The 144,179-nt window shown below is 40.0% G+C and overlaps 1 protein-coding gene and 1 pseudogene across 1 annotated transcript; one reads left to right on the forward strand and one right to left on the reverse strand.

The window, feature by feature from the left end:
- The first annotated feature begins 1,920 nt into the window (after positions 1–1,920).
- PRCP (prolylcarboxypeptidase) lies at positions 1,921–83,041 on the forward strand. The gene is made up of 9 exons (XM_066249299.1): positions 1,921–2,200; positions 58,127–58,267; positions 62,333–62,434; positions 65,459–65,640; positions 65,873–66,030; positions 66,740–66,912; positions 75,612–75,776; positions 76,479–76,666; positions 82,287–83,041. The coding sequence occupies exons 1-9, from the start codon at positions 2,039–2,041 to the stop codon at positions 82,501–82,503; spliced, it is 1,488 nt and encodes a 495-aa protein (XP_066105396.1). The 5' UTR covers positions 1,921–2,038; the 3' UTR covers positions 82,504–83,041.
- On the reverse strand, positions 55,794–55,874 carry LOC136321518 (small nucleolar RNA U3; annotated as a pseudogene).
- Positions 83,042–144,179: the final 61,138 nt, after the last annotated feature.

Consider the following 144,179-nt stretch of genomic DNA (forward strand, 5'->3'; position numbering starts at 1 on the left):
GACTGGTGAAAAACAAAACTGCAGTGGCAGGTGAAGGCCAGCCAAGAAGAGCCCTGTAAACCACGTTAAGGAGTTTAGATTAAACCTGAGGGAAACCAGAAGTGACTGAAAGGCTTTAAATTGGGAGTGCCCTGACCAGATTTGAGCTTTATCAGCCTGGCAATGTGGAAACTGGCTTGGAAGGTAATAAGGTTGGAGAACCAGCTGGGAGGCTATTGTCATAGCTCTGCAGCAGTGTGGTGACTGGCTAGATGTGAGCAATTAGGAAGGAATCCAGAAAACGTTCATATATCTGGTTTGAAAACACCACTCGGTTAATCAGTTTTCCCTCTGGGCCATCAAAACAGTTCGGAAAAGTCCCCTCTTCAGCATGTATTACTTTCAGCAGAACAGCCAGCTGAATATGTATCTCTGTGCACCTCAAAAGCCAGTTATTACTTTTCCTTTCTCTATGTTCGGTTCCAGACGCTGATCCGTGTTTAGCTCGACGGCCCAGTATATATGCTCACTAACAGCCCCCTGAGCACTGCAACAGCACTAAAATTAAAATGACTGACCTTCCACTCTCAACCCTCATACATGACCGCCCTTTTATAGAAGAGGCTAAATCCTGCAAAAATAACAAAGAATGATCTGAGTCTCATTTATAATGACGGTACGGGTTTCGTTAGGAGTCTCGGGCCCTAGACCTCCCGGGGAACCTCTTCCCGCAGGTATTCACTGTAGACAAACGAAAGGGACTAGGGAGGCAGAGCTCAGTAATGCAGGCAGGCGGGACTTACTGGTGAGTTCATAGTCCTCAAATTTAATCTCCCGCGTCCTCTTCCGCCGGAAGTGACGATTCAGTCGTGATTCTTCAGAGCCAATCAGAAGAAGGCGTCTCGGAGGGCGGTGGTTAACCAGGCTTTCCCGGGAACTTTGGGAACGACCGTTTTAGTCAAACTGGGTGAACAGTTCAGTTTGACTGTCGTTTTCCCTCGGCTGGTTGAGCGGTAGTTCAGTCTGTAAAGCTGATTTTGGGGTTGAGCCACTGGGCGAAGGGGCCCAGGGGAAGGGGTAGGAGTTCAGCAGGGCGAGTGGAAGGAGGATGAAGCCATTGAAGGGGGTCGGCGGAGCCGAGAAGACAGAGGGCGGCTCTGCGGGATGGGATGGCGTGACGCGGCGACGGGGCAGAAAAGGGGCTTCCGCGCGGGGAGGCGGAGAGGCGGAGAGACGAGGCCTGAAGCAGGCTGCGGGGAAAGACGGGGCGTAACAGGAAGAAGGGACCAGGACCAAGCGGGATTCGGGGCTGCGTGGGCCTCGGGTGACCTCCATACGGGGTGGTGCTGTGGGCAACACAAAGGCTCGGGCTGACCCAGGGACAGAGCCCAGTAGGAGGGCCTTGGACGGGCACAAAAGAGGTGGCGTCAAGGAACCGAGGGAGCCGTCTGAGAGGCCCTCGCCCCCTCTATCCGAGTGGCCCAGTGCAAGCTCAGTTTCCTCCTCTGTAAATGAGAGTGGTGTTCACACACACGCACGAGGTTTCTGTGGTGGTTGAGATAGATGTGTTTGCCATTATGCCCAGTGATAAAGTGACGTGTAGGGAACGATCAATAAATTGTCACGGTAGCTGTTGGTACCATTATATGGGATTTGCGGGGGCAAGGGGTGTGGCAATGGAGGTAAGACGGACAGGGTAGGGTTTGGAGGTGACGATTACGGCGAGACTATAGGGTGATGAGGCGGCAAGAGGGTGATACAGTTAAAAATGTGATTCAGCAGTGGAATAGAATGGGGCCCTGGGATGATGAGGGCAGATTTGTAGTGTGACCGAAATGAGGGTGGACTCCAAGTGGGGATGCAGGAGAGGGAAATGAAAAGTGGCTTCTCTGGAATGGGGGCGGGGGCGGTGTGGTTTAGTGACCTGGGTTTAGACAGCATGGTTGAGGGGCGGGTAACTTCGGGTTTCCCTGGGGCGGAGCCTATTGGAGGCGGGCGAAGCTGCGGGCTGGGCGAGGCTACGACTGCAAGTGTGCAGGAGTGCGTCCCAGCCTGAGCCATGGGGCGCCCTGTCCTGCTGTTCCTGGGTTTTCTGATACCAGGATTCGCCGTCCCTGTACCGCTAGCCCTAAGGGCCCTCAGCAACCTGCATTTGTCCACCAGCGTTGTATCCCGTCCCGCTGTGGTCATGGAGTACTCGATTCATTACATTCAACAAAAGGTAAGACTGCATGTGGGTTGGAAGGAAAGGCCTGGGGTCGAGGACTCCTGCCCAACCGACGGGACACCAGGCACCAGAGCCTACCCGAAATTTCAGACTCCTAATGCGTAGGACTTGTCCGATCTTTGGATCACATTTTCCAGAGGGTGGTCCCCAATCCTAGGTCTGTCTAATATCTCTCGTCCCATTACCAATTATTTACTATTAGTCTTTCCTCCACAGTGTTCTGTAACCGGCCGGGTAATCACTTCAAGTCCTTAAGTTGTCAGAGGCTGCTCTAATTCAAATTTCCAATCCAATTTAATACCAACTCTGGCGTCTACTTCACTTGTAACAGTCATCCGTTGTCTCAAAGCGGCCTTTAAATACAAATTTACAGTATCTTCGTAGTTGATATCTAACATTCAACATAAAACATAAACTTGTCATCTCATGCTCAACTCGAAGTTGATTTTGTATCCCATTTATGGAGAGTTCTTAACCTTCTCTGTTCTCGGCAAGACTGAACATAGATGTAGCCCCTGCCTGTAAATGAAGTTGTAGGAGAAGTGGAGCTTTGGAAGTGAGGTGGGGGGTGAGGTTTAGCATCGTTGGTTCTGAAGCTTGAGTTTAGAAATTGGATGTAGGCTTGAAGACTGTGATTGGCTGGAATGAAAGTGTTCTCCAATAAACCTAGATGGAAATGTACATTCTGTGTGAAATGATGGGATCCCTTACAGCTCTGTATTTCTGGGAGACTGTATAGATAGGCAAAGATTTGGTAAGGATTGGGATTAGAAAGAGTGCAAGAGTCTGAAGTTTGGCTTTTGGAATCAGATTGACTAGAATTCCACTCTACCTCTGCAGCTTTGGGAAGGTTATAATCACTTCCTCTCTGAACCGAGATTTTTTGGATCTCCTGGGATTTGATAATGGTGAAATGAGAGCAGATGACATGTGTCTGTCTTCCAGTAGGCTCTTACTAAATTTGTGATTACTGACCTATATAAATTTTGTATAAGAACTTCAGATAGAGGGATGACATGAACGTGTAGAATAATTTACAAGAAATGGTTTTTAACCCAGAAATTTATATTAGAGTTTATGAGGAAGAGAAAACATTTTAATTTTAGCAGAGGTGCCAGGAACGAGGGGTTTTTTTCTCAGGCAACTCACATTAATTTTTGAGGCTACAGTTTCCTCATTTGTAAATTTAGAGGTCTGGACAGGGACCCAAGTGTTTCACACTTCACTGAGGAAATGCAAGGGCTCTCTGTGGAGACATCTCAGAAGGATGGTGGGTGAAGGCCCAAGTGGAGGCCAAGTTAAGGTGTCCCAGCACCTTCTTTCTCCCTGTTTTCAGCGTGAGCTTTGTGCTTTTATCCGTTTTATACACTGACTCTGTATATGTCTATTTGCAGTGATCTATTACTAATGTAAAATTGAAAGGGAACTCTTGGAATGAGGATCTGTAAAATCTTTCTGGAATGATTACAAAGAACTATCAGCAGAAAAGGGGAGAATTAACAGGTAGAAGAGACTGAATCATGTGTTAGCTCCTAAATAACATTCCTTTAAATTTTTTTTCTTGACCACTTCACTGTTTAGAAAGTGATTTAAGGTTATTTCTTCATTTTGGTGATTTGAAAAATGTATTTTGCTTCACTCAGCCACTCCTTGCCCTCTGGCTTAAATATAAAATTTAGTTCATATTATAGGACACAGATTACACATATTTCTTTTTATGATAGTAATAATTTTCTTTATATCAATTCTAATTGAGTTTTATTTCATTTTTTGAGAAACTTTTCAGATGTGTATTGCATCATAACGGTTATAGTAGTTTCCAGTTTCTGGACCATAGATTTTTAGTTGGGACTGTACGTGTATGTGCAAACTTAATTTTATTTTTTTTAGTTAGAGAGAAAGAAATACTTCATGACTTTTAATAATGAACATTATTATTATAACTGCAGATGCAGTTTTTATTCAGTGCTTAATTTTCATTAAACTTGATAATGAAAATTTTCTTTATCTGTGTTTCTCTCTATCCAGCTGACCAAGCTATCCCCAGCTGTCCTTATGTGCACTTACGCTCCATGAATGGTTCAATAAAAAGGGTTAGCCCATGACCCTGTCCCTCTTCTCCTTAAAAATCCTTCATAACTCTTAATTGTTTGCAAGGAAAGGGTCAAATTCCTTGGCATTGTTCCTCACCATAGAACCTAGCTGGCCTTTCCAGTTTCACATGCTGCCATATGTCTTCCTACTACCCCAACACACATATATTTTTAGCAACATAGAACATAGACTCAATTGAACTTTACTGTGTCAGAAATTCTGTCTGGAATAATATCCTGCTTCTTCACTAAAGTCATATCTCTGTCCCAGCTGAAATGTCATCTCTTCTGTGATACCTTCTTGACTTTAGGACAACTTAGGTAGTGTTTTTTTCACCCTGTACACTTAGTGTTTTGTATGTATCCTGCCCAGCTAGATAGTACTCTCTGTTATCCAGAAGAGCCCATAAAAGCATATCAAGAACAAAATAAATATTTGTTGAGGGAGTTAATGAATGACTAACCAAAGAAAGCCTAAGCAAAGTGACACAAATTCCTTTTTTCTTTTTTTCTTTTTCTTTCTTTCTCTCTTTCCTCCCTCCCTCCCCCCCTCCCTCCCTCCCTCCCTCCCTCCCTCCCTCCCTCCCTCCCCCCCTCGTCTCTCCCTTCTTTCCTTTCCTTTCTCCTTTTTCCTTTTTCCTTTCTCCTTTCTCCTTTCTCTTTCCCTTCCCTTCCTTTCCCTTCCCTTCATCTTTTGCTTCCATTCTTTGTATGTTGGATGCCATAAGTTGGCTCTAAATTGTGAAAACTCTGAAGGAGTTTTGTCCAGAATGTCCTGTCCTCAGCAGCCCTGCCCAGCTCCTGTGGACTCATGCTTACGGCTTCTTTTATGGATTCAGTCCACCTCCTATTCTCTCTTCCTGTTTTCCTGCTGCCTTCTATTTTCCCCAGCATTATTATTATTTTTTTTATAAATAAATTTTTATTTTAATGGGGTGACATCAATAAATCAGGGTACATATATTCAAAGAAAACATGTCCAGGTTATCTTGTCATTCAATTCTGTTGCATACCCATCACCCAAAGAGAGATTGTCCTCCGTCACCTTCTATCTAGTTTTCTTTGTACCCCTTCCCCTCCCCCTCCCCCTCTTCCTCCTTTCACCCCCCCCCCCCCCCCCCCCCCCCGTAACCACCACACTCTTGTCCATGTCTCTTAGTCTTGTTTTTATGTCCCACCAATGTATGGAATCCTGCAGTTCCTGTTTTTTCTGATTTACTTATTTCACTCCGTATAATGTTATCAAGATCCCATCATTTTGTTGTAAGTGATCCGATGTCATCATTTCTTATGGCTGAATAGTATACCATGGTGTATATGTGCCACATCTTCTTTATCCAGTCTTCTATTTTTTTTTTTTACAGTGATTAAAGCCTTTAAGCAAACTCTTGGCCAATACAGCAAGAATCCATAAAAGAGTAGTGTCCTTAACATGTTCACCAAGTCCAAGTTGGCCCCAACACCATGCCAAATCCCTGAAAAATGCAACCCAACCCCAGTTCAGTCTGTTAGGAGCTGTCACAAGGACCAGGAGTCCAGGAAAAGTACACATCCAGGAAAAGTCCGCATGGCACTGGAATTGTCACAATTCTATACTTTGCAGCTTACATCCAAGTCCCAATGACCGCTGCTTCTAGCTGGTAATGATTCAGGTAGACTGGAAAAGCCATCTGCAGCATGTGTGGATATGGAGCTTCTGTTCTCCTCTGCCTGGAGAGATGAGACCAGGTTGCTTTTCCCTGGAGCTCTGTGACTGTGGCTTGGTAAAGAGAACCTTGGGATACACTAAGCTGGGTGGCAAAGGTAGATTCATAATAGAAGTTGGCAAAAGGGGGAAAGAGAGCTCTAAATTAGGAGTAGGTCCCAGCCTGAAATATGAGTGGGGCATTGAGGTAGGAGGAATAAAGGAAACACTATATATTAAACAAAGCAGCAGGAGATAGGACTATCAACACCCACAACAGAGATCTTTGAGGGAAGAGTAAAAAACCTGACTATTCAGGCAAAACATAGTTAAGTGGCCCTTGTGCAGATGAGATCAGTTTACCTGCTTCTTGGAAGAAATACCCTAGGCTCGTCCACAGTGTCATAGATGGGGCTGATGGCCCTGGGCATCTTTAGCCTTCAGTGGCAAACCCCAGCATTCTGGGCAAGGTTAGGTCATAGGTGGCTGGAGCAGGGCTGGAAGAGACTGAACCCTCCCTTAGAGGAGCGAGGGGGAAGCCTACCTTCCAGTGTCCCTGTTTCCTCACAGCAGAGGCATGTAAGTCTGGCAGGCTTTAGCTCAATGACCTTCCTTTCCACTATTGAAGCAGGACCCAGATGGCATCCTATGAGACCCCTCTGGGGCGTTGGAGCCTTTAAGGGTGTATCCTAAAAGCTGGTAGTTCCCCTCATCTCTATTGGGCTTTTTCTGCCTCTAGGTATCTTAAAAGCCATGCTCAGAAGATCTCGCTGAGGGGTTTGAGGATCTCCATCCACCTATATAAATCTTTTCCATATATCTGGAGCTATTTGGCAAAAGACAAAACAGTGTTATTAGCTGGATCAAATAAAGAAGGTAGTAGTTTGCAGGCGAAAAAGATTTGGCATCTCCTGTTCATCAGCATTCAAAAGAAATTTAATTTTTTTTTTTTTAAGTAAAAAGCATGATATGGCAGACCCGTAGGAGTTCCAGGATTCCCCAGCATTATTGTCTTTCCTCTGCCCTCTCATGATGTGCTAAAGTAGGACAGCTTCAGTTTTGTCATTTTATCTCCAGGGATGCTTCAGACTTGATTTGCTCTAGGATCCACTTGTTTGATTTCTGGAAGTTCAGGGTATTTGTAGAGCTCTCCTCTAACACCATGTTTCAAAGGAATCAAAAATTTTCTGTCAACCCTTTTTCTTCAGTGTTCACCGTTGGCATCTATACATATAATTGTGAATAGAAAATGTGGATGATCTTAACCTTGTTCTCTAATGGCACATCTTTGCTCCTGGGGATCATTCTTAATTTTCCCATGCTGCTGCCATTTTGAGTCTCAGCCTCTTGAATTTTTTGGCTGCAGTCCAAAAAATTCCACAAGCACTCCAATTTGGATCTACCTGGCAAGCCCCCTACTGGAGATGCTCTGCCCATCTAGGGCCATTGCTCAGCAACTGAGCCATCCTCAGCACCTGGGGCCAACTTGCTCGAACCAATTGAGCCATGGCTGTGGGAGGAGAAAAGAGAGAGAGAGAGAGAGAGAGAGAGAGAGAGAGAAAGAAAGAGGAGAGGAAGAGTAGAGAAGCAGATGGTCACTTCTCCTGTGTGGGAATTGAACCTGGGCATCCACATTCAGGGCCAACGATCTACCACGGAGCCAACTGGCCAGAGCCTGGGAAGAAAAATCTTTACTAGTTATTTTTTTCTCTTCTTTCAAAATCTTCAAATATTGTTGATTTAGTAGGATTTGTGGCTTGTGGTTACAGGGTTTCCCTGTTTCTATGGTTTTCCCTGTTTCACTATACTCTACCTCCCATGCTAGCCCCTCAGACTAGAATTTGAGTCCTTAGGGCATTTTACCGTGTGGTATAGTGGGAAAGAGAATGAGTCCTTTCAAGCTGTCATTTTTTTGTGTGCTGAAATAGAGAGCAATATCTACTAGTCAGAGTCCTCTCAAGAAACAGAATAGTGTGTGTGTGTGTGTATCTCCCCAAAGAAATGAATTTATTTTAAGGAACTGGCTTATGATTGTGGAGGCTTGGTAAGTCCAAAATTTTCAGGGTAGGCTGGAGACCAAGGGTAGATTTGCAGTTTGGGTCCAGAGGCAGTATGCTTGCAGAATTCCTTCTTGTTCAGGACAGGTCAGTCTTTTTTTTTTGGACATTTAGTCTTTTACCTGGTTGGATGAGTCCTCCTGCATCATCAAGGGTAAATCTGTTTTACTCAGAGTGCACTGATTGAAATGTTAATCCCATCCAAAAAAAACCACCTTCACAGAAACAGCCAGAATAATGTTTGACAAAATACATTGACATCGTGGCCCAGCCAAGTTGACATAAAACTCACCATCCCATCTACCAAGGTTGTTGTGAGCGTTAACTATGATAACATGATAGCATATGCACAGTGCTTGGAACATGGTAGGAACTTAGTACAGTAAGTGCTGGTTCCTTTCCCATTCTTTCCTAAAAGCACACTCTCCATAGTATTATTCATTTCAGACTGATCCAAATGTCAGACAGTTGTGGAAATGCCTCTTCTAGTAACCTAGCGGTCAGTCATCCATACTTAACTATTCCTACTTAAGTACTGACTAATGTTTTTGTTAGAACTCTACATCATGGTCCAGCATTGAGCTCATGGCCACTGACTTCTGCAGGCCTCTCACCAGCTCCCTCCCCATCTGCTGTGAGGCAGTCCCAGCGGGGCAAGCTATTTCTATTTATGTACATCCCTTACAGTTCTACTTTCAATTCCTACTCTAGGTTCCCCTTTTCCACCTTGTCACAGTGGCCCTGATGGCTAGTAAAATATATCTATGTCAGGCCCTTTGGAAGAACCTATTGCTCTTTTCCCTTCTTGTCCTTTTACTATTATTTTTTAGTTATTATTATTTTACTTATTGATTATTAGAGAGAGAGGAAAGGAGAGAAAGGAAAGGAGAGAAAGTGAGAGAGAGTCGTTTGTTCCGCAGAGTTGTACATTCATTGGTTACTTCCCGTATGTGCCCTGAGCGTGGATCAAACCTGCAACCTTGGCGTTTGGGGATGATGCTGTAACCAGCTGAGCTAATTGGCCAGGGCCTCTTCTCTTATTTTTGGTTTGTCTATTGGTGGCCTTAACCTTAGACCTGGAGTATACTGTCACAGATAGTGTGTGAATTCTGAACTGATTTCTGTTCTTGCTTACAGCATCATTGTCAGAAGGAATCTTAGAAATCATGTAATCCACCCCTTAGAAATGATTAACTGACCTTGATCTCAATTATGGAGGGTTGTAATTTGATAGAGTTTGAATACTATTCAGGTTTGAGAACAAATTTTGTTTTTACCACTACCTGAGTAACTTCAGACAAGTTACTCTGTGCTTGCATTTTTATCATCAGCAAAATGGAGATAATTATACTACCCATTCCACCCATTTGTTGTGAAATGAGCTGGGATGTGTAAACTGCTTATTTAGTAGTTTGTATCACTTAGAAAACACTCAAGAATGGTCCATATTATTTGAGCTTATATTTTCTTAATTTACATGGCTTTAATTTACTTCCTCTTTACTCAGAATAAAATATTTAAATCATTCCTTATCATTACCTAAAATGGTTATTCTGAAAAATATGAAAATCTGTGGGAACTCTTTTCTGTTTCAAATACAGTGCAAATGTGTATTTATTTATTTATTGACAGAGACAGAGGGAGAGTCAGAGAGAGGGATAGATAGGGACAGACAGACAGGAAGGGAGAGAGATGAGAAGCATCAATTCTTCATTGCAGCACCTTAGTTGTTCATTGATTGCTTTTTCATATGTACCTTGACTAGGGGGCTACAGCAGACTGAGTAACCTCTTGCTCAAGCCAGCGACCTTGGGCTCAAGCTGGTGAGCCTTGCTCAAACCAGATGAGCCGGCTCTCAAGCTGGCAGCCTCGGGGTTTCGAACCTGGGTCCTCCATGTTCCAGTCTGATGCTCTATCCACTGTGCCTCTGCCTGGTCAGGCCAGATCTGTCTTTTTTATCATTGGTTTATAACCTTAATACACTTGTAAATAAGGCATCAATATTGACTTTTTTTTTTTTTTGCTTAAAATCATTTTTTTCCATACAAGATTGATGATATATGAAGAAAGACATATGAAACTATTTTTTTTTCTATGCTATTTTGAGTTTGGTAAGTTGTGGAGAGAAAATATGATAAATTATAATTTTTAAAGGTTTTTGCAAGTACTTTCTCATATACTAAGGCTAACATTGTATTTCTGATATCTGAGTTTTGGATGTTTTAACAGTTAATGCTAAAATGCACTTGTAGTAAAAATTAATTTTAGGTTTTGCATTGTTATGTTTATACTGCTCTGTCAGCATATTGTAGGGACTTTTAACTTCGGGCACTTGAACAAAACAATTTTAAAAGTTTGGGTTCTAGTACCAGCCCTGCCACTACTCACGTTATGACCTTGTGCAAGTTGCTTAAGTCTAGATCTTCCTGTATTACTATATAAAGAAAGAGGATTGGGTCTACTGATATCTGGTGCCTGTCATTCACCAGTGGGGATGTGGGCACAAGTCTATTTTGCCCTGTCATTAATTGCCTTTGGTAAATTGGATCTAAGCCATTTTTCCATCTCAATTTTGAATAAAACACAGACTCACATCATGGTAACTGTTTTTTTTTTTAAGTTAATTAGCTCTGCTTCAATTAAAAAAAAAGATAAGGCCCTGGCCGGTTGGCTCAGTGGTAGAGCGTCAGCCTGGCGTGCAGGAGTCCCGGGTTCGATTCCCGGCCAGGGCACACAGGAGAAGCGCCCATCTGCTTCTCCACCCCTCCCCCTCTCCTTCCTCTCTGTCTCTCTCTTCCCCTCCCACAGCCAAGGCTTCATTGGAGCAAAGTTGGCCTGGGCACTGAGGATGACTCTGTGGCCTCTGCCTCAGGCACTAGAATGGCTCTGGTTGCAACAGAGCGATGCCCCAGATGGGCAGAGCATCGCCCCCTGGTGGGCATGCTGGGTGGATCCCAGTCAGGCGCATGCGGGAGTCTGTCTGACTGCCTCCCCGTTTCCAACTTCAGAAAAATACAAAAAAAAAAAAAAAAAAAAGATAAAAAGATTAGCTTTGTCTCTGACACCATATTTATAACATAGACTATTGTATTTATTTTTACAATTTTAAATTTTGCTTGGTAATGAGTAGGTTAGAGAAGAAAGAAGAATTGTAGGTAAGAGAATAATTGATGATATGCTTTATCTTACTTGTTTTTATTCCTAATGCCTTGCATGGTGCCCTCTATATAGTAGTTATTTTTAAAAATTATTTATTTTAAAAATTGATTTTACAAAGAGATTCAGAGAGAGAGAGATAGGAATGGAGAGATAGAGAGAGAGGAAAGAGATGAGAAGCAACAACTCATAGTTGCATCACTTTAGTTTTTCATTTATTGTTTCTCATATGTGCCTGGACTGGGGGGCTCAAACAAAGCCAGTGACCTCTTGCCAGTGACCTTGGGCTCAAGCCAGTGATCTTGGGCTTCAAGCCAGTGACCTTTGGGCTCAAGCCAGCCGCTTTGGGAATCATGTCAAAGATCCTGTGCTCAAGCCAGCAACCCTGCATTCAGGCTGCTGACCCTGTGATCAAGATAATGAGACTGCCCTCAAGCTGGTGACATGTGGTTTCAAACTGGGGACCTCAGAGTTCTGGGTAAACTCTCTATTCACTTCACCACCACTGGTCAGGCTACAGAGTAGTTCTTAAAGATATTTTTTTTAATGGAAAATGTTGATTATAAATTAAAGTGAAAAATGAATAAAAAGTGAGAGAGTAAAATGAACTCTACAGTGCTTAGTGTCTAATACATTATTAATAATCTGTTACTATTTATTGAAAGCTTTATATGCCCTATCTGTGCTGCTAGGTACTTCTTAGACATTCAGTTATTTAAATGCTATATCTACTGTATGAGGTAGATACTATTATTGCACTACTTTATAGGTGAGAAAATTATTATATAGAGATTAATTGACATGTTCAAGGTAAATTGCTAACCTGTACCATTTTTGTTTTTCTGAAAGTTATTCCAACAAATTTCTAGTTCCAAGATAAATGTCATTACCTTGCTAGGTTACATTGCTATAAAAAATTCAACAATTTTCATAACTTTACCGTCCCCCCCCCCAAATTTATGACTCATACTGTATTTCCATTTGGATGAGCAGAGTATTCTGCTCATTGTATTCTTTTGGAGACCGAGGGACTGATGGAAGCTGCCTCTCAATATCTGCTCTCATAATCATGGTAGCAGTGGAAAAGAACCTGGTAGGACTTGTGCCAGCATGTAAATACTCCGGCCTAAAAATGTCATGTGTCACTTCTTATCACAATTCCTTGGCCAGAACAGGTTATAGTGTTGCATCTAACCACAGGGTGGGGAGACAGAAAGTATTGATTTTGAATTGCCTAGGAGTGTCATACTCAATTAGTCACTGACCCAGCCACTTATCTACCTACACAGGATTCATCCAGTTCCTTTTATATGTTGGGTACTGGTCTATGTCTTAGGGAGGTAGAGACAATTACATCCTGGAGGACTTTACATTGTATATGTTGACCATTCCAGTAGCTCATACTTAAAGATCTATCTGAATAATATGAAAAAGCACTGATAAATCTGTGATTTATTGGCATATATATGGCAGCAACTCAAAGATTGCTTCAAAGAATATTCCTGAAGTGATGCTGGTTTACTTAATGTTTTCTTTGCTTTTATCATCATAGTTCACTGAACCGATATATTTATATATATTTGGAGCACATAATAAAAAAGTTATTTATTCATACTGTCATTCAGTAAATAAAAATAATTGTTTTGCTTATCTTTTTATAATAAAAGATATACAGTTGATGCAGTTTTAAAAAAAATCTTAAGTATATTTTAATTATTGGTGAATTGTTCATCAAAAGGCATATTCTGCATTGGTAATGTATATATCATTGGTGGATTTATAAAATTTTTCTTCTTCTGGTTCACAAGTAAGAAGAGTCCTAGTTATTATTTATGAGCTGTGAATGAATGAACATTTATTGGTTTCTAATCTGGTCCAGGTATTATGCTCAGTCCTTTTACATATTTATTTATCACAAGCACTTTTAAAAAATGTTATAATTGAGGGTCATTGAGATTGTAAGGTATTTTTCCCACCAAGGAAGAAAGAAGGGAGTAGCTACAAGTGTGGAATAGCAAAAGCTTTATTTAGTAGAGTGCTGCCCGGATGAGGTTCTCTGGTCCACGAGATGGGGGCCAGAGAAGTCTCACAGATTCTCCCATTTGGGGGTAATTTATAGGGTCAGTAGGGTGAAGGCAAGTTGATATGATGTGGTGAAATTTCATTGGCTGTCAGACAGCTGTTCCTTTTCAAAGGGCTCCTGGGAAGTTTCTTTTAGCGCGCATGGGTGTGGGTGGTTCCAGCCAAAGTTCCCAGGCCTGGTTCCTCACATGACCTTCCCCCATTGCCAACCGACCTCACATTCCAACCTTTATGTTAGATAGGGGTGCTGCTATTTGGCTACTTTCTGATGGTTAGGGGCGTGGTGAGGAGGGGAGGTCGGAAGGTGGTGGCTTTGAGGGCAGTTGTGTATATGAGTGTAGGAGCATCTGTTTGTGACTTGAGAAACCTCATGAATGCAGTCCTGTAAGAATTTAAAAAAGAGGAGTAAATATGAGTACTATGCTGATAATTAGAAGAAGACCTAGGATAGGGGCAGCCCAGGTGAGGATGGGTGGCTGCCATCAGGAGTTAAGCAGGTTGTAGGAAGAGAGATCCTTGAGCAGTTTCTCTTGCAGATGGTTGAGGACATTGATGTATTCTTCTATCAGGCCAGTCTCATTGAACAGCATTGCTTCTTGCTTTAACTCACTCTGGTGGCAGGTTCCCAGTGGGAGGGATAGGAGCAACAGGGCCCAACCTTTTGGTGAGCCGGAGACAGGTGGGGCCCAGTGGTTCTGACTGTCAGCAGTCCTGAATGGGGCCAAGCTTGAGGCGAGAGACGTGTTATTAAGGTGTTTGCCCTAGGAGCTTGGCTGCAGTAGGAGTAGTCAGTATTACCGTATGGGGTCCTGTCCACCCGGTCTATAGGGAGCCGGGTTGGAGCTCTCTCAGAAGAACCCTGTCTCCTGGTTGGAGGGGGACTGCTGAGTGTGTTTCATCTGGACTCCCTATGTGAGGAAGGGTCCGATCAGCGTGTTCCCCGACAATTCAGGGTGATAGGGTATGTGGAGCTTTCAGGTGATGTTGAGAGAGATGGCAACCTGCTGGACTATTTGGGCATATTAGGCTGGGCCATTGTCTGACTGGATGGTAGTTGGCAGTCCAAATTGCGGGATACGTTTAACAAGAATGGAGGCAACGGTGTCTGCCGTCTCTTGAGAGGTGGGAAAGGCTTCTATCCACCCCGCTCCTGTAGCATTACCCTGGGCTCGATGAGGGTGATGGGGTCTTCAAGTTTGGGTTGCGTCAGTTGTCTTTGAGGCCTAGGAGTTCAAGTGATGGGCTCGCCTGGCTGGCTTGGTCTTACATTTGGGTGGCTTGTCCTCCATGTAGAGGTGCCAAGGAAAAGCCTGTTGCCCAGAAGGGGCAGTCGCTCGGCCAGTGACTGGGCTGCTTGCAGTTAGGGCAGGGCTTAGTGGGTGGCCTCGGGCAAGGGCACTGTCATGCCTACATTTAAAGCAAGCTTCTGGTGGGGTTCCTCTTTGCAGCCTGGACTTGGGTCAGGCACCTCCTATGCCTTGCCCCTGTTGCTCTGCCAGCCTCAGGGCTGCCACAAGAGTCTGGGTTTGGAGTGTTACCTTTTACTGCATGCGGGCCTGGCAAGCAGCTTGGGCCTTTTCCTCCCGACTTTAAATGCCATGTTCATCAGGTCTCGGATAAGGGTTTGGGGGTTGAAAATAAGAGGAGGGAAGCTCCTAGGGAGCCCAGCACCCAGATCTAGCCGGAAACGCTGGAGCCAGAGGCAGGTCAGGGCCAGACCTTCCCGCAAGAAGACCAGGGCTGGGCCATGGGATCAGGAGCCCTGCAAACCTGTGTGAGGGCCAATGGCTGGCAGAGCAGGGCCTGACGGGGGAGGGGCTTAAGAACAGTGGAGAAGGTAGGGGCTCCTGGCCGGCAGGGGAGGGGGCTTCCTGGAGGGAAGGACCCGAATGGCAGAGGTCTGCAGAGGGACCAGAGAGAGGTCCTGAGAGAGGAGTGCCCTTGGGGTTTAGGCAGGAGGAGGGAGGAGAGAGCTGGGGCTCAGTGAAAGAGGAAAGATCAGAAGTGGACAGGATGCAAATACTAGGAGCCCTGAATGTAAGGGATCTCCAACCAGTTCCCAGTTCTTTGGCAATAGTTAAATTGGTGAGGGTGTTAAAATAGAAAGTCCCTTCAGGAGCCCACCTGGTCTGGTTATCCAGTGGGTATTGGGGCCAGGCCACATTGCAGAAGATTAGTTTATTCTTTTTTAGGGAAGGATCAATGTTTGAGAGATTCTGGATAAGGCACCCCAGGGGTGTTTTAGAATCAGGTTTGGATTCCTTTGCCCCCACGGCCACCCTCAGCCCTCGGAGGGGTCAGAGATGAGAATTGGTGTCCTGCAACTCAAGCTCTGGCCACCGGACGGTTAGGTAGAGTGGGTGTGTCTGGGATGTCTCCACGGGCACACACACACTCAGAAGAGGTCCCTAATACAGCTGCGATTACGGACAGGGAGTCCCGGGTGGAAAGAACTGAGGGGAGGCTGGAGGCAGGGGACTTACCGCACCATGTGCCGAAGTGGGTATGAGGTCAGATCTTGGTTCTTCCTTGGAAGGGAAGGGGAGAAGAGCAGCCCCAGTGGGCTTCAAGCTCCTCCCAGTTTCGGCACCAAATGTAAGGTATTTTCCCCGCCAAGGAAGAAAGAAGGGCATAGCCACCAAGTGTGGAATAGCAAAAGCTTTATTTAGTAGAGTGCTTCCCGCATGAGGTTCTCTGGTCCATGAGACGGGGGCCAGAGAAGTTGCACAGATTCTCCTGTTTGGAGAATGTATATATATAATCTGTAGCATTCAAGACCTTCCACCTTAGGGCCCCAACCCGACTTTTCCATTTGCTAATCTACTCTGCACACATGCCCCTTCCTTTGTTTTTTTCTGTGCCCTAGCCCACATTGTTCCCTTTGCCTGAAAGGCCTCTCCCATGCCCTTCCCTTCTTTATCAGCTCCATCACAGACCCTGCCTCCTGGGGCTGTTTCTTAATCTCTTTGGAAGTGTGTGACAAGATTCTTATTCTAGCTTTATGTTGAAATCTTTTGTATCCTTGTTTTAATTTCTTTTCAAAGCAGGAACCCTGTCTTGTAAGTATTTATATTAACACAGAGCTTACTGTACATTTTACCTAAGAGTATTATCTTCATGAATGTTTGTTGAATCTATATCTTTTCCCCTCTTCCTTTTTTTGCTTCTGTACATGTTGAGGTGAGGAAGGTGTGTGCATGTGTATGTGTCTAGGTAAAGAATATCAGAACTTGATTCCAGCTGTCTAAAATTTTAACAGGAACAAGGTAGAATGTCAGGTAAGTAAAAACAATCCTCTTCTTCTCATTCTTTTATTTTGATGATCTGGAAGCTGTGGCTACTTGTCTGTGCTGACCCTACTCTACTTACAAATATCTACAGAGAAAGAGTCATGGGAGGGAATGCCGCTATTCCTGTTTTTTGTTTGTTTGTTTGTTTGTTTTTGTGGGGTTCTTTTTTGTGTGTCTCTTTGTGTGTGTGTGTGTGTGTGTGTGTGTGTGTGAGTGAAGAATGAACACATTAAGAAAAATGTCTCCAAAAGGAACCCTCATTCACTGTTGGTAGGAATATAAATTAGTACAACCACTATGGAAGAATAGTGGTTCCCAAAAAAATTAAGAATAGAACTACCATATAACCCAGCAATCCCTCTACAGGGTATATGCCCCCCAAAATTAAAAACACTGCTCTGTAAAGACACATGCAACCCCATGTTCATCGCAGCATTATTCACAGTGGCTAAGACATGGAAACAACCAAAGTGCCCTTAAATAGAGGATTGGATAAAGAAAATGTGGTACACACACACACACACACACACACACACACACAATGGAATACTACTCAGCCATAAGAAATTATGACATAGTATCATTTATGACAACATGGATGGACCTTGATAACATTAAACTGTGGTAAAGTTTTTTTTTTTTTTTTTTAATAGAGACAGAGTCAAAGAGAGGGACAGATAGGGACAGACAGACAGGAACAGAGAGAGATGAGAAACATCAATAATCAGTTTTTCCTTGCGACACCTATGTTATTCATTGATTGCTTTCTCATATGTGCCTTGACAGTGGGGCTACAGCAGACCGAGTAACTCCTTGCTCGAGCTAGTGACCTTGGGTCCAAGCTGGTGAACTTTTTGCTCAAACCAGATAAGCCCGCGCTCAAGCTGGTGACCTCGGGGTCTCGAACCTGGGTCCTCCGCATCCCAGTCCGTTGCTCTATCCACTGCGTCACCACCTGGTCAGGCAATGGTAAGGTATTTAAAAGTTGCAAAATTAATATTGATATTTTAGGAGGAAAGATGAGGCTTTCCTGTCCTGTCCTTCCTTTGGGGAAGGGAGAGAGAAGAATGTAGCAGCTTTCTGACTTACAAGGACAATGGGTCATTTAGTTTTAAGTATAGAATAAAGGTTGTCTGAGGAACTTCTTTTCTCTTACAATAAGAGCCAGAATTTACATACCACCCTACATTGATTTTTGGCTCTTCCTCCATTCCTGGAATCCTGAGAGTAACATACCTGTAGGTAAAGGAGGGGAGATAGACACTAAAAGATTTGTAAATGTTTTTAATTGTGTTACCTTAAAAGTTTTAATGTTCTTGTGAATCCCCTACAAATGTTGTAAGCTTGTTAATAATTGTGCCATGATGTCATGCTCCCCCCAGCCTGTATGTGATCAAGAGTATATAACCAGCCTCTGAGATGTATTTGGCACACACAATTTGGGTCTGCAATGCCCATGTTAGTCATATGCGGCCAACATATTTAATAAATCTCCTCCTTTAATAAAACCCTTCAAAATTAATCTAAACTTAATGTCTCTACAGAAACCCACTAAAGTAAGGTACAAGTACTTTACAACAATACTGAGCGAAATAAGTAAATCAGAAAAAGCTAAGAACTGTATGATTCCATATATAGGTGGGACACAAAATTGAGACTCATGAACATAAATAGGATTGCAGTGCTTACCAAGGGGAGGAAAAAGGAGGGAGGGAGAGGAGGACGGACAAAAAGAGGGACAATATAAGGTGACTGAGGATGATTTGACTTTGGGTGATAGGTATACAACATAATTGACTGTCTAAATGATGTGGAGATGTTTGCCCCAAATCTATGTACTCTGGTTGTCCAAGGTCACCCTGTAAAAAAAAAAGTTCCCTTAAAGGCTGCTTCTATGGTAATTGTGTATTGCCCATATTTATTAGAGAGTTCAAGTAGAAGCAGTTGTTTTTTATGATTGTGGTTTTTCATTTGTAAACAGGCCAGTTAACTATGTGTATTTGTAAGTCCTTTCTGTTTACAGTGTATGTGTCAGTTCCAGGTTGCCTGAGATCCTCCAACTGGCGAGGTCATGATGTTCTCTTTCTTACCGCTCGTACTGCAGGAACTACCTGTATGGGTTAGTAAAAGGCAGATTTGTTAGTCACATTTCTTTAGGAGCTTTCTCTGAGCAGTTCTGAAATTTGGTTATGCAATGCAATGAAGCGCCACTCTACTATAGCAGATATGATAATCTAATATTTATGTAGTAGAACAGCCTAGTTATATATTTATTCAACAAATATTTATCAAACTCTTCCTATATGCTGTACACTGTGTTAAGAGCTGAAGATAAGTAGCAAACAACGATAGACCTCATGAAGGTTACAGTTTAGTGGGAAAGAGGATAATGACAAGTGTGACGTGCTTTAAGGAAGTGGCTTGTTGTGGGATCTACAGTGGAGTCCTCAGGTTTGAGTATTGGGGAATCTGCTAAGCAGCAGTGGTCTTAAAGCAGAAACCAGAAAGCTGAGTAAGGTGTTAGCCAAAGAAGGGAGATGATTGAAATTTCTGTCCCAGTAGAGGATGTATCATGTACGAGATCCTAACTTAAAAGAGCAGGTTATGTTGGAGGAACTGAAAGGAAGTCAGTAAGATTGGGACAGTGGGTCAGTGGTGTGGAGGCAAGGTGGGTGTGAAACATGGAGGTCAGTATTGTCCCTTTTATCATGTACACACTCATGGTGTGCATATTCCTTCTCAGAGGCTTTCATTGACTTTAAGAACATACCATGGTATTGTAGTGTGGGGCAGAGCATGCTGTGTTGCCTAGAGTAAATACATTCACCTGGTGACAGTACTGCGTAAGTGTTCTTAATATATTTTTCTTTCATTTTTACATCTTTTTTATTGAGGAACATAGGGCTCAAAGGTGACATAATGTGTCTAATCACCTAGTTGATAAATGATAGTGACAGCACTAGAATTTAAACAGCTTTGTTGACATCAGAGCTCTTTGCTCCATGTTGCCTCTGTAGTCTATTTTTGGGATAGAAGTTTTGTAATTCATGGCCTGATTTTGAGATAGTTGTGGGAGTCACAATTATCAAGGCAATCTGGATTAGACAATAAAGTTGAAAAATCTCAATTCTTTTTTTAATAATGAGATTGCATAATTTTAGAGAACAAAATAACTCTTGCTGGAGATTTCAAAAACAGAATTTTGTTCTCACTTTGGTTTTGTGTAATGGAAAGAAGTGCTTTAAGTGAATGGCAACTATGTTAGCAGCCAAAGGGACCCTGAAGATAACATGCACTGAGATATTTTGGGGTGGGTTTATACATTTTAGGGTGAAAGATGTTAAGAGACCCCCACTGATGATCACAAAAAGGCACTCTCTAAGGGAATAAAGGAGGAGACTAAATCAATGGGGCAGGAGTGAGTTTCCTGCTTTAGAACTTTGTTCCCTTAAGTTTGGTGCTCATTGTAGTTTACCTTTATTTCATTAGCACATCCTTCATTTTAAGCTTTCCCAACAGTCTGTTTACAAAATTTGGCCTGGAATTAGTTAAGTAAGAATTCATGTAAATGTCCCTAATCTATGCTGCATGACTAGTTGCTTACCTATATTCATCTTTCATTGCACTTGTAGAGGTCCTTGCATATCCCCCTCCTGTTCAGTTATTTAAAGGGACGAATGTCACCTGTTTGGCACTCTGCTTTTGAAAGTCTGCTAGCCCCTGGATAAGGGCATCAAGTCCCATTGACTGTAACTAAGTGTTTTGTTTTGTGTGTGTGTGTGTGTGTGTGTGTGTGTGTGTGTGTGTGTGACAGAGATAGAGAAACACACAGAGGGAAAGATAGGGAGAGACAGACAGGAAGGCAGAGAGATGAGAAGCATTAATTCTTTGTTGCAGCTCCTTAATCTCCTTAGTTGTTCATTGATTGCTTTCTCATATGTGCCTTGACCAGGGGGCTATAGCAGAGCGAGTGACCCCTTGCAAGCCAGAGACCTTGGGCTCAAGCTAGCAACCATAGGGTCATGTCTATGATCCCCTGCTCAAGCTAACAACCCTGCTCTCAAGCTGGTGAGCCTATGCTGAAACTGGCGACCTCAGGGTTTCGAACCTGGGTTGTCAGCATCCCAGTCTGATGCTCTATTCACTGTCCCACCGCCTGGTCAGTCAGGTGTTTTTTTTTTAAATGCCTGGTCACTGTTGTCATCTTTTAATATAGTGTTTAGAATAATAGTATTATTTTTCTGTTTGATAAAGTGGTATCATTTTAAAGGATTTTAGACTGAAAATTTAAGCTAATCTCTTAATTTCTTTGGTGAGAAACCTGGTTGTTGAACCAGGGTTGTAATGATATTATGCTGCCATGTAAGAGAAAATAAGTAGTCCCTTAAGATATGGACTTATAATTTTCAGCATATGAACCAATCACAGTGTTATCACAGATTATTTTTAAATTTTTTTTATTTTTATTTATTTATTTTTTTAGAGAGGAGAGAGAGAGGGCAAGAGAGAGACAGAGAGAGAGGAGAGAGAGACAGAGAGAGAGAAGGGGGAGGAGCTGGAAGCATCAACTCCCATATGTGCCTTGACCAGGCAAGCCCAGGGTTTCAAACCGGCGACCTCAGCATTTCCAGGTCGACGCTTTATCCACTGCGCCACCACAGGTCAGGCCTTTAAATTCTTTATACAGTTTCCAAAGCAATCATGTTTCATTTCTGCAATATGTACCTTTCCTCAGAGCTACATAATTTCCACAGCGATGAATGTGTACTAAAGGCATGTTGTACTTTCTTAGCACTGGTGACTGGTAACTGGACAGAAAGTCAAAAGCATGTCACATACCAGGCCACATCATTTTTGGTGTGTAAGAGCCCCTCACTGTCACCAAGTCATTGCCCTGTCATCAGTTTTAAGATAGCTGCAAAATTAAAAAAAAAAATTACTCATTTATTGTTTTTAGAGAAAGTTGAAGGGGTGGAGAGAGAGAGAAAGAGAGAGAGAGAGAGAGAGAGAGATAAACATCAATTTGTTGTTTCATTTATTTATCTTTGTTAGTTCCTGTATGTGCCCTGAAAAGGTATTGAACCCACAGCCTTGGAGTATTGGAATGAGGCTGCAACCAACCAAGCCAATTGGCCAGTGCTGCAGAACTTTTTTTTTTTAAATTTGACTTTGAGAGGTCATGTTTTTTAAGTAAACTCTTAGAACAAATTTTTTTTTTGGAGTTCATTTTTTTTATATTACATTTGTTTTTTATAAATAAATTTTTATTTTAATGGGGTGACATCAATAAATCAAGGTACATATATTCAAAGAAAACATGTCCAGGTTATCTTGTCATTCAATTCTGTTGCATACCCATCACCCAAAGCCAGATTGTCCTCTGTCACCTTCTATCTAGTTTTCTTTGTACCCCTCCCCCTCCCTCTCCCCTTCCCCCTCTCCCTCCTTCCCTCCCCCCACCCCCCATAACCACCACACTCTTGTCCATGTCTCTTAGTCTCATTTTTATGTCCCACCAATGTATGGAATTCTGCAGTTCTTGTTTTTTTCTGATTTACTTATTTCACTCCGTATAATGTTATCAAGATCCCACCATTTTGTTGTAAGTGATCCAATGTCATCATTTCTTATGGCTGAATAGTATACCATGGAGTATATGTGCCACATCTTCTTTATCTAGTCTTCTATTTTTTTTTTACAGTGATTAAAGCCTTTAAGCAAACTCTTGGCCAATACAGCAAGAATCCATAAAAGAATAGTGTCCTTAACATGTTCACCAAGTCCAAGTTGGCCCCAACACCATGCCAAATCCCTGAAAAATGCAACCCAACCCCAGTTCAGTCTGTTAGGAGCTGTCACAAGGACTAGGAGTCCAGGAAAAGTCCGCATGGCACTGGAATTGTTGACACAATTCTATACTTTGCAGCTCACGTCCAAGTCCCAATGACCGCTGCTTCTAGCTGGTATTGATTCAGGTAGACTGGAAAGCCATCTGCAGCATGTGTGGGTATGGAGCTTCTGTTCTCCTCTGCCTGGAGAGATGAGACCAGGTTGCTTTTCCCTGGAGCTCTGTGACTGTGGCTTGGTAAAGAGAGCCTTGGGATACACTAAGATGGGTGGCAAAGGTAGATTCATAATAGAAGTTGCCAAAGGGGGAAAGAGAGCTCTAAATTAGGAGTAGGTCCCAGCCTGAAATATGAATGGGGCATTGAGGTAGGAGGGATAAAGGAAACACTATATATTAAACAAAGCAGTTGATAGGACTATCAACACCCACAACAGAGATCTTCGAGGGGAGAATAAAAAACCTGACTATTCAGGCAACACATAGTTAAGTGGCTCTTGTGCAAATGAGATCAGTTTACCTGCTTCTTGGAAGAAATACCCTAGGCTCATCCACAGTGTCATAGATGGGGCCGACGGCCCTGGGCACCTTCAGCCTTCAGTGGCAAACCCCAGCATTCTGGGCAAGGTTAGGTCATAGGTGGCTGGAGCAGGGTTGGAAGAGACTGAACCCTCCGTTAGAGGAGCGAGGGGGAAGCCTACCTTCCAGTGTCCCTGTTTCCTCACAGCAGAGGCATGTAAGTCTGGCAGGCTTTAGCTCAATGACCTTCCTTTCCATTATTGAAGCAGGACTCAGATGGCATCCTATGAGACCCCTCTGGGGCGTTGGAACCTTTAAGGGTGTATTCTAAAAGCTGGTAGTTCCCCTCATCTCTATTGGGCTTTTTCTGCCTCTAGGTATTTTAAAAGCCATGCTCAGAAGATATCGCCGAGGGATTTGAGGATCCCCATTCGCCTATATAAATCTTTTCCATATATCTGGAGCTATTTGGCAAAAGACAAAACAGTGTTATTAGCTGGATCAAATAAAGAAGGTAGTAATTTGCAGGTGAAAAAGATTTGGCGTCTCCTGTTCATCAGCATTCAAAAGAAATTTAAATTTTTTTTTAAGTAAAAAGCATGATATGGTAGACTCGTAGGAGTTCCAGGATATGACTCCCCCTTTTAAATTTTTTTAAATTGACCTTAAAATATTTGCTGGGTACACTTTAATAATACCTTAACTTTAAAGATTATAAGAATGACAAAATACAGTAAATGCTTTTGCTCCATATGCAGGAGCATTTTCAGTTTAACCAGTTTAGGAAATTCAATAATAGAACAATGCATACAGACAATGAGCTATAACATGCTTAGCAGCCTCTCCTGTTCTGACAGAGGTTACTATAAATCCAGAATGTGTATCCACTGTAATGTGGACATAAGACTGTTTGCCAAATGAAGGTATATGAGTAACATCCATTTGCCAAAGTTGTCCTGGTAGGGGTCCTTGAGGGTTAATTTCAAATGAAGGGGCAGATTGTAGTATAGGACCCCTTGGACAGGATTTCCCAATATGCCATGCTGCTTCCTGAGAAAGTTGAAAGTGTTTACACAGGGCTGCAGCGTTCTGGTGATGAATAGTATGAGACTGAATTGCTCCATCTGTCATGGTTGCTCCAAATAATTTTCTTTTGGGTAGCTTGATCAACAAGGGCATTCCTAGGCCCTGGCTGGTTGGCTCAGTGGTAGAGCATCAGCCTGGTATGCAGGATTCCCAGGTTCGATTCCCGGCCAGAGCACACAGAAGAAGCGCCCATCTGCCTCTCCACCCCTCCCCCTCTCCTTCCTCTCTATCTCTCTCTTCCTCTCCTGCAGCCAAGGCTCCACTGGAGCAAAGCCACCCCGGGCACTAAGGATGGCCCTGTGGCCTCTGCCTCAGGCGCTAGAATGGCTCTGGTTACAACAGAGCAACACCTCAGATGGGCAGAGCATTCCCCTCTGGTAGATATGCCGGGTGGATCCTGGTCGGGCGCATGCGGGAGTCTGTTTGACTGCCTCCCCATTTTCAACTTCAGAAAAATAAAAAAAAATAAAAAAAATAAAAAAAAAGGAAAAGAAAAAATAAAAAAAAAGAAAGAAAAGAAAAAAAGAAAAGAAAAAAAAGGGCATTCCCTTGTGCTAAAGCTCCAGGGAGCATGGAGTGAGCTCGAGTATGTCCTATGAAACATGGAGCTCTATGTTGACATACAAGTCTTTGAAGAAGGAGGAATTGCTGAAATAGTTCATCAGCATTTGTCCCTAAGACAGCAGTCTTTATAGTGGAAACACCATAAGTAAATATTTGCTGTCTGTATATAGATTAAAGGGGGAATATGGCAAATGCTGAAAAGCCATGATTATGGCATATAATTCTAGACTTTGAGCTGATTTTAAGTTGACAGATTCAGTATAAAGTTGTACATTGATTTGCAAGAGTGATTTGCCATTTAGTGGAAGTTTCCCAGAGCCATTTTTGTTGATCCTTTGACAAAAGGAATAACAATAATTTTGAGGCTCAAAACCTATAAGCTGTAAGGGTCACCTATGCCCCTTGATAATCCAGGAGGCTACAAGATCAAAATATGGAAGTATATTCCATGGGCTATTAGATGGTTCAAAGTGCCCAAGCTGTAGCTGCTCTTGTACCAATTGAGCAGCTACCCTAAGTTTCTCCTAAGAAAGGGGCCAATGGTCTACCCACACAGGATTATCTGATTTCCAAGTAATTGGGTCTGCACAATGCATTATTGAGGTAGCAGGAGCTACCAAGGCCCCTATGCTAAATTTTGATATCCTAATCCACACCTTCTGGTATTGGGTGCCACTTCTATGGGGTGAGAATTCCTCGCTGTTCTTTCCCTAGTCCCTTGGTGGGCAAAAATCCCCGATCAAGCATCTGAGTACTGACTAAACCATTAGGACTGACAAGCAACACTCTTATATTTTTCAAAACATCTCTACCTCACAAATTAATTGGCCATCCACTCTTAGAACAAATTTTTAAAGTTTATACTATAATTTTTCTTCATAAGTGTCAATATTTAAAAGAAAACATTATTATAATATATGTTTGTGTGTTTGGCAGTGGTTTCAGACTAGGGAGGTGCTTGCTCACATAATCATCAAGCTCTCCCTTCCAGGCCCTTGCTGGGCACTGGCACACATGTATTATCCAACTGAATCATCACAAGACCCCTCTGGGATAGTTATTATATTTTTCATTGTACGTATTAGAAAACAAGCCAAAGACATGAAGTAACTTGTTTAAGTTTAAATAGCTTTAATGGATGGCAGAACTGGCACTCAAATTCAGATATATCTTCATATGCCCTTCTCTTTCACTATATCAGAGAACATTTGTGGTTTTCAGGAGGGAAAAAACAAAGTGTTTGAATGATCTTGGTATTAGTTAAATTTTATTACTGCCAAAGAGTATGTGTGGGTGTTTAAGCCTTGATGCAATTTGCATTTTAGTAAGTTTTCCTGATGGTGTATACAACTAGTGTGTTTTGCCAGCACCATTGTGATTTAATAACCTAATTTAAACAAGGAAGTACAACCCAAACAATGGCTCTGATTCAGCAGATAGGAAAGTGAGGAAGTACTTGTTATTATTTGTCAGTGAATTTTATTTTTATGCAGTCTGAGCCATGGGTCACACTGCAGACACCGTCTGTTAAAAGTGTTGGAAACGTCTGTCACTTCCTGAGCAGTGATGGCCTTTCCTTTAAGGGAGCAAGCAGCTCATACAATAATTTTGGAAAGCACTGCTGATGACTCTTTGGTGTCTGATGCTTTCTTTCTTGAACAATGGCTTGAATGACAGTGATCAGTCCAGCCCATACAAACCAAAAGAGGCTTTTTATTTGCCATTCTATGTAGTCTAATTTCTAGAAAATGATCACACTTGCTTTTTTAATTTATTTGAAATGTTAAAGAGTTTATCTGAGCCAAAGTGATGACCTGTGCAAGGGAGCAAGATCTTAAAGGCTCCCAGAAAATGACCGCCCTGTAAATTAGGGAAGGAATTCATATTTGCCAAGCACCTCTCTATGATTTTGTGAAGGACAGCAACCTTGGGTCTCACTCATGTGTAGATCCCGGAGGCCACAGCACCGCACTCTGTACACGTGGAGCTAGCTGAGAGGATGGAACAGCACTGCAGGTCATATCCTGTCTTATCACGGACATTAAATGCAAAGAACCTATTGCTGTTACTCATATACTCCAGTGCTTTAGTCCATCTCTGAAGGATGTGAGTGTAACATGGTGAAATGGATATTGGCTGAGATGTCAGGTAGTTACTTGCCATTAAATATGGATCATGGTTTTCATGGATGTCCAGAAGGGTTTTTTGCAGTCAAATTCTGTAACTTTCATTAATATGAATTAATAGTCATTTATCTGTAGTATCTGTTTCCAGGAGACAGTGAAAATGAATTTTAAGATCCAACTTTAAAATATGTAATTGGAGAAGTGAATCTGCTAGAACAAAACTCTACTATATGTTGTTATAATATGTAAGGCATTAGACAATAGTTATCTCCTTGTCTTGTACACACTGTGATGGGATATGGCTCAGATAGTGCTGGTATCTCTCTGCTTGAAACAGTTCATCTTTGTCCTTTCTCTCCCTGGTGGACTCCTGTTCACTCTTTACTGCTCAGGTCTTGTTTCCCCTTTTCTGTGCTCCTCTCCCACAGACTGTGTAATTGACTTCTACCCCAGTGTCTTCACTGCACTTTATAGAAGTTCTTTTCTGCTACTATGGATTTCAGTGGTTTGTTTCTCTGTTGGTATGCCCCGTAGACTGTGGGTAGCCTGAGTGCTGGGACTACACCCCTCAGTGCATCCTCAGTGTACACACTCAACAAGTGTTTGGGTCATTGGCCCAAGCTGAAGTGATTACTCCCTCTTCTGAAAGCTGCTAGTCCTTGCTTATATTTACCTAGTAGTAACCAATATGGCATCGATACTGCCCAGTCAGAACAGGAGCTGGTTATAGAGCTGAGGCCTCTTAATACACCATAGGTTAGTTCTTTAAGTCTAGAGGTCTGGAGAAGGGACTGGGACAAAGGGAAGGTGGACCAGGCATCACTCCAGGTGCTAAGATAATTATTTGCCAACTGGCATGAAAATATTTTAAGAACTAAGTGAATATCAGCCTTCATTCTTCCAGCTAAGAAGAGCTCCTGGTGACAAACTGGGTTCAAATTTAAAAGCAGAGCCTAGCAGCTGTTTTTATACAGGGGCTTCTCATACAAAACCACACTTCAGGGAGAAGCCTGCACTGAACTGCAGGCCTGCACTATATTCCTGCCATCTGAGACAACCCATAAAGGAGTTCCTGGAGCTGTATTTCAATCAATAGGACTGAGGTTTTTCTTCATCTAACCCAGGGGTTGGGAACCTATGGCTCACAAGGCAGATGTGGCTCTTTTGATGTCTGCATCTGGCTCGCAGACAAATCTTTAATAATAAAAAAAAAAACTTTAAAAATATAAAACATTATCATGTATTACAATCCATTCATTTCCTACTGCTCATGTTCATGGTTGCGGGTGGCTGGAGCCAATCACAGCTGTCCTCTGGGACAACACCAAACTTTTATTGGATAATGCTTAACATACACAGGTCATTGTATGGCTCTCATGGAATTACATTTTAAAATATGTGGCGTTCATGGCTCTCTCAGCCAAAAAGTTTCCCAACCCCTGATCTAATCAGAGCTACGCAGCTATATTCCTATCAACATCTTCACCTATCAACATCTTCACTGATCAATAAGAGCAGCTCCATTCTGACCAATCAGGACATTTTCTTTCAGACCAATCAAACTATGAGGATTTGGAGTCCTCCTTTGCATGAGGATGGTCCAGTCAGGGAACAGGGCTTTGGATTTTCTATATAAGCCAGCTCTCCTGTGGTTCAAGCAGCACACTTTTTCTTTCCACTGTGTTTCCTCAGCTAGAGCTGAAACACAGAAGATGTCTCACTGAAGCAAAGCAAGCAAGCAGAATAGAGCTGAGCAGAGATAACTAGCCAGAGTGGGATCTTGCTCCAGGGCCTCCTGGCCTCAGAGCCACCTTGCTCCAGGGCCTTCCCAGGGCCATACTGTTTTTCTCACAGCCAGGCTGTATCAAAATTGAGCTGTTTGCACTAAATACATTATCCTACTTCTCTGCACCCCAGATTGGAGATTCCTGTCCATATTGGATTGGTGCCAATGACTATTGATTGATATTTTTTTTTTTTTTTTTTCATTTTTCTGAAGCTGGAAACAGGGAGAGACAGTCAGACAGACTCCCGCATGCGCCCGACCGGGATCCACCCGGCACGCCCACCAGGGGCGGTGCTCTGCCCCCCAGGGGGCGATGCTCTGCCCATCCTGGGCATCGCCATATTGCGACCAGAGCCACTCTAGCGCCTGAGGCAGAGGCCACAGAGCCATGCCCAGCGCCCGGGCCATCTCTGCTCCAATGGAGCCTTGGCTGCGGGAGGGGAAGAGAGAGACAGAGAGGAAAGCGCGGCGGAGGGGTGGAGAAGCAAATGGGCGCTTCTCCTGTGTGCCCTGGCCGGGAATCGAACCCGGGTCCTCCGCACGCTAGGCCGACGCTCTACCGCTGAGCCAACCGGCCAGGGCTGATTGATAATTGTTAATGGCACTATCTCCTCTTGGTCACACAGGATAGAGTACTTTGGAATCTTCTGATTTTCTCACCTTCTACATGAAAATCTGATCATCACCAGGACCTTTTTATGATTTCTTCCTAGTTTCTGTCCCTTCCTTTATTTCCCCCAGGGTTACCACTTTGTAGAGACCCATATAATTCCCAGCTAAACTATTAGAATAAGCTCTTCAGTGCCTTTGTTCTTTTAGGCTCATTACAGGCCTGCTGGCACAATGCATTTTTTCTTTTCCTCTTTTCCAATCCAGGCTTTAGTGGGCCCTGCTTAAACACCACCTCCTCAGGGAAACCTTTCCCATCGACCTAGCCTAGCAGAGCTATCCTACTCCAAGCTCCCCTTGTATTTATTGTCTATAGCATTCATTTGGCTGTTAACTGTCTGCTTTGTGAAGTTGTTCTTGCTGCCTGAACTGTAATTCCATCTTGGTATGTGATTTAACATGTAGTTATCCCTAAAATAGAAAGCATTTATAGTCTAGTATTAACACAACCACAGGAGCATATAGTTCAGGATATTTAGATTTTTAAAATTTCCTGATAGATACAATTTTAAACTTTGCTGCTAGGTTGGTGTATAATATGCAATTTCATTAAGGAGAAATGACCTACTAAATTTAGTTATAACCCAGTAATGGATCACTACCTCCATATATGTAACACTGATCTATACTTTATGGGTCCAACAAAGGTGAATTTATGAGTCTAACAAAGATGAATGTTTCTCCTGGAATGAAGAAGTAAGACCTGGAAGGAAAAATCTTTACTACAGGTGGAGTTATAAATTATTGCAAGAGAAGTATGCAACATGAGAGTTCAGAGGAAGGAGAGTTGCATGATGAAAACTACTTACTGTTGTAGAAAGTTGATTCTGTTTGGAAGAGAAGGGGCTTGAGTATCTCTGGGAAGTCATCCATCTTCTCTTTATTTATTCACTGTTCTGTTTTTCTTCTTGATCTTTATGTGCTTGCAATGATAGTAGGGCTAGTAGTTAAAATTTCCAGACTTGGATTGTATCTCTCTTTTTTCTTCTTTTTTGTCTGTTTGTTTTAGAGACAAAGAAAGGAATGCCAGGGGGAGGTAGGGAAGATGAGCAGCATCAACTTAATAGTTATTTCACTTTAGTTATTTATTGATTGCTTCTCATATGTGCCATGACCTTGGAGGCTCAAGCCAAGCTAATATTCCTTTGCTCAAGCCAGTGACCTTGGGCTTCAAATCAGCAACCTTGGGCTCAAACCTGTGACCTTGGGCTTTAAGACAATGACCTTTGGGCTCAAGCCACCGACCGTGGGATTATATTGATGATCCTGCACTTAAGCTAGTGACCCTGCACCCTAGCAGCAGACCTTGGGGTTTTGAGCTGGGGCCCTCAGTGTCCTGAGTCACTGCTCTATCCCCTGTGCTTCCACTGGTCAGTCTGGATGGTATTTCTAAACACTAATAAGGAAAACAGGATTCTGTAAGGGAAAAGATTTATGTCTTTCTTAATACTCATTCATTTTGGGGATGAACAAGGAAATCTTAAAAAGTGGGGAGCTCTGGGAGTTACTAGGCTTTGGGATGAAAACATCACAACTTGTGAATAGTTGTAAGTACCTTCTCATTGTAGGCTGCCCGGATTATAGTTTTAAAGTGAGGCAATATGCTATAGCAGGGGTTGGGAACCTTTTTGGCTGAGAGAGCCATGAACGCCACATATTTTAAAATGTAATTCCGTGAGAGCCATACAACGACCCGTGTACATTATACATTATCCAGTAAAAATTTGTCCTGGAGGACAGCTGTGATTGGCTCCAGCCACCTGCAACCATGAACATGAGCGGTAGGAAATGAATGGATTGTAATATGTGAGAATGTTTTATATTTTTAATGTTATTTTTTTTTTATTAAAGATTTGTCTGCGAGCCAGATGCAGCTATCAAAAGAGCCACATCTGGCTTGCGAGCCATAGGTTCCCGACCCCTGTGCTATATAGTAAGTAAGGTTGGTAAACCATTATTGTTTAACTTATTTTTTTATTTTTCAATTACTGCTGACATAAAATATTATATTAGGTCAGACTATTATTACTGCTGAGTCATTTTCCTCAGAATGTGCTGTTCATTTTCCATTGATTTTTAAAATTTTTATTCTTAGATGGTATGAGCTTTTGAGACAGAGCTTTTCTTGGTTACATTCTTTGTGGCAGCTTGTTTCCGTTATAGAAGAGGCGGTATATACAGGCTACCTTACATTAGTTTTACTGCCTTCATGAGAACAGTATTGTATTGTACCAGGTGAAAATATATTATCAAACTGTTTTTTAGGTTCCCTAGGGTCATATGCCAAATGTGACAATATCCATATAGTTGTAATGTACTTGTGTGTGTGTGTGTGTGTGTGTTTAATATCACAAGGTAAAATTATTGTTAAACCATCAGAGGTTATTTGGTATAATTCAATAAATTTTGAGCCTATACTGTGGTCAGGGGTTTGTACATATACTACCTTGAATCTTTGTAACCTTGTAAGGGAAATATTAGTAACCCCTTTTTTATAGATGAGGCAACTAAGGTTTAGATGTGAAAAAATTTGCTGGGCCGCGCTCTCCTTCTTGGGAGCACACTGGCGCGTTTCTTTCCCCTCTGTCCTTCCCCCACTGGCGTGCATCTCCTAAACTCTAAGGGAACCCACTAGACATGCAACCAGGGAGCAATGAGCAGTGGGAGCTTGTCCCGGGGTAACTGCCTGAACCTGTCCCCAAAGCCCCTTTTCTCTGACTTCCCAGTGTGCTGACAGCAGCCCCACCTTGACTCACTTCTTTTTCATAACATCTCTAGAGAGCCAAAGCAGCCCCACCTAGTCTCCTGTTGCTGCTTCTATCCTAGGCCCTTCCTTTGTTTCACTGTCCCCAGCTTTAATAAACATACTGTCAAAATCAGCTGGACTCATGCTGTGAATCTTTCCTGCTTGAAATCAAGGACCCACTCTACACGCCAGCCTAGGCAGACCTGCTTCAGGTCCAGTCCGCTTAAAATTAATATTGCTGGAATTCATCTAACTTGAAAGTGGCACAATCAGAATTTTAGCCCAGAATTGTCAGGCTACACAGCTGTGTATTTCCACTGGAGAAGGAGTACTTCCCTCTGGACCAAGGGTTGTCCTTGAAAGCTTTACCGAGGGAACAGTGCTTAGGGGAGCACTTGGAAGGGTGATGGATGAAATAGATCTCTATAATGACCTGAGGGAGGAGGATCTTCTGGGTGGGGGAGAATTCATGTGCGACAGCGTGGGGACTTGAGAACGTGTATTATGCTCAGAGGATTTCTGAATTATGAGGCAGGAGAGGGGCAAGTGGTAGAAGATGAAGTGGGGAAAGTGGTGGGCACGGTCCTGGTGGTGGCATTACTATTCCTCTGGGTTTGCCTTCACTGTAGCTCCTTCCTGTACAGCAGATAGTCGGGTGACATCTCCTCTCCGCTGCCACAGCAGACACCCCGTGCTTACCCGCATTCACAGTGTGCATCCTTTGTGTGGAAATAGTTTCTTTGCTTGCTTATCTGCGCTAGTGTGTGGCCTCTTTTAGAGCAAACTGCCTTTTATCATTGTATCCAGTGTAGCTTTTCTGCACTAGAGTGTGTGGCCTCTGAGAGCAAAAGACTCTGCCTTCTATACTTGTATTGAGTGTGGCCAGGCTCATGCATTAGGTACATGAGAAGTGGTGAGGGGATGAAAGGGCTTTGTCCTTGATAAGGAGATTCAATATGAATCATAGTCGCCTATGTCAGCGATTTTCAACCAGTGTGCCACAAGAATCTTTAAAACATGCAATACTTGACTATTTAGTCAGGATCAGTGACCTCATTTGCGTTAGATTTAAAAAAAACATAACAGCCAACACTACTATAGCCATCCAGTGTGAATAAATCAAAATTATACATATTTGTCAATTTGACAAAAAAAAATCTATTTTTTGGAGTGTGCCACAAAATTTTAGTAATTGGTTTATGTGTGCCATGAAATAAAAAATAATGAAAATGATGACCTATGTGTACAACTCTTCTACCCTTTCAATATTGAGTTGTATATTACTTGATAATTTTAGGATATGTTCACATTTCCTGAGATTAACACACCTGATAGGAAGATAAGCCTCACTGCTGTCATATTATACTTCTCACTTGTACTCAATTCAGCTCAAAAGTCTGGTGGAACAAGTCCTCTGCCCATTGTGCTTTGTGTTGTGGGCGTTCTGACAGTAACACAAAAGGGGAGGCAGTACGGTGTAGTGGAAAAATGCAGCTTCTTCACTTCACAGGGTTCCTGTGAAGAACAAATTAGGTTCTGTACATTTATAGCCCTTAGTGCAGCCCTTACGTTATTCACAGGGGCAGGCGGGAATAATACACAGGGTTTGATCAGTAGATTCTAACATCTATGGATTACTTTAGTGTTGGGGTTTGTTATAGTATAGCAAGGATATTATATATATAGATAACTAGTGCAAAGCTAGTTACTGTTTTTACTAGTGCAAAAGTAGGTTTACTGTTGTTTGTATGGAAAATAATACAGTAATTAGTAAACCATAATACAAGAATAAACTGTTTCATGTACTCACAACTGTAAACCTACTTTTGCCCCACCTGCATTTAAAAAGAACTATGGCAGAACTGAAATTATTGTGGAAGCTCAAAGAAGGTAGAAAGGCCAAGGAATGCTTCATCTAGGAAGTGACATTCAGTAACATCCCCTGGACCTTTTCACACAGTTGATGCCTCACTAGAAGGCTGTGGAGATTAAAGGCTTAACTAGGTCTACCTTTGTTACTATCAGAATCAAACCTGCACAATTATAGTTTCTAGATGTTTCTCTATTTGTTTATTTGCTTGCTTGTCTGTTTCCTTCATTAGATTCTAGCACTGTGAGGACAGTGATCATATCCAGCTTGTTCACTGTTGTATCTCTAGCATTTATCTCAAGGTAGACACTCAAGAAATACTTGAATAAACGAATGGCTGCAATCTCTGACGGTCATTCTCAGTACATCCTGTTAGCTCTGGGCAGTTGCTATACAGGATGGTGACGGCAGTGGCAAAAGCACCTGAAAGTAATCAAAGAAGCAACTTGGTCATGTTTGAACTTGCTGTCATTGTTTTGAGCTTTTTGGTTTTAGCTGAGGATATCCTTTTCCCTTCCTGTTATCTTTTTTACAGTGCCCTTATCATTCAGACCGGATGAATGCAAAAATAATGAGTAGACTAGAAGTATATTTATAAGTTGATGATAAAAAGTCTCTAGAGGCCATTGTATAGGGAAGCCATGACTGAAGATTTGGAGTTCCCCAGAGGAAAAAGCTTAGGCAGCTACTTCTGTCAGTTGCTTCCTTTTGTGGATGTTCTTCAAATGGGGACTTGTAAAGTTTTATTTTTCAGAATTCTAAAAGCCTCTAAAATCATGTGTTAGTTGATTTAATAATGATGCTTTTTAAAGCAATCTCGAAAAAGAGAATGCTGTAGGTTTTCTTCCAGTTCTCGCAGTGTGATTCACAGATCTCCATGCAAACGAGGAGATGCATTTTAGCATTCTGTCATAATATATTGTTTGTATATAATACTTTTAAAATATAGTTTATTAATTTAACAGAGGTTACACAGTCAAGATTGTGATCTCAATGTCATGTCTCACCAGAGGGAATCAGGAATCAAAAAGTTTGAGAACTATTAGATTCTTACTTGATACAATTTTTTTAAAAGGTGTTTGAAAGAAAAGGATGGGAATAGAATCTACTTTATTAACTTCCATTAAATGCTAGGGACAACCTGATTTCACTAGGTTGGTGGGCTCCTACTCTTAAATGCCCACAGCCAGTGTTAGTGCAGAATCAATTATAAAATGGCAGTAGTAGTGGTTACAACTGTTCAAAGGACTTATTTTTGATGAATGCTGTTATTTAAATTCTGCTGATGTTATTGTACATTGGGTCCTTTTTAATTGTGATTTTTCCAGGGTATTTCATGATTTTGGAAAGTGAACATTATTTATATAGTATATATGTAGCAACTGAAGAGAGACTTGGGTTTGAATCCCGGCTAATTCATTATTCTTACCATCATCTCTTACCTGGACCTTTCAGTAGCCTTCTGTTTACTCTTGCTCCCTTTCTTTATCACCTTTTTCTCCAAGTCATCCGCCATAGAACAGCCAGAGTGGTCTCTTAAAACATAAATCAGAGTAAGTTTTAGAACCCTTTTAAAACTTTCCATTGCCCTTAATACTAAATTCAAACTCCCTGCTGTGGCCTACTCAGCCCTGAGCCCCATCCTATACCACTACCCCCTTTTCAGCATACTTCAGATGCTTTGTTCTCCTTTCTGTTTCTACAACATTCCAAGCCCTTTCTGGCCTCTGGGCTTTGTAGTTTCTGTTTCTTCTTTCTAGAGTTCTTCCCCTTTGTTGGCTCCTTCAGGCTTTACCCCCAATGCCACATCCATGGAGAGGCCTTCTGTGTTAGTTTCTTAGGGCTGTTGTAACAAAGTGCCACAAACTGGGATGCTTAAAACAACAGAAATTTATTTTCTCACAGTTCTGAAGGCCAGAAGTTCAAAATCAAGGTCTCAGCAAGATTGGTTCCTTCTCGGGAACTCAGAGGGAGAATCTGTTCTCTGGCCCACTTCTCGCTTCTGGTGGCTGCAGGCAGTCTTGGCATTCCCTGGCTTAAAGCTGCATAATTTCACTGTCTCCTTTTGTCATCACATGGCTTCTGTGTCTTCACATGGCATTCTATTCTGTGTGTTTGTTTTGTCTCTTCTATTCTTATCTGGACGCTAGTTATAATGGAGTAAGGGCTCACCCTACTCCAGCATGACCTTTTCTTAACTAATTATATGTGCAATGAATGACCTGATTTCCAAATAAAGTCACATTCTGAGGTTCCAAGAAGGACATGAATTTTGGGGGACACTATTTGACCCAGTACGCCTACCCTGACTCTCAATTTAAAGTAGGCTGCATTAGTGGAGCTACATCTATAAACAAACATGTTACTTATTTCTGGCCAGTGGTGAGCAAGGCACTTCATTAGAGCACATTTTATACATTGTACTGGATTCTGGGCACACCATCCATGAAAGGGAATGTACTTGAACCAGGATGTGAACAGGATTATAAAGATTATAGAAATAGTGTTATATGGGTAAGAACCAGGTTGCTCAGTTGGAGAAGAGATTTGGGAAGTCATAGGAGCCTTGTGCAGGAGGGCTGTTCCTTCAGAGGAGGGTAGTATGGAGGATAGGATTATGAATTATACACATCACAAGTCTATACCTAAAAGGTTTTGCCTTTTTTGGGTAGCAGGAGTGTGTGTGGGGGTCTTTATTCTTTTGCATTATACCAGATACCAGCTTCCATCTCTCAGAACTGGCATGATATATGATCATAGTAGTGCTACTAGGGGAATGTTTTGCATGTTCAGAAGCATTCAGAACAATAGCATTTAAAGAAAGAAAACCATTAGTAATACATCATATTATATAAGGTCTACCGGAAAGTTCTGTCCATTTCTATCACAAGTTTCGACACATAAGCACATGTTTATTTGGCGCATGTGTGCCTCTCTATTTTTATCACTTAATGTATACATACTGATGTAGCAAATTAACTAAAACAAAGTTGATTCACGTTAGTCTTATGTGTGAAGCGATAGTGTACCCATGGCTACTGATAAAGTTCATTTACGCCACTGTAATTTTTATGAATTTCAACAAGGAAGAAATGCTACAGAAGTATGTCTGTCACATCCACCATATTCCCCGGACTTAGCACCCTCCGACTATCACTTGTTTTTGTCCTTACAAAATTTTTTGAAGGGCAAAAAATTCAAAAATGAAGAAGATATCAAACAAGCACTGGTTCAATTTTTTGCATCAAAAGATAAAACATTTTTCAAAAATGGGATATAAAAATTACCCTCATGCTGGCAAGAAATCATTAATAATAATGGCAATTATATTATTTAATAAAGTTTATTGATGGTAAGAAAAATTTTTATTTTGTTTTATTCCAAAAACGGACAGAACTTTCTGGTAGACCTTATATTAACAAAACAGGAGAATATAAACCTGTAAAGCTTTGTTTGATAATACACAGCATTACATAACTTTTATAAGATTATCATTGAAATGCTTACATATTGTATATGTGAGTTCTGGCAACATTTTTCACTCTCTTTTTCTAATGCTTATTTTATTTATTTTTAGAGAGAGAGACAGGAATATCAATCTATTTCAGTATGTGCCCTGACCTGGGATCTAACTGGCAGCCTCTTTATGCTTCCGGACCAGTCTCTCTGGCCAGGGCACATTTTTCATTCTTTAAATGGGATAACTACAACATAGTTTAGATTCCCTTACAAGTAAGCAAGCAAATTTGGCAGCATTTGTCTGTGGTGGAGAAGACCTCATCATGCTGGGTATTCATGGTTACATGGATATCAGGGATGACTTCAATGTTCTTGTTCCATGTATTTCTGTCATAGCCTCTTGATGAAATTTCCTCCTACTTTTATCAGCCATTCAAGTTCTCTGTTCTAACCCTGGGTTAAAGATACCTGCTGAAGCAAACCTAGACAGGTTGTCATGTCTGCAAATTCAGCCTTAAACCTCAGGCACGAACCCTCTGGAGATTTAAGCATCAGTTCTTTTTTCCATGCTACATCTTTGCTGTTTTACTCACTTATTTTAATATATTTTTACATTTATTTACTTTTTTAAAAACTCTGTTTTAATAGATAGCCTTGCGCCCAACATCACTGATTAAAAAACTGAGGTGATGTGTTAGAAGCATAGCCTCTTCAGTTTCCTCTCTTTCACCTAGAAATGTAACTCCTTCTGCACCAATGTGTTTCCCAGTAAAGGAGGGCTTCTGTCCTGTCCAGTTGAATCCCTCCGTCTGTGCTGTGGACCCCATTCCCTCCTACCACCTCGGAATCTCTTGGCATCACGAAATCCCCATCTCTATAGTTTCAACTCTTCCCTCTAATCACTTATGGCCCTTGGTTGTTATACCTTTCCCAGGTTACTTTCTTTTTCATCCAACTTTGTTGTTGAAAAATGTATTTTACATTTTGATCAAGTCAACATTTTTCAGCACAAGGTTTACTGAACTTGAGAATGCTATGAATGAATTCTTATGATACACATTTTACAGGAGACTGTCATTCAGGTTAAATAACAGCACTGGATGAGAACCACGGTTTTAAGTCCATCCCAGCCCTAAATAATGTGACTAAAACCCTGTCAGAAGATCAGGCATATTTCAGGTTTATAGTTCACTACAATGCTCATTATCCTTCCCTGACCCTCCACCCAGATTCTGGCCTTTTGTCTATATTAATTGTAGTTATTCATCTTGCTTCTACCTCCAGCAGAGGGCATGCAGGTCCTGCTCCTCAGCAGCCTGGTTAAGGATAAACTGTTATGAACTGATCTTAGATTTTATGCTTGGGTTCCCTCTTAGGCCTGTGGTTTGTCGCTGGGCAGAAGGCACATTCAACTTGTCCAAAGCCAGTAAAAGACCCATGCAATAAAAGAACCTGCACAAACTTGAACTTGGGAACTTTGATCTCCATTCTCATTGATTTGAGTCATGCTATTTTTTTAAACCAGTTTTGGTGTTTTGATACCAGTTGCAGAGCTAAGATGTATACCTACATTCATGCATTCTCTGCACATTCACTGATCTTCTGCTATCTGTCAAACATTATTCTAGTCTCTGGGGATTTAGTAGTGGACAGAACAGACAGACTATTGCCTCGGCCTCATCAAGGTTCTATTTCTAGTGGACTGATTTTATTCATTGCTGGTTTAGAGAAACAATTTCAGATTTCATTTAGGTTTCTCTTGATAGAATATTTTCTTATTTAGGTCTAGTGGCAGCCTGATAAATCCAATCTTACTCTCATAAACTATATACATCCTTCCATAAAAAACAACAACAATAAAACAGTTCCTGAATGTTTGTTCTGCACAGTTCATGCTCCTTTTAATTGAAATGCTCTTCTATCTCTCTGTACCTGAAAATATTCTTGTTACTTGTTAGGGTTCATCTCAGATGTCACCTCCTCCTTCCATGATTTCCTCAGGCAGGAGGGCAGCCCCCTCTACTGAGCTCCCACAGCCGGTTGTCCGTAGAATCTTTCCACACCATCATGCCACTGTTTATTAGAAAGTTCATAACTTCTGTTAGATTCAAAACTTAAGAGATAGAATTGAATCTAGTTCTCTTTCCTTACTGCCTATCATTTAAAAGTACTCATCTATTTTTAAATGAAAGAAACATTTAATATAGATATTGTTTAGTGCAATGTAATTTACAGATGACTATAGTGAACTAGAAGTGTAAACACCATATGTATGTTATAAAATAAATATTAAAATATAATATATAGCTTAAAGACAATATTAAATATTAACACTGCTATTTGTTCATTGTTGTATAGAAAAATGCAGTATCCTAACTCCAGAATCCTCTCATTATTTTTTAGAGTCAATTTCCACTTCAAGAGTAACTACTGTCTTGACTTCTAATAGCAAAAATTTTAAACCCTGACTCTAACAAGGACAATGAATGCCATATTTAAATGAAGTGAATACATGTATATTTAAAAAATAAAGACAAAATAATTGGCATTTCTGAATCTTATTTTGTTTTTATGTAAGAATTTTCAAAAGAACTTGAGTTTTTGTTCATTTAGAACTTAGATATCTAAGTTCTCTTTCTGTCTTAATATTTTACGAATCTACTTCTTATACTACAGCACCCTCTAATGGTATAAAATTTATGCATTTCATAACAAGAGCAGCACTTTATTTTTAATTTTAGAGTTTAAGTCGTGGCCAGGTAATTCTAGTGGTGCAAACTTCCTAAGCCATCAGAAGTTTTTGATCACATGGTGCTGCCCAGAGTTGTTTAGCCAAAAATCTTTATCTAATGAAACATTTAATTCTTGTTTTACAAAACTTGTTACAGCTAGTGCTTGACTTACGACCATGATTGGTTCCAACAGACTGGTTGTAACACGATTTGGTCGTAAGTTGAGTAGGCTATATGTACAGTACTGTGAAATGATGTTATAAAAATCTTTAAGTCATATTTTATCATAATTTTCTTTCATTGTTATATATCATAATTTTCTTTGTTCATTTTATGCCATTTGTATCATCTCTACACCATTTCGTTTCTTATTTTTACATTCGTCAGGTTTAAGTAAAACACTGCATTACCAGTACAACTGGTTTAATATTTGTAAAGACAATTTCCTCTTGGTAGACATCTTGGGAGGGGTTTGATGAAAAATATCCAAGACACAAAACACAAATTGCTGTACCAAGTCTGGGATAACAGTTAAAATGGTGCGCGCGAAGATGGTAGTGCTGCTGGAAGCTGGCCCGCACTGTCACACACCCAGTTGGGCAACGCTTGCGCTACCAGATGCAGAACAGTCGTGGCTAGCGACTGTGGTCATAAAGTCGAACGGTCGTAAGTTGCATAGGTCGTAAGTCGATCAATATTTGTATTTCTTGACTTACTGGAACATTTGCAGTGTTCTCAAGGGCAGGATATCTCCACCTCTATTATAGCAGTAGAGCAGAGAGCATTTTGATTCCATAGAGTTTTGGTAAAATAGAATGTAATTCTTTGGAGCCCACAGTCTTGGTCATGGAAAATGGGGTTAGTGAGCATCTCACAGTTAATTGGAGAGGGTGTTTGAATCCATTTTCCTACCAAGTACCTTTTTTTTTTTGTATTTTTCTGAAGTTGGAAATGGGGAGGCAAACAGACTCCGCATGTGCCTGACTGGGATCCACTCGGCATGCCCACCAGGGGGCGATGCTCTGCCCATATGAGGCATTGCTCTGTTGCAACCAGGGCCATTCTAGCGCCTGAGGCAGAGGCCACAGAGCCATCCTCAGTGCCCGGGCCAACTTTGCTCCAATGGAGCCCTGGCTGTGGGAGGGGAAGAGAGAGACAGAGAGGAAGGAGAGGGGGAGGGGTGGAGAAGCAGATGGGCGCCTTTCCTGTGGAATCAAACCCGGTACTCCTGCACACCAGGCTGATGCTCTACCACTGAGCCAACTGGCCAGGGCCCCAAGTACATTTTTTAAATGTAATTTGATTGCAGTATTATATTTATACCAGTATTGCATTTATAATAGTTCTCATATATTTTCTCAAGCACTGGCCACTACAATAGAACATGTCTATGAAAATATTAACATAACAAGAGATGTGGGGACCACTGATTTAGAAGATTTGAACTGCATTTATTTAATAATTATAAAGTATCTGTGGTACAGAAGCTCTGTGGTAGCTCTTGTGTTCTTGCCTTTCTAACTATCCATTTGTAAGCATAGGAGCCTGAACTTAGCCAAACTTTTTCCAGGGGAGACTCACCCTTGTTTCTCCTTTTGCTCCTTTTACCTAGATCATTTCATTTTAAATGAGTCTTTTTTTTTCTTTTTTTTAAAATTTATTCATTTTTAGAGAGAGAGAGGAAGAGAAAAAGAGAGCAAAAGAGGGGGGAAGAACAGGAAGCATCAACTCTCATATGTGTCCCAACCAGGCAAACCCAGGGTTTTGAACTGGCAACCTCAGCATTTGAGGTCGAGGCTTTTTATCCATTGCACCACCATAGGCCAGACTAAGTAAGAGTCTTTCTATCTCTCTCTCTCTCATTCTTTTTTAAATTTTTTTGTCTTTTTCAAATTATGAGAGAATATTTGTTACTTTTTTTTACAGAGACAGAGAGAGAGTCAGAGAGAGGGATAGACAGGGACAGACAGACAGGAATGGAGAGAGATGAGAAGCATTGATCATTAATTTTTCATTGTGTGTTGCAACACCTCAGCTGTTCATTGATTGCTCTCTCATATGTGCCTTGACCATGGGCCTTCAGCAGACCGAGTAACCCCTTGCTGGAGCCAGCGACCTTGGGTTCAAGCTGGTGGGCTTTTTGCTCAAACCAGATGAGCCTGTGTTCAAGCTGGCGACCTCGGGGTCTTGAAGCTGGGTCCTCTGCATCCCAGTCCGATGCTCTATCCACTGCGCCACCCGCCTGGTCAGGCTATGGGAGAATATTTATATAGAAAGTTACTGAGGTAGTAGAAAGGCCCTTGAAACTTAGGAGAGAAAGACAGAGGTAACATGCGGGGGTTGGGGGGAGGGAGGGAAAGGTGCTGGCGTGCTCCCCAGAGGGAGGTAGCACCAACAGTCTCATTTTTAAGGCTAGGGTTGGGTTACCAAAGAAGTATAGAAGGAGGGGAGTACCATTGTCTCCTGGTTAATATGGCCAGAAGGTGCATGTGTGAAATGTATGAAGAGCAGTGACTTATTATACAGACGATGGTTTCACTTGAAGGGTATATCTGAGGACGTTCTCACCTTCTTTGATAAAATGGAAACTAGACTTGCTAAGTGGCCATGAAGAGAGTATCCCTATGGGCAGGGAAAGGCAGTTCTGTTTTTTGTACTCACCTTCCTCTTGGAGGAATTTGGATCGTTTCCTTGTCACTGCCACACTATCCTCAAGGAATACTGTTTTGTTTTAATTATTTAATTCCAATGTAGTGGGTAGCTCTTCCTGATATCTTCATAGTAGAGATAAACAAAGGTAGAACGTTTAAGCAGGACTTTTAATGATTCTGACATAATGCGGTGACAATAAATGGGAATCACCCCTGATCTGACTCATAAGATAGGGTTTGTTCTTTTATCTTGTCATAGCTCTGGGGCTACTACTGTGTGAGCAACAACTTAATTTAGTAAGACTATACTTGTACACATGTACCCCTTTGCAACTATAGACTAGTGCTACCTAAACCCCACCTTTCTTCCAGGTATTGGTTCTGTCTTTAAGAACTTCTGCCTTCCAACATGAAGGTGTTCACCCTTTCAGGGGAGATCAAGCTTACCCAGAAACAGTAGCAGTTCTGTTTAGGAACTCTTAGCAATGTAATGCCAAATTCCAGATTAAATATAGGACACACATCAAATGGACAAAGAGGAGACTTATTTCAGGTTAGTTAGCATTTTTTTTTATTAGAATTGGAAACCATAACATCATCCTTCAAGGATCCTTGATTTATTGGATGTGTGTATCCATTTTTTTGTCCTGTGTTCTTTTCCTATTTTTAGTAAAATTTCAGTTAGCTATCATTATACATCTGGGTGCATAAATAAAACCAACTGTATACTGAGGTGTTTCTTTTTTAAACCAAAGGTTACTGAGTAAAAATCAGTGTGATTTTGTTTTTTTTTATCAGTGGCATAATTACATGAGCTACAAAGAGTAGTATAGTAAGGATTATTGAATCAAGTCAGTGAAAACACCAATATTTCATATATTCTTCAGTGTAACTGTTAGTAGCTGTAGGATAATCTTCATTTTGCAGGTTTAGGAGAAAGATATCGCAGTGTCTCCTGACAAAATTTGAAGTTTGTAGTCAGCCCCTATCCACAATAGTGTGTTAAACTAACAAAAGCAGCCCAGGTTTTGTTGGAGGTAGGTTTGGGTAGGAAATAAAATGCTTGAAAAAGAATTATATCTGACTTTGATTTATTAGTTATGTACCTCGGGCATGTTATCTGACCTCTTTGAGCTTCTACATCCTTACTGTAATACTGGTGTAAGGAAAGCATCCCAGAGGGTGATCCTGAGGATGATGAGGTGATCTGTAGAAAGCACCAGCATGGTGTCAGGCACATAGTAGGTACTCTGTCCTTTCCTGCTCCCCACTGCTCCCATATTGCCACCCAAACTGTCAGATGGAATATTCTGACAGGCTTTTCTGAATGTAATTTAATTTTCAAGTTTTAAAGTTCAAATATTGTAGTTATTTTCATACCAATGAACTTAATTTAGAGAATGTTCTGTTTGTACTTTGCTTACGGATTTCACGGATCTCTTTCTGCCCTTCAAGGTAGAGATTTTTGGACCACATTGTAGAAAGGACTAGTGTGTGTGACTAATGGTGTTTCCTTTTTGGGGTCTGTAATGCTGGTGGCCAAGGCCAGGCAGGTCCACACTGGATTCGGCAGACGGTAGAAAAATCTCTGGAGCCAGAAAGCGTTAGGGCCATTCCACTTAATAAACTCTCACAAAGGCGGACAGGCACATGGACAGGGGAAACCTCTTCTCCGGCACACAAACAGCAAGAATGGCCACTCACAGCAGCGGGCAGGCACTCGCGATCAGCAATCTCCCATCTCTCGAGCTCAAGCGCCCATAGACTTGTATAGGCCATACATACATGGCGCTGCTATGCACCCATGCACAATCAAAGTGCTTACAGCCGGAAACCCCACGAGGAAGCCTAACACAGCTGCCCCACAGGGTCATTCCTATGTTGCTTTTACAGCAGTACTATTTATTTTAGTTATGTCCATAAACCAAGTTTCAAAAATAATTAAAAGTTCCAGCTCTGCTTCTGACTTGTAGCCAAGTCACTTGACATTTGAGCTCAGTTTCTTCTGCTGAACAACAGATCAGATAGTTTCTAAGGCCCTTCCTTGTCCCCTTTCATGTTGTGATTTATAAAACTCTCTTCAGGAGCATAGAGCTGAAAGTGGCATGTAGGTCCTAGTTCTCTACAGCAGAGGGCACATGCCCCTAGTGTGCTAAGCCACTACTGGAAACTACAATACATTTATGTAGCTGGAAATTTATATCCATGGTGATAGGAAGGAGCCAAGAAAATTCTGTAAATTAATGTTTTTCAAAGGAGATTACACTGCCTTTTTCTAACAGTTTAATATTTAGGGGAAGCGCTCAGAAAATATGGGAGATCTTGACATTCTAAAGGTATTTCCTGTTAATTTTGTGAAAAGTTTCATCATCTCTCACCTTATAACCCATCCAAGTACGCCATGCTTAGGATTGGTGTGCAAATTCAATGGAGAGAACTAACATTTACTAGGCAGTAATTATTTAACCTGAACTCTACCTGGGATTTAAGTACTTTTCTCTAATCCTATGAATTGTGTGTTATTATCCTAATTTTATATAGAAAGACCCCAGGCTCAGAGGTTAAGTGACTTACCTGAGGCATCATAGTAGAGATTGAAGTTCAGGTCTGTTAACTCTCAAACCTGCTTTCTTTCTGCCATACCAGGGTTCCTACCCTTTCTACCAGTGTTAACAATTAGGAATGACTGCTGGGAACAGGAGTGCCCTGAGAGTGGCCACAGAAGGAAGTGTAACTTTCTTTGGTTCTGGAGGTCTTGTGGCTCTTCTTTTTCTGGATGAAAGCTTTTCCACGTGTAAGAAATTTGCTATTTACATTTACCGTGATAGATACAACACAAAACCATGTTTTTCAATTTGAAACCTGGAGTATTGAATTGTGTGGGTTTTTAAGGATACAGTCATATTTTGTTTTATAGGAAGGCTAGGTTCTAAAGTGAGTGGGTAAGATGAAAATCACTATGGCAACATGATCTTTGAAAATCCCACAGGAAAAAATAAATTAAAAAAAAAAGAAAAGAAAATCCCACAGGAAGGCATCTTGTTAAAGAGCCATGTACTTCCTTTCTTTAAATTGAGCACAGCCAATCTTTCTTGTCTTGTTGAAAATATGTTTCTTTTTTCTTGTTAACTGGTAAGTCTTTAAACACCAGAGTCTCATTCAGCATGGTTAGGTGCTTGTAGTATGAGAAGTATTCTGAATTGATTGAGACAAGGAATAGTGGACTTGTATCTTATTTTGGGGCACATGCTAACTCAGTGGTTCCCAGAACTTTACTGTACATCAGAATCACCTGGAGAGCTTGTTAAAATACAGGTTCCAGGGTTCTGCTCCCGCAGTTTCTGATTCAGTGGGTCTGGGATTCAGCCAGAGAACTTGAATTTCTGCTGGCTGTTCCAGGTGATGCTGTTCCTTTAGGGACCTCATGCGAAGAAGCACTACTCATTGCATGGAAGCAGGTGGAAGAACTGTCTGTCTTCTCTCTTTTTTAGGCGGAGTGGGTGCAGTTGGATTAGTTTGTGTTAAATGCAGGGGTTGTGGCTCAGCCACCTCTATCCTGTTGCTTAGCTTACTACTTGGCCTAGAACAAGTACTTGGTGCATTCAATAGATGCTTGTTTGTGGGGGTGAGGAGAGTGAACACACAATACATTGTCCAGAGATGTGTTGTAGAACTGGGCACCTGAAACCTGTATAATTTTTTAACCAGTGTCACCACAATAAATTACTTTAAAAAAAAAAATATATATATATATATATATTTTTTGCATTTTTTCTGAAGCTGTAAACAGGGAGAAACAGTCAGACAGACTCCCGCATGCGCCCAACCGGGATCCACCCGGCACGCCCACCATGGGGTGACGCTCTGCCCACCAGGGGGCGATGCTCTGCCCATCCTGGGCGTTGCCATGTTGCGACCAGAGCCACTCTAGCACCTGAGGCAGAGGCCAAGGAGCCATCCCCAGCGCCCGGGCCATCTTTGCTCCAATGGAGCCTTGGCTGCGGGAGGGGAAGAGAGAGACAGAGAGGAAGGCGCCGCGGAGGGGTGGAGAAGCAAATGGGCGCTTCTCCTGTGTGCCCTGACCGGGAATCGAACCCGGGTCCTCCACACGCTAGGCCAACGCTCTACCGCTGAGCCAACCGGCCAGGGCAGCAAAAAATAGATTTTTATTGAATAATGATTGAGTGAATTAGCATATTATGAGAGGGATTTTCAGCACATGGACATTATTATCGTATACCTGCTCTATGTGTACTGCGTATTTCCTGAAGGTAGGCAGCCTTTACATTTGATTAGCTTGTATGTTAGGACCATATATGGCAATGATCATGGACATCAAGGAGTGTGTAGTTAGGTTCAGTTTTGAGAGGCTTGCATTCCGGGACCCATGATAGGAATGTGAAGTGTGTGTGTGTATAGCTGGGTAGGGGAGTCCCATCTGTTTAGATTGTCCTAGGAAGACTTGCAGGGTCTGGGTGAGGTCAGAACCAACTCCTGCCCCAGGGAAGCCTGAGCAGCAATTGGATCAGCTTATGTCTGCCCTTGACCAGACTCTGCGTTCTCACTGCTGTTCCCCAGAGCACTGGGGGACTCAGCCCGCATGATCCTAGAGGCTCTGTAGAGCTCTGGTACTATGAGATAACTGCAAATTTAAGTACTGTACCTGAATCTTACTGTGCTATAGGATTTGATGATTATATTTTAAATGGTGGTCTATTTAACAAAGGGGAAAAATTACCTCAAGAAATTATTTTAAAGTTCAATTTAGGCTTAACATTGTTGTCATTTTTATCATTTTTAAAAATATTTTATATGATCTGACTTGCGAAGTCTCAGTATCCAGTGTTTTCTCTCTTTCAGGTATAAATTTTCTTCCTTTAAATTTGTTTTACTTCTTTATTCTGAAGTATTTTTAAGTGATAGAAAGATGATATTTTAGCTCTAAATATTTTTAAGTACAGCTGTAAAAATAAAATTTTCTTATGTACCCAAAAATATGATCACTTCTAACAAAATTAACAAGTCCTTTCTATCATCTAATATCCAGTTTATATTAAAATTAACCTAATTGTCCCCAAATTGTCATTTATGTTTTCCTTGTTTAAAGCAGAATAAAACCTAGAATCATGCTTTGCATCTGGTTATGTTGCTTAAAATTTATTTAATCTAAACAGTCTTCTTTTTTAGACTACTACAAACAATAAGCCAATACAGTAAGGTCGCAGGATACAAAATTAACATACAGAAGTCAATAGCCTCTCTATATGCCAACAATGAAACATTTGAGAACGAACTCAAAAGAATAATCCCCTTCACGATTGCAACAACAAAAAAAATAAAATAAAATACCTAGGAATAAACATAAAAAGAATGTAAAGGACTTATATAATGAAAACTATAAACCATTGTTAAGGGAAATCAAAAAAGATATAATGAGATGGAAGAATATTCCTTGTTCTTGGTTAGGAAGAATAAATATAATCAAGATGGCCATATTACCCAAAGCAATATACAAATTTAATGCAATTCTCATCAAAATTCCAATGACATTTTTTAAAGAAATGGAGCAAAAAATCATCAGATTTATATGGAACTATAAAAAACCCCAAATAGCCAAAGCAATCCTAAAGAAAAAGAATGAAGCTGGGGGCATTACAATACCTGACTTCAAACTATATTATAGGGCCACGACAATCAAAACAGCATGGTATTGACAGAAAAATAGACACTCAGACCAATGGAACAGAATAGAAAACCCAGAAATAAAACCACATATATATAGTCAAATAATTTTTGATAAAGGGGCCAACAACACACAATGGAGAAAAGAAAGCCTCTTCAATAAATGGTGCTGGGAAAACTGGAAAGCCACATGCAAAAGAATGAAACTGGACTACAGTTTGCCCCCTGTACTAAAGTTAACTCAAAATGGATCAAAGATCTAAACGTAAGACCTGAAACAATTAAGTACATAGAAGAAGACATAGGTACTCAACTCATGGACCTGGATTTTAAAGAGCATTTTATGAATTTGACTCCACAGGCAAGAGAAGTGAAGGCAAAAATTAATGAATGGGACTACATCAGACTAAGAAGTTTTTGCTCAGCAAGAGAAACTGAGAACAAAATAAACAGACAGCCAACTAAATGAGAAATTATATTTTCAAACAACAGCTCAGATAAGGGCCTAATATCCAAAATATACAAAGAACTCATAAAACTCAACAACAAACAAACAATCAATCCAATAAAAAAATGGGAAGAGGACATGAACAGACACTTCTCCCAAGAAGAAATACAAATGGCCAACAGATATATGAAAAGATGCTCATCTTCTTTAGTTATTAGAGAAACGCAAATCAAAACTGCAATGAGGTACCACCTCACACCTGTTAGATTAGTTATTATTAGCAAGACAGGTAATAGCAAATGTTGGAGAGACTGTGGAGAAAAAGGAACCCTCATCCACTGTTGGTGGGAATGTAAAGTAGTATAACCATTATGGAAGAAAGTATGGTGGTTCCTCAAAAAACTGAAAATAGAACTACCTTATGACCCAGCAATCCCTCTACTGGGTATATACCCCCCAAACTCAGAAACATTAATATGTAAAGACACATGCAGCCCCATGTTCATTGCAGCATTGTTCACAGTGGCCAGGACATGGAAAAAGCCCTTCAATAGATGACTGGATAAAGAAGATGTGGCACATATACACTATGGAATACTACTCAGCCATAAGAAATGATGACATCAGATCATTTACAGCAAAATGGTGGGATCTTGATAACATTATACTAAGTGAAATATGTAAATCAGAAAAAACCAGGAACTGCATTATTCCATACGTAGGTGGGACATAAAAGTGAGACTAAGAGATATTGATAAGAGTGTGGTGGTTGGGGGTGGGGAGGGAGAGGGAAAGGGGGAGGGGGAGGGGGAGGGGCACAAAGAAAACTAGATAGAAGGTGACAGAGGACAATCTGACTTTGGGTGATGGGTATGCAACATAAGTGAACGACAAGATAACCTGGACATGTTATCTTTGAATATATGTATCCTGATTTATTGATGTTGCCCCATTAAAGAAATAAAATTATTTTAAAAATAAATAAATAAATAAACTGTAACTAATAAACAGTCTTCTTTTTTATAAAGTTCTCAAAAGCAATTTATTCTCTTAAGCAGTTTAAACACTTCCCTTTTCATCTTGTTTACACCACAATTTGCCCAGAAAACCTTCTAAAAAAATAGATAGAGCAGTCTAGCTCTACCTAGATGATCATCAAATATGAATTAGCCATGTCTGAACTACAAAGGTATGACTCCAGGACGTTGCAGCTAGCATGCCTGAGAATCATGCACTGAAGAAGTGGGCAGAGCAGATTCTTCTTTTCCTATTTAGTTCTCAGTCAGAAGCAGGGGCTTAGAATTAGTTGCTCAGTCCTACTGAGAGGAGAGAAAGCACCCTGACCAGGAAATAATGCTGGCCATTATGCTAGTCCGCCTCAGAGGTCTAATGATAGCTTCCACTGAGGCAGTAAAAATGAGCAAATTTACTGTGGGCAGAACTAATAGAAGATAATTTGATTGCGGTTCATTTTCAGCAATTATAGATGAGCAATTTAAGTGTCAACAAAGAGAGTCAATTGCTAGAATGACACTGTATTTCACAGTTTTATCTTTTAACTTTCTCTGGTTCATTCAGCTAAAATTCTATTTCTTTGGGTGGATCAAAAATTCTCTTTCTTTTTTTTAAATTTAATTTTTATTTAAAAAAATTTTTAAATTTGTTCTAGCTGGTTGGTTCAATGAATAGAGCGTTGGCCCAGCATAAGGACATCCCAGGTTTGATCTCCAGTCACACAAGAGAAGCAACCATCTGCTTCTCTCCCTCTCCCTTTCCTTCTTCTCTCCTTCTTCCCCTCCTGCAGCCAGTGTTGGGAGTGGTCCAAGGAAGGCCCTGGCCCCTGCCCCCCAGGGCTGAGTATAGCTCAGTTGATCCTGGTTGGGACGTATGTGGGAGTCTGTCTCACTTTCTCTCCCCACTCTCACTTAAAATAATTTTATTTTATTTTTTCGGTTGCATTTACATTTAATATTATTTTGTATTAGTTTCAGATGTATAGTATAGTGGCCAATCATATACAGTGATCCCCCTGATATTTCAAGTACCCACCTGGCACCATACAGAGTTATTACAATATTATTGACCATACTCCTCATGCTGAACTCTATATCCCCATGACTGTTATTAGCTACTAATTAGTACTTTTTAATCCCTTCACTTTTTTACCTGGCATTTCAACCCCCCGCCCTCTGGCATCTATCAGTCTGTTCTCTGTAGCTATGAGTCTATTTTGTTTATTTGTTTGCTTTGTTCTTTAGATCCATATATAAGTGAAATCATATAGTATTTGTTTTTCTCTCTGACTTATTTGACTTAGCATAATACCCTCCACATCCATCCTTGCTATCACAAATGGTAAAATTTTATTATGGCTGAATAATATTTCATTATATATATATATGTACCACAATACTTTCAACACTTTTTTTTAAGGATTTTATTGATTTATTTTATAGAAAGGAGAGAGAGAGGGTGGGGTAATTAGAAATATCAACTCATGGTTATTTCACTTGAATTGTTCATCTTTTGATTGTTACATGTGCCTTGACCAAGCAAGCCCAGGGTTTCAAACTGGCGACCTCAGCGTTCCAGGTCAATGCTTTTACTACACCATCACAGGGGAGGCGGTAACACAACTTTTTTAGCACTCATCTATTGATGGCACTTGGGTTTCTTCCATATTTTGGCTATTGTCAGTAATCCTGCAGTGAATATAAGGGTGCATATATTTTTATTATATAGTCTCTCTTAATGATATTTTCTTGCCATTATCTTGTGTAATGTCCCATCTTTAGATTTGTCTGATTGTCTCTGCAGAATATCTTCAGCTTATTCTTCTATCCTGTATATTTCTTGGAAACTAGAAAATAGATCTAGAGGCTGGACTAAGATACAGTTGAACATTTTGTCAAGAATTCATCATGGGTGATTTGTGTTTCATGTATCATGTGAAGAGATACACAATCCCTGCCTACTTCACTGTTAGTGATGCTAACTAACATCGATCACTAGATTAAAGTGATGGCAGCCTGATCCTTCCATTGCAAAGTAACATTTCTTTGTGAAAAGAGAGTATTCTCTATGATAAAACCAGCCACTAATGTGAATGTTCATTTCCCTATCATCCATTCTCCTAATGCTTTTAACATCATTTGATAATTTTGCCTCAATCAGTGACTTCATTACAGTTTACCAAACTATCACTTTTCTAATCCTGGTATTTCTTGTGCAATAGCTGACATTTGATTAAACAGAGCTCTATTTCATCAACTGGGACAATTTGGTACCCTGAAATTAAATTCTGTTGAAAAGGCAGGTTAAAGACTGAGTTCATGACTCTTTTTATTCTCAATTTCAAAGAAGTTGATTTAACAGACACCTTAAATAGTGGCAAATGAAAAATTTTCTTGCTTCTTTTTGATATTCTTATGGACTAATGTATTTTCATGAATTGAATAATTTAATCAACTATAATTATTCTTTTTTCATTCAATTTAAATCTCTTGTAGTCAGTGATAATCTCTTGTAGTCAGCGCCCATGTCTGTTAGACATAACTCCATTAAGTTTTTAGCACTTCTTGCTTTTGAACAGCAAGATGCCTTGTCCTAGTGTCAGTCAGACTTGTCACTAACAAGCCTCGTTCCTTTTAGTGGAGAATGGCATTAGATACCAGAATTCTGGCCCTTGAAATGTCAAATGTTTCTGGGGTGTCAGTGTTTATAGACATTTTCAGCAGTCTGTTTAGTTTTTGAATTTTGATATTGAAAGTTTGGATAATGAAAATCCAGATGGTAGAAATATCTGTATTTTAATAATTAATGGGTTTACAAAATAGAAACAGATCCATAGGTACAGAAAACTGACAGCTGTCAGAGAGAAGGGGGTTGGAGGGCTGGGTAAAAAATGGGAAGGGATTAAGGGGGTATGGGAGGAATCCCATAGACGCAGACAGCAGTATGGTGATTACCAGAGGGAAATGTGAGAGGGAGGTAGAAGAGGGAAAAGGAGGGATAAATGGACAATGAAGAAGACTTGACTTTGGATGGTTTAATGTAATATAATATACAAATAATGTATTTTAGAACTATACACTTCAAACCTATATACTTTTACTAACCAATGCCACCCCAATAAATTCAATATTTCTTTTTTAATTAATGGATTCACATGGCCCTGGTCAGTTAGCTCAGGGGTAGAGGGTCAGCCTGACATGTGAATATCCCGGGTTTGATTTCCAGTCAGAGCACACAGGAGAAACAACCATCTGCTTCTCCACCCTTCCCTTTCCCCCTTCTCTCTTTCTCCCTCTCTCTCCCAGAGCCATGGTTTGATTGGCTTGAGCTCATCGCCCCAGGTGCTGAGGATGGTTCCATGGAGCCTCTGCTTCAGGTTCTAAAAGTAGCTTGCTTGTGAGCATAGCCCCAGATGAGCAGAGCATTGGCTCCAGGTGGGTTGCTGGGTGGATCCCTGTCAGGGTGCATGCAGGAGTCTGTCTCTCTATCTTCCCTTCTCTCACTTGAAAAAGAAGAAAAAAAAATTATAATGGGTTCACATGAGTATTTCCAATTCAATTTTAATGTATTTAAAAGTAGCTACTTGATTTTATAATTGCTTCTTTTCTTGTATACTGAGAATCTTTTTTAAAAATTTTTATTTAGAAAATTAACTTTAACAGCGTGATATTGATCAATAAGAGTACATAGGTTTCAGGTAAACATTTCTATAGCATTTGAACTGTTGATTATGTAGTATACCTATCATCCAAAGTCAAATCATTTTCCTCACCTTATATTTGTCCCTCTTTCCACCCTTCCCCCCACCCTCTCCTTTGTGCCCCTCGCTCATGTTCCCTTCCCCTGGTAACCACTTCACTTTATCTAGATCCATGAGGTTCAACTTTATATCCCACCTATGTGTGACATCATACAGTTTTTAGATTTTTCTGATAAACTTGTTTTACTCCGTAGAATGTTCTCAAGGTCCATCCATGTTGTTGTAAATGTCACTATGTCATTATCTCTTATGGCTGAGTAGTATTTCATTGTATGTATGTACCACATCTTTTTTATCCAATTGTCTATCGAGGCACACTTTGGTTGTTTCCCTGTTGTGGCCCCTATGAACAATGCTGCAATGACCATGGAGGTGCATGTGTGTTTATGTACCAATGTTTTTGTGTTTTGGGGGTAGACACCCAGTAGAGGGATTGCTGGGTCAAATGGTAATTTTATTCTTAACTTTTTGAGGATCCAGGGTACTTTCTTCCATAATCATTGTACTAATTTGCAGTCCCACCAGCAGTGCACGAGGGTTCCCTTTCCTCCACAGCCTCTATAACACTTGCTATTACATGTCTTGTGGAGATAAATAGCCTATCTAAGAGGTGTGAGGTGGTATCTCATTGTAGTTTTGATTTGCATTTCTCAAATAGCTGGTGAAGATGAGCATCTTTTCATATATCTATTGGCCATTTCTATATCCTCTTGGGAAAACTGTCTGTTCAGGTCCTCTCCCCATTTTTTAATTGCACTGTTTGCTTGTTTGTTGCTGAGTTTGGTGAGTTCTTTATATATTTTGGATATTAACCCCTTATTGGAGCTGTTGTTTGTAAATATCATCTCCCATTTAGTTGGCTGCCTATTTGTCAGTTTCTTTTGCTGTGCAGAAGCTTTTTAATTTGATGTAATCCCATTCATTTATTTTTGCCTTTACTTTTTTTGCCTTTGGGGTCAAATTCATAAATTGTTCTCTCTGGCCAAGGTCCATTAGTTTAGTACCTTTGTTTTCTTCTATGTAATTTATTGTTTCAGATCTTATGTTTTAGGTCTTTGAACCATTTTGAATTAATTTTTGTGTGTGGGGACAAACTATAGCCAAGTTTCATTCTTTTGCATGTGGCTTTCCATTTTTGCCAGCACCATTTATTGAAGAGAGTTTCTTTTCTCCATTGTGTGTTTTTGGTTCCTTTGTCAAAGGTGATTTCTCCATATATATGTGGTTTTATTTCTGGGCTCTCGATTTTGTTTCATTGGTCTGTGTGTCTATTTTTCTGCCAACACCATGCTGTTTTGATTATTGTGGCTCTATAGTATAATTTGAAGCCAGGTAGTGCAATACCTCCAGCTTCATTCTTTTTCCTCAGGATTGCTTTGGCTATATGGAGAATTTTTTATGGTTCCATATAAACCTGGTAATTTTTTGTTCTAGTTCTTAAAAAAATGACACTGGGATTTTGATAAGAATTGCATTAAGTTGTGTATTGCTTTGGGTAATATAGCCATTTTAACTATGTTGATTTTTCCAATCCACAAACATGGAATATTTTTATTTCATTATGTCTTTTTAAATTTCTTTTAATAATGTTTGTAGTTTTTAGTATATAGGTCCTTAACATCCTTTGTTTAGTTTATTCCTAGGTGTTTTATTTATATTTTTGTTGCAATTGTAAAAGGAATTGTTTCTTTGAGTTCATTTTCCAAAGTTTCATCATTGGTGTATAGAAAAACAATAGAATTTTGTGTATTGATTTTGTATCCTTTTACTTTACTGTATTGGTTTATTGTTATTAACACCTTTGGTGGTCTCTGGGGTTTTCCATATACAGGATCATGTCATCTGCAAATAGTTATATCATTATTTCTTCTTTCCCGAAATGGATGCCTTTTACATCTTTCTCTTGCCTTATCGTTCTGGCTAAAACTTCCAGAACTATGTTTATGTTGAATAAGAGTGGAGAGAGTGGGTAACCTTGTCTTGTTCCTGATTTTAGAGGAAAAGCCTTCATTTTTTCACTATTTAGTATGATATTTAGCTGATAGTTTGTCATGTTGAGGTACTTTCTTTTTGTTCCTATTTTATTGAGTGTTTTAAATATAAAGAGATGGAGTATTTTATCGAATGCCTTTTTTTAATCTATTGATAGGATCATATTATTATTGTTCTTTGTTTTGTTGATGTGTATTATGTTGATCAATTTACATCTTGAACCATCCTTGTGCTTCTAGAATGAATCTCACTTGATTTTGATATATTATTTTTTTAATGTGTTGTTGTATTTTATTTGCTAGTACAGTGGTACCTTGAGATACAAACTATAGAAATGATCCCTGAAAGTATAGTCTTGGTACCTTGAGATACAAACAGACCAACATACGAATTTTTAAGATACAAGCTGCGACTTGCTTCATATTTTTGTTTGAGATCAAGTGAAATTCCAAGATACAAGTCGTGATTCGGGAAGCTGCTGCTAGTTGGTGCGTTGGCATATGGATCCAGTATCGGCAGTTTGATATATGAGTTGACTGACTTAAGAGATCGGTTACAGAATGAATTAAATTCGTATCTAGGTTGTGGAATTTGGTGGCATATAATCTTTCATAATATTATACTTTTATCCTTTGTATAACTATGATGTCTGTGGCAATTTCTCCTCTTTCATTTTGAATTTTGTTTATATGAGCCTTTCTTCTTTTTTCCTTGGTGAGTCTAGCCAGTGGTTTGTTGACTTTATTGATCTTTTCAAAGAACCAACTTTTTGTTGTATTAATTTTTTTGTAGTTTTTTCTTTATTTTATTTAGTTCTGCTCTTTTACTAATTTGATATGTCGTGTTGTCATTTTTGTTTGTCTATGTATATCTTTTGATTTCTGCTTTTCTTTCTCCTTTGACCTAGTCATTTTTTAGAAGTATGTTGTTTAATCTCCACACTTTTGTAGGCTTCTTTACTTTCTTTTTACAGTTGAATTCTAACTTCAAAGCTTTATAGTCAGAAAATTCGCTTGGTATAAGTTCAGTCTTCCAGAATTTGTTGATGTTAGTTTTGTGGCCCAACATATGGTTTATTCTTGAGAATGTTTCATGTATGCTGGAGAAGAATGTATAATATGATGTTTTGGGATGAAGTGTCATTTAAATATCTATTATGTCCGTTTGGTCCAGAGTGTCATTTAAGGTCTATATTTATTGATTTTCTGTTTGGATGATCGATCTAGAGTCATCAATAGTATGTTAAAATATCCAAGTATGATTGTGTTCTCCCAGAGGAGTTGCTTTCGCAATGATGTAGGTGAGACCACATTGTGTTGGTGGATGTGGTGTGTTGTGAAGGCTTTCTGATTTATGGCTCTTAACAGTGATGATTTCAGTCTCTCAGATACTCATCCCCACATCTCAACAGTCCTGAGGACAAGACACAGAGCACTTCTATTATTCTGGGGATAGAGTAACTCTGAAGAGCTAGCTGTGGGGTTTGTCTCTGCCACTCTTCACACCATGAGGTGAGGGAGGTGGGATCTGGGAAGCTGGGAGCATCTCACTTTAGTTTTCTCTGTCTGCTGTGTGTGGGCTGCAGGTAGACTGTAGGAATACTGGCCATGACCCCACAGTCTGGCCGCTTTGGTTTATCTCCTCCTCTGCCCCTCTGTCTCACTGCTCCTCCTGGCAGAAGGAGACCCAGTCACTCCAGGTTTCCCTCTCTGTACCCCTCAGACAAAATACAAACAGCCTGAGCTTCCCTCCTCCCCAAAGTCCAGTAAAGAAAAAAAAAGAACCCAGTCACTCCGGGTTTGTCTCCTCTTCAGAGCTAACCACAAATGCATTTTATCTTCCACCCTCCTTTTCAACCCATCTGACCTTTAGTCCATTCAGTGCATTGATCTTTCAGGCACGTCTGTGAGCCTAGCTGGGGTTTCGTTACTGCATTATAGTTGTTCAATTTGTTGAAATATCAAGGGGAGAGATCGGGAGTATCACTCACATCACCATTACTGTGATGTCATTCTTTCTGAAAATCTTGACCACCAATAACATTGCTTTATCTTGCAATATAAAGAAATAATTTGGGCCCTGGCCAGTTGGCTTAGCAGGTGAGCATTGGCCTGGCGTATGGAAATCCTGGGTTCAATTCCCAATCAGGGCACACAGGAGAGGCAACCATCTGCTTCTCCCCCCCTCCCCCCCTCTCCTCCTTTTCTTTTTCTCTCTCTCCCTCCCGCAGCCATGTCTTGAATGGTTAGAGCAAGTTGGCCCCAAGTGCTGAGGATGGCTCCATGGCCTGGCCTCAGGCACTAAAGTAGCTCAGTTGCCAAGCAACAGAGCAGTAGCCCCAGATGAACAGAGAATCATCTCCAGATAGGGGTTGCCGGGTCTGCCTCCCTGCCTCTCACTTAAAAAAAAAATTAATAATAATTTTGTTTTATCTAATAATATAAAGAAAATAACAGTATTAATATTGCTACTAATAAAATCAAATAAAGTTTAATTTTTGTAGGATAGGTTGATTTAATGGAATAATAAATTCAATTACTCTTTTTGTTGATCTCATTTAATTACTTTCCTTTGAAGTATGTATCTTGTCTGGTTTGTTTTTGTCATAGGTTGATCATTTTGGATTTAAGACTGATAAAACTTTTAAACAGCGGTACCTAATAGCTGATAGACACTGGAAGAGAGATGGTGGATCAATACTTTTCTACACTGGTAATGAAGGGGACATTATCTGGTTTTGCAACAACACGGTATGTGCAAATTTGTGGAGGTCCTATGCTTTATTTGTCTGCTGTCATGATAAACTGGAAAAATGTTTTGTAGTGTATATATGATCAAGTATTATTGTACTTAACTGTGAAGTTCTTTAAAAAATAACAAGAAGTTCAACTCAGTAGAAAAACAGCAAAAAAACCTATGAATAGGCAGTTCACAAAAGAATAATGAATGTAGATATCCAGTAAGCCTGCATGTTCAGCCTTAAAGAATTACACATGAAGAATGAAATACTATATTTGGACAACTGATTTTTAAGACTTTTTAAAAATCCTATCTGTTCACTGGAGTGAACAAGGATATGAGAATAGGAATGTTATGGGATATAGTTATTTTATTTTTATTATGGTCTCTGGATTGTAAATACAAAGGCCTAAATTTTTGGATTTTTATTCGCTAGACATATAGTAGGTCTGAATATTTGTTAAATGGAAGAATGAATAAAGCCAATGCAAATAAAAAATATACAAGTTTAATTATCAAACAGGAATGCACAAAGATAAAGTTGTAGCTATATTTTAATTTAGCTTTAATGTTTGACCATATTTCTTATACTTGTAAAGGTAAAATGGTATAGTTGTTGTTTTTTCTTTATTTGGTGAGAAAGAGAGAGAGAGAGAAAGAAAGAAAGACTGAGGCAAACAGGTACAGACCGACAGGAAGGGAGAGAGATGAGAAGCATCAACTTGTAGCTGTGGCACTTTAGTTGTTTATTAATTGCTTCTCATATATGCCTTGACAGGGATCCAGCAAAGCCAGTGACCCCTTGCTCAAGCCAGCAACATTTGAGCTCAAGTCAGCAACCATGGGGTCATGTCTATGATCCCAGGCTCAAGCCAGCAACCCCATGCTCAAGCTGGGGAGCCCACACTCAAGCCAGATGAGCCTGTGCTCAAGCTGGCAACCTCGAGGCTTCTAACCTGGGTCCTCAGTGTCCCAGGTCAATACTGTATCCATTGCACCACCACCGGGTCAGGCAAAATTTTCCTTTTTAATGTGTCAGAACTCTGACCAGAAAATGACAACTTTCTACCAAAAACCTACTCTGTGCTCTACCTTAAAGTGAGGACTGAATCATATTTTCTCCACTGCCAATGTCTGGCATGCTGCTGGTACTCAGGAGACCTCAGTAAATGCTGGACTGAACTGAACTGAAAGCAAAGATATGAAAGCAATTATACATTTCTGATATTTCCTTAGCAATGCTAAGATTCTAAATATGTGCTATGTTACTTGAAAATAAAATAATTCCCTGAGAAATGAGATGCTAGGATGTCCATTTCTCTTAGATCAGAGACAAGTGATATCTAAACCTATTTTCTGTCAGACTCCTGCTCTGGTACGCTGTGAAATAACTGAGTCTGCCTCGTCTTCCTTCCTTTTCCTTGTGTAACTTCCCTTTCATGCCAAGGCCACAGGCAGCTTCTCCTGCCCACTCATTTTCCCAGCTCCTCCTCTTCTTTATTACAGGCAGGCAGCTGTCCTGCCCCTCCCACCCGCTGTCCTCACTGGCACTGCAGTGTAACTAAAGGCTGCCCAGAAACCCCGGACCTCAGAAGTGGTAGACAGGAATACATAGTGTAATAACAGTCCCAGAGAACTGACTGGAGCCCGATCCTGGAAGGATAGCTCCTGGCCTGCACACCTTCTTTACTTACTAAAGTGTTCCAGTGTGTGTTGATATGTCCTGGACGTTCATTTATTGAGAGTCAGTCTATCATGGTAGTCAAGAGTGAAAACTTCTGCCAGACTGATAAGATTTGAATTTTTATTTTGCCACTGTGCTGTGTGACTTTGGGTTGCTCATTCTGTGCCTCAGTTTTCTCATCTGTTATATGGGTATAGTAATGATGTCTAGTTTATAGAAATATGTGAAGACTAGATAAGAATCAGGGCTTTAGAGTAAAGCTTTAGAGTAAAAAATTAGTAAATGTTTAGAGTAAACATTCTCATAATGTTATTGAGAATTAATATATTATGTGGATCTATTTTGAAAAATAAAAATACCCCTGAGGTCGAGGCAAATTATTACTCATTATAATGTGAATCAGCTCAATTAAATTGTTTCCTCTTGAATCCTGGGGTCAGCTCCACAGAGGACTGGGTGTTTTGATGGATGGTCTTTACCTGAAGAAGCTCATAGACTGGTAGGGTAAGACATATGTGTAAGCAACTATTGCAGCACAGTAATGGTTATCTATACTTAGCAGTGTTGAGAGGAGGGAGCAGCAGGCCAGGGTGTGGCAGGCAGATGATGGCGCACTTGAGCTGCTGTTAATAGAGCTGGCAGGGAAGGAGCAGGGTGTTAAGAGAAGTGATGGGGTTATTGAAATCATCACAGATATCAGGTTAAATTCTCCATCCTCATATTCATACAGCTCTTTAATTGTTATTTATTGATCCAAACAAAAATGTTTGGAGGTTCTTAGTCCTTATTAGGAGGGTGTGGCTCATTAAAAAGCAAAAATATGCAATAGGAATGACTAATAGTTTTAATGTGTGCTAAATCTAAATCTAATCGGTTGATGTTGGCTGCCTAGAATGCTTTATAATCAGCACTATATGTGGAATCAAGATTATCTAATAACACTGGTGATTGTGCTCTGGAGCCAGACAGCCTATGTTTGAATTTTGGTGCTGCCACTTTCTAGCTCAGGGGTTGGGAACCTTTTTGGCTGAGAGAGCCATGAATGCCACATATTTTAAAATGTAATTCCATGAGAGCCATACAACGACCCAAGTACATTAGGCGTTATCCAATAAAAATTTGGTGTTGTCCCAGAGGACAGCTGCGATTGGCTCCAGCCACCCACAACCATGAATATGAGCAGTAGGAAAAGAATGGATTGTGATACACGAGAATGTTTTATATTTTTAACGTTATTATTATTATTTTTTATTAAAGATTTGTCTGTGAGCCAGATGCAGCCATCAAAAGAGCCACATCTGGGCCCTGGCCGGTTGGCTCAGCGGTGGAGCGTCGGCCTGGCGTGCAGGGGACCCAGGTTCAATTCCCGGCCAGGGCACATAGGAGAAGCGCCCATTTGCTTCTCCACCTCCACCCCCTCCTTCCTCTCTGTCTCTCTCTTCCCCTCCCGCAGCCAAGGCTCCATTGGAGCAAAGATGGCCCGGGCGCTGGGGATGGCTCCATGGCCTCTGCCCCAGGCGCTAGAGTGGCTCTGGTCGCCGCAGAGCGACGCCCCGGATGGGCAGAGCATCGCCCCCTGGTGGGCAGAGTGTTGCCCCTGGTGGGCGTGCCGGGTGGATCCCGGTCGGGTGCATGCGGGAGTCTGTCTGACTGTCTCTCCCCGTTTCCAGCTTCAGAAAAGTGCAAAAAAAAAAAAAAAAAAAAAGAGCCACATCTTGCGAGCCATAGGTTCCCGACCCCTATTCTAGCTTGTCTAGCTGTGATCATGGCAGGTTGTTTAAACTCTTGTGCCTCAATGACTTGTCTGTAAATTGGGAATAATCAAAATGCTCTTAGATTGCTGTGAAAATTAAGTGAATTGATACATATAAAGTGTTTAGAATAGTGCCTGACACATTGTGAGCATTCAATTCATATTAAGTTATTGCTAGTTACTATTTATTTTCAAATAAATAAGATTAATATAAAACCCATGTGAGTCTAGTATGCTTATTTATACTGTTCTTACTTTTATGTTATAAATGTCTATTTGTAAGCAGTGAATTAAAATATCTTCAGCTCTTTCTTAGGCTGTTTGGCACATAATACAATTTGAAGACTATTTTAGACGTAATGTTGATTCTATGTCTAGAGTGTCCGAATATGGAGAGTTAGAATTAGTAGTGGTTGAGCAACGGGCTAATTTTTAATTGTTTCACTTTATTACAGTGTGAGATTGTACAACAATGACAGCAATTATACCATTTATCTATAGAACAAATATAAATTACATGGTTTTCAGAGAGCTCTTTTTGGTCTGATTGAGCATCTGTTTCATATGAGTTGCAAAAAGATTAATGACTTTTATTATTGTATCCTACTTTTATCATCTGACTCTGTAAATTCTTTCTAGGGGTTCATGTGGGATGTGGCTGAGGAACTGAAAGCAATGTTGGTGTTTGCTGAACATCGATACTATGGAGAGTCTCTACCCTTTGGTGCCAACTCATTTAAGGTAAGTACATTTTTAACTTCTAAGTTTAGAAGTTTTTTAAATTTTACAACAATTTCTAATTACAGCCCCACTGTAAGAAAGAAATAATAGCTTTAACATGAACTGTCTGAAATTCCAATACCTTGTGTTTAGTCTTTTACCTAATATATAATTTGAACAGATTGAGACTTTTTATAACCATGTTATTATCATTTCTAATGTTGATCGGTCTCTGACTCTGCATTATGAAGCTAGCCTTCCCCAGATGAATGTTAATGGCTGCAGAAACTGGAGGGAACTTTTCATTGTTTCAAAAATGTCAGTAAATTATACACTTAAATTATTGAGTCTACTATTGGAAAAAATATAATGAGAACTGAGATATTTGTTTAATAAGATGTTTTTCAGTAAAATAAGGACAAAGAATCTCTATGATTCATTGAGGCCAAGTAGCCACATGAATTTCTTTTCTTTTTTTTTTAGCAGGGGTTGGTGGGGACAGGAAGGGAGAAAAATGAGAAGCATCAACTCATTGTTGTGGCACCTTAGTTGTTCCTTGATTGCTTTCTCATATGTTCCTTGACCAGGGGAGCTCCAGCCGAGCCAGTGACCCCTGGCTCAAGCCAGTGACCTTGGGCTCAAACCAGTGACCTTGGGCTTAAGCCAGCGACATTTGGGCTTAAGCCAGCAACTATGAGGTCATGTCTATGATCCTAGGCTCAAGCTGGTGACCCCATGCTCAAGCCAGATGAGCTTGTGCTCATGTATTATTTTTTTTTCAAAATTATATTAAAACAAGTATTCAATTAAAAATGTTTGTGTAATACCTAAGATTATGATATATACCACCAGTATAAACATACCATGCTTTTGGGGAACTGTGAGTTAGAAGAACTTGGGGTCAATTATTTTTATTGGGTACATGTTTTGAAAGGAGTTATTAAATTACTGTCTCAAAGGTTTTATTATCTTATATTGTAGATAAATAAAAAGTCCATGTGTTATAAATGAAAAGCAGAACAATTTGTTGATATGTATTGGGCTGTATGGGAACTCTATTTTTTTGCTTATTATTTTGCATAATTATCTGGTTAGGGGAGTTGACAGGTCCTGAAACCATTTGGAATTAGTCAGCTTGTTGAAGATAGAAACATTACCTCCACACACATACAAACACCAACATAACCTTTATTAGGTCCCTATGGTTTGTACTTTTTTAGCAAAATGGAGCAAAGGGCTTCTTTGATATATGCATTTTCTCTTTTTGTGCTCACAGAATTTGTTACTCGCCTGGGATTTATAACAAATATTATGCAAAGATTAGAAAATTCTTAACTCAAATATACACAGTGGCATGAAAACAAAGTAGAGAATAGTGACAGACAATGAGAGGGGCAGGAAGAAGTCAGAGCTAAAAGAGTCAATGACATATATGTATTGGAAAGATGGGAACTGTGTGCTTCCAAATGTGCCGAGTCAGAATTGCAAGACCAAAGCATGAAGGTCAAATAGGATAGTGTACTATGGATAGACAGCTATTTTAGTTATCTGTCACTATATACCAATTTACTTCAAAACTTAGTGGCTTAAAACAATAACAGACATTTACCATCTCACAGTTCCTATGGGTGAGGAATTAAGAGTAGCTTAGCAAGGTGGTTGTGTTTCAGGGGGGTCTCGTCAGCTGGTGCAATGGTCACCTGAAGGCTTGACTGGAGTTGGAGGTCCCTCTCCACTCTCAGAGGATCCACATAGGTGACAAAGTGGTACTGGTTGTTAGCAAGGGGCTTCAGTTTGTCTCCCCATGGATTTCTCCAGAGGACTACTTGAGTGACCTCCTGACATGGAGACTAGATTCCCTCAATGTTTACAATTCAAGAGAGCAAAGTGAAACTTCAGTGCTTTTATTGACCTAACATTGGAAGTCATATATCACTTCTGTTGCATTCCCTTTGTTAAAAGCAAGTCACTTAGTCCAGCCCAAGTTCAAAGTGAGAGTAATTAGGCTTCAACTTTTAAAGGGAGATACCTCATTAGTCTCCCTAGCTTAGCAAGACTCTGTTTTGAGTTCCACTACCCTACATTGCAGTGAAAATTGTCCCTAGGCAGAGAGCTAGAATATCATGAACTTATTTTATGAGTTTCTTTTTCTGAGGTATCAATATCTTACGCTGCTGTTTTCCGATTCCTGAAAATAATTGCTCTGTAGTGTTTTTGTTTTTTACTCTAATTTTACAACAGGCAGGTAAATTTGTTTCATTTGTTGATATATCAGACATAACAATAATTTTTCTGATAAATAAGGATGAGTTTTATTTTTACTAATGATTCTCACTTCAGTTTTCTGCAGGATTTAGTTTACCTTTGCTTGTGTGGGAGCTATTTTAAATGAAATTTTGAAATAAAATTTTAGTACAGTAGTTGTCTGTTAAGCTTAATATTAAGTTCTATCACATTTGCTATTAAATGTTATTATCAGTTTATTTCTATTCTTTCTACAACCTCAACAAGGTCTTTGGTGAAGAGAATATATTGGAAATTATATTTGAGCCTGACCAGGTGGTGGCGCATTGGATAGAGCATCAGACTGGGATGTGGAGGACCCAGGTTCGAGTCCCTGAGGTCACCAGCTTGAGCCCAAGGTCGCTGGCTCAAGCAAGGGGTCACTCGGTTTGCTGTAGCCCCCAGTCAAGGCACATATGAGAAATCAATGAACAACTAAGGAACCTCAACAAAGAGTTGATGTTTCTCATCTCTCTCCCTTCCTGCCTGTCTGTCCCTATCTGTCCCTCTCTCTGACTCTCTGTCTCTGCCACAAAAAAAAAAAAAAAAAAATTATATTTGAATGCAAAATACATTATTTCTACAAACTTAAAATCAGTGTAAATCAGCATTGCTGTGGCTTTGACTAGGCATTTTAACTCAATTGCCTAGAAATCTTATTTGGAGAAAAGATTATCTGACTCTGGCTTTTTTCTGGATCCATACTATGCCTAAGCTGTTATGTGCACATTTATAACTGTGTTCTTTGTTATTTTTCTTTAGGATTCTAGACACTTGAATTTTCTGACATCAGAACAAGCTCTGGCTGATTTTGCAGAGTTAATCAAATACTTGAAACAAACAGTCCCAGGAGCTGATAATCAACCTGTTATTGCCGTGGGGGGCTCTTATGGTGGCATGCTTGCAGCCTGGTTCAGGATGCAATATCCTCATGTGGTGGTTGGGTAAGTGCATTTATATTCGACACAAACACTTCTTAATGGTTGTCAAGGCAAGCTTAGAGATTTGTTTTGGGTAAAACATGTTTAATTCTATTGTATTGTTTGGGTTTCTATCTCATTACCAGCTGTTATTTTTCTCACCATTCCTGTTCAATATTAGTTTCAGTTTTAAAACTTGAGTTTGAGGAATTACATTGTTTTTCTTTTCTTTTGTCCTTGTTTTATTACTATTTAGAGCTCTTGCAGCCTCTGCCCCCATCTGGCAGTTTGAGGATCTAGTACCTTGTGGTGTATTTATGGAAATTGTAACTACAGATTTTAGGAAAAGTGACCCAGATTGTTCAGAGAGCATCCGCAGGTCCTGGGATGCCATTAACCGACTCTCAACAACCGGTAAGCTTTCATTAGAAGAATAGGATCATGTTTTTTTTATCTTTAACTTGTTAAATTCAACATTTCCCACTTCTTCTATAAACATTCTATTTAGACATAACATACATATTTAAATACACAGAAAAGTACACATATCAACCTACACAGCTTGATGAATTTTCAGAAAGCAAATATGTAGTGTAATGAGCATCAAGATAAAGAACCTTCCTAAGAAATCCCCTTGTGCCCTTCCCAGTCACTACCTCAGCATTTCCCAAGCTAATCACTATCCTGACTTCTAAAACATAGATTAATTTTGCTTGCTCTTGAATTTTGTAGTCATTGGAATTGCACACAGTGTGTATTTTTGTGTCTGTTTTCTTTTGCTCAATCCTGTGTTTGTGAGACACTTCCATTTGTTTTATTTAGCCATAGTTTGTGCTTTCTCATTGTTCTATAGAGTTATACTTGTTTACTTATTTATTTCATTAGTGTCTTTAAAATAGGCAATAATTCAGAATACAAATTCTGGTAAACTCCAAGAGGATGGCAACTTGTCTATCATGGGATTATTATCCTATTACTCTAAATATATCTTACTGATTTTGAAAAGGTATTCTTGGAGAAATGGTATAGAAGATTTTATTTTGTAAAATATTAAGTGAAGAGAGTATAAACTCTTACGTTGAGCAGGGCTTTTTGGATTTCAGCATTGTGATTTTATTCTCAGGGGCTGGCTTGCAATGGCTTTCTGAAGCTCTCCAGTTATGTACCCCATTAACAAATTCTCAGGATGTTCAGCGTTTGAAAGACTGGATCTCTGAAACCTGGGTAAATCTGGCAATGGTGGACTACCCTTATGAGTCTAACTTTTTGCAGCCTTTGCCTGCTTGGCCAGTCAAGGTAACAGGAAATTGTCCTTTCATCATATGTAATAACATTCTTTTTAATTGTATGTGTGCATTCTCTGACTTTCAGCATCAGGGGAAATCCCAGTGACAAAGGGGCTGGGGCGTTAGTCAAATCTGGGCAGGAATGCTGGCTTTACCACCTTCTGGTTACTCAGGTTTGACCATGTTACCAACTTTTCTGAACTCTGTTTCTTCATTTGAATCATGGAAATTAAGTGCATAGGTTACAGAGTTACATGGATTAGAAATAAGACCAATAGTTACGTATAATGGAATGTTACTAAGTGTCAAGTCCTGTGCTGTGCACTCTGCATATTCAATTGATTTAATCTTTGTGATATATGTGAGACACCTAGAGCTCATGGTCAGTGTTTAACGAGTGGCAGCTGCTCAGATATTTTGTCATCTCATATCACAGCACTATGATCCAGTCAACTGCTTATGCATTCAAGTTCTACATCCATCATAAAGGGGTGAACCACACGTAGCAAGGTGGAGTGGAACGCGCACTGACTCTGGATCCTTGATCCAGAGCTACCAGTTCCCAGCTGTGTGATCCAGAGCTACCAGTTCCCAGCTGTGTGATCCAGAGCTACCAGTTCCCAGCTGTGTGATCCAGAGCTACCAGTTCCCAGCTGTGTGATCCAGAGCTACCAGTTCCTAGCTGTGTGATCCTGGGCAAGGCTTTCTCCTTCCTGAGCCTACATGTCTTCCTCTGCAGAACAGGATAATAATATTTTCTCCATTGGGGTGCGCTGAGTGTCGGATAAAATACTAGATGCGAAAACAGTCCAGAAAGTGCAAAGACACATCATACTATACATTTTAGGTTTCTTTTATACCAAACTTTGTTATTGTATGTTCCCTTTTGAAAACATTTTTTTTTTTTTTTTTGGAAAGAACAATTCCTCTTAGTTTTGAAAACAAAGGCTGGCCAAATTGATGGTCATTAAGTGTCGAGACTATAACTGACTCTGCAGTTAGAATGAATGTTGAAATGTAATGGAATTGGTCTTAGAAGGACAAGGTTTCAAAAGCACTTTTAATAAAATTGTCCCTTTGTTAAATGCACACCTTGCTTAAAACTTTGTAACCTAAATGGTACAAGGACATTTGCTATTAGAGATAGTTTTCTTTATCTAAAAAGTGTAATGACCAGTGTGTATCTTGCACATAACAGGCCAGAGGTAAATGGGTATTGAATTAAATTAAATTTTGATTGCTTCCATGTCTTGGCCTCTGTGAATAATGCTGCAGTGAACTTGTCTCTTTGCGAAATTAAGTTTTGATAATGCAAAGGTTATTAAAAGAGCAGATCTCTCTCATGTTAAGGTAACCTGTATCGAAATAATGAGTAAAACTGAATCTGAACCACAAAGTCACCATATGTGTCAGTGTGCTAATAATGCCAAATTTTTTTTACATTATTTTACTATTTACAAAGCACTTGTATATACACTATTTCATTTAAACTCACAAGAATACTGTGGAAAAAATAGGTATAATCCCAGCCTCATGGAGAGGAAATTTAAATGAAATAATCACAAAAAACTGATGGACCGTGTCTCAAAAATGTTTATCACAAGTATTTTGTCATCTGTTTTTTACTTACTACAATCCTTCTTTCATATTTTGTATATATACATTATAAAGTTTATTTTTAAGGCATGATAACTATGTGTCTGTCCCACAATCACCTTTTATTTTTTTATCCAAGACTAGTTCTTGTCATTTTCTTCAATTACTTCTTATTGACTTGATTCTTCTTTTTGACATGTTAACAGATTTTTGATTGTTTAAGATATATTTATGATTCTGTTTCCTGTTTTGCCCCACCAAAAATAACCTTTTTTCTTTGCCTCTTGCTTGAGAAACTTTGAATGCATCTGTCTTCAGTTTCATCCTATCTGATTTAGAATTTTTCCACTACATGTCTCCCTCCCAGACTTTTAGCTTCAGCTCACTTTCCTTCACTGTTCATTCTGCTTCTCTTTTCTTGAGCCCCAGTCTGTTCTCCCAGCCCTCTAATCCCTGGAACACTACCCAGTGGGATTGCTCTTTCACTCGGATAGTTCCTTTAACCAGGACTCCTCCTCCTTCTCATTCACTTCCTCCTTTTGAAAGGGCTGACAAACAGCCATTTTTTCTTTCTTTCTTTTTAAACTTCCATTTTATTTTCTTTTTTAATTAAATTTATTGGGGTTACATTGCTTAATAAGATATATATTTCAAGTGAACATTTCTATGATACATGATCTATTTATTGCATTGTGTGCCCACCACCCAAAGTGAAATTTTCTTCCATCACCATGTATTTGGACCCCTTTACCCATATTACCTACCCACTTCCCTTTGAAAACCGCCATGCTGTTGTCTGTGTCTATGCGATTCAGTTTTATATCCCACTCAGGCTTAGGGTGGTGAGATAATAACTGACAGTGGACTATGGAGAAAAGCAGGTGATTTCAAAGTCTGTCTGGACCTTGTTTGGTTCTGATGGATCCATAGTCAGCAACTGAATGCCATTTCCCGTGCCAACTCAATATTGTACTTTTTCATTTGTCTTTGGGCTTTACCTGCTCAGACATTTGCTTTGTTTACTGTTAACCGAAGCTGCAACATTCAGGCAGAAATAATCATGGACTCGGCTGACAGAAGACAAGGAAGAAGAGAAAAGGGAAATTGAAAACCCCTCTGTCATTTGACTGCTCTGTCAGCATGAAACTACTAGGTCTCTTCTCAGCTTAAAGAGCCATTTTAAAGGACACTGCAGAGTTTGTTTATTTTAGAATCATGTTTTTAGCTGATAACTCACTAAATCTTTTAGTTTAGCCTTCTGAGCATGCAGATAGATATTGTAAAATAATGAGACATAAGCTGACAAATCTCTTCCATTTGTCTGGTGTTTGATAATGTATGCGACCTCTCTGGGTGGTTTAAGCGGTTTAGGTGCATTTTCTGAAAAGGGAGCTTTTAATGACAAAACTAATGTGATTATTGGAGTGAGTGTGAGAAGGGTATTGAGGCCTTAGAGAATGAAAGTCTGTTAGAAAGCTAAATGTATCTGCTTAATTCTTTCTCTAATGTGGATGGACTGTACTCAGAGAGGAGACTGTTCTTCCTTTATTTTTCTTTTAATCTATCTTCTTTCCTTCTCCTTAAAACATTTTCTTTGTTCCCCCATTTCTTTCTCTTATTCAAATGCTTATCTTCATAGGTGGGGGACACTTAAAGCTTTTAAGCAAATTGTTATCTTTACTTTCTTTGGTGTTCATGGGGCAGGACCTAAGTATTTCAGTGCAGAGCTGATTAGTTTGGTACTAAGGTTAGAATGTTCTGTTAGCTCCACGATTTCTGTATTCTTAAAAATGACTATTATTATAATGTACTTGTAATGCTCTTATTCAGTTTTTCCTGAATGTTTACCCTTGTTCTAGGAAACAGAAAGTGAGTGAAGTCTGTCCATTTCATGTGATTCTTGAGCCTTATATTACTGTTTTATTCCTACTTTAACACATAAAAAAGTTTTGTGATTTTATAGTGCCACTGAATCTCTGCTAAGTTATACCTAAAACATGTAAACTTAGAATAATACAAAACCAATCTAAAAATTTTAAAAATTGTATAAAAATTAACTATGAAAATAATCATGGGGATGTAAAGTATAGCATAGAGAATATAGTCAGTAACACTATAATACCTTGTATGGTGCCAGGTGGGTACTAGACTTACTGGGAGGAAATCACTTCTTAAATGATATAAATATATATTTAGCTAACATGCTCTTGCCCTGAAACTAATATAAAATAATATTAATTAAGCTATAATTGACTAATAAAAACTAAGAAAATAAGCATGAGATCAAGTGTATATAGGTGCTATTTGTGTTGTTATTTCTCTCATACACTGTAACTTCAAAGTTGACTGTGTGTAGCATAGTGGTTACAAATGGCAGCTTCATAGTAAGTCTGTATTTGAATGCCAGCTCTGCTACCCTTCCTGGCTGTGTGGCTTTAGGCAAGTCTCTCGACCACTGTGTGCTTTAGTTTTCTCATGGGCAAAATGGGGATAATAGTAATTGTAATACTTGTTAGGATCATTATGAGGATTTAATAGGACCAAATATATTGTAGGCACTAAATCAATGCTAGTTATATAATAACAATAAAAACAATGAAAACAGGGAAGTCAGGGAAACAAATTGTTAAACCAGGACTTTGTGGCTAAAATCTGGGTTCAGAACCTATATTCACAGTTTATAAATTCTGAGTTTGTTTCTTCCTCTGTGAAATGGGGATGGTCATTGAATGTTCCTCCCCGGGTCATTGTAGGGAAAGAACCTGACTTCAAGGAACATTCAGTAGTTGTACTAGCAGCCTCAACCCCATTTACCCCATATCAGAGAATTTATGGCCTTACGCAGTACCTTAAGTAGAAATTGTTTAGAAGATGCTGTTTGTTAGTGTCCACAAAATAAGTAAAAGATATAATACAGGGGCTGCCTTCCTGTTGAGTATTTTGGGTGGAAGTGATTGACAGAGAGTCTTTTCCTATTGTCTGATTAGATCACAGGCCCCAAGTAAACAACTGACAGACTAACCACTTGCCCTTATCAAGGGGGTGACATCTGCAAATTATTAAGCTTGAGTATTATATAAGGTTGAACCAAATATGCCAATATTTGATTGTCTTTGACTTGTAAACATGGCAATTTCATAGGGTTCAACTTAACATTTACATAAATGTTTTTTGCATCCTATAGATTTATGATAAAAGCATATGAATATCTCATTTTGATTATTATAGCCTTTGAATAAGTAGGGAACTAGTGTGAGGTTTTGCCAGCATGACTTCAGTATTTTTTTTTGTGTGTGTGTGTGTGTGACAGAGATAGAGAGAGACAGAGAGAGGAACAGAGAGGGACCGACATACAGGAAGAGAGAGAGATGAGAAGCATCAGTTCTTTGTTGTGGCTTCTTAGTTGTTTATTGATTGCTTTGTCATATGTACGTTGACCGGGGGCCTACAGCTGACAGAGTGACCCCTTGCTCAAGCCAGCGACATTGGGCTCAATCTGGTGAGCCTTGCTCAAACCAGATAAGCCCGCGCTCAAGCTGGTGACCTTGGGGATTCGAACCTGGGTCCTCCGCATCCCAGTCTAATGCTCTATCCACTGCACCACTGCCTGGTCTGGCGACCTCAATATTTTTTGAAAATTTATTTACTCTTTGCTACCAAATTGTTAAGGAAATATATAGAAATATGCAGAGATTATGGGGTTTTTTATGCTAGAGGATGATACTTGGATTTACAGTCTTTCGTGTTAGAAAGGTATGTTAGAACCACTAAAATAACAAAATTCTCCTAGTATATTTGAAAATATATTGTAAAAACATTTTAAGTGATATTTTTCTGGCCTTCTACCTAGCATATTGGGAGAATTATAAATAGGTACTTAATTTCTATAAGGCAATTTGATAGGATATTGCAAAGACCTTAAAAATGTTTATATCTTTGAACCAGTACTTCCTCTAAGAATTTATCTCAAGAAAACAGGTTAAGGATATATGTAAACATTGAGCCCCAAGTTTATTTATTGTAGCCTTATTTGCAATAATGAAAGATTGAGATTAATATAAATGACCAATTATAGAGTTTCTTCAACTCTTTCTCAACTCCCCATCCCGACAGCTCCCCTCTGGATTTTCTCATGTTGGTCAGTGTCTTTCTTAAAATGTGTTGCTCAGACTGGACCCAGTACTCCAAGGGTGCTCTGACCTCATTGAACACAGTGGGCCCAGGTTGGTCCTTAATCTGGACATGGAATTTCTATCATCAGAGGCCAGTTTCTGACCATGATCTTCTTTCTCTTTGTGTAAGTGGGGTTGCTTGAAACCCAAGTATTGTCAACGAGTGCTGGTCCCCAGCCGTGCTTGTGTCTTTTAAGGAGTGAGAGTAACTGCTATTTGCAGAGATGGCTATTCATGGGGACACCCTTTCTTTGCCTGACAGAGGCCCAGTGTTCTAGCATTGGGAGGGGATCTGATGCCAGCATGTGTGTCACACTCACTTGCTACTGTTCTTTTCCTGAGTAGGAAGCTACTTGTTGCTGCCCGTCAGCACTCCTTACTCCCGGCCCAGCTTGCATGCCCCCCGCCTCGTCTGCCATGCTGTGCTCGCATATAAGGCGCTCTGCATCCCCTGTGTCCCCTCTGGAGTTCTGTGCTGCACTGTGAAAGAGCTGAGTCCACTGTTGGTGTTCACATGCAGAAAAGAATGCCGATCCCATGTGGGAATGGGTAGTATAATAAATTCTGTGATTGGTGCTTGATTTCCATATTTTCTCAGTTATTTCTGATTGGCATACTTCTTAGGAGCATTTTCTGAGAAAAGTGCTATACAGTTAGATTTATTTTTTTTACTTACCATGAATAATTGAGAGTTGTCAGAATAGTAACACTGTTTTGCCTTTTTTCTTCAACTTGCATTTCCTTGTTGCTTGTGCTTGGTAGGTGTGAAGCTCTCAGTGTAGCACGATTTTGTTTCTTTCTGTGTGCTCTAAACCCTGATGTGTGGCCTCAGACTTACTTTTTAATGTACAGTATATCTAGTTATTTGAACATTTTAATTTCTGACTTTTCTCACACTCAGTATTTCCAAAATTTTATTGGGAATAAAGCACACTCCATCTCCCTTTTGGCAAGTCACATTGTAGTGGAGCATGTTAAAGGCTCTGGGAAATCCTACACTCAAGAAAACTGTTCACATCTGCTGACACATTTCCTAACATTGCCTATGAAACAAACATTTTTCACCAAGTATCATGTAACATTACATAGAAATATTGTTGTACTGACAACATCAGGGAAAGGCATTTAATTTTTTCTGTGATTCCTTTGCTCAGAGTTTTCAGGTTTCCCCTTTTTTCAGGAAAGTGATGCTGGGAGCTGGTACTGGGCCGGACTGGGATGAGAGGCCGTGTTCGCTTGTGGGCCCTGCCCTCCTTTCTCAGTGCCCTGCTTTCCCGACTGGGAGCATTCCCCCGCCGGGCCTGGCTGCTCCTGTGCCCACAGTCTCTCCCTAGAGTGGGGTATTGAGTTCTCTTTTCTAGGCTTCTCCTCTCTGGTTTCATCTCTTTATTTTTTTGTCAGGACCTGCCTGGTGTATAGATATTTTCCATATGAAATGAGAAAGGATGAGAACGCTGAATTTGCATGAGAGTGTTAATAGAGGATGGAAACTTAATGCGTTTTCCTTGTCTCGGAGCTCTTTGCAGTTTTACAGGGGATACAACCTAAGCCGTGCAGTATTATGGATAAGACGTATATTTCATAACCAGGAGACCTGGTGTGGAGTCTAGGTCCTACCATTTCCTAGCTGGATTACCTTGAACAAGAGATTTAAACCAAGAATCAGTTTCTTCATGTAAAATAGTGGATGATAACACATCTGACATGATTGTGTGTGGATTAAGTGATGTAATGATTCTAAACCCAAGGGTCAGTCATCAGGAGCTATTGTTGTTACTCAGCTATGATTCCATTTCCTGTGATTTCCCCCTAACATTTTATTGTGAAAATTTTTGAACACTGAAAAGTTGAAGTAATTGAGAGTGAACACCCATAAACCTATCACATAAATTCTATAAATATATTTTGCTATATTTGATTTATCATATGTGGTCACCTCTCTGTTCTATCTGTCCTCATTCCATCTTGTTATTAAAGGCATTTCAATACACTTTGCAGACATCAGTATACTTCCTAAATCAGTTTTAACATCATTAACTAAAGTTCAATATTTGCTTATGATTTTTTGGGTAAATTTACAGACAGTGAAAGGTACAGATTGTAAGGTACCATTTGTTCTATAAGCCAGACCCCCACGAAGCTCTGGAACATTTACCTACCCCCTGAAAGTTTCTGCCCCTGTCTAGTCAGTCCCTGCTTTCCCTCTCAGCCCTGAGGATGTCTTGATTTTTAGTAGTGGAGTTTCAGGTCTGATTAGCGTCTGGAAGAGGGAGTATTTGGGAGCTGGGGAGCTGTCTTGTCTGCTTATCACACCGAAGACATTGGAGCTTTGAATAGTTGTTCCATAAGACGTTTTATAAATTTAGTATTTTTAAAAAATATTGTCATTCATTCAGCTAACATTTAGTGGCTTGATGCCTTGCAAAGTAAGTGGTGAGGGAGACATTCTAGAGTCAGATGAGTGCTTTACAGTGTTATGGGGGTTCTGATAGAAATAGGCAGAGGGCATAGTGAGACATGAAGAAGGGAGTGATTTAGTTCTTCCTTACTTGAGGGCATAGACATGATGGCCGAGTGTTTTCCAGGTGTAGGTGGAGTGGGAGAGTGGGGAAAGGACTTTCTGGGAGCGCAAGAGCAGAGGAAAGAAAGCGCATGGTGGGCTTGAAATGGTTTTGCTGGGCTGGAGCAAAGGCTGCAGGGGAAGCAGCCAGTGGAAGGCACGGAGGACTGCATGCTATGCAAAGGACTTTGGTTTATTTCTACAGTTTGGGGAGAATGTAAAAGGTTTATTTATTTGTGAAAGGGAGGATACTCAAAAGATAAAAATTGTCAAGTAATGCAAGTTAAATGCTTAAGATTGTTTTATGATCAAGTCAAAGTCATATGTCTTTTTTGTTTTATTATTTATATTCTGCTTCTTTTTATTTTTCTAAAATGACAGGTGGTTTGCCAGTATTTGAAAAATCCCAGTGTATCTGATACACAGTTGCTGCAGAACATTTTCAAAGCTCTGAATGTATATTACAATTACTCAGGCCAGGCGATGTGCCTGAATATGTCGGAGATATCAACAAGCAGTCTGGGTTACCTGGGTTGGAGCTATCAGGTACGTGTGCATAATTTCCCCAGGTGGAACTTATTTTTCACTAATATGGTTGTGTTGTAACAGAATGTTCACAAGATTTTGTCACCTTATCTGGATCTCAATCGGGGCTCCCTCCGAGACTATGGATAAATTTATTCAGTCAGTCATGCATTTATTCATTCATGTATTTGATCATCACCAAATATATTCTAAAGTACTTACCATGGGTCAGCACCCTTCTAGGCTCCAAAGATACAGAGATAAATAAGACATGATCTTACCATCAAATGTAGCTTGTTGAAAAAGGAAGAATAGCTATTATTGCAATAGACCTTGATAAGTTCAATAAAAAGGCATTTTATGGACACATAAAAGAAGGAAAGTCTAACTTGACTGTCTCTGAGCCTTCGTTTCTTCATCTGTATGATGAAAATAGTAATACTTTCCTGTCAGAGTTGTTTTAAGGATTCATATGTTAACAGATGGGAAAGAAAGCAGTGCACAAAGGGGGTGTATAGTTCTACCTTTCATGGCTTCTCCACAGAGCCTTTCCAGGGGCAGGGAGGGTGGAATGGCATAGAGGGAAACAGCGGGAGCTCTGCAGCCAGACTGCCTGAGTTCACCCCCTGGCTTTGCTGCTGACTCCCCATGTGGCCTTGGACAATTTATTCAACTTCTTTGTGTCTTAGTTTTTCACTAGATTCTCCTGGCTTGCTTTCTCAGGCCTGCACAGAAATGGTCATGCCCCTTTGTACAAATGGTGTTGATGATATGTTTGAACCTCACACATGGGACTTGAAGAAATTTTCAGATGATTGTTTTACTCTGTGGGGTGTGAAACCAAGGCCCTCCTGGATCACTACTATGTATGGAGGCAAAAACATCAGTTCCCACACGAACATAATTTTCAGGTGAGGTTTTTATGGTCCAAAGAAAAACTTTGGCTGATGGAGACATTTGTAGAATATCTGAGAAAATAGAACCAGTAAAAATGTTGGAAAATAAAATAATATAGAATACAGCCAGTGGTGTATTATTTCCCTGTTTCTTGAAAGATAGAGGATGCTGAGAAGAGATGTGATTATACACTCTATTACCAACATGCTTAAAGGTTTAAAACAACACGGCAACAATTTTTAAATATTAAAAAAAACTCACTGTTCTTAATTTCCTACTTTAATTATTATTGTTATTAATGGCAATAAAAATGTTTGGTATTTATTCAACAAACACTGCATTTGGCACTTTAAATAAATTACCTAATATTTAACCCTCACAACAATTCTGTGAAGTAGTTGTTATAGCTCCTCTTTTACTGAGTAGCACAGAGAAGGTCACTGTGTTCAGTCACTTGCCCAAGTTCATCCAGCCTTATTTCAGTTATAAGAAAGCCATATTTCAACCTTGGCCTGTGTTACCACAAAAATCCTGTTTGCCACTGCCCTTATAGGGATATATTTGCTATTGGTTCACATCAGAGCTATTTGAGTAGACTCTATGTGTGTCTGGCTGTGACTTCAAAATGTCCATGTTTTGGTTTGTATATCAGGTTGTCAGTTATTAAGAACAGCAACCAATTAATTAAAAAATTTCCCTAAATCTATATAGAAATAGTAGATAGATACCCATACATACCTCTTAATCTGTAGCTACTGTTTAAATTGTAAATGTCATTCTTTTACAAGCTCTTATAAACAAGAGTCAAATTTGGCCTTTGGGACTTGCTCAATAGCTTTTAGGAGTGAGGAGTGTGTTTTTGACGGAGGGCTCGGTGTCTAGATTTAGGCCCATAGCACTGCCCACTTTGCAGTCTGTGTACTGGGTTGGTTCCAGTTTCTCACCCAGCAGGGTACTTACCCAAATGAAAGGTGAAACAGTTCATGGAAAACTTTAAGGTTCTTTTTGTTTAATTTCCTTAAATTGCATTCCTTGTTCTCTATAGGATTCTTCCCAACTATAGTCTTCAGCTTAGCCTTATGAAAGTGACTGTTGAACAAGTAAATCTATTTAGGACACTTAAGGAAACTGTGCCAAATCCTGGTGGTAAAAGGACGAGAGGACTGAAAAAGGCTTAAGCACAAGCCTGGGGCCCCAGGCGCATCTTTGTTCCTCAAGCAGGAAGTACTTTGTCAATTTCTTGTTTTTCTTTAGGAGCTAATCTATCTTCATGTAATATTCATGTGGACTTCTCTAGCTTGCTGACACTTGACGTTCATCCTTGCTTGCTTTAACCTTATTAAGCTCAAGTTCAAGTTGAATTATAAAGTGGAGACTAAATATTTGTTTGAAGGTTTTAATATATGAGGTTTAGTCAAATACATTGTACTTTTTTATCGGATTTATCCATTACAGATAAGTATTTTATTTACTCATTTTTCCTCATATTATTTCCCTCAGGCCATCAAAATAACAATCATCATCATCATCATTGTCATCATTTTCACTTGGAAGGGGACAGATTTTGTGAGAAAAATTGGGGGAATAGAAGTGAAATCTGTAGGTAGAAAGTATAGTTCAGTGTTAAAAACTTTTCATTCAATATAAGAACTTTCTAACAGACCTGTGCAAAGGTAGAATAAGCTGTCGTAATAAAATTACTTTAGTTCTCTTTGATTCTCAGTTTTCTCTTCTGAAAAAAATGAGAATAATACCACTCATCCCCTAAAGTTTTTGTGATGCTTTAAGGAATTAACCCAGTGTGTGACCGGTGGTGGCGTAGTGGATAAAGCTTCCACACAGAACAGTGAGGTCGCTGGTTAGAAACCTTGAGGTCTCTGGCTCTGAGTGCAGGCTTGTCAGTGTGGGGTTGCTGGTTTGAGCTGGGCATTGTCCACACAAACTTAAAGCTTGCCAGCTTAAGCCCAAACTTGCTGGCATGAAAAGCCAGGGTCACTGGCTCGAGCAAGGGGACACTGGCTTGGCGTTGGTAAAGGCACAAATGAGAAGCAGTCAATGTACAACTAAGTGAAAGCAACTACAAGTTGATGCTTCTCACATTCTGTCCCCCTTCCTTCCCTCTCTCGCACACACACTCTCTCTATCAAAAATAAAATAAAATTAAACTAAAAAAGTTAACCCAGGAAAGTACTTGTCCCAGAACTGGCAAATACACGTGCTCAAAAAATATTTATTGAGTGAATAATGGAAGTACACTGTCTGCCTTGTACTTTATGTTGAAGCCACAGGGAACTGTTTATTTTTTCCTGAATGTCCTTTCCCTTTCCCTTCCTCTTTTTCTCCTTAAGACTCAAGTGTCCTTCCTCCAAGAAACCTTTGCTTACTCCTCCAGGGAGGTTAGGGTTCTGTCACCCTCTTAGCTTCTAGGCCTGTGACTGTCATAGCAGACCAGGTGGAAATTACTGTTTGTGTTTCCGTCTGCCCCCATGAGATTGGGAACTTCTGTCTTAATCAACTCTGCCTTTAGCACCTGCTGCCGTGATGGGCACATAATGAATGTGCAATAAGTGAGGGTGTCGATAAGGATGAGGACTGAAATGCAAAGCTCAGGAAGGCTTCAGGGGCAGGACTGGGTATGTGAAGGTGCTGTTTTATCCTTCTGCAGTGGCAAGTCTACTTGTAAAAAAATTATTTTTTCATGTTGCTAGGTGAAAAATCCAATGTAAAAATTTGTGTTATTTAAAAATTCAGAATTCTGCTTTAATGAAGAAAGCACATTCCCAAAATCCAGGAGCAGCTGCAGGTGTCTCTGTTCTGTATACTTAGTGGCTACCAGCTAGAAACATTTCTGGTTGAGGAGGAAGAAATGTCCAAGGAACTGTGTAAAATATCTTTTGTTCATGCTTCTCTGCTCAGGTTGCCTCACACAAATCCAAGTGTGACTGCTTTTCTGATTGGAGCATTCAGTCTATATCTATTGGATTGGAGATTTGCCAGTTAAGAGTTTGGGCTCTGAAGTCATAGAGACCTGGGTGCTGTTTTGCTTCTTCACTGAGTTAGCTGCATGGCCTCTGGAGATTGCTAATTTATATAAATTAGAAATAATGACTGCCCACTAAAGTTATTTCAGGAGTACGCAGACTCTTATGGAAGGGAGCACTGTGAGGGCAGAGATTTTATCTGTTCACTGCTGAATCCCCTGTGCCCAGTCAGTGCCTGGCACAGAGTAGGCACTCAGTAAACATTTGTTGAGTGAATGAGGCCTTTAAAAATAGTCCTATTAATAGTTCCATTTCAGCATATTTTTTATTCCATAGTAGTTTTTTTAGAAGGATTAATTTTTTCCCAAGCCAAATTGGTAAGAAACTCTTTTACTCCAGTGGTCATTCTGTTATTTAAAAATAAACCAATAGGGAATTCCTAAGAAGCTGATTAATTTAATGCAACTTTTCAGGCAAATTAATTGTCAGCAATTAAATGAGGCTCAGTGTGGGGGATTTTGTCCCAGCATATAGATTCTATCATGAAAGCCATTATTACTTTTTTTGTGTGTGTATTTTCCAGTGAGTGGTTTAGCTTTCACATGTCTAGGAGCAAGAAATTCAAGTCCATGTGTTGTATCTTAGTTCTCTCAGCAACTCCAAACACTGTCGCTAAGTCACTAGGCTGATTCAGATGACTTTTAAATGCAGTTTGCTTATTATGTGGCTGTTAAAATGGTCTTTATGTTTTGCGAATAATGGAGAAACTCCTGTGTGGTTGGTCCTGTCAGTTGGCAATAATGATAAAGGCTATTTGTTCACTTAAGAGAATCCAAACCCTTCTGTAGTTTACTTTATTTATTTTACATCTTCTGTATATCCAGAAATTTATTTAACTGACAATTTTAAAGCCTTAGACATGGATGAAAAAAAGTATAGAAGATATAATTAAATGGAAAGATACTCCATGTTCATGAACTGAAAGATTTAATATCGTTATAATGTCCGTACAGTCTACAGATTCAATGGAAAATTCCAATGTCATTTTTCACAGAAATAGGAAAAACAGTTGTAAAATTGGTGTGGAATCACAAAAGCTGCAAATAGCCAAATAATAACAAAGCTGGAGGTATCATATTTCCTGATTTCAAACTATACTACAAAGTGATGGTAATCAAAAAGTATGCTCTTGGCAAACCCCCCTGTTGTTTACTTTAAAAACTATATCTGATATCTAACAACTAAAAATCCTATTTTGTATGTGAGTTTCCTCTTTTGTTTTTAATAAAACAGAAAAAGTACTTTATGATTGATTTTTTTAAAAATGATGTTAAGTTACAATTGAATTATTTTTTTATTTTTTATAAATGTTTATTATTTGATTTTAGAGAGAGAGAGTAAGGAAGAGAGAAATATCAGTTTGTTGTTCCACTTGTTAATGCATTCACTGGAGTTGATTCTTGTATGTACCCTGACCTGAGATCGAACCCACAACCTTGGCATTTCAGGAACAACACTCTAACCAACTGAGGCCAGGACATTTTTTATTTTTTCTTTCAAAGAAAAGTGTGATGAGAATTTGTGGTGGGAATTTAAACTTGCATTTCAAAGACATATATATTTAATGTTTCTAAATACATATTTTTTTCATTTAATTTGTACATTTACTTAGAAAAAGTTGATTGTGTTGTCTGACCCAAAAATCTACGAGAAATGCTTCCACATTCCTTTTTATGTTCATTTACTTCTCAGAAGTATTAACACTTCTCATTCTTAGACTATATGATAATATTTATAATAATACTGCATAACTATGTGGTATTTTATAGTTTATACCTTTCACATATAGTATTTAACTTGGACCCTAATAGCATTTTCTCAACTTTAAAGGTAATGTAAAGTGGGATCTTTGAGTAATGATTAAATTTTCTGATTGAAATTTGGAGGAATTTTTTTAGTTCTATCACCCTATTTCCCAAAGTACTCTACTGCAAGGAAACTATTGTATGAAAAATGAAGGCTTTTTTTTTTAATATAAGAGATAGTTAGCATTTTCAAATATGAGAGTTTTCTTTATCACTTCGATAGTTGCATCCCAGGAAAGAAGGAAACTGGAATTAATTGAGGGACTAGTACATGACTGACATTTATACTTATTAACTACACCCACAGCCCTGGCTGGTTAGCTCATTTGGTAAGAGTGTCATCCCAAAATGCAAAGGTTGTGCGTTCTATCTCCACAGAGGGCACATAACGGAAGCAACACATGTACCATCTGGTTTAACTCACACAACAACTTTTTGAAGTTGCCCTTGTTATCTATCTCACAGAGGAAGAAGGTCATATGGCTCTTGAGTGATGCGCTGGGAATGAAATTTCAGCTTCTAAATTGCAATTTTCAGTACAAACCGAATTGATTCTTGGTGCACCACCTTCACTCTTTGGTCCTATTTCTTGCATTTGATTGCAGAAGTTTTGTAAAACTCTAGTATGAATCACTTTTCTATATCACAGATTTGACCCGCAGATAAAATCCTCCAGGTTATAAGCTTGCAATTTTAGATGTTATGCATAAAATAGGTTTCTCCTCTGTTAATCTGGATATAGACTGGAAAAACTAACAATTTTATTTTTTCTTCTTTCCCTCACTTAGCAATGGCGACCTAGATCCCTGGTCAGGAGGCGGAGTAACCAAGAACATCACAGACACGTTGGTTGCCATCACCATCCGAGAGGGGGCCCATCATCTAGATCTCCGAGCCAACAATGCCTTTGATCCCATGAGTGTGCTATTAGCCCGCTCCTTGGAGGTTAAATACATGAAGCAGTGGATCAGAGATTTCTATGACAGTCTGAGAAAGAAGCACTGAGCCAGCAACTTTTGATCATTTTCAGTTTCTTCCTTTATGTTCATTCCACCCACATTGTCATTCATTCTGGTTTTCTACACATAATTACTTTCCCTTGTTTATCATAGATTTGGCGGGGCAAAGGTTGAGATAGAAGAGGGGGTGATGGTGGTAACAGCACCCACACCCAGGTCCTTGCCGTCTTTGCACCACTTCCAGGAAGACTTCATGACAGTTTCTCATCCATCAGTGGCCCTCATAACTGGAGTAGGGTCCTGACTGCCTTTCATAAGAGGGAGCATCAATTCCTTTGTTTCTCTGCAAGCAGGAATTGTTCTTGGTTTTGAGACTGAAGTCTCTTTGGTCCATTTGTAATTTCCTACTCTGTCTTCCCTAACAGAAAAGCAAAAGATAGAGGAAAATGGTGTAATTGCAGCTAGTAGGAAGGATGTCTGATGCCAATCTAGGGAATAGGAGCTGTTTTTTGTTTGTTTGTTTGTTTGTACTTGATATAAAAACTTTGAACTGTGCTGTGAATAAAGAATGAGGCTGGGCCTTATACCTGTGTGTTGCTTCTGAAACTCACCCCAGCTGTTGAGGATGCTGTGTGCCTCGGACTCGGCTGTTTTTGGACAGTTTTTAAATCTATCTTCCACTTGGCAACTTTTCTTAGTTCTGGGATATTTGCCACTGTGTTACTGCCAGTAAGAAACCTGGCCATTTTCAGCTCCATTTCTTTGTTTCTAAGGTCAGTTTTGTGGTAATTTGGTTACATTTTGCCAGTTTAGGGAAATTACTCTTGCATCTCCTTTTATATCAGGGCAAACTTTTATATGCTGTGGTCACTGATGATACTTTAGTAAGAAGCCTTTAAAAATTGATGAATCAACTATTCAGAAGGTAGAATGTAGTTATACTCAGCATTAGAGATTTTTAAAATTATTATTATTATTTTTTTTTTATAATTTTATTTTTTTAATGGGGTGACATCAATAAATCAGGATACATATATTCAAAGATAACAAGTCCAGGTTATCTTGTCGTTCAATTATGTTGCATACCCACCATCCAAAGTCAGATTGTCCTCCGTCACCCTCTATCTTGTTCTCTCTGTGCCCCTCCCCCTCCCCCTTTCCCTCTCCCATTCTCCCCTCCCCCCCATAACCACCACACTCTTATCAATGTCTCTTAGTTTCACTATTATGTCCCACCTACGTATGGAATAATACAGTTCCTGTTTTTTTCTGATTTACTTACTTCGCTTCGTATCATGTTATCAAGATCCCACCATTTTGCTGTAAATGTTCCGATGTCATCATTTCTTATGGCTGAGTAGTATTCCATAGTGTATATGTGCCACATCTTCTTTATCCAGTCATCTATTGATGGGCTTTTTGGTTGTTTCCATGTCCTGGCCACTGTGAACAATGCTGCAATAAACATGAGGCTGCATGTGTCTTTACGTATCAATGTTTCTGAGTGTTGGGGATATATACCCAGTAGAGGAATTGCTGGGTCATAAGGTAGTTCTATTTTCAGTTTTTTGAGGAACCACCATACTTTCTTCCATAATGGTTGTACTACTTTACATTCCCACCAACAGTGGATGAGGGTTCCTTTTTCTCCACAGCCTCTCCAACATTTGCTATTACCTGACTTGCTAATAACAGCTAATCGAACAGGTGTGAGGTATTATCTCATTGCCGTTTTGATTTGCATTTCTCTAATAGCTAAAGAAGATGAGCATCTTTTCATATATCTGTTGGCCATTTGTATTTCTTCCTGGGAGAAGTGTCTATTCATATCCTCTTCCCATTTTTTTATTGGATTGTTTGTTTGTTTGTTGTTGAGTTTTATGAGTTCTTTGTATATTTTGGATATTAAGCCCTTATCTGAGCTGTTGTTTGAAAATATCATTTCCCATTTAGTTGGCTTTCTGTTTATTTTGTTATCAGTTTCTCTTGCTGAGCAAAAACTTCTTAGTCTGATGTAGTCCCATTCATTAATTTTTGCCTTCACTTCTCTTGCCATTGGAGTCAGATTCATAAAATGCTCTTTAAAACCCAGGTCCATGAGTTGAGTACCTATGTCTTCTTCTATGTACTTAATTGTTTCAGGTCTTATGTTTAGATCTTTGATCCATTTTGAGTTAATTTTTGTACAGGGGGAGAGACTGTAGTCCAGTTTCATTCTTTTGCATGTGGCTTTCCAGTTTTCCCAGCACCATTTATTGAAGAGGCTTTCTTTTCTCCATTGTGTGTTGTTGGCCCCTTTATCAAAAATTATTTGACTATATATATGTGGTTTTATTTCTGGACTTTCTATTCTGTTCCATTGGTCTGAGTGTCTATTTTTCTGCCAATACCATGCTGTTTTGATTGTCGAGGCCCTATAATAGAGTTTGAAGTCAGGTATTGTAATGCCCCCAGCTTCATTCTTTTTCTTTAGGATTGCTTTGGCTATTCGGGGTTTTGTATAGTTCCATATAAATCTGATGATTTTTTGCTCTATTTCTTTAAAAAATGTCATTGGAAGTTTGATGGGAATTGCATTAAATTTGTATATTGCTTTGGGTAATATAGCCATCTTGATTATATTTATTCTTCCTAGCCAAGAACAAGGTATATTCTTCCATCTCATTATATCTTTTTCAATTTCCCTTAACAATGGTTTATAGTTTTCATTATATAAGTCCTTTACATTCTTTGTTATGTTTATTCCTAAGTATTTTATTTTTTTTGTTGCAATCGTGAAGGGGATTATTCTTTTGAGTTCCTTCTCAGTTGTTTCATTGTTGGCATATAGAAAGGCTATTGACTTCTGTATGTTAATTTTGTATCCTGCGACCTTACTGTATTGGCTTATTGTTTCTAGTAGTCTTTTTGTGGATTCTTTGGGGTTTTCGATGTATAGGATCATATCATCTGCAAAAAGTGATACCTTTACTTCTTCTTTTCCGATATGGATGCCTTTTATTTCTTTGTCTTGTCTGATTGCTCTGGCTAGAACCTCTAGTACCACATTAAATAAGAGTGGAGAGAGTGGACAACCCTGTCTTGTTCCTGATTTAAGGGGGAAAGCCTTCAGTTTAGTGCCATTTAATATGATGTTAGCTGATGGTTTATCATATATGGCCTTTATCATGTTGAGATATTTTCCTTCTATACCCATTTTGTTGAGAGTCTTAAACATAAAATTGTGTTGTATTTTATCGAAAGCCTTTTCTGCATCTATTGATAAGATCATGTGGTTTTTGTTCTTTGTTTTGTTGATATGGTGTATTACATTAACCGTTTTACGTATGTTGAACCATCCTTGAGATTCTGGGATGAATCCCACTTGATCATGATGTATTATTTTTTTAATATGTTGTTGTATTCGGTTTGCTAGTATTTTGTTTAGTATTTTAGCATCTGTATTCATTATAGATATTGGTCTGTAGTTTTTTTTTTTTGTGCCATCCTTGCCTGGTTTTGGTATGAGGGTTATGTTGGCCTCATAAAATGTGTTTGGAAGTATTGCTTCTTCTTCAATTTTTTGGAAGACTTTGAGTACAATAGGAACCAAGTCTTCTTTGAATGTTTGATAAAATTCGCTGGTATAGCCGTCAGGGCCTGGACTTTTATTTTTGGGGAGGTTTTTAAAAGTTTTTTCTATTTCTTCTCTACTGATAGGTCTGTTTAGGCTTTCTGCTTCTTCTTGACTCAGTCTAGGAAGGTTGTATTTTTCTAGGAATTTATCCATTTCTTCTAGGTTGTTGAATTTAGTGGCATAAAGTTTTTCATAGTATTCTACAATAATTCTTTGTATATCTACGGTGTCCGTGGTGATTTCTCCTCTTTCATTTTGGATTTTGTTTATATGAGTTCTTTCTCTTTTTTCCTTGGTAAGTCTTGCCAAGGGTTTGTCAATTTTGTTGATCTTTTCAAAGAACCAGCTCCTTGTTCTATTAATTTTTTCTATAGTTTTTCTGTTCTCTAATTCATTTATTTCTGCTCTGATTTTTATTATCTCCTTTCTTCGGCTGCTTTTGGGTTGTCTTTGTTCTTCTTTTACTAGTTCCTTAAGGTGAGAAGTTAAGTGGTTCACTTGAGCTCTCTCTTGTTTGTTCATATATGCCTGAAGCGATATGAACTTCCCTCTTATCACTGCTTTTGCTGCATCCCATAGATTCTGATATGTCGTATTGTCATTTTCATTAGTCTGTATATATCTTTTGATCTCTGCACTTATTTCTTCTTTGACCCATTCATTTTTTAAAAGTATGTTGTTTAGTTTCCACATTTTTGTGGGATTTTTTTCCTCTTTTTTGCAGTTGAATTCTAGTTTCAAGGCTTTATGATCAGAAAATATGCTTGGTACAACTTCAATTTTTCTGAATTTGCTGATGTTGTTTTTGTGGCCCAACATATGGTCAATTCTTGAGAATGATTCATGTACACTGGAGAAAAATGTATACTCAGTCACTTTGGGATGAAATGTCCTGTAGATGTCTATCATATCCAAGTGCTCTAGTGTTTTGTTTAAGGCCACTATGTCTTTGTTGATTCTCTGTTTGGATGACCGATCTAGAGCCGTCAGCGGTGTATTGAGGTCTCCAAGTATGATTGTATTTTTGTCAGTTTTTGTTTTAAGATCAATAAGTAGCTGTCTTATATATTTTGGTGCTCCTTGGTTTGGTGCATATATATTAAGAATTGTTATGTCTTCTTGATTCAGTGTCCCCTTAGCCATTATGAAATGGCCATTTTTGTCTCTGAGTACTTTTCCTGTCTTGTAGTCAGCATTATCCGATATGAGTATTGCTACACCTGCTTTTTTTTGGATGTTATTTGCTTGGAGTATTGTTTTCCAGCCTTTCACTTTGAATTTGTTTTTATCCTTGTTACTTAGATGAGTTTCCTGTAGGCAGCATACAGTTGGATTTTCTTTTTTAATCCATTCTGCTACTCTGTGCCTTTTTATTGGTGAGTTTAATCCGTTTACATTTAGTGTAATTATTGATACTTGTGAGTTCCCTATTGCCATTTTATATCTTGCTTTCTGTTAGTTTTGTGTCTTGTTTGATCCTTCTCTTTTGTTTTTCTATCTTTTGTTTTTATTTGGTTGTATTCCATACATCTTTCCTCTGTTGCTATCTTTTTTATCTCATGTGCTTCTGTGGTGGTTTTTTCAATGGTGGTTACCTTTGAGTAATGAAAAGGGTCCCTACCCTGTTCATTGTAGCGAACTATTTTGTGAGTACTTTTGCACTCCATCGTCCTTTGCTACTGTTAATCTCCATCTTCTCCCCCTCTTTCTTTTTGTTGTTGTCACAGTTTAAATTTGGTTTTATTGTGTTCTTCTTGAAGCTTTTACTTGTGGCTCTGTTTTTTTTTGTTCTTTGTATCTGATTGGAGAACCCCCTTTAGTAATTCCTGGAGTGGGGGTTTTCTGATGATAAATTCCCTCATCTTTTCTGTATCTGTGAATGTTTTTATTTCTTCTTCGTATTTGAAGGATAGCTTTGATGGGTATAGTATTCGTGGCTGAAAGTTCCTCTCTTTCAGGACTTTAAATATTGGGGTCCACTCTCTTCTAGCTTGTAGAGTTTCTGCTGAGAAATCTGATGATAATCTAATGGGCCTTCCTTTATATGTTGTATTCTTATTTTCCCTGGCTGCCTTGAGAATTTTTTCTTTGCTGTTGGTTTGTGTCAATTTCATTATGATATGCCTTGGAGCAGGTTTGTTGGGGTTAATAAAACTCGGAGTTCTGTTTGCTTCTTGAACTTGAGGCTTTAGTTCTTTCCACAGGCTTGGGAAGTTCTCATCAATTATTTGTTTAAGTATGTTCTCCATTCCATTTTCTCTCTCTTCTCCCTCTGATATACCTATTATTCTTATGTTATTCTTTTTGATGAAGTCAGATAATTCTTGTAGGGCTATCTCATTTTTTTTAATTTTTGAGTCTCTTTCTTCTTCTCTCTGTTGTGCCTCAAGTTGCTTGTCTTCTATTTCACTAATCCTCTCTTCTATCTGACCTGTTCTATTAGCTAAGCTTGTTATTTCGTTTTTCAGCTCGTGAATTGAGTTTTTCATCTCTGTTTGATTTGTTTTTATAGTTTCAATTTCCTTGGACATATATTCTTTGTGTTCATTGAGTTGTTTTCTGAGCTCCCTAAATTGCCTTTCTGTGTTTTCTTGTATATCTCGGAGGATTTTTAGGATTTCTATCTTGAATTCTCTGTCATTTAGCTCCAAGGTTTCCAATATATTAAATTTTTTCTCCATAGATTTTTCCTCATCTAGCTGTGTTACCTCTCTTTCTTTTGTATCCATGATATTCGATTTTCTCTTCCTTAATGGCATCTGAGGGTGGTTTTGTTGATAGTATTAATGAGATTTAATAAAGAATAAAAAGTTAAAAAAAATAAAAATAAAAAAATAAAAAATCGAAAAGAGTTGTTTTTTTTTTAAAAAAATTAATAATGAAATAAAGAAAAATAAAATAAAAATTAAAAAAAAGGAAATTATTCCCCCCTCCTTTTTTCCTCTCCTCTCCTCTCCCCTCTTTTTTGAGAAAATCTTGTGGTGGACTGTGAATTATAACAAACAATGCCTGTGATGGAGGGCCTGAATTGGGGAAAAGTAATAAAGGGCCAAAAAAAAAAAAAAAAAAGGAAAGAAAAAAGCAAAAAAAAGAGCGTATGGACCCACAAAAAGCAAATAAGGAAAAAATTTGGGTCAAGAATGAAATGATTTGCTTTTAAGTGTTGGTTGTCTAAGAGTTATGATGAGAGGAATAAGAGGAAAACGGAAAAATGGGGGGACAAATTAAAAAATTACTATTGTATTTAGTGGAACAAGAACTAGATAATATGGAGAGCCAGGGATGAGAGCACTGCTAGTGAGTTAAAAAGGTGAAGTAAAAACCCCCCAAAATGCCACAAACATAGGTTTGAGTCCCAGATAAGATAATTTGTTTGTTATTGAGGTTTGAATGAGAGGAGATGTAAAGGAGAAAGGAAGAAACTAATATAGAGGGAGAAAAGAGAGAGAGAGAAAAAAGGAGGTAACCACTAAAAGAAGAAAAAAGAAAGGAGAGAGAGAGAGAGAGAGAGAGTTAAGGGTTTTGGAGTGCAACTCTCATAGAGAGAAAGGAAGAGGACAAAAAAGATAATGGGAGATGTAACACTTATGGGTAGTGTAGTTCAAGGAGAGGAGAGAGTAAGACCGGTAGAGAGTTAATCGGCCAAATTGGAGGAGGAAAAAAAAGTATCAAGAATGAAGATAAGAGAAACGAACAAATACAATAAAATGGGATAGGTTCTAAAGTCTGCAGATTATTTTTGATTTTGAGAGGTTATCTTCTTGCTTTTTCTTTTCTCTCCCTCTTCCTGGTCGGTGACTCTGTACCCTGGGTTCTGCCCCTTTGGCACGCTCAGGTAGAGGTTTGCAGTTGATAAGTCTCTATGGCAATGTCATGTATTGTGCTTTAGTCTCGTTGGCAGTCGAAGCTCAATAGCATTTATAGGCTCCGCCAGTGAGAGAGTCTGTGTTTCTGGAGCCTTTCTCCTAGTCTTTCATTCCTTAATTAGTAGCCTGATAATCCAGCTATGGGGTTGCTGCTGCCTCTGCCTGGATAGTAAGAGGCTCAAAGAGCTGGCAACTCCCCACTCTATTTCCACTCAGCACAGGGCTCTGGGTAAGGCTCAGTCAGTCAGAGCTGCTAGCATAATCAGGCGGGCTTTCTGCCCACTCAAAGACCTCTGGCTCTGCCACTCTGTCCGGTAACACAGGCGGGCGCCCACTTCCGGGGCGCTTGGAGGAAACTCTCACTCACTGTCTGCGACCAGGATATCCGGCCAGCTGTCTCACGCTCTGAGGGAAACCCCCAACCGCAGGGAAAAGTTGTAGCGTTGGAATTGAGTCTCACTCCGTCCCCGTGCGTGGCTTTTGCAAGGCGCTGGGGCGGCTCGAGATTCCGCTTTGGCCCACACAAAGGCCCCTGACTCTGCCCCTCTGTGCGATAACACGGGCGCACACTGCCGAGGCACTCGGAGGAATCGCTCACTCCTTGTCTGCGCGCGCAAATCAGGATATGAGGCCGGCCGCGGTTCCCTCTGAGTGAAACACCCTCCAGCACGGAAAATCTCCACCGTTGGAATTAGTTCTCACTCCCTCCCGTGCGTGGCTTTCCCAGGAAGAAATTCTCGCCCACTAACTGCGCACCGACCAGGAGACCGGGTAAAATGGCTGCTCTGCTTTTCTTTCTTTGTTTGGGTTTGGTGCAAGTGTTAGCTTGTATTGCCCGGGTTGCCACAGGATCAGATTTTCCTCAGCTTGGATCTCTGTGCCACAGCCTGGTTAGCCGTTTGTGCTGCGGCGGCCTGGATCTATTCACCCCCTTTGCCCGCCTCAGTTTCTATATTCACAGTTACCAGAGAAAGCCGCCCTGTTTAGGTTAGTGAGGAAGGAGGAGCATTTCTTACTCCCTATTTCCTTCGGGGTTTGGTTATATATTTAGCCAATTTTTCACTCAATCATACCTTTGGGTGTATTGCGAAGCATCTGGAAGCTCCAAGTATAGGTTTTTCTGTTTCTGGTTGAAGATCTTGTTGAGTTTTGGGGGAGATTTATCGGTATCGCTTCCTACCCTGCCATTACTCTGACGTCATCCTAAAATTATTTTCTGGTGGTGGTTCTGCTGTTGCTAAAGCCAGAAGTGTCAGGACACTAAGAGCCAGGTGCACGAGAACTTTTCTGTGTGCTTCTGAAAGGCAAGCTATTTCATGCAGGCAGCATATTTGACATTAATAAATGGCCGAGCTGTTTCTATATCCAAAGAGTTGGCTTCTTTCAAGCAGAATTTACACTGAAACTTTTCTTCAGAAGAGCTTTTCTAGAGTAACAAATAGGGTTGGAATAAAACCTTTCAGGGGCACAGAGAGAGACTAATGGTTTCTACTCTGTTGAAAGATTTTTTCTCTTGTTTTTTATTTTCTCTCAAAAAGTGTTTTCTTCACTCTGCCTTGAGAATATTTTCTGTTGTTTAAAACCTGCACCTTGATTTTGATCATTTGAAAACATTTTTTTTTAGTGCATTTAAAGTTAATTTTTGGGTGAGAGACTGAAATATTTCCCTTATTTTCCCTGGCATCCAGGAGATAACAGAGAAATCTTTGTCTAGTTTCAGAAGCCTTTAGTTCTCATTGTGATGAGTTGTCCATCAAAGCATTTGGTCACTATTTTCATTTCAACATCAGAGAAAAGTCTGCTGGGTGGCAATTTCAGGGTCAAAACAACACTAGTTTCTAGTTTTTATTCTGTGTCAACAAAGAAGTTATGTAATGCCGGATTTATGGGCTTAAGGGAAGATATTCTTACTACTTAGGATACTATTGATTTTAGGATATTTTCCTTGAAACATTTTTACTTGTTTAAAATCTTTAAAATACATTGCCACTTCACTTAATATTGACTAGAAAGCCCGGCAGTCATACGAAATGACCGCTGTTCTAGATATTATAAATTGTAATTAAAATGATTTGTGCAAAGGTGTCTGCTAATTCAAACTGAATTACCCAGGGCAGGCGGCAAGGACACCCCTTTGCTTAGTGCCCCACGGGGTTTCCCCCTTCTACTTGCTTAATTGCTTAAAGTAGAGTGCAATGAAGGAAACCACTGGTGGTACATTTCTTAAAAGCCACCGCTAGCTCAATAAATAAAGGTGATTTAAATAATAAAATGTTAATTCACATGTCAAAGATTTTTTTATTTTATTTTTATTTTTTGGTATTTTTCTGAAGCTGGAAACGGGGAGGCAGTCAGACAGACTCCCGCATGCACCCGACCGGGATCCACCCAGCATGCCCACCAGGGGGCGATGCTCTGCCCATCCTGGGCGTTGCTCTGTCATGACCAGAGCCATTCTAGCTCCTGAGGCAGAGGCCAAGGAGCCATCCCCAGCGCCCGGGCCATCTTTTTTTGCTCCAATGGAGCCTTGGCTGCGGGAGGGGAAGAGAGAGACAGAGAGGAAGGAGAGGGGGAGGGGTGGAGAAGCAGATGGGCACCTCTCCTGTGTGCCCTGGCTGGGAATCAAACCCGGGACTTCCGCACGCCAGGCTGACGCTCTACCACTGAGCCAACCGGCCAGGATTCAAAGTTCTCTTTGTACACAACATTTCTTGTGTAGATCTTTCCATCATTTTTAAGCTCGCCTTGCAGAGGACCATCAACTATTTTTAATTTTACATTCATTTTTTCACGAACTCTTGAACAGGCAACATAAAGTTGACTGTGTCCAAATGCAGGCTCAGGTAAAAAAATGCCAACATGCTTAAGCGTTTGGCCCTGAGACTTATTGATGGTCATAGCAAAGGCAAGTTTTACAGGAAATTGTCTACATCTCAATTGAAACGGCAACCCTGTTTGAGATGGAGCCAAATCAATTCTTGGAATGACATGTATTTCACCTTTAGAGGAGCCAGTCAAAGACTTAGCTATTATGACATTATTTTTCAATTGGAGAACTTCTAGTCTTGTACCATTGCAAAGACCCCTTCTGGTGTTAAGATTTCTTAACAGCATAATAATTACTCTAATCTTTAACCTCAATTTGTGAGGTGGCATGCCAGAAGGCAGGACTATTTGAATGCCGTGGCAACTTCACCCCATTGGCTAGTACAGTTATGCAAGCACCCAATAAGCTATCGGCAACAAACAGACACTTAAGCCGCATATAATAAAGATTCCTTGGATGAATTGCATTTTTATGAAGAGAATAATTGCTGAAAATGACATTTTCTTCAATTATAATTGGTCTTATGTACATGCTGTTTTCTATGCACATTTCATGGCAGATGGCAACCTTAAAGTTAATTATAATATGCTGAAATTTAAATTGAAAAAGAATTAGAGCCTGACCTGTGGTGGTGCAGTGAATAGGGCAGGGGTCCCCAAACATTTTACACAGAGTGAACTGGCCCTCAGACCATTGGAGGGCCAGACTATAAAAAAACAACAACTATGAACAAATCCCTATGCACACTGCACATATCTTATTTTAAAGTAAAAAAAAGAAATGGGAACAAATACAATATTTAAAATAAAGAACAAGTAAATTTAAATCAACAAACTGACCAGTATTTCAATGGGAACTATGGACCTGCTTTTGGCTAATGAGATGGTCAATGTCCGGTTCCATATTTGTCACTGCTAGCCGTAAAAGTGATATGACGTGTGTTTCCTGCATCACCGGAAGTAGTACTGTACATGAGCGACACTGTGCTTTGCAGCGCTGCCACATACCGTACTCTAGGAGCATCTGCATCCTGTGCTCCTCTCACTGACCACCAATGAAAGAGCTGCCCCTTCCGGAAGTGCGGTGGGGGGCCAGATAAATGGCCTCAGGGGGCCGCATGCAGCCTGGGGGCCGTAGTTTGGTACCCCTGGAATAGGGCATCAATGTGGAGTGCTGAGGTCATTGGTTCAAAGCCCTGTGCTTGCTTGGTCAAGGCGCATATGGGAGTAGATGCTTCCTGCTCCTCCCCACTTATTTCTCTCTCTCTCCTCTCCAAAATGAATAAATAAAATTTTTTTTTTAAAGAAAAGAATTAGAACATCAAATAAACCTCATTTAAAGCATCCCTCTAATTAATAGATGATGCTTTTGAAATACCAATGAAGAGACACGAAGACAGTTTGGGTTTTATTTTCTGCTTTTGTTACTTTAAGTACCTGGAGTCAATGGGTAAAACTGAGGAAACTTTGGGATGTTACTCAAGGGTTCTGTATAGTCGAGAGATTATCCAGAGGAGCCAATGTCTAGCACATTAGAGAGAAGGCGCCTCAGACACGCAGTCCAACCCCACCCTTTGCAGGTGGCTGCCATTGCAGTGTGGAAAGAAGAAACTTGTGTGAGGCCTCACAGCTCAGTTTTGGCAGAACCGGGCTTTGAATCCAGATTTGTTGTTGCTGTTTTCATTGTATTGGTGTAGCTTAATCTTTGTTTGGATTCAAGAAACAAAACCTCACCAAACTAGTTTAAGCAGAAGAGGAAATTTACTGAAACTGCAGGAAGGCTCCAGGACTTGGGTTAGGAGGAATCATGAGGAAATGGAAGGCGTCTGCGGAGTGGTTCAGAGGACTGTTGTTCCTCTTTCTCTCACTGTGAACAGAAGTCCGCAGTCATCCGCCTGTGGGGGAGATGTGTTCCTCAGGTGTTTATAGTTAGGCTAGCAGTCTAAAGGGGTGCATGTGCATCAGAATTACCCGAAGGGCTTGTTAGCACATTGATTTCTGAGCCCCACCCCAGGGTTTGTAATAAATAAGTCTTGGGGTGGATTTTGGGAAGTTGCATTTCTTACCATTTCCCAGGGGATGCTGGGGGATCACACTTTGAAAACGAGTTGAAAGAATTCTGAATATTAGTTTCTTCAGACAGATCATGTCCCTTTAGTTCACCTTGCTCCTGGTGCCCTGCCTGATCCCATTTGAGTGTGGAAGTCCTGCCTACCACTTCTCTTCCCATTGTTGCTTCATTCTGGCTTGAAATAAAGTCAATAATATCGTAATAACTTAGGAAATAAAGATTACTCTGGCTATTGAGTGGAGTGTGTTTGTAGGGGCAAACATGTGACATAGAAGACCACTGTTGCAGTAGTTCAGGTAAGAGAACAGAGAGCTTTGACTAGGGTGGTAGAGGTGAAAATAAGGATGAATTCAAGAGAGGTTTAGTAAGAAATGTCAGTGGGATTAGGTGTTGGTTTCTATATGAGATCAAAGTTGGGCAGGTGTCAAGGATGATACTTTTGGCTTGTGTACTTGAATATATAGTGGAGTCATACACTGGAAAGAGCACCAGACAGTGCCAGGTTTGGCAGGTAGCTTTTAAGTTTGTGAGTTTTATGCACTTTTGAAATAAACAGGTGGGGCTAGCTGTAAAGTAGGGCTGTTGGATGTACAAACTGGAACCCAGAGTAGGTGGGAAAATCATGGTGAATACTGTAGATAGTAATGAAAGCATGAGTGTGAGTTCAAGTGACTTGCAGGCAGGTAAGATGCTTCAGGAGCTGCTACGTTACTGTACCTACTATGATACATTCTTAAGAAATCCCCAAGCATTCTAATTCTCCTACAATTGTACATACGACTCCACTGAGCCAGCCCACCACCTGATCCCTGGTGCTGTCTTTGCTTAAACTGGGATCTACTTCTCTGATCTCATTTCCTATTCTCCACCTTTCACTTTTGTAACACCCTGCAATTCAGCGACACAAACTTCCTATCATTCTAAAACACTGCTCCTTATTGTCTTAGAATGCAATGGGCCCAGGTTCAAAACTTGAGGTTGCCAGCTTCACTGCGAGTTTATCAGGCTTGAGCACAGGCTCAGCAGCTTGAGCAGGGGTCACTGGCTTTGGTGTAGAATCATCGACATGACCCAAAGGTCGCTGGCTTGAAGCCCAAGGTTGCTGGCTTGCGGCCAAGGTCACTGGCTTGAGAAAGAGGTAACTTGGTCTGCTATAGTCCCCTGGTCAAGGCACATATGAGCAAGCAATCAATGTACAACTAAGGTACCACAAGAAGAACTGATGCTTCTTATATCTCTTCCTTTCTGTCTGTCTTTCCCTATCTGTCCCTTTATCTTTTTCTCTTTCTGTCTCTCTCACTAAAAGAAAATAAAAATAAAAAATAAATAAGTAAAACATCGCTCCTGCATGGAGCACCCTAAGTCTTGTGCAACCCCTGCTTTCCCCAGTGCTCTGCACCCCACACCCACCCCAGAACAGCTGGAACCCCTGCTTCCTCTTTCCTCTCCAGGCAAATGTCTCTCCCATTTTTGAGCTCCAAGGCTTGTCTTTTGCTGTAACTTGTTTTCTGAGCCCATTTCTTCTACCTCTGTGAAACTAAAACAATAAAAAATAAAAATAAAATAATGGTCCCCTATCAAAAATATCGTTCCCAGCACTAGCCTTCAGTATGTGCTGGGAACTTCTGTGTGTCACTGACAAACTTCTGTATGTCTTTCAAAGCCCAGATCCCCTGATTACTTCCCCTGCAGTCTTCCTCAGCTTTCCTAAAGGGAATGGTTTCCTTATCTATTCTTTCACAGAACAAGGATCACAGCTAGCCTGTCGGCTAGAATGTGAACTTCATCAAGGTAGGGATTGTCTGTCTTGTTCATCTCTGCATCTCCAGTACCTTAAATGGTGCCTGACCACTTCTAATTTAGTACACATAGCCCAAATTGTAATAAAAGGTCTACCAGAAAGTTCTGTTCATTTTTGGAATAAAACAAAATACAAATTCTTCTGACTTAATTCATGTGGCACCCATCTTGAATATTTCCACACCAATCCTATCTTCCGAAAATGGTCCAAAATGGTTTGCTGAGCTGAATTAAGCCTTTCTGTGATCTCTGATGTTGGCAGAAAAGGATCTGCTCCAACATAGTCTTAACAACATCATCATCAATCAAAGATGGTTGCCCAGAACGTGGCTTATCAGAAAGTTTGAAATCACCTGTTTCAAAAAAAATTTTTTTTTTCATTTTTCTGAAGCTGGAAACGGGGAGGCAGTCAGACAGACTCCCGCATGCGCCCGACCGGGATCCACCCAGCATGCCCACCAGGGGGCGATGCCCTGCCCCTCTGGGGTGTTGCTCTGTTGCATCCAGAGCCATTCTAGTGCCTGAGGTAGAGGCCACAGAGCCATCCCCTGCGCCCGGGCCATCTTTGCTCCAATGGAGACTCGCTGCGGGAGGGGAAGAGACAGACAGAGAGGAAGGAGAGGGGGAGGGGTGGAGAAGCAAATGGGTGCCTCTCCTGTGTGCCCTGGCCGGGAATCGAACCCGGGACTCCTGCATGCCAGGCCGACGCTCTACCGCTGAGCCAACTGGCCAGGGCCTGTTTCAAATTTTTCGAACCATCTTCTGCATGTCCTATCAGAAACTGTACCTTCACCAAACACTTTCAATAAATTTCTACATGCTTCTGTAGCATTTCTTCCTTGTTGAAATTCGTAAAAATACAGCGGCATAAATGAACTTTATCAGTAGCCATGGGTTCACTATCGCTTCACACATAAGACTAATGTGAATCAACTTTGTTTTAGTTAATTTGCTATGTCAGTATGTATACATTAAGTGATAAAAATAGAGAGGCACACATGAGCCAAATAAACATGTGCTTACATGTCGAAACTTGTTGTGATAGAAATGGACAGAACTTTCCGGTAGACCTTATATTTTGCTATATGTTCTTACCCTCTTTTCAGGAAGACCAAGCTCTCTGATAACAGGGATGATGTCTTATTCCTTCTAGTAATGGGCATCCTGCATGGGGCCAGGCAGCATGGTCTCAGTAGGCCCTAAGTTTATATGAATAGACACATTTCAGGGTAGAAAGGCCAAGCTCTCTGTCCACCTCTCTCTCTGCTCATGTTACCTCTTCCCCTGGGCTTCCCTGAATTCTGGAAAGGGGGTCTCCTAGCACTCTAAACCTCTAGAATCTGGACTCCCTGGTCTTTCCTCACTTCGACTGTGTGCCCCTGCCTCCTTCTCCCACCATCTCCCTGGCATTCTTCCTCAAGGAAGCTGTAATGCCCCTTTCCTGTTAGGTGAGAGAACTCTGGTAGAAATAGCCATTGGAGTGAATGGATTTCTCGGGAGCCACTTTTCAATGCCAGGGGTCAGAGAAGAGGCTGGTTCCAGCAGATTTGTTGCCTGATAGAGGAGGTGGAAGAATAGAAGGTTATAATAGCAGTGCTGGAAAGCAACCTTGGGATCATTTTGTTTTGTATGTGTGTTAATGTGGCTAACATTTTTATTAAGCAGGTCATTTCCAACTTTAAAAAGCTTTACATAAAGCACTTGTTCTGCCGCTGCTTTGAGGTGACTGAGAATACAAATCTAATCCTTTGAGAGTTTTGGAAAGATCACTACAACATCGTGATATGTTTAGTCATTATTGACTTGGCATGGCAAGAGGTTACAAGAAGAACCTTGAACTCAGCATGGAAAAAGTTATGGCCTGATGTTGTTGCAGACAAGGACTTCAAGGGATTCGAACCAGAGACCGAGACAGAGGTAGAAGTGTTGAAGGAGATTGTGTCCCTCAGAAAGTTGATGGGTCTGGAGGTAGATGAGGGTGACGTAAACAAGCTTGTCGAGAAACATGAGGAGGAACTCTCAACTGAGGGGTTGAAGGAGCTACAGATGATGCAACATACAGAGCTTCTATAAGAGATTAGTAGTCAGGAGGAAGCAGAGTCGGAGGAAGTGATTTCTACAAGTGAATTTAAAGACATGCTGTCAATGTGGGAGAAGCTTTCAAGTTTCATTGCAAAGAAACACCCAGAAAAAGTTTCAACTGGTCCTGCTTCAGCACTTTTTAATGACACCTGTTTGTCACATTTCTGTAACATTTTAAAAGGCAGGCAAAAGCAACCTCTTTGAATAGATTTTTATTCAAAAGTCCTGCAAGTGAAAGTGCTGAAAGTGCAGCCAAAAAGGCAAAAACAGATGATGATTAAATGAAAAATAACGTAATGTTAAGCTTAGGCTAAGTTTAAAGATAAGAAAGTGCATTTTTTTACAATTAAATTTTTGTGGTTTCATTTTAAGTAAAGAAAGTGCAGTTTTAGTTTTGTTTAAAGTAAAGAAAATGCAGTTTTAGTTTACGTTTCTACAGTGCCTGCATCCCTTCCTCCCTCCCTCCTCCTCCACCATTCATTCACCTCTGTTAGCCGCACTCATCTGTCTCCAAGGTAAGAATAGTGCTAAATAACACTTTTTTCTTTTATTTCATATATTTTGTTATACATTGGTAAAGTATACATGTGTGTTTCTTAATTAAAAACATGTCTTTTTTCATAATTTAGGATGGTTTGGGGATGTTTCACAGGGCTGGAATGGATTAAATCTATTTCAGTTATTTTAAGTGGGAGAAATTTGTTTGATATACGAGTTGACTGACTTACGAGCTCAGTTATAGAACAAATTAAACTCATATCTCAAGGTACCACTGTAAATAAAATTTTAAAGAAAAACAAGAAGGAAATCTCAACTTTTGTGACAGCATGGATACCACTGCAGAGTGTTAGCCTAAGTGAAATAGACTAATCAGAGAAAGACAAGTCCATTAAAAAGTCATTCTATAGAAGCTTTTTCACTTACTTCACAGTTACTCTATTCCTTGTAGAAATAAGAGTATAATGCTAATAGGGTTATTATAACATCAAGGGTATTTCTCAAGTGCCTTATCTTAGCAACATATTCAGTATCCTGAATAGCCAGGACTAATCACTTTGGAGATGAAATCTCAGGATTATTTTAAGCTGAGGATAAAATAACAGGATTTTTAGGAATACAACTGTGGTGAAAGCAACTTGATTATGTAAGGTTTGATTTCTTTTTTTCTTTTGGGTGATGATTCACACTTTTCAAGAAAGAAATTAAAGGTTAATTACTAAAAAATACTTCAAAACTATAGCAAAGAGCATTGAAAAGTACTTTAAGACCAACGGCAGTCAAAGGCAGAATTGGAAGTACATTTACTGCCATCTCCCAAATTACAGTATTCAAGCGTGTTCAACTTGTAAAATTAATATCTGATAGTATGTTGAGATAAAAATCTTTATAGTTGGGCTATTAGTCACAGAAAACCAGATAGATAGATAGATAGATAGATAGATAGATAGATAATATATAAATAGACCCTAACATGAGCAATTTCTGATGTTGGTTCAGCTGCTTATTGTTACCACAATGCGCCTAGACTCTATTTTTTTGCTTCATCTTCCCTGATGTGTTAGTTATCCTTATCTGGGTGCCTCATGATTTCACAATGGCCGATTCACTTCCAGATATTATACCTCTATTCCAAAAGGGCAAAGGGCCTTTTCCTCAGGATGCTTTGATTTTATACAGAAAGAGAAGTCCTCAGGAAAAAAATCTCGTAGGTAAAACTAGATTATATGCTTACCCTTACACCTCTCAGTTACCATTGGGAAAGCTATTACCATGACTTGCTTAGACCAATCATAATTTACACCCTGGAGCTGGGGAGGGTTCTACACTTAGCTGGTTTGTCTTTAGGGAGATCTCTGCCCAAACCCTAAGGAGATCAGTGTTCAATTTGCAAGAAGGGAAAAGGATAGCTGTTGGGTGTATAAGGGCAACATGCCTAGTTTGATTCAAATGTCCAGAACTGTCTAACAGAAACATCAAACATATGCTGTTATTCCCAACAACCTATAATTTTGAATTAGAACTTCTAATTTAGTATGACTAGACAGTAAAATTATTGTCTAGTTATAGAATCTGACCTACAGCCAAAGCAATCTGATACTGATCTGGATATCTGCATATGATCTGAAAAACTGCATATAATTTTATCTGATAAATATATTTTATTTTTTTAATGAAATGTTTTTATGACTATTTAAAGCTGTGCTTTCTTGCTATAGTCAATGGTTAATTTAAATTTTTAAAAATTCATTTGCCTAAAATTAGTTATCTGTATTAATGGGCATGGTGTTTCTTTTTGAGGTTAGAAATATATTCTATTAATAGAATTATATAGTGGTGATGTTTATACAACTTTGTGAATATACTAAACACCACTAAATCACACACTTTTTTTTTTCTTATTGATTTTTAGAGGGAGAGAAAGGGAGAGAAAGAGACAGGAACATTGACCTGTTACTGTATGTGCCCTAATGCGTATCAAACTGGCAACCTCTGTTTCAGGACAACACTCTCATCAACCCAGTTATCCAGCCAGAACGAATCACACACTTAAAAGGGTGAATTTTTATGGTAATTATATGTAAAATATTGGTGGTGTGCAGGTGTACTGAATACTTATTAAAGGTTCTTAGATGTGAAGTTTGAGATTTTAACTGGTGTGCCACAAGATTTTTAAAACATGCAATACTGGACTATTTAGTCAAGGGCACTGACTTCTTTTCCTTTAGATTTTCAAATAAAAAATGACAAAAGTCAACACAACATCCAGTGTGATAGAAATTTATGCCTATTTCTTTTGGGTCAGATTGGCAAAAAATATATTGTGTGTGTGCCACAGAACTTTAATAATTAGTTTATGTGTGTCATGAGATAAGAAAAAAAGTTGAAAATCACTGTGCGACGCAATCTGGAGATAAGCACTAGATCTCTGAAGAGATGGAGCCAGCAGGGAGGTTGCTGGCTTCCTTCCGGGCAATATTTGGACAGTGAAGAGACAGACCCTCACTCACGTGGCTGTTAAGGCTGTTCTACATAATGCTAAACAGCCAGATTCATTAATCTAATGATAAAATTATCAGTTTGCTATTTTTAAATCTTATTTTCACAGAGCACAATTCTGTTCTGACCTTAGAACTTCAAAAGCTGTGCATTACCCCATTTTCAGGAAACCAAACATCCAGTCTACAACTGAGGGTAGTGTAAGGGCTGTAGCTACACAGAGGACAGAGGAGTAATGGACTAGCTGGTAAGGGAAGGCTTCATTCAGGCTTGAAGGCTGGGGAGAAACTGGCCACGGAAAAAAAAAGGGGCAAAGAACATCTCAGGTGAGGACACAGCCAGGTCAGGATACACAGAAGTAGGAGACAGCATGTATCAGCAGAACAGTGAGATGTTCACTCAGGTGTCCCCACACTATGGCCCACGGGCCGCATGTGGCCCCCCTGAGGCCATTTATCCGGTTCCTACTGCACTTCTGGAAGGGGCACCTCTTTTATTGGTGGTCAGTGAGAAGAGCACTGTATGTAGTGGCCCTCCAACAGTCTGAGGGACAGTGAACTGGCCCCTTGTGTAAAAAGTTTGGGGACCCCTGAGTGGTCCTCATAGTGGGAGTGGCTGGGGATGAGGCTATAGCCAGAGGAGAAGGTACTGGAATGCCAATCAGACCTTTGGCAGTAAGCAGTGGGGAACGATGAAGAATTTTAAGCACAGAGAATATTTTAGAAATATTATTCTCTAATATAATGGAATGAAGGTATTTGGTGATTAAAAAGGTACAAACTACCAGGCAACAACATGGGTGAATCTCATAAACAGATTGGGCCAAATAAACCAGACATAAAGGAGTACACACTGTATGACTGCATTTATATAAAATCATAGAACAGAAAAACTAACTTATGGTGCTGGAAACAAGAACAGTGGAGCCTATAGCAGAAGGGGTTGACTGAAAGGGGGTACATGTTAGTTACATGGGCGGATGCATTTGTCAAAACTCAAGGCCTGTACACTTAAGGTCTGTCATGTCTGTGTTTGTACCTATACATAAAACACAAAAACAAATCTCACTCTGGCATTAGTATGAAGGATGGATTGGCAGAGAAAGGTTGATAAAGATAAACCTGCCTTTTCATTATCTTCTCTTCTGTTATAATTCAGTCAGGCCCTGCTCAATTGTGTGGTCAGTCTGCTGCAGGCCCATCAGATGAGTCCAGGAGGGAGCTGGAGGACGTGATTTCCAAATAGTGATTGAAAACCTTCCTTTTCCTAGAAATGGAAAAATTGCACAAGACCTTCCATGTGGAATCTTGTTTGTTCAGACTTTTATAAAACACCTGGTATCTTACTCCTCTTAGAAACACTACACTTAAGTTGAATCAGTGTGGACCGATTCTATCAGAACAAAGTTTTAGGCTGCTCTGAGCCCACAGAGGTTTACACCAAAATGTGACAAGTGCAGACAGCAGAGAGACCCAGGGCCTAAGCAAGGCAGGGGAACTTGAGCAGCCTTGAGACCAATATCCGGTGTGCAGACAGAAATGCTAAAGACCCAGATCCTATTATATGAGGTTGAATTCATTCAATTAAACAGCTAAGTAGCTCAGATAAGCCACTGGAACATTTCTCTGCAGAATGCTAAAACAATGGCCTGAGGGGCAGCTGAAGTTCTAACAGCTGGAGTTGCCCAGCACTTGGCCAGGCTGGGGAGGGCCAGCATCCCGTAATTGCATTAAGCCTGCCTGTTCTCTCTGGAAAGCACTTCCTGACTGACCACATCAAGGAGGAAATGAGTTAAGGGGGAGCTTTCAAATCTTAGGATACCGCACCTATCTTTCAATCCCCCTGCCTCAACCACTCAAAACCACTTTAATGAAAAGAGAATCTGAATTTAGACTCCCCTGCCGAGGGCTAGTTTGTTATATTAACTTGGTCTTTCTTAATTTTTATTAAAGTCACTTTTGTTGGGCATAGCATTTGGTGCAGCAGAAAATAGATTATATTTCCATAAGGTAGAACCGGGGTATCACTAATTTTATTGCACTTTCTGAGGATCCTATTCTACTTTCAGAATCCACATTAAGCAACATCTCTCAAAAAGCTCTCCCAAATCTTTGTCACCACCAACTCAGTCTGTCATGTGCCCTTCCTCGTGCTCCCCTGACGCTTTGTCTTTTATTTTTTAATTTATTATTAATTTTAATGGGGTGACATTAATAAATCAGGGTACATATGTTCAGAGAAAACATCTCCAGATTATTTTGACATTTAATTATGTTGCATACCCATCACCCAAAGTAAAATTGTCTTCCGTCAGAAGATGTGGAACATATATACTATGGAATACTACTCAGCCATAAGAAATGATGGCATCGGATCATTTACAACAACATGGATGGAACTTGATAACATTATACTGAGTGAAATAAGTAAATCAGCCACTTTGTCTTTTATACGGCACTTCCTCATCTGTCCATTCACTCAGCAAGCATTTACTGTGTTCCCACCATATATTTGAATCACTATTGGCACTATCACATATTATTTATTTAATCCTCACAATTAATGAGGTAGTTAATATCATCCTCATTTTACTGAAGACACCTTTATTAACAGTTTGGGCAGCTTGCTGAAGGAGAAAACAGCAGGTACTGACAGTGCTCAGCTTCAAATCTAAATCCTGTGCCCAGTCTGCTTTGAATCAGCTAGTGCTTGTCTGTCACTAACACCTAATAAATATCTATCAGGGCCTACTATGTATTAGGCCCCATTCTAAGTGCCAAGGATACACACATAATTAATTCTTGGTTTTAAGAAAATAGACGTATTCCTAATGATCTATTTGAGTCTGACAGTCATGTCATTTATTTATTCAGCAGACATTGCTGAGCACCTACCTGCTGTGTCCTATGCAAACCATGCTCTGGGCATGGAGAGAAGGCATTCACATGCTTCCTGTTCTCAGGACAGAATTTGAATAGAGATACAGATTGTCACTGGAGCACACAAGAGTGAGTAGTTTGTTGTGTATGGGATTTGGAGAAGGCTTCATAAAGGAGATGTCATTGAGTTGGGTCATAAAGATAAGGAGAGCCTGCCTGACCTGTGATGGCGCAGTGGATAATGCGTCGACCTGGAAATGCTGAGGTCGCCGGTTCAAAACCCTGGGTTTGCCTGGTCAAGGCACATATGGGAGTTGATGCTTCCAGCTCCTCCCCCCTTCTCTCTCTCTGTCTCTCTCTCTCTCCCTCTCTCTCTCCTCTCTAAAAATGAATAAAGAAAAAAAGAAAAAAAAAAGATAAGGAGAGTTTTTGATAGGTTAAAAAAAATGGTTGGGGAGAAAATCCTAGAGTCCTTAAGAGCCAGGATAGTGAAGTATAAACCTGTACAGTAGTATCGGGATGACTTAAATAGTACTATGTGGCTGGAATGCAGAGTGTGAGGCAGGGAGTAGAGGAAGACAAGATTGGAAAGGGTGCCTCGAATACTATGTAACAGAGCTCAGACTTGGTTTTATGAGAATGGAGGGAACATGAACTATTCCTGAGCAGAGGAGCTAATTTAACTTTGTGTTCCATGGCATGTGGCACACCGCCTTATTCTTGGTAGCAGTTTTAGCATTTGTCACTTTCTTGGCACCAAAAAAGTCTCTGGCCCCCAAGCTGATGCCATGCTCTGCTTACACAGGCACAATAATGCCCATACTCTTGCATATAGCAATTTTCTCGCCAGCTCCTCTGCCAAGGCACTCTGGATCTGAGAGCAGTCTTTCTCTTTCATCCAAGGCCAAGTTGCTGCCTCCATGTTGTTGTCACTGCTGCAGACTCTGCTAAAATGTCCTTGGAGAACAGAAGTCGGTCCAGCGGAAGACACACTCGACTGGAGGCTTAAGGAACCAGGGTCCCTGCTCTACAAGAACTTAGAATGTAATCTCTGCCTACCTCTCACTTATGAAATGGGTAGATTATCTCTATATTCCCTTTCAAATTTAAGACTTTGATTTTAATTTCAAGATCTACATGCTTTCAGTTAAACCTGACAATGTTCATATCTGCAAAGTTTTGCTTTAACATGTGGCAAAATAACATTCTATGGCTGTAATCTGTTTTATTCTCCCTGTACTTTGTCTCATCTCATACTTCCAGACTACCTCTTTCTAGTCCATTCTAGGAAGGTCTCTAAGGATGTTTGCATCTGTGCCTCAAGGAAATTTGGTATTGCTAAGATAGAAACAGAATTTGCTAAAGAAAACTCTCTTTGCCAAAAACAATCTTCTGTGAAATCCTAAATGCAGTGAGGGTATGAGGTCACTTGTCTTAAATAGAGTCCAGAGAAAAAGGAGCATTTTTTCAGCAGAGAAGCAAGAATAGCAAGATTGAAAACTTCTTTCTTAAGATGACCATAAAATTAATCTTTTGTGGGAGAACATTTTGTAGATAAAAGGTAACAGTACATATTAATAATTACCCTAGAGGCAGAGGCATAAACCAGGATAGTCTAAGGCAAACTGTGTCATTAAAGCCAAGAAGAAATGTGGCAGCAGACCCCACTGTACTACAGAAATCAATAATCAATCACAACCCTCTTTCTACTGAGCCCAGACAAGCCTAGAACTCTTTACATCATAGTGCTCCTGACACCTCTAATCCATAAGTGTTCACCCTTGCAGTGGAATCTTTTTATTACAGTTAACCTTGTATAAAAACAAGACATAGTGGATACTGTGTTGCTATGCCCAGATCTCCTCTGGGGACTGATGAACCCATTCCTTGTCAGCTGAATCTACTGTCTACTGATGGCTGACAGCCTGACTGCTCACCAAGCATTGCCACAGCTGAAGGAAACTGCCTTGCCCAAAGTCATGTCCTTTCCCAAGCACATCAGAGACCAATGATTGGCCGGGTGATGCATGGATACAAAAACCAAACCGACTTTGCTTCCTTTTGAATCAAGTCTAAAAGGCCAGTCCAGCTCCAGAGCTTTCCATAAAATTAGTGGAGGCCGATGTCAGGTCAGCTTCCTCTTCTGCCCAGTCTTGACTCCCTCACTTTGCTACAGCTGTAACTCCCAAAAGTCCTTCTCAGTCAACCTTCTGCACACAACTGTCCATCTCAAGGTCTGTGTCCAAGGATCCTGTCTAATAAAACAAACTACCTCTATGCTGAATTATAAGAAGAAAACCCCTGAACATATATATGGATGGCCAATAGCCATATGAAAAGGTGCTCAAAATCACTAATCATCAGGGAAATACAAATTAAAACCACAATGAGATGTTACTTCATACCTGTCAGAATAGCTATCATCAGTGAATCAACAAACAAGTGAGGATATGGAGAAAGGATAATCCTCATGTACTGTTGGTGAAAATGCAGACGTGGTGCAGCCACTATGGAAAACAATAGGATATGGGGGCATAAATGCTGATGGATATTGACTTGGGAGGGGTTGAACACACAATATGGTATACAGAGATGTGTTATAGAACTGGGCACCTGAAACCTATATAATTATAATGTTAAATAGTGTCACACTAATAATTTTTTCTAAGTCTAAATTTCTGGTTATAAAAACAGTCACAAAGATATAAAGTACAGCATAGGGAATATAGTCAATAATATTTTAACAAATATATGTATGTATCAGATGGGTACTAGACTTACCAGGGTGATCACTTTGTAAGTTGCACAAATGTCTAATCACTATGTTATACACCTGAAACAAACATAATATTGTATTTCAACTGTTACTGAAAAAAAAAGGTTAAGAAATAAATCCCAAGGTTAACATTCTAATTTGATCTAATAGAATGGGTCAGTTAGCATATTCTTGTTCCCAAGTTAAATTGGTTTTAATATAAAAGCTGCCCTAGAAAATACATGTTCCTTCAAGCTTTGCAGTCAGAAAAGTACAAGTCTTTTTCTTCTCCGGCCTCCAATGGAAGACACAGGATTGCTATGTGGTTCCACAGCAATAAAGAGGAACAAACATTGCTAGGGATTCAGGAGACTTGGATTTTAGTTCTGGCTTTGCCAACAACTCACTATGATGTGGGCAGATCATTTACTTCCTATAGGTAGTTTCAAATTCATCTGGCTATAGAATATAGGACTTCTAAGAAAAGTTATCCTAAACTTGGAAATAAGACAAAAAGATAGGTTTCATATTCTTTCATTGTTATAAAAAACGAAGACCAGAGATTGTCCACAGGAATGTATGTAATTTCTCTGAGCATTTGCTATCTATTGAAGTTGCCAGATTTAGAAAATTTGCTTATAATTTGGTAGAGTTTTCTCCAGTAGATATGAAAATTATTTCTGTCCATGAAACAGATAATAACAAAGATGTATATCTTAGGGTTTTTAAATGTAATTTAGTAAATATTCTTTCTTTCTTTCTTTCTTTCTTTCTTTCTTTCTTTCTTTCTTTCTTTCTTTCTTTCTTTCTTTCTTGTGAGCGGAAGGGAGATAGAGAGACTCTCGCATGCACCTGACTGGGATCTACCCAGCAACCCTAGCTATCCTGAGCACCTGGGGCCAATACTCAGACCAACTGAGCCACTGGCTATGAGAGGGAAAGAGAGAGAGAAGGGGGAGAGGGAATGGGAAAGAAGCAGACGGTCATTTCTCATGTGTGCCTTGACCAAGACTCAAACCCAGAACATCCGCATGCTAGACCAATGCTCTAGTCACTGAACCAACCAAGGAGGGAATAACTTATCCTTTCAATGTTTAATATACATACTTAGCTATTCTTCTTCCTCTTCCTATTCTTCCTCTTCCCTCTCCTCTCCCTGCTCTTCTTCTTTTCTTCCTCCTCCTTCTTCTTTTCTCCTCCTCCTCCTCCTCCTCCTCCTCTTTCTCCTTCTCCTTCCTCCTCCTCTTCTCCTTCTCCTTCTCCTTCTCCTTCTCCTTCTCCTTCTCCTTCTCCTTCTTCTTCTTCTTCTTCTTCTTCTTCTTCTTCTTCTTCTTCTTCTTCTTCTTCAACTTTGGTGTAATGATGACTAGGGGTTGAAGAGCTACTTCTTTAGGGAATGGACAGTGTCTAAAAGCTTGTTGAAAGGTAACTAACAAAAACTCTTTGATTTCTTTTCTCTACTGTGAGTGGTTAGTATAAATGTAGAGGCCAGAAGTGCCTGCAAATTGTAAAGATTACTGTGGACACTACAGGAGGAGCTGACAAACTACAGCTCACAAACTAAATCTGGTTCACCTTCTGTTTTTGTTTTTGTTTTTGTTTCTCCCCTCTGCCTGTTTTTGTGCAGCCTTCAAGTTATGCTAAGAATGGCTTTTACATTCATTTTTATTAACTGAACTCATCAGAATAACATTGGTTCACAGAACCATATAGGTTCCAAGTGTACAACTCAGTAAAACATCATTTGCACCCTTATTGCGCGCCCTCCTCCCCAAGCTAAGTCTCTTCCTATTCGCATTTGACCCCCTTCACCCACCTCCACTTACCCCCAAACCAGTGGTGGGATTTAAATAATTTAACATCTGGTTCTCTGCCCTAATGATCATTTTAAGTATAAAAGTATAAAAAAAGATATACTAAAAAGTAGGTTATAATTTCATGCATTTAATACTTTAATAAGAACAATAAATGAGGTACACAAAACTAGATTGTTATGAATTTTAAAATATTAATGAAAAAATATTAAATAATATCTGACAAAAACTGTTATTAAAGATATTTTCATATTGCTTCTTTTTTTTGTGGCAGAGACAGAGAGAGTCAGAGAAAGGGACAGATAGGGACAGGCAGACAGGAACAGAGAGAGATGAGAAACATCAATTCTTCGTTGCGGCTCCTTAGTTGTTCATTGATTGCTTTCTCATATGTGCCTTGACCGGAGGGCTATAGCAGACTGAGTGAACCCTTGCTCGAGCCAGCAACCTTGGGCTCAAGCTGGTGAGCCTTGCTCAAACCAGATGAGCCCGGGCTCAAGCTGGCGACCTTGGGGTCTCAAACCTGGGTCCTTCACATTCCAGTTTGATGCTCTATCCACTGCACCATCACCTGGTCAGGCTCATATTGCCTTTTTTTTTTTTTTTTTACAGAGACAGAGAGTGAGTCAGAGAGAGGGATAGACAGGGACAGGCAGGAATGGAGAGAGATGAGAAGCATCAATCATTAGTTTTTCACTGCGCGTTGCAACACCTTAGTTGTTCATTGATTGCTTTCTCATGTGCCTTGACCGCGGGCCTTCAGCAGACCAAGTAACCCCTTGCTAGAGCCAGCGACCTTGGTTTCAAGCTGGTGGGCTTTTGCTCAAACCAGATGAGCCCGCGCTCAAGCTGGTGACCTCGGGGTCTCGAACCTGGGTCTTCCACATCCCAGTCCGACGCTCTATCCACTGCGCCACTGCCTGGTCAGGCTCATATTGCTTCTTGATTGGTGTTCTCACTTGCAATTTTTTTCACCTATGGACGGAATGAACATTACTGTAGGTGCTTAGAATAAGCTGTTGTGAGGATGAACGTTAAAAAAGAATAAGGAATGTAAATTGGTGATTTCCACATTGGGAGGCTGCCCAGGCACCCACCTTAGAGAGAACCCTGGTTATAAGTACCATTTTAACAACTGGTTTGCCGAACTCAACAAAAAGTTAGATATTGGTTTTGCCAAACCAGTGTGAACCAGCTAAGTCCCACCACTGCCCCAAACCCTTTCCCTCTGGCTATACTTAGCTTCTTAAATGTTCTTGGAACCAATCATCATCTTATTGATTCCCTTGCTCATTCATGAGTTAAATAGAACCTCTTACACGTGGTTCATTTTACATTTGACTCAAAGTCATGATTTTACCTTTTTAAAAATTATACTTCATCAGGATTGATCTTTTCCATAATACAGGAAGAAAACCAGTCTACATACCTATCTGGAGAACTTGGGGTCTTACAGATTTAATGTAACACAAAGGCATCTAGAACCCTTTTTACAGAAATCTTCTGGACCATGTTCCTCTGAAGAATAGTCAGCAACACCAGATTTACCAGATCCACCATTCCTGATTGCTGATTGGCTGGGTGGAGGCTGGGAAAAGAGCAGCACAGCCAGGCTTAGTGACAGGGAGATTCCCAAGCTCTCCCAAAGTCTGAATGGTACAAAAGTTGTATGTTGTCAGAGCTGGAACTCACAGCAGGCTAGTCTTACACTAAAGGCAAGCCCATAACTACACTCTTCACATACTCATGCCGTGACTCATCTACCTGTATCCCCAGTTAATATCACATATGCCTAGTCCACAATAGGCACTCAATATATGCTCTATGCTATTAAAATTTTTAAAGTATTTTTAGTGACTAGAGCTTGGATGTTTACAAAGGACCAAATCTATCAATTAGTCTCACTTCAGAGCATTAGAAAAGACAGACACCAGGAGCCCGGCAGGCCTATGTCCGGTCCCAGAATTGCCATTTCGTGGACAATTAGCAGTGTAACCTCGAACCAAAAATGAAACAATGTGAGCCTCAGTCTCCTCCCCTGTCACATGTAAATAATCCTCTTATTATTGATTATTAATCCTTGTTATGAGGATAGAAGTAGAAAAAGGAATGTGAAAGCACTTAGTACAGCACCTAGTCCAAAGGTGCCCCGACCCAGGATGGTCATTTGGTCTTTTCTTCCCCTCCCAGATGACCCTGGAAGGCATTGAAGCCTTGCTTTGTTGCTGCTTCCACCAGCCCCTCCCCAGCCACACAGGGATCAAGGGGTGGGAAAATCGCTCTGCTCAAACAGGTGTCACTGTTCTAAACCCACAGTCTCATTTCCTGATCGTGTCTTAATCTGCTCGTCGGTGGTGAAAGTTGATCTCTTGCACATTCTTATGTCAGTGGGAATTTCTGCCCTTGGCTGACAGGCATTATGGGCCGGCTTTGACATACAGCCCTACAGGGCTGCACAGCTCCTATTCTTTCCCAGACCTGAAAGGGAGCTTTGTGCCAAGGATTCATTAAACTGCACAGCACAGCCCCTTCATAAATGGGCTCAATAATGGGCAGTCAATTTAACTGGGAAAGCTGCTGGAGCTGTTAAATTAAAGGGAAATAAAGTGCACTTTAGACGCAGTCTGCCAGAAGAAATGGTGACCTAAAAGGAAAGTCTCCATTTTTATTGAAGTTTTTAAAAAGTTTAACTTGTCCAGGAAGCTTCCTAATGACAGGTAATGAGACATAAGGCTCAGAACACAGGCTTGAGCTGGTGTGCTTTTATTGACCCCATCGTCCCAAAGTGAGTCTCGGGCTCCTGGCGAGTGCAGAGTAATGACTTAACTGAGAAAGAAATATCAGGGGACCCTGCAATATGCTACCAGAAAGTGGGTGTTTAAATTTTTTTAAGTGTTTTAAGATCAGGCTTTCTCTTTTATTCTTTGAACATTTGAAGGACCAAGAGCCATTCTTCTCAATTTCTTGCTCTCTTTCAGGGAGCAGACCCAGTTGTTTCTCCTCACACCACGGCTCCTTATGTTTTATCTGGGTAGAGTCCTCTGACATTTGGCTCAGTAGCCTCTTTTTTATGTTTGAGACTTTCAGAAGTATGTATAGTGCTCCAAAGAACTTTGCCTTCAACTTCTGAGTGATAGAACATCTTAGCATGGTAAGACAGAACTTCTACTCACATATGCTGGAATGTTATACTTTTCAATAACTCATGTGCATGAAGCAAAAGCCACTGTGCTTTGGCAGGTAACATGACCATATGGTCATCTTACCTTTTCTCTGGCAGGCTCTGTGAGCTAGGAATTCTTAACATGTCCCCCATCCTCCTCGTTTTCAGATCTTTATATAGAATCTGCTCCTGGATGTGTTACAGGTGTCTCAATCCTAGTCAAGGCTTTTTCTGGTTTTTAGCTGAAGCATCATTTCACCATCAAAAACAATGAAGTCATCTCAGAGTGTGAAGTGAAATCTGAAGGCAGTGTGAAATAAATGAAATCCCACCACCACCCTCACAGTTCAGGGTCACTGAAATCCAAATGCAGATTTTCAGTTGCGAAGCTTTATAGAAAAGACAAAACTTCCTAAGAAGTTTGATGTTCTCTTTCTAAAAGCTACTTTGTTTTCTATTTTCACTTCTGAGCCATCAATTTGATTTTTTAGAGTTCTTCATTAGGCAATTTAAAGGCATCTTGACAATGTCCTGAAATTGAAAAATATAAATCTGTGCATGTAATCATTTTTAATAGTAACTGTGGTGACCCCATAAATAGTATGTTTTATCCTTTGTCCAGCTACTGCTATTGAGTCATGGCCAGCCAAAATAAGTTATGGGCTCTCCACACCAAGACATTCTGGGTTCATAAAGCAACTGCAGCCTGTGACCACTTCTGGGATGGACTTTGCCCACTGTGAGCTCTAATAACACCTGCAACAAGGCAAACAAAATTTCATTCATCTTCCATTAAAGATTTTCAGAGTCCAAATTGGCTGAGCCATCCCATGTGATTACATTTTGCATTTGGCAGTAGGGTAATTATTCATTAAGAAATACGTATTTGCCTGGCCAGTGGTAGCCCAGTGGATGAAGTGTTAACCTGAAATGCTGATGTTCCTGGTTCAAAACCCTGGACTTGCCAGGTCAAGGCATATATGACAAAGAATCAGTGACAACTAAAGTGAAGCAACTATGAGTTGATATTTTTTGCTTCCTCCCTCTTTCCTCTTTCTGTAAAATCAATAAATGAAATCTTTTTTAAAAAGAAAAAGAAATACATATTAAACCAGTTGAACTTTTACACATGGCATCAGCCATTCAAATGCACTCTTCTACTCATGAGTTATCCCTACAGGAACAATCACAACCTGTTCAGAAGATAACTAGCCTTAAATATGGAGACAAGAGGACTTTCTGGGTCTGCATAGATTCAACCACAGGCAGTCTACAAATGAAAAAGAATGTTAAAATTTACAGCTTATCTAAAGGAAAATGGCCAGCAAAGTGATGGCGATCAAAGTCAATGTACAAGAGGAAGTATGTTTCTATAAAATTCAGAACATTCCTTAATTCTTCTATTTGTTTTATCTTCTATTTGTTTATTTTATTTTATTTTTGAGAGTATGTTTATTAAAATTGAGGACAGTGAAACAAGGAAGGGCTTGGGACAGAAGAGACAACAGGAGAGAGACCAGGTGGGGCTGCGTTAGCTCACTGGGAAGTCAGAGAAAAGGAGTTTTTGGAGACAGGTTCAGAGTGTTAGCCCGGCTGAACTGTTGCTGCACATTGCTCCCCTGATTTCAAGTCTTCTGAGGTCCCTCTGAGTCTAGGAGATGCACGCCTGAGAGGGAAATCATGGGCGTGCTCTCAGGAGGAAGAGTGCTCTTCTACTTGTTTTTGCTATTGTTGTTTTGTTTTAATTTGGAGAGAAAGAGAGACAGACAGACAGGAATATCATTTGTCCCTGTATGTACTCTAACTGGGGATCAAACCCCCCAACCTCTGCATTTCAGGATGATGCTCTAACCAGTGAACTATCCATGCAGGGCCTTGCTTGATCAGGAGCCCAAACAGTATGTGTCCTGGTTCCAGTTCCTGGGACTCTTGGATTTTCTTTGTTTGATCTTGCACAAGTCAATCCATTATCTTGGTTGTGTGGCATTTGGTCCTCGAAATAGAAATGAAAAGAACCAGGATCTTATTGATCAGTTATTTAAGTCTTACTCTGGTTCCTGGGGAGATCAGAATGCTTCAAAGAGGTCCTCATCTCTATCATGTATAGTAGTCCCCCTTATCTGCAGGGGACGCATGCCTAGACCTTCAGTGGATACCTTCCCCTTCCCACACTTGAGGGAACCCTCTCGCCTTCCTGGAAAGAACCCGAAGAATTTCAGCAAGTTCTACCTCCAGTGCCAGGGGCAGGGCCTCTCGAGCTCCTCTGGATAGAGCTCAGCTCTCTTCTCTTTGTTTCAACGATGAAAATTTTGTGCCTTTTTCCCTGCCACTGTGTAATCCTTCTGAGGAAAGGTAAGAAGTTTAACCTCAATGCCTATGGGACAATCACAAATAGTATATGTGTAATGGGTAATACCAGGAAAAAAAGAGAAGGAGAAAGGGACAGAAAAAGTATTTAAAACAATAATGTCTGAGAATTTCTTCCAAACTAATGTCAGCATCAAATCAGAGATCCAGGGAGAGCAGAGAACACCAGGCAGGATAAAAGCCAACAACAATAAAATACTACATCTAGGCTTATCATTTTGAAACTACAGAAAATAAAAGACAAATAAAAATTCCTGAAAGAACCCCTCCCCCAAAAAAGCACCTTACTATGCTAACACTAATCCAAGTTGGAGTGGCTATATTAATTTCACACAGAGCAACTGACAGGAACATTACCAGGGATAAATACAGGCATTGTGTAGTTTCTAAGAAGGTATACAAACTTAACATGTATGCATCTAACAACAAAGTGTCAAAATTCATGAGGCAAAAACTGGTAGTACTGTAAGGAGAAATGAGTAAATCCACTATTTTACTTTGAGAGTTCAACATCCCTCTATTGGTAATGAAAAGATCCAGTGGGCAAAAAAGTCAGTAAGGACATAGTTGAAATCAACAACACCATCAATCATTGGATACAATGAATATCTATAAAGCACTTCATCCAATAACCACACAATGCATATTTTTCTCAGGCTTACTTGAGCATTCACCAAGATAGACTATATCATGGGCCATAAAATACACCTTAACAAATTTAAAATAATAAAAATCATGTAATGTCTTCTCTCAGACCTAATGGAATTAAACTAAAAAATAGGAACAGAAAGATAGCTGGGAAATCTCCAAATACTTGGAGATTAAACAATGTATTTTTCAACAACATATGGGCCAAAGAAAATATCTCAAGAGCAAATAAAGAATATTCTGAGTGCCCTGGTCAGTAGCATAGTGGATAGAGTGCCATCTGGGAACACTGAGGTCACCAGCTCAATCTCGAGGTTGCTGGCTCTATCCTGGGTTCACTGGTTCAAGCCTTGGTCAGGGCACATATAAGAAGCAATCAGCCTGACCTGTGGTGGCGCAGTGGATAAAGCATCGACCTGGAAATGCTGAGGTCACCGGTTCAAAACCCTGGGCTTGCCTGGTCAAGACACATATGGGAGTTGATGCTTCTAGCTCCTCCCCCCTGTCTCTCTCTTCTCTCTCTCTCTCTCTCTCTCTCTCTTTCTCTCTCTCTCTCAAATGAATAAATAAAAAAATAAAAAAAGAAGCAATCAATGGAACAATGAGTCAATGAGTTGATGCTTCTCTCTCTCTCTCTCTCAAAAAAAGAAAAGAGTATTTTGAACTGAAAATTAAAGCACAATCTATCAAAATTTGTAGTATACAGCAAAAGCAGTGCTTAGAAGAAAATTCATAGCATTGACTGCATTGAAAAACAAGATTTAAAATTAATCATTTAACCTTCTGCTAAGAGAGGATAAAAGAGGAGTCTTCCACCCAGAAGAGAGCCCTCAACCGACCATGATGACATGCTAATTTTGGACTTCTTGCCTCTAGACCTACACCAGATTATTGATATACAAGAGTACAGGGCAGATAAGTTGGTACTACAACCAAAAGAGATGCTTTTCATCCAGTCTAGATGGCGGCATAGATGAACACAGTATTCACCTTCGCTCACAACCACATCAAGATGACAACTATACTATACAGAACAACCATCATTCAGAACCACCTGAAATCTAGCTGAACAGTTCTATAACTAAGGATATAAAGAAGAAGCCACATCAAGATGGTCGTAGAGTATCACAGTGTATCAGGCACTGTTCACCAACTAAATATATGTGGTAACCAGAACAAAACTCTCATTCAAAGAAGAGAAACAAATGATCAATGAGCCAATAAGTAAATTCTTCAAAAATCTTCAGAGAAAGTTAAACATTATAAATAAAATACAACACAGAAAATGAAGGTGTTTATTTAAATGGAAGAGTAAAAAAAACCCAATTCAGAACAATTCAGAATAATGGATCAACCTATAATGTCACTTAGTCTGGTAACATCACTCATAAGTTCCATGACCTTGGCTAGAGAATTTTTGGGGGTTTTTTGTTTTTGTTTTTAACTAGTAAGCAGTTTGACAAATTATCATTTATTACCATGGTCCAACATAGAAAGCTTTTTAAAAATTTTATTCAATGAGAGGAGGGGAGACAGAGACAAACTCTTGCATGTGCCTTACTGGGATCCACCAGGCATACAAACTAGGGAGCAATGCTCTGCCCAACTGAGGCATTATTCCATTGCTCAGAAACCAAGCTCTTCTTAGCACCTGGTGCAGAAGCCATGGAGCCATCTTTAGCACCCAGGGCCAACTTGTTCCAATTGAGCCATGGCTGCAGGAAGGGGAGAGAGAGAGAGAAGCAGATGGGCTTCCTGTGTAACCTGACTGGTAATTGAACCTGAGACATCCACACGCTGGGACAATGCTCTACTACTGAGCCAACCAGTTAGGGCCTCATAGAAAGCATTTCTTGGTTTTTCTCTGGAATTTATCCTCTGAGAGTTTAAACCCTTGATTTTGAATTCCCTTACCATATTTTTTTGTCACGTCCTTTTTTGTTTTTCTTGTGGGAGAGACAGAGAGAGTCAGAGAGAGAGGGACAGATAGGAACAGACAGACAGGAAGGCAGGATGGGAGAGAGATGAGAAACATCAACTCTTCGTTGCAGTTCCTTAGTTGTTCATTGATTGATTTCTCATATGTGCCTTGACCAGGGAGCTACAGCAGACCGAGTGACCCCTTGCTCGAGCCAGCAACCTCGGGCTCAAGGTGGTGAGCCTTGCTCAAACCAGACAAGCTCGCGCTCAAGCTGGCGACCTCGGGGTCTTGAACCTGGGTCCTCCACATCCCAGTCCGATGCTCTATCCACTTCGCCACCACCTGGTCAGGCTTTTGCCACATCTTTTACCTACAACAGAAACCTCTTGATTTTTGACTCAGCTCATAGGTTATTTGATTTTAGCAAAATCCCTTTGAAACTCAACTTGTCTAGAAACCTGGAATTGTATTTCTGAGTGACTGCAAAAAACTGTTTTCTGAACGGCACTCTAAAATTCTTTTGATTGCAGAGTAAAAGAGTGTTTTTTTTTCTGCTGCTTCCTTTTGTGGGTTCAGAACAATCCCAAACTTTCCACTTGGTACTGTATTTGGCCCTTTCCAGCATACCCAATAATATGACTTCAGGTCTTATTGGACTTTAATCTCCCAGGGATTTGAAGGCATTGGAAAATTCATTTTACTAGCAAATTAGTTTTATTTTTTTGTGGGTTTTTAGAACATTGATACTAGATTTAATTAAAAATGAAGAAATTCTAAAAGTAAAATTAATTAAAATCAGTCATCTAATCTTCCACCTTAGGACACTAGAAAAAGAGAAAATTAAATCCAAGATAAGCAGTAAAAATGAAATAATAACTAGATATAGACCCTGAGCAGTGGCTAGGGCATCAGCCTAGCATGTGGACATCCTAGATTCGAACCCTGGTCAAGGCACACATGAGAAGTGACCATCTGCTTCTCTTCTCCTCCCTCTCTCATTTCTCTCTCTCCTCCCCTCTTGCATCCAGTGGCTCAATTGGTTTGAATGTAGCTTCCCCAGGCACTGAGGATAGTTCAGTTGATTTTAGCCCTCGCCCCTGATGGGGTTGCTGGGTGAATACCAGTTGAGATGCATGCAGGAGTCTGTCTATGCCCTCTTCTCACTTAAAAAATAAAAGATATATCCAGGCTTTGGTCTGGTGGCTCAGTGGATAAAACATCAACCTGGTGTGTAACCCCCAGTCAAGGCACATATGCAAAGCAATAAAAGAGTACACGACTAAATGGAACAACTAAGTGAAACAATGAGTTGATGCTTTTCTCTTTCTCTCTCTCTTCCCCTCCCTCCCTTCCTCTCTCTCTCAAATCAGTGAAAAAAATTTTGAAAATTAGATATATCTAAAGAAACCCAAAACATTGATTTGAAAAAATATATGCACCCCTGTGTTCATTGAAACACTATTTACAATAGCTAAAGTTTAGAAGCAACCCAACTGTTCATCAGTAGATAAGTGGATGTATAAAAACTATGGTGCATTTACACAATGGAATACTACTCTGCCATAAAAAAGAAGAAAATCGTACTTTTCACTACAGCATGGATAGACCTATAGGGTATTATGTTATGTAGAATAAGCCAGTCACAGGAAGATAAGTACCATATGATTTCATTTACATGTGGAATCTAATACACAAGATAAGCAAACAAAATAAAAACAGACTGATAGATACTAAAAACAGACTGATGTGTGTATGTGTGGGGGGAGGGTGGGCTGGGTAAAATAAGTGAAGGGGTTAAGGAAAAAAATCCTTATAAACACGGACATCAGTATGGAGATTACCGGCGGGAAGGGAGATGGGGAATGTAGAAGAGGGTAAAGGAGAGGAGGATAAATGGTGAAGGAAGAAGACTGGACTATGGGTGGTAAACACACAATACAACATACAGATGATGTATTATAGAACGGTACACTTGAAGCTTATTTAATCAGCCAATGTAACCCTAGTAAATCCAATAAAAAATATATATGATATTTAAAAAAATTAGAGCAGAAATGAATGAAATTGAAAACAGAAAATCAATGAAACCCGAAGTTGTTTGTTTGTTCTTTTGGAAAGATCCATAAAATAGGTAAGTCTCTAGCTGAGTTAACTAAGAAAAAGAGAGAGAGAACATAAATTACTAATACTGCACCAGAAGTGAAACAGGAGACAACACTAAAGATCTCCTTGATTGCACAGGCAGGGGCACAATCCCGGCACTCTAGCAGACCCACCAAGGTCATCCCAGTACATCCCAAGCCCCAGACCTACACCAGCACTGTGGCTTTCCCCCAACACTCTCAGTTGTCCATGCTCTCTCCAGACACAGCTGGGGTTCCCAGAGCAGTTCCCCCTGGGACTTGCTATGGCCTTCACTTGCTCCCAGGACTCCCAGTGGTTCATACCCACTCCAACTTCAGCTCTGCACCCCAGCATGACTTTGTCCTGGGATGCCCAGCAGTCCATGCCAGCACCAACTACAGCTCCTACCAGTGCAGCTCATCTCCTGGACTTCCCACAGACCATGCCTGCTTTAGGTCCTGGTCCAAGTTCTGGCCTGGCTTGCGCCTCAGATTCTCACCAGTTTCAGCTCCAGCTGCAACCAGCTTGCCAAGTGGCCCTGGTGCAACTAACTCCAAAGCCTTTGTGTCACCCATGCCAACTCCAGTCCCAGTTACAGCTTCAGCTGGCCAAAGGCACCTGGTACACACAGTCTACAGAGGGGAAGCTACTACACAAGGTCAGACTAAGACCAGGAGTGCTTGCTGTGTACTTCCTAATTCATAGAAACAAACACAGAGAGAGCAAAATGAGGAAACAGAGAAATATGTTCCAAGTGAAAAAATAGGATAAAACCCTAGGAAAAAGTAAAACAAAATAGAGACAAACAATGTACCACCTAAAGAGTTCAAACCATTGGATACAAATATGCTCAATGAACTTGGGAGAAGAATAAACTCAGTGAGAACTTTAACAATTATATATATATATATATAAATTATATATATACAATTTATGGAGTTCTTAGGTAATATTTGTGTGCCACAGTTCACCATGTGTAACTGAAACTATGTAAGCAAAACCATGGATAAGGGGGGGCTACTGTAGTTCTTATTTTCTCTGCACTAACTATGTGATAGACACTATTCATTTTTACAATGGGGAAAACAGAGTCTCTTCACCAAATAGTGTTGGGAAAGCTTTTTGCGGTGAAGAAAACCATCAATAAGAGCAAAAGGCAGCCTACTGAATAAGAAAATATATTTGCAAATGATATATCTAATAAGGGGTTAAAATCCAAAATACATAAAGTACTCATACACTCAACATTAAGAAAACAAAAAATATGATTTAAAAATGGGCAGAGAAACTGCATAGACATTTCTCCAAAGAAGACATACAGATGGCCAACAGACAAATTTAAAAATGCTCCAATTCACTAATCATCAGGGAAATGCAAATCAAAACCACCACACGAGAGATCACCTCACACTTGTCAGAATGCTATTATCAAAATGTCAATAAATAAGTTTTGGTGAGGACGGGAGAAAAAGGAACCCTCATGCACTTTTGGTGGGTTGTAAACTGGTGCAGCCACTATGGAAAATGATATGTAGATTCCTAAAAAATTAATAACAGAACTACCATATGATCCTATGATTCCACTTCTGGGTATTTATTTGAAGAAAACAGAAAACAATACTCCAAGCAAACAATACCCCCCAAAAAAGCAGGTGTAGCAATACTCATATCTAATAATGCTGACTACAAGACAGAAAAAGTACTCAGAGACAAAAATGATCATTTCATAATGATTAAGGGGAAGTTGAATCAAGAAGACATAACAATCCTTAATATATATGCACCAAACCAAGGAGCACCAAAATATATAAGACAGCTACTTATTGACCTTAAAACAAAAACTAACAAAAATACAATCATACTTGGAGACCTCAATACACTGCTGACGGCCCTAGATCGGTCATCCAAACAGAGAATCAATAAAGATATAGTGGCCTTAAACGAAATACTAGAACACCTGGATATGATAGACATCTACAGGACACTTCATCCCAAAGCGACAGAGTATACATTTTTCTCTAGTGTACATGGAACATTCTCAAGAATTGACCATATGTTGGGCCACAAAGACAATATCAGCAAATTTAGAAAAATTGAAATTGTACCAAGCATATTTTCTGATCATAAAGCCTTGAAACTAGAATTCAACTGCAAAAAAGAGGGGGAAAAACCCACAAAAATGTGGAAACTAAACAACATACTTCTAAAAAATGAATAGGTCAAAGAAGAAATAAGCACAGAGATCAAAAGATATATACAGACAAATGAAAATGACAATATGACATAGCAGAATCTCTGGGATGCAGCAAAAGCAGTAATAAGAGGAAAGTTCATATCACTTCAGGCCTATATGAACAAACAAGAGAGAGCCGAAGTAAACCACTTAACTTCACACCTAAAGGAACTAGAAAAAGAAGAACAAAGACAACCCAAAACCAGCCGAAGAAAGGAGATAATAAAAATCAGAGCAGAAATAAATGAAATAGAGAACAGAAAAACTATAGAAAAAATCAATAAAACAAGGAGCTCGTTCTTTGAAAAGATCAACAAAATTGACAAACCCTTGGCAAGACTCACCAAGGAAAAAAGGCACAGGACTCAAATAAATAAAATCCAAAATGAAAGAGGAGAGATCACCACAGACATCATAGATATACAAAGAATTATTGTAGAATACTATGAAAAATTATATGCCACCAAATACAACAATCTAGAAGAAATGGATAAATTCCTAGAACAATACAACCTTCCTAGACTGAGTCATGAAGAAGCAGAAAGCCTAAACAGACCAATCAGCAGGGAGGAAATAGAAAAAACTATTAAAAACCTCCCCAAAAATAAAAGTCCAGGCCCAGACGGTTATACTAGTGAATTCTATCAAACATTCAAAGAAGACTTGGTTCCTATTCTACTCAAAGTCTTCCAAAAAATTGAAGAAGAAGCAATACTTCCATACACATTTTATGAGGCCAACATAACCCTCATACCAAAACCAGGCAAGGATGGCACAAAGAAAGAAAACTACAGACCAATATCTCTAATGAATACAGATGCTAAAATACTAAACAAAATACTGGTAAACCGAATACAACAACATATTAAAAAAATAATACATCATGATCAAGTGGGATTCATCCCAGAATCTCAAGGATGGTTCAACATACGTAAAACGGTTAACGTAATACACCATATCAACAAAACAAAGAACAAAAACCACATGATCTTATCAATAGATGCAGAAAAGGCTTTTGATAAAATACAACACAATTTTATGTTTAAGACTCTCAACAAAATGGGTATAGAAGGAAAATATCTCAACATGATAAAGGCCATATATGATAAACCATCAGCCAACATCATATTAAACGGCATAAAACTGAGGACTTTCTACCTTAAATCAGGAACAAGACAGGGTTGTCCACTCTCTCCACTCTTATTTAACATGGTGCTAGAAGTTCTGGCCAGAGCAATCAGACAAGACAAAGAAATAAAAGGCATCCAAAGCGGAAAAGAAGAAGTAAAGGTATCACTTTTTGCTGATGATATGATCCTATACATCGAAAACCCGAAGGACTCCACAAAAAGATTATTAGAAACAATAAACCAATACAGTAAGGTCGCAGGATACAAAATTAACATACAAAAGTCCATAGCCTTTCTATATGCCAACAATGAAATATTAGAAAACAAACTCAAAAAAATAATCCCCTTCACGATTGCAACAAAAAAAATAAAATACCTAGGAATAAACATAACGAAGAATGTAAAGGACCTATATAACGAAAACTACAAGGCATTATTAAGAGAAATAGAAAAAGACACAATGAGATGGAAAAATATTCCTTGTTCTTGGATAGGAAGAATAAATATAATTAAAATGGCCATATTACCCAAAGCAATATATAAATTTAATGCAATTCCCATCAAAATTCCTATGAGATTTTTTAAAGAAATGGAACAAAAAATCATCAGATTTATATGGAACTATAAAAAACCCCGAATAGCCAAAACAATCCTAAGGAAAAAGAATGAAGCTGGGGGCATTACAATACCTGAGTTTAAACTATATTATAGGGCCACGATAATCAAAACAGCATGGTATTGGCAGAAAAATAGACACTCAGACCAATGGAACAGAATAGAAAGTCCAGAAATAAAACCACATATATATAGTCAAATAATTTTTGATAAAGGGGCCAACAACACACAATGGAGAAAAGAAAGCCTCTTCAACAAATGGTGTTGGGAAAACTGGAAAGCCACATGCAAAAGAATGAAACTCGACTACAGCCTGTCCCCGTGTACTAAAATTAATTCAAAATGGATCAAAGACCTAAATATAAGACCTGAAACAATAAAGTACATAGAAGAAGACATAGGTACTAAAATCATGGACCTGGGTTTTAAAGAACATTTTATGAACTTGACTCCAATGGCAAGAGAAGTGAAGGCAAAGATAAATGAATGGGACTACATCAGAATAAAAAGTTTTTGCTCAGCAAGAGAAACTGATATCAAAATAAACAGACAGCCAACTAAATGGGAAATGATATTTTCAAACAACAGCTCAGATAAGGGCCTAATATCCAAAATTTACAAAGAACTCATAAAACTCAACAACAAACAAACAATCCAATAAAAAAATGGGAAGAGGACATGAACAGACACTTCTCCCAGGAAGAGATACAAATGGCCAACAGATATATGAAAAGATGCTCAGCTTCATTAGTTATTAGAGAAATGCAAATCAAAACTACAATGAGATACCACCTCACCCCTGTTAGATTAGCTATTATCAACAAGACGGGTAATAGCAAATGTTGGAGAGGCTGCGGAGAAAAGGGAACTCTCATCCACTGTTGGTGGGACTGTAAAGTAGTACAACCATTATGGAGGAAAGTATGGTGGTTCCTCAAAAAACTGCAAATAGAACTACCTTATGACCCAGCAATCCCTCTACTGTGTATATACCCCAAAACCTCAGAAACATTGATACGTAAAGACACATGTAGCCCCATGTTCATTGCAGCACTGTTCACAGTGGCCAAGACATGGAAACAACCAAAAAGCCCTTCAATAGAAGACTGGATAAAGAAGATGTGGCACATATACACTATGGAATACTACTCAGCCATAAGAAATGATGACATCAGATCATTACAGCAAAATGGAGGGATCTTGATAACATTATACGGAGTGAAATAAGTAAATCAGAAAAAAACAAGAACTACATGATTCCATACATTGGTGGAACATAAAAATGAGACTAAGAGACATGGACAAGAGTGTGGTGGTTACCAGGGGTGGGGGGAGGGAGGACATGTGAGGGAGGGAGAGAGAGAGTTAGGGGGAGGGGGAGGGGCACAGAGAACTAGATAAAGGGTGGCGGAGGACAATCTGACTTTGGGCGAGGGGTATGCAACATAATTTAATGACAAAATAACCTAGACATGTTTTCTTTGAATATATGTACCCTGATTTATTAATGTCATCCCATTACCATTAATAAAAATTTATTAAAAAAAAAAAGAAGAAAACAAAAACAATAATTCAAAGAGATATATGTGACCCTATGTTTATTGTAGCATTGTTTATAATGGCTCAAACATGGGAGCAATTAGGTGTACAATGATAAATGAATGGATAAAGAAGATGTGGTGGGCCTTTGCTGGTTGGCTCAGTAGTAGAGTATCTGCCTGGCGTGTGGAAGTCCCGGGTTTGATTCCCAGCCAGAGCACACAGAAGAAGCGTCCATCTACTTCTCCATCCTTTTCCTTCTCACTCTCTGTCTCTCTCTTCTCCTCCTGCAACCAAAGCTTCACGGGAGAAAAGTTGGCCCGGGCACTGAGGGTGGCTCTATGGTCTCTGCCTCAGGTGCTAGAAAATGGTACTGATTGCAGTGGAGCAACACCCCAGAACCAGAAGGGCTGAGCATCGCACCAGGGTGGATCCCAGTGGGGCATATGCCGGCACCTGTCTGTCTGCTGTGTCGTGCCCGCCCCCTTCTCACTTCGGAAAAATACAATAAAACAACAATGAAGATGTAGTGTGTGCATATATAGAGAGATATATAATGGAATATTACTCAGACATAAAAAGAATGAAATCTTGCCATTTTCGATAACATAGATGGGCCTAGAAAGTATTATGTTAAGTGAAATAAGTTGGACAGAGAAAGATAAGTAGCATTTTGTAACTGGAACAAGCTAGAGCTTGTGCTGCTCCTTGCTATGAAGCCAACACACAGAAAGGAGGACTGAACTGAATATGTGTCTTTAATCAAACAAGTTGCCAGGAAACCCGAGAAGGCACAAGGCTTCAGCTCCAAGGTCTGCCTTAGCAGTCTGTTTGCAGGCCTTTTCTATAGGGTGGTCAGGACTAGTTAGGGATCATAAAGGAATGTGCTACGTGTCTTCTCAGATCCAGATTCTTTTCTTCATTAGGCCTTGGCATGTTCACTCTCCTTGGAGATAAGGTTTCTGGCCTTGTTAACTTTTCCCAAGGACTTGGATTGGGTCTGAGTGCTCCATGGTCAGAGCTGTGGACTCCTGCATTTGATCCAGTTTTGAAGGCCTGATATCTAGGCTAGAGAAGCAGTTCAGCTGGCATCCCTGTGCCTGAAAAAAATAACACTCTGACAATTCTATAATATAGAGTTGTACAATAAGATTAATATATTGGGAATATGTTTATTGTCTGTCCCCTTTCATTTCCCACTATTAGTTTTAACTATCCTATATCTATAAAATTAGTTTTATATGAAAGTAATTATTTTGCTGTTTTTCTAGACTTGGAGCTGAGGCCTAGATGTTATTTCTAGGAGTTAAGAACTGTTCTCCAACACCCCTCACCCCACCCCAGCCATTTACTTCCCTGCTAAGAAGTCTAACTTGCAGGACCAGCAGTATGCTAAAGGAACAAGGGTTGCCCTCGGGGCAAGTCCTTGCTTTTCTAGTTTTGCCTGTTGCTAGGCACCTGCCACTTTCCACTCTGCTAACCTCCTGTACTTAGCCTATAGTCCTTGCTCTGCTTATATCTGGCTGCCTATTTCCAGATTTCCACTTCTATGTGGAACCTAAAACAAAACAAATGAACAAACAAAATAATTAAAAACAAACTCATAGATAAGAGAACAAACTGATGGTTGTCAGAAGGAAGTGGGGTGGGAGGAGGAATGGAAAAAGAGAAAGGGATTAAGACGTCCAAACTTCCAGTTATAAAATAAATCACAGGGATGTAATATAGAGCATAAGGAATACAGTCAATAATATCATAATAAGAGTGTACAATGACAGATGATTACTAGACTTATTATGATGATCACTTCATAAGGTATATAAATGTTGAATTACTATATTTTACACCTGAAACTAATATATTGTATTTCTACTATAATTAAAAATAAATTTAAAAAACTGAAAACATACCTGGCCAGTGGAGCAGTGGAGAGAGTGTTGTCCCAGAGTGCCAAAGTCACCAGTTCAATCTCAGTGTTGCCAGCCTAATCCTGGGGAAACAAGTTGGATCCAAGAGTCACTGGCTCTATCCTGAGGTTACTGGTTCAAGCCCTAGTTAGGGCAAATACAGTACGCAATCAATGAGTGCATGTCCCAGTACACTACGTTAATCAGGTGTCTCTGATTTGACTTCCCCAAGCAGTGAGACACTCCTGCTAAACAGCAGGGCTGGTGGTCTCCTCAAGACTACTCTTGAGGCAGCTGTGAGGATTCTACTTATTGGTACTGAGACCAATTGCCACAGAGGAAAGATATGACTGACACACAAGTTAGTTGCAAGAATCACAGTTTATTACTCACAAATCCATATGGCATGCTTGGGTATAGCTTAGTGAAGCCCCATCAATGTGCTCCTCTGGGCTGTCCTTGGTCAGAGCGGTGTGGAGACGGTCCACGTTCAATGTTGGAGTCTGGGTGACCAACTGCATCTGGGGGCCCCTTGGCTTTAGTACCCTTTTTTAGCATATGCCTCCTAACGGGTGTTAATCTATGTGATTATCACATCAAACCACTTTTAGGAAGTTCCTCGCAGGGAGCTCTTTTTTTTTTTTTTTCCAGGTTATCTTGTCATATAGTTCTGTTGCATACCCATCACCCAAAGAGAGATCGTCCTCCATCACCTTCTATCCAGTTTTCTTTGTATCCCTCCCCCTCCCCCTCCCCCTCCCCTCCCCCTCCCCCTCTCCCTCCTTCCCTCCCCCCACCCCCCATAACCACCACACTCCTGTCCATGTCTCTTAGTCTCGCTTTTATGTCCCACAAATGTATGAAAAACTGAAGTTTTTGTTTTTTTCTGATTCGCTTATTTCACTCCGCATAATGTTATCAAGATTCCACCATTCTGCTGTAAGAGATCCGATGTCATCATTTCTTCTAGCTGAATAGTATACCATGGTGTATATGTGCCCCATCTTCTTTATCCAGTCTTCTATTTTTTTTTTTTTTACAGTGATTAAAATCCTTTAAGCAAACTCTTGGACAATACAGCAAGAATCCATAGAAGAGTAGTGTCCTTAACATGTCCACCAAGTCCAAGTTGGCCCCATCACCATGCCAAATCCCTGAAAAATGCAACCCAACCACAGTTCAGTCTGTTAGGAGCTGTCACAGGGAGCAGGAGTCCAGGAAAAGTCCACACAGAAAAAGTCCGCATGGCACTGGAATTGTTGTCACCATTCTATACTTTGCAGCTCATGTCCAAGTCCCAATGACCACTGCTTCTAGCTGGTAATGATTCAGGTAGACTGGAAAATCCATTTGCAGCATGCGTGGATATGGAGCTTCTGTTCTCCTCTGCCTGGAGAGTTGAGACCAGGTTGCTTTTCCCTGGAGCTCTGCGACTGTGGCATGGTAAAGAGAACCTTGGGATACACTAAGCTGGGTGGCAAAGGTAAATTCATAATACAGGTTGGCAAAAGGGGGAAAGAGAGCTCTAAATTAGGAGTAGGTCCCAGCCTGAAATAGGAGTGGGGCATTGAGGTAGGAGGGATAAAGGAAACACTATATATTAAGCAAAGCAGCAGAAAATAGGACTATCAACACCCACAACAGAGATCTTCGAGGGAATAATAAGAAACCTGACTAGGCCTGACCTGTGGTGGCGCAGTGGATAAAGCGTCGACCTGGAAATGCTGAGGTCGCCGGTTTGAAACCCTGGGCTTGCCTGGTCAAGGCACATATGGGAGTTGATGCTTCCAGCTCCTCCCCCCTTCTCTCCCTCTCTGTCTCTCTCTCTCCCTCTCTCTCTCCTCTCTAAAAATGAATAAATAAAATAAAATTTAGAAAAGAAAAAAAAAACTAATAATTGGTGCTTCTCATCTCGCTTTGTTCCTGTCTGTCTGTCCTTATCTATCCCTCTCTCTGATTCTGTCTCTGGAAAAAAACAAAAACAAAAAAAAACATGACTATTCAGGCAAAACATAGTTAAGTGGCCCTTGTGCAAATGAGATTAGTTTACCTGCTTCTTGGAAGAAATACCCTAGGCTCGTCCACAGTGTCATCGATGGGGCCGATGGCCCTGGGCACCTTCAGCCTTCAGTGGCAAACCCCAGCTTTCTGGGCAAGGTTAGGTCATAGGTGGCTGGAGCAGGGCTGGAAGAGACTGAGCCCTCCCTTAGAGGAATGAGGGGGAAGCCTACCTTCCAGTGTCACTGTTTCCTCACAGCAGAGGCATGTAAGCCTGGCAGGCTTTAGCTCAATGACCTTCCTTTCCACTATTGAAGCAGGACCCAGATGGCATCCTATGAGACCCCTTTGGGGCGTTGGAGCCTTTAAGGGTGTATCCTAAAAGCTGGTAGTTCCCCTGATCTCTATTGGGCTTTTTCTGCCTCTAAGTATCTTAAAAGCCATGCTCAGATCTCGCTGAGGAGTTTGAGGATCCCCATCCGCCTATATAAATCTTTTCCATATATCTGGAGCTATTTGGAAAAAGACAAAACAGTGTCATTAGCTGGATCTAATAAAGAAGGTAGAGCGTTGGCCTGGCGTGCAGAAGTCCCGGGTTCGATTCCCGGCCAGGGCACACAGGAGAAGCACCCACCTGCTTCTCCACCCCTCCCCCTCTCCTTCCTCTCTGTCTCTCTCTTCCCCTTTTGCAGCCGAGGCTCCATTGGAGCAAAGATGGCCCGGGCGCTGGGGATGGCTCCTTGGCCTCTGCCCCAGGCACTAGAGTGGCTCTGTTCGCAACAGAGCGATGCCCCAGAGGGGCAGAGCATCGCTCCCTGGTGGGCAGAGCGTCGCCCCCTGGTGGGCGTGCCGGGTGGATCCCGGTCGGGCACATGGGGAGTCTGTCTGACTGTCTCTCCCCGTTTCCAGCTTAAGAAAAACACACACAGGAGGAGGTCACCACCCTTACTAACAGGAGGAGAAAAGGGGCCAGGACCACATTTTGTTTATTAGTCACAATTTGTGTTGCCTGGGTTATTACCAAAATTAATTTGGATTTCCCTAGTATTTATGTGTTAAGTAGCAAGGATGTAATTAATGTGCAAAACAGAACTGAAAAGACCTACTGTCATGAAGTTTAAAGGCTGTATCTCCCTTCCCCAAACCCAAAAAGTCTCAAACTCAGCATTTTCATCTGTCTAGGATTTCAGTGTGCATACTTTGAACTAGTTCTTGCAAAATGAAAAAGAATAGTTTTTAAACAGCAAACTGTTTTTTAATTTAACACACACACACACACACACACACACATACACACACACAAAAGAAGGTAGTAGTTTGCAGGCAAAAAAGATTTGGTGTCTCCTGTTCATCAGCATTCAAAAGAAATGTAAAAAAAAATTTTTTTTTAAGTAAAAAGCATGATATGGTAGACCCGTAGGAGTCATTGGCCTGGTGTGCAGGATTCCCGGGTTTGATTCCTGGCCAGAGCACACAGGAGAAGTGCCCATCTACTTCTCCACCCCTCCCCCTCTCCTTCCTCTCCGTCTCTTACCCTCCTGCAGCCAAGGCTCCACCGGAGCAAAGCAACCCCGGGCACTAAGAATGGCCCCATGGCCTCCACCCCAGTCGCTAGAATGGCTCTGGTTGTAACAGAGCATTCCCCCCTGGTAGGCATGCCAGGTGGATCCTGGTCAGGCGCATGCGGGAGTCTGTCTGACTGCCTCCCCATTTCCATCTTCAGAAAAATACAAAAAATAAAATAAATAAAAGAAAAAATACAACAACAACAACAAAAAAAAGAAAGAAAAGAGAAAAAAAAGGGGCATTCCCTTGTGTTAAAGCTCCAGGGAGCATGGAGTGAGCTTGAGTATGTCCTATGAAACATGGAGCTCTATGTTGACATATAAGAAGGAGGAACTGCTCTTTGAAGAAGGAGGAACTGCTGAAATAGTTCATCAGTATTTGTCCCTAAGACAGCAGTCTTTATAGTGGAAACACCATAAGGAAATATTTGCTGTCTGTCTATAGATTAAAGGGGGCATATGGCAAATGCTGAAAAGCCATGATCTTTGTGCCCCTCCCCTCCCCCAACCCCCTCCCTCTCCTCCCCCCACCCTGTAATCCCAACACTGTTGTCCATGTCTCTGAGTCTCATCTTTATGTTCCACCTATGTATGGAATCATATAGTTCTTAGTTTTTTCTGATTTACTTCTTTCGCTCAGTATAATGTTATCAAGGCCCATTCATGTTGTTGTAAAAGATCCTATGTCATCATTTCTTATGGCTGAGTAGTATTCCATAGTATATATATACCAAAGCTTTTTAATCCACTCGTCCTCTGATGGACACTTGGGCTGTTTCCACATCTCTGCTATTATGAACAATGCTGCCATAAACATGGGGGTGCATTTCTTCTTTTCAAACAATGCTATGGTGTTCTTGGGGTATATTCCTAACAGTGGTATAGCTGGGTCAAAAGGCAGTTCGATTTTTAATTTCTTGAGGAATCTCCATACTGTTTTCCACAGTGGCTGCACCTGTCTGCATTCCCACCAGCAGTGCAGAAGGGTTCCCTTTTCTCCACATCCTCGCCAGCACTTATTCTGTGTTGTTTTATTGATGAGCACCATTCTGACTGGTGTGAGGTTATATCTCATTGTGGTTTTAATTTGCATTTCTCTAATCATTAGTGATGTTGAACATTTTTTCATATGCCTATTGGCCATCTGTGTGTCTTCTTTGGGGAAGTGTCTATTCATTTCTTTTGCCCATTTTTGGATTGGATTGTTTGTCTTCCTGGTATTAAGTTTTACAAGTTCTTTATAAATTTTGGTTATTAACCCCTTATCAGACGCAATGTCAAATATATTCTCCCATTGTGTAGTTTGTCTTTTTATCCTGTTCTTATTGTCTTTAGCTGTGCAGAAGCTTTTTAGTTTGCTAAGTCCCATTTGTTTATCCTGTCTTTTATTTCACTTGCCTGTGGAGAAAAATCAGCAAATATATTGCTGCGAGAGATGTCAGAGAGCTTACTGCCTATGTTTTCTTCTAAGATGCTTATGGTTTCACGGCTTACATTTAAGTCTTTTATCCATTTTGAGTTTATTTTTCTGAGTGGTGTAAGTTGGTGGTCTAGTTTCATTTTTTTGCAGGTAGCTGTTCAATTTTCCCAAAACCATTTGTTGAAGAGGCTATCTTTACTCCATTGTATTTCCTTACCTCCTTTGTCAAATATCAGTTGTCCATAGAGCTGTGGGTTTATTTCTGGGTTCTCTGTTCTGTTCCATTGATCTATGTGCCTGTTCTTATGCCAGTACCATGCTGTTTTGAGTACAATGGCCTTATAATATAACTTGATATCCGGAAGTGTGATCCTTCCTGTTTTATTCTACCTTTTCAAGATTGCTGAGGCTATTCGTGTTCTCTTTTGGTTCCATATAAATTTTTGGAATATGTGTGTTGTGGACCAGTAATGGCAAAAAGCCATTATAGATTCAAGGCTTGGCAGGGGGCTTAAGTTCTACCCCCTCCATCTCCATATTTGGCTTTGATGCTCTGTGTTTGCACCCACTCCCCTTCCTTCCTTGGGTTGCAGGAAGCAATATACATACCCTTCCTCTGACTCTTTGTTTTCAGATGTTTGTAAAATTCACTAATGTATACTGTTTTTGCCTTGGGAGAGTTCCTGTCTTAGCCTTTGATGTGCAACTTTGTATCAGGGTCCTTGATTTGCATAGGTCCATGTAATAAAGCGAACTGAGGCTGTGAGGCACTCAGATGCTGCCAGGCAGTTTGAGGAGTCCTCCCGGTCCCATCGGTTTTGTTCTGACAAAGTGTGTTTCCTTAATTCCGCACCGTTATTTGGAAGCTGCGCTGGTCCGCGGCATATGTGTTCTATATCTTTGAAGTAAGTCATTGGTATTTTAATCGGTATTGCATTGAATTTATAAATTACTTTGGGTAATAAAGACATTTTAATGATGTTTATTCTTCCTAACCATGAGCACGGTATATGCCTCCACTTATTCATATCTTCCCTGATTTCTTTTATCACTGTTTTATAATTTTCTGAGTACAAGTCTTTAATCTCCTTGGTTAGATTTATTCCTAGGTACTTTATTTTTTTGGTTGCAATGGTAAAGGGGATTGATTCCTTGATTTGTCTTTCTGACAGTTCATTATTAGTGTATAAAAATGCCTCTGATTTCTGAGTATTGATTTTATATCCTGCCACCTTGCCAAATTCATTTATCAGGTCTAGTAGTTTTTTGACTGAGACTTTAGGGTTTTCTATATACAATATCATATCATCTGCAAATAATGATAGTTTTACTTCTTCTTTTCCAATTTGGATGCCTTTTATTTCTTTTTCTTGTCTGATTGCTGTGGCTAGGACTTCCAGAACTATGTTGAAGAAGAGTGGTGAAAGGGGGCACCCTGCCTAGTTCCTGATCTTAAGGGGATTGCTTTTAATTTTTTCCCATTGAGTATGATGTTGGCTGTGGGTTTGTCATAGATGACCTTTATCATGTTGAGATATGTTCCCTGTATTCCCACTTTGCTGAGAGTTTTGATCATGAATGGGTGCTGGATTTTATCAAATGCTTTTTCTGCATCTATTGAAATTATCATGTGTTTTTTCTCCTTTCTTTTGTTTATGTGATGAATCACATTGATTGATTTGCGAATATTGTACCAGCCTTGCCTCACAAGAATAAATCCCAGTTGATCATAGTGTATAATTTTTTTCATATATTGCTGGATCTGGTTTGCTAATATTTTGTTGAGGATTTTTGCATCTAAGTTCATCAGGGATATTGGCCTATAATTTTCTTTCTTTGTGTTGTCTTTGCCTGGTTTTGAAATCAGAATTATGCTCACCTCATAAAAGGAGTTTGGAAGTCTTCCTTCCTCTTGAATTTTTTGAAATAGCTTGAGAAGGATAGGAGTTAGTTCTTCTTTGAATATTTGGTAGAATTCACTTGTGAAGCCATCAGGCCCAGGACTTTTCTTTTTTGGGAGTTTTTTGATAGCTGTTTCAATCTCATTTGTTGCAATTGGTCTGTTTAGGTTTTCTGATTCTTCCAGATTGATATTTGGAAGATTATATGATTCAAGGAATTTGTCCATTTCATCTAGGTTGTCTAGTTTTTTGGCGTACAGTTCTTCATAGTATTTTCTTACAATATTTTGTATTTCTGTTGTGTCAGTTGTTATTTCTCCACTCTCGTTTCTAATTTTATTTGTTTGAGTCCTCTCTCTCTTTTTCTTGGTGAGTCTCGTTAAAGGTTCATCGGTCTTGTTTACCTTTTCTAAGAACCAGCTCCTGGTTTTATTGATCCTCTGTATTGTTTTTTTAGCCTCTATGTCATTTATTTCTGCTCTGATCTTTATTATTTCCTTCCTTCTACTAGCTCTGGGCTTTACTTGCTGTTCTTTTTCTAGTTCTTTTAGATGTAGGGTCAAGTTGTTTATTTGAGCTTTTCCTAGCTTCTTGAGGTATGCCTGTAATGGTATAAACTTCCCTCTCAGGACTGCTTTTGCTGTGTCCCATAAATTTTGAGTTGATGTATGCTCATTATCGTTTGTTTCTAGGAATTTTTAAATTTCTTCTTTGATCTCAATGTTAACCCATTCGTTATTTAATAACATCCTATTTAGTTTCCAAGTGTTTAAATGTTTTTCAATTTTTCTATTGTGGTTGATTTCTAGTTTAATGCCATTGTGATCAGAGAAAATGCTCTATATGATTTCAATCTTCTTAAATTTGTTGAGACCGCTTTTGTGCTCTAACATGTGCTCTATTCTAGAGAATGTACTGTGAGCTTGAAAAGAATGTATATTCTGCTGTTTTAGGGTGAAAGGTTCTGAAGATATCTATTAAATCGAGTTGATCTAATATGTCCTTTAAGTCTGCTGTTTCTTTGTTAATTTTCTTTCTTGAGGATCTATCTAATGATGTTAATGGGGTATTGAAATTTCCTACTATAATAGTATTGCTGTTGATCTCACCCTTTAAGTCTATCAAAGTCTGCTTTATATATTTAGGTGCTCCTATATTAGGTGCATAGATATTTATAATGGTTATATCTTCCTTTTGGATTGCTCCCTTTATCATTATGTAGTGACCTTCTTTATCTCTATCTATGGTCTTTGTTTTAAAGTCCATTTTGTCTGATATAAGTATTGCTACCCCAGCTTTTATTTCATTTCCATTTGCATGAAATATTCTTTTCCATCCTTTTATCTTCAGTCTGTGTGCATCTTTTGATTTAAGGTGTGTCTCTTGTAGACAGCATATGTATGGGTCCTGTTTTCTTATCCACGCAGCTACCCTATGCCTCTGGATTGAATCATTTAATCCATTAACATTTAAGGTTATTACTGATATGTAATTGTTTATTGCCATTTTTTTCTTTAAAATTGTATTCCTCTTTTGCTATATTCTTTTTTTTCTTTGATCTGTTTACAACAGGTCCCTTAGCATTTCTTGCAGCCTTGGTTTGGTTGCAATGAATTCCTTGAGTTTTTTTTTTTTTGTCTGTAAAGCTTTTTATTTCTCCTTCAATTTTAAATGATAGCCTTGCTGGATAAGGTAGTTTTGGTTGTAGGTTCTTGTTCTGCATTACTTCGAATATTTCTTGCCATTCCTTTCTGGCCTCAAGTGTTTCTGTTGGGAAGTCAGAAGTCATCCTTATGGGGGCTCCTTTGTAGGTGATAGTCTTTCTTTTTTTCTCTAGCAGCTTTTAATATTTTCTCTTTATTATTTAGCTTTGGTATTTTAATTATGATGTGTCTTGGTGTTAGTTTCTTTGGGTTTCTCCTTAATGGAGTTCTCTGTGCTTCCTGAACATGTGAAATGTTTTCCTGCCTTAATTGGGGGAAGTTTTCCGCTATGATATGTTTGAACAAAGTCCTTATCCCTTGTTCTTTCTCTTCTTCTTTAGGAACCCCTATGATGCGGATGTTATTTCTCTTCATGTTGTCACAGAGCTCTCTTAGAGTTTCCTCAGACTTTTTGAGTCTCTTTTCTTTTTTCTGCTCTGCTTCCGTGCCTTTATTTATCATTTCCTCTAACTCACTGATTCAATTCTCTGCTTCATCCATCCTGCTTTTAATTCCTTCCATTGTATTCTTTATTTCAGATTTTGTATTTGTCATTTCTGACTGATTCTTTTTTATTATTTCAATGTCCTTTTTTATATTTGTTATCTCTTTATTTAGGTTTTCATGATGGCCATCTATGGTTGTTCTTATATCTTTGAGCATCCTAACAATCTTTATTTTGAACTCTGCATCTGGTAATTTGGTTATATCTGATTCACTTAGGTCCTTTTCTGGGGATTTCTCTTGGTTTATTTGTGTTGTATTTCTCTGCCTCCGCATTTGCTCTTCACGGGAGTGGCTGTGATCACGTGCTCGGGTGCACAAGCGTTGGTGGCCTTGGCCTTTGCCCCGCCCCCATGTGTGACGTTATGCTCGGTCCTGAGGGCACTGGCGAACACCTTTGCTCAGCTGTGGGTCTCCGCCTGTTTCTGGGCTTTCGCCCTGCCCTTGCAGGAGGAGCCTGCTCGTGGAACGGCTGCTAGCCTTGGCTCTACCACCAGGCAGGACTGCGTGCCCAAGCTCAGCTCAGTAGTGGAACTCTGCCTGTTCTGGGCTTTTGGCTCCACCCCTGCGGGAAGAGCCGGCTACCAAGTCAGACGCAAGCCTGGGTTGCATGGGCGGGGCAAGGCTGTGCTCCTGTGCCCTTGCTCAGGGGCTGGTCTCCACCCTTTCCAGGGTTCCCGCCCTTCTCCCGCAGGCTGGATTACAGGCTGCTGGCAGCTGAGCTTGACAGCTTTTGCACGCCCCCTTCTCCTCAGCCGGGCAAGATTGAGCTCACACCTGAGCCCACTGATGGCCAGCTGGCTTCCTCCCCTGTCAGCAGAACCACGCTTTTGTCTCCCGCTGCCACCCACCCTCTGGTGAGCCCTCAGCCACGTGGGTGGGAGCGTTGCAGCTCAGACTCTAAGACTCACTACTATAGAGCCAAATGCTCCCTCCTTCTATGCGACTCTGCTCTGAGTGCCATGGGGGAGCTTGTTTGGCTGCTCTCCTGCTTCCCTTTGCTGGTATTGCTGTTTCCGGGGGAAATATTCACTTCAGCTTTGGGGAGTGACTCGTCCCAGGGGTTAGGGTGGCTATCTCTCAAAATGTTTCTCCCTGTGCCTCCTAGATTACACTCTCTTCCTGTTACTCTGGTCCTCTCCTCTCTCCCCGTCCCCAGGAGCCCCAGGTGAGTGGTTGTGAGAGAGATGTTCTGTGCGGTCCCTTTAAGAAGGATCCTGGGTCTGAGAAATCAGACTCTTTCTCACAAACAGTATTCTGACTTGTTTCCAGCTAAATACTGTCCTTATGCCTCTTCTGGGCTCTGGGGCTGCAGGCTGGGGCTTTGTTCCTGGGACTCAGGACCCTTCCCTCTCTGCTAAACTCACTTCCCACCACGCGAGTCTCTCCCTGCTGCTGTTCACTCCGGGGAGCTGGGCAGCCCCCTCCGCGTTTCCACTTTTCCTACCAGTCTTGGTGTGGCTTCTTCAGTGTTCCTTGGTTGAAGAGTCTTCTTAGTTTAGTCGGAGCTCTTTTTATCTATGTTTAATTTCACACACACACTAACTGGGCTCTGCACAAAAGTCATAGTCTACCTACCATATTTGTACACACTAGATTATCTTCCAGGTGATTATATTCACTTGATTTAAGGGATTATATCCTAACTTATTTCTATATATTTTCTATATAGTATTTAATTACTATAAAATTATATTATTGTAATAGTGCACAACTAAGTGGAACAATGAGTTGATTAATCTTTCTCCTTTCTTCTCTCTCTCTTGCAAAAATAAAAAAAAATGCCTGACCAGGCCATGGTGCAGTGGATAGACCACTGGACTGGGATGCGGAGGACCCAGTTTCCACACTCTGAGGTCGCCAGCTTGAGCGCGGGCTCATCTGGTTTGAGCAGAGCTCACCAGCTTGGACCCAAGGTCGCTGCCTCGAGCAAGGGGTTACTCGGTCTGCTGAAGGCCCATGGTCAAGGCACATATGAGAAAGCAATCAATGAACAACTAAGGTGTTGCAACGAAAAACTGATGATTGATGCTTCTTATTTCTCTCCCTTCCTGCCTTCCTGTCTGTCTGTCTCTATCTATCCTTCTCTCTGACTCTCTCTGTCTCTGTAAATAAAAAAAAATTATGAAGAAAAATAACCCAGATATAATGTTTGACATGGCTTCAAAATTAGCATCTGTGCTAATTTATCCTCAGTTATATCAATTTACATTCTGACCAATCATATACCTAGGTTCCCTTTTCTTCACACCCTCATCCACACTTTTTATCTCTGGCATTTTTAATAATAGCCATCCTAACAGGTATGAGGTGATAGTTCATTGTGGTTTTCTTTTTCTTTTTCTGTATTTTTTTGAAGTGAGAAGTGGGGAGGCAGAAAATACAGACTCCCGCATGTGCGTGATTGAGATCCACCCAGCATGCCCACTAGGGGGCGATGCTCTGCCCATCTAGGGTGTTGCTCCATTGCATCTGGTGCCATTCTAGTGCCTGAGGTGGAAGCCATGGAGCCATCTTCAGCACCCAGGCAAACTTTGCTCCAATGGAGCCTTGGCTGCAGGAGGGGAAGAGAGAGTTGGAGAGGAGGGAGAGGAGGAATGGTAGAGAAGCAGATGGATGCTTCTTCTGTGTGCTCTGGCTGGGAATCGAACCTGGGACTTCCACACACTGGGCTGACGCTCTACCACTAAGCCAGCTGGTCAGGGTTCATTGTGGTTTTTATCTGCATTTTCCGTGATGAGTAGTGTCATTATGCACCTTTTATATACCTGCTATAGGTCTGGAGAAATGTATACTCATGATTTTTGCCCATTTTTAATGTGTCATGTGATGTTTTGCTATTGAGTTGTAAGAGTTTCTTACATTTTTTTGGATATTAACTCCTTATCAGACATATACTTTACAAACAGTTTTCTCCTATTCAGTAGGTTGTCTATTCATTTTGTTGTTTTCTTTTTTGTGCAGAAGCTTTTTAGTTTGATATAATCCACTTGTCTATTTTTGCTTTTGCCACCATATCAAAAAAAATTGTCAAGTAAGTTTTTGCCCTATTTTTTTCTAGGAGTATTATAGTTTCAGGTTTTCCACTTAAGTCTTTAATACACTTCAAATTGATTTTTGTGTAAGGTATAAGATAGGGATCCAATTTTAATATTTTTATGTAAACATCCACTTTTCCAAACCATTTATTAAAAAGACTGTTCTTTCTGCATTGTGTACTCATGGCACCTTTGATGAAGATTAGTTGACCATATATGCATAGGTTTATTTCTTGGCTCTATATTGTGTTCCATTGGTCTATGTATTTATTTTTATGCTAGTACCATACTGTTTTGATTACCATAGTGTTGTAATATAGTCTAAAACCAGGATATATGATGCTTCCAGTTTTGTCCTTTCCCAAAATTGCTTTGGCAATTAAGAAATTTGATAAATTTATATGAATTTTCAGATTGTATTTTTCTATTTCTAAAAAAAAAAGCCATTGATTCTTGATAGGGACTAATAGTATGAACAATTTAACAATATTAATTCTTCCAGGGATATTTTTTCATTTATTTGGTCTTATTCAACTTCTTACATCAATGTTTTATACTTTTCAGTGTACAGATATTCCGTCTCCTTAGTTAAATTTATTTCTAAGTATTTATTTGTTTATCTATCTTCTTATATATTTTATATTTCCTCATTCAATCTCAGCTGCCACAAACAGACAGGAAGCGTGAGCAAAGGCCCTTTTTCTTGCATCTCCACTGGAACCTAAGCAGCAGACAATAACCATCCCTGGTCTGTCAAATAAGTATTTAGTATTTTTGATGCAACTGTAAATGGGATTATTTTTATTATTGGTGGGGCAGAGAGGACAAACAAATTCATCAAGGTCATGTTATAAAGTACCTTTTCTCTGGGTTGATGTAGAGACACCAAGTCCAAATGAATTTTTAAGGAGTTTTATTAAAAGGAAGACATTTAATATGCCGGCCGCATATGGCTAACATGGTGCAAAAGCTGATCCAAATCATGCGCCCTGTGCAAAGCTCTGAGGCAGATCATATACCTTTGATCACACACAGGTTGGTGGGAAAAAGGGGAGAAGAAGTGATGAAACAATTCATTAGCAAGCTTATAACACTTGTCTATAGGATTTATAAAAAAACGTTTCTACATATTAAAACTTAGGAGGTAACACAATAGCGAAAATGTTGCTTTTCATATTAAAAAACATTTCTAAATTTTTCAGTGTTTATGCTATTCCTTTGTCTAGAGGTATATGCATTCACTATATGCTTTCAGGATGGGGCGGGGAACCTACATGGGGCCAGGGAATAAGCTTTTGCAAATGACCCATTAGAGAAGAAAGAAAGAGAAAGGAAAGTGGCTTGCCTTATCTCTCCCTCCCTCCCCACACCTGGCTAGGTGTTCACCCTGTCTTCTCACAGAGCTGGGGGAGGGAGAATCTAAGTCTCCTCAGCACAAAATCTCTTTACAATACAATGTTGTTGTCTATCCTGAGTTGGTGCAAATCACACATAAGTATAAAAATCATATTTACAAAATCTCTCTGTATGCCTAGCCTAAATTGTAAAATGCCCTTTAAGCTTCCTGGTAAAAAGGGTTTCCTACACAGTATGTCTCTGCAAGCTAGGAAACATTCACATTCCTTTACTTTCACTCCCTACAGAAAGAAGAGGACAAGAAACCTAACTATTTTCCTTAAAATATTAATATTAATTTTCTATTTTTTTGGTACCTTACCACAGTCAAACCTGTAGTAAATGGAGGAACTAATATTTATATATTGTTCTGACAAATACCTAAGTCCATGCTCTCTATTAAAACTTCATTGCGGGCCTGGCCATTTGGCTCAATGGTAGAGTGTCACCCAGCATGTGGGTGTCTCAGGTTTGATTTCTGGTCAGGACACATAGGAGAAATGACTATCTGCTTCTCTACCTCTCCCCCTCCTGCTTATCTATCTCTCTCTCTTTTCCTCCCACAGCCATGGCTCAATTGGTTCAAGTCAATTGGCCCCTGGGCTGAGGATGGCTCTGTGTAGCCTCCCTTAAGTTGCTAAAAATAGCTCAGTTGCTGAGCAATGGCCTGAGATTGGCTGAGCATCACCCAGTAGCGAGCTTGATGGGTGGATCCTCTTTGGGGCACATGCAGGAGTCTATCTCTGTTTCCTCTCCTCTCAAGAAAAAAACAAAAACAAAAGAAATTCTAATGTTTTATAGAAAAGCAATGATGCCTGACCAGGTGGTGGTGCAGTGGATAGAGCATCGGACTGGGATGCGGAGGACCCAGGTTTGAGACCCTGAGGATGCCAGCTTGAGCACGGGCTCATCTGGTTTGAGCAAAGCTCACCAGCTTGGACCCAAGGTCGCTGACTCGAGCAAGGGGTTACTTGGTCTGCTGAAGGCCCCTGGTCAAGGCACACATGAGAAAGCAATCAATGAACAACTAAGGTGCCACAATGAAAAAACTGATGATCAATGCTTCTCACCTCTCTCCGTTCCTGCCTGTCTGTCCCTACCTATCCCTTGCCGTGACTCTCGCTGTCTAAAAAAAAAAAAAAAAGAAAAGGAATGACAAATATGCACATCTTTCTCCCAAACTTCATTCTGGCAAACTCTTTAAGGTTTTTAGCAGGTCTTGCTCTTTAATAAGACATAAGCAGAGAAAAGTCAACAAAAACATGCATTTATTAACATCAGAACCAATTTCACTACAGAATAGGTCTCTTAAAAGTTTCTCTTGAATAATTGCATCTTAATGAACCCCAGTGAAGATCCTCTATGTCATCAGGGTAAGTTTTCTAAAGGTCAGGGAAGTGGATGGCTTGATTAAATACCTGGGTCTTGTAGGCCTATTAGAGCAAGCTCACTTACATGTGATTTGAGATTTTTTCAAAGACCTTCTATGTATTTGCTTCCCCAACTTCTATCCCAGTAAGAAGCTAAACCTTGTTAAAGGGAAAGGAATATCGCCCACTTCTATTCTCATGCAAATGATCCCAGCAGAACAAAAAGGGAGGGCAGAGAAAGTGATGGCACTGATCTAATTATCTGTGAGCCAATAACACCAAGTTCCTGAAAGGAGCCGAGAATGGCCTGACACAGACACTAAGTACAGCCAGGAAACCACTGGGACCTTAGCAACAAGGCAGAAACTGACTCCTCTCCGCACAAAGAGCTGTTTCATGAGCATTTCTATTACTTTACAGTTAGGTCCCACCATTTGCCCAAAAGAAAGTTGCCCCCCCAAAAAAAAGCCCTTTTTTTTTCTAGCTTTGCTGATATATAATTGATGTTAAAACACTGTAAGTTTAAGGTGTATAATGTGTTGATTTGATATACTTAGATATTACAAAATAATTACCATCACAACATTAGCCAAAACCATTATCCTCTCACATAATTACCATTTCTTTTTAGAAGTTAGAACTTTTAAGATCTCCTCTTTTAGCAACTTTCCATTGTAGTTACCATGCTATACTCCAGAACTTGTTAATCTTATAACTAGTTTACACTTTTTCACCAATGTGTCCCCATTTCCCCAAGTCCCCAATTTCTGGTAACCACCACTTTATTTTCTGTTTCTATGAGTTCAACTTTTTTTTTTTTTGGCTGTGTTCCAAAACTTTATTTACAAAAACAGGCAGAAGACAGCTGGATTTGGCTGGAGTGCCATAGTTTGCAGAATCCTAATGCAGGACCCTATAGATCAGTGAAGGGTTTTGGCTTTTTTTTTAAAATTTATTTATTAAATTTAATGCAGTGACATTAATAAATCAGGGTACATATGTTGAAAGAAAACATCTCTAGATTATTTTGACATTTGATTGTGCTGTGTACCCCTCCCCCAAAGTTAAATTGTCTTCTGTCACCTTCTATCTGGTTTTCTTGTGCCCCTCCCCTCCCCCAACCCCTCTCTCCTTCTTCGCCCCCTCCCCCCTCCCCCCACCCCCTACCCTTGTTGCCATCACATTCTTGTTCATGTCTCTGAGTTATGAATTCAACTTTTTAAGGCTCCATATATAAGTGATATCATATTGTATTTCCCTTTCTCTGTCTGTCTTATTTTCCTCAACATAATACCTTCAACAAAATGCAAATGGCAGAACTTCCTTCTTTCTCGTGGCTAAATAATATTCCATTGTATGTATAGACCACAGTTCTATATCCATTCATCCATTCACATCCACTTAGGTTGTTTTCATGTCTTAGCCACATGAATAATGGTTCAATGAACATGAGTGTGTTGGTATATTTTCAAGATCCTATTTTCCTTTCCTTTGAATGTAACTCAGAAGTAGGATTGCTGGATTGTTGACAATATACATAACACGTAAGAAGAACACTTCAGGGGTTAGAGAGCCTCAGCATCCAAATAATGAACTTCACAGGCTTTCACATGATCTCCCTAACCACAGACTAAAGCAAATGTTAGAACTCCTACATTTAAAATAAGAAAAATAAAGATTAGGGAGATGAGTCTACTTGACAAAACATTCAAAGTAGCAAGTAGCAGGAAAGGAGCCACGGATCCTAAGACCCTTTATGCTATACCACACCACAGCTATGCTGCTAATACATCAGTGAAAGGATGAAATGAAAGCTGTGCCCTAAAAGCAACATTCAATGCAGTTCAGCAAATAACTGAGTTTCCTGTATCCAGACTACTTGACCTGGCTTTCAACACCCAAACCGTCAAGTGTCCTGTCCCGGTGGGCAAGTCCCACCCTGTCCCTCACCATGACCTCCCCCACCTGGCACGCTCTCATCCTGCTCCAAACCCTTGTGCTGCCTTACCCGCTCTCATCACTGCCTGGGACCATGTCATGCCCTGCCCTGTCTTCCAGATAAAAATCTTTGCCCCTAATACCAGCTCGGATCAAATCAAGTTCATCACAACCTCTTAGGCTCTTGGCCATGTCTGTCAGGAATTAGAGACAGGTATAACTTTCCCCAGCTCCAGCCCTGACTAAGTCCAACTCCATCCACTTCTCTAGGACCTGCCATTAAGTTTCAGCACCTTCTAGCAGAGGCAATGCAGGGTAGGCGATGATCATAGGCTTTGGGATCAGACAGATAGATCTGGGTTCAAATTCCATTATATAAACTAGGAGAGTTATTTCAGCTCTATAAACTTTTATTTTCTTTTCTGCCTATGGAGAATGATACTATGTACCTAGAGAAGAATCAGCATAGAATGCATTCACAGTCATAACTCTCATTTATATGCAATAAAAATTCTTCCTAATGGTATTTAAGAATAA

Source organism: Saccopteryx bilineata, chromosome 1 (assembly GCF_036850765.1).
Source record: "Saccopteryx bilineata isolate mSacBil1 chromosome 1, mSacBil1_pri_phased_curated, whole genome shotgun sequence".
NCBI classification, from domain to species: domain Eukaryota; kingdom Metazoa; phylum Chordata; class Mammalia; order Chiroptera; family Emballonuridae; genus Saccopteryx; species Saccopteryx bilineata.

Coding starts and splice junctions, on each gene's coding strand:
- PRCP (XM_066249299.1), top strand. CDS start 2,039: ATGGGGCGCCCTGTCCTGCTGTTCCTGGGTTTTCTGATACCAGGATTC. Junction 65,641..65,872: donor TATCCTCATGTGGTGGTTGG/GTAAGTGCATTT, acceptor ATTACTATTTAG/AGCTCTTGCAGCCTCTGCCC. Junction 76,667..82,286: donor CACACGAACATAATTTTCAG/GTGAGGTTTTTA, acceptor TCCCTCACTTAG/CAATGGCGACCTAGATCCCT.